The sequence below is a fragment of the Neolamprologus brichardi genome, chromosome 6 (genome assembly GCF_056152115.1).
Source record: "Neolamprologus brichardi isolate AB-2024 chromosome 6, ASM5615211v1, whole genome shotgun sequence".
In the NCBI taxonomy this organism is placed as follows: Eukaryota; Metazoa; Chordata; class Actinopteri; order Cichliformes; family Cichlidae; genus Neolamprologus; species Neolamprologus brichardi.
The window spans coordinates 1,506,910-1,649,770 of NC_142109.1; the positions used below are offsets into that span (position 1 = coordinate 1,506,910).

The 142,861-nt window shown below is 41.1% G+C and overlaps 14 protein-coding genes and 1 pseudogene across 15 annotated transcripts; 6 read left to right on the forward strand and 9 right to left on the reverse strand.

Moving 5' to 3' along the window:
- Positions 1-28,894: 28,894 nt before the first annotated feature.
- On the reverse strand, positions 28,895-38,753 carry zgc:66455 (uncharacterized). Its single transcript, XM_035914836.2, has 10 exons — positions 38,679-38,753; positions 38,570-38,600; positions 37,546-38,117; positions 36,271-36,613; positions 35,227-35,268; positions 31,205-31,305; positions 30,965-31,026; positions 29,722-29,888; positions 29,384-29,539; positions 28,895-29,277 (listed from the first exon to the last, which is right to left on the reverse strand). The coding sequence occupies exons 1-10, from the start codon at positions 38,751-38,753 to the stop codon at positions 28,895-28,897; spliced, it is 1,932 nt and encodes a 643-aa protein (XP_035770729.2).
- Positions 38,754-42,507: 3,754 nt separating this feature from the next.
- LOC102781323 (N-acetyllactosaminide beta-1,3-N-acetylglucosaminyltransferase 2-like) lies at positions 42,508-46,987 on the reverse strand. The gene is made up of 2 exons (XM_035914838.2): positions 46,827-46,987; positions 42,508-43,731 (listed from the first exon to the last, which is right to left on the reverse strand). The coding sequence occupies exon 2, from the start codon at positions 43,729-43,731 to the stop codon at positions 42,508-42,510; it is 1,224 nt and encodes a 407-aa protein (XP_035770731.2). The 5' UTR covers positions 46,827-46,987.
- A 3,019-nt stretch (positions 46,988-50,006) lies between these two features.
- On the reverse strand, positions 50,007-55,803 carry commd1 (copper metabolism (Murr1) domain containing 1). The gene is made up of 3 exons (XM_006806810.3): positions 55,588-55,803; positions 53,123-53,413; positions 50,007-50,510 (listed from the first exon to the last, which is right to left on the reverse strand). Exons 1-3 carry the CDS (start codon positions 55,801-55,803, stop codon positions 50,403-50,405), a joined length of 615 nt encoding a protein of 204 aa, XP_006806873.3. The 3' UTR covers positions 50,007-50,402.
- A 1,567-nt stretch (positions 55,804-57,370) lies between these two features.
- Positions 57,371-61,806, reverse strand: LOC118455540 (uncharacterized). The gene is made up of 4 exons (XM_087842440.1): positions 61,626-61,806; positions 61,250-61,287; positions 60,981-61,096; positions 57,371-58,310 (listed from the first exon to the last, which is right to left on the reverse strand). Exons 3-4 carry the CDS (start codon positions 61,094-61,096, stop codon positions 57,371-57,373), a joined length of 1,056 nt encoding a protein of 351 aa, XP_087698566.1. The 5' UTR covers positions 61,250-61,287; positions 61,626-61,806.
- A 460-nt stretch (positions 61,807-62,266) lies between these two features.
- LOC102782501 (histone H2A) lies at positions 62,267-75,635 on the reverse strand. Of its 2 annotated transcripts, XM_087841427.1 has the most exons (2): positions 75,217-75,635; positions 62,267-62,411 (listed from the first exon to the last, which is right to left on the reverse strand). In XM_087841427.1, the coding sequence occupies exons 1-2, from the start codon at positions 75,597-75,599 to the stop codon at positions 62,312-62,314; spliced, it is 483 nt and encodes a 160-aa protein (XP_087697553.1). In that variant the 5' UTR covers positions 75,600-75,635; the 3' UTR covers positions 62,267-62,311. The 2 variants fall into 2 exon arrangements, with proteins under 2 accessions (XP_087697553.1, XP_006806876.1); XM_006806813.3 differs by lacking the exon at positions 62,267-62,411 and having other exon boundaries at positions 75,190-75,612.
- LOC148102369 (histone H2B 1/2) lies at positions 68,137-68,636 on the forward strand. Its single transcript, XM_087842441.1, has one exon. It carries the CDS (start codon positions 68,143-68,145, stop codon positions 68,515-68,517), a length of 375 nt encoding a protein of 124 aa, XP_087698567.1. The 5' UTR covers positions 68,137-68,142; the 3' UTR covers positions 68,518-68,636.
- LOC148102370 (histone H1 pseudogene) lies at positions 71,376-72,103 on the forward strand (annotated as a pseudogene).
- Positions 75,636-75,923: 288 nt separating the features above from the next.
- LOC148102371 (histone H3) lies at positions 75,924-76,362 on the forward strand. Its single transcript, XM_087841426.1, has one exon. It carries the CDS (start codon positions 75,940-75,942, stop codon positions 76,348-76,350), a length of 411 nt encoding a protein of 136 aa, XP_087697552.1. The 5' UTR covers positions 75,924-75,939; the 3' UTR covers positions 76,351-76,362.
- A 1,367-nt stretch (positions 76,363-77,729) lies between these two features.
- On the forward strand, positions 77,730-78,251 carry LOC102782205 (histone H4). The gene has a single exon (XM_006806812.3). The coding sequence runs from the start codon at positions 77,734-77,736 to the stop codon at positions 78,043-78,045; it is 312 nt and encodes a 103-aa protein (XP_006806875.1). The 5' UTR covers positions 77,730-77,733; the 3' UTR covers positions 78,046-78,251.
- Positions 78,252-89,811: 11,560 nt separating this feature from the next.
- Positions 89,812-90,156, reverse strand: LOC102781913 (histone H4). Its single transcript, XM_006806811.3, has one exon. It carries the CDS (start codon positions 90,149-90,151, stop codon positions 89,840-89,842), a length of 312 nt encoding a protein of 103 aa, XP_006806874.1. The 5' UTR covers positions 90,152-90,156; the 3' UTR covers positions 89,812-89,839.
- A 1,313-nt stretch (positions 90,157-91,469) lies between these two features.
- On the reverse strand, positions 91,470-91,908 carry LOC148102372 (histone H3). The gene has a single exon (XM_087841432.1). The coding sequence runs from the start codon at positions 91,900-91,902 to the stop codon at positions 91,492-91,494; it is 411 nt and encodes a 136-aa protein (XP_087697558.1). The 5' UTR covers positions 91,903-91,908; the 3' UTR covers positions 91,470-91,491.
- Positions 91,909-92,224: 316 nt separating this feature from the next.
- Positions 92,225-92,752, forward strand: LOC148102373 (histone H2A). The gene has a single exon (XM_087841434.1). The coding sequence runs from the start codon at positions 92,244-92,246 to the stop codon at positions 92,628-92,630; it is 387 nt and encodes a 128-aa protein (XP_087697560.1). The 5' UTR covers positions 92,225-92,243; the 3' UTR covers positions 92,631-92,752.
- A 2,753-nt stretch (positions 92,753-95,505) lies between these two features.
- LOC148102374 (histone H1.2-like) lies at positions 95,506-96,269 on the reverse strand. Its single transcript, XM_087841435.1, has one exon. The coding sequence runs from the start codon at positions 96,219-96,221 to the stop codon at positions 95,562-95,564; it is 660 nt and encodes a 219-aa protein (XP_087697561.1). The 5' UTR covers positions 96,222-96,269; the 3' UTR covers positions 95,506-95,561.
- Positions 96,270-99,096: 2,827 nt separating this feature from the next.
- Positions 99,097-99,548, reverse strand: LOC148102375 (histone H2B 1/2). Its single transcript, XM_087842443.1, has one exon. The coding sequence runs from the start codon at positions 99,531-99,533 to the stop codon at positions 99,159-99,161; it is 375 nt and encodes a 124-aa protein (XP_087698569.1). The 5' UTR covers positions 99,534-99,548; the 3' UTR covers positions 99,097-99,158.
- Positions 99,549-134,992: 35,444 nt separating this feature from the next.
- LOC148102376 (cystatin-B-like) lies at positions 134,993-136,137 on the forward strand. Its single transcript, XM_087842444.1, has 3 exons — positions 134,993-135,127; positions 135,207-135,308; positions 135,900-136,137. The coding sequence occupies exons 1-3, from the start codon at positions 134,993-134,995 to the stop codon at positions 136,026-136,028; spliced, it is 366 nt and encodes a 121-aa protein (XP_087698570.1). The 3' UTR covers positions 136,029-136,137.
- The last annotated feature ends 6,724 nt before the right edge of the window (positions 136,138-142,861 follow it).

Genomic DNA, 142,861 nt, shown 5'->3' on the forward strand with positions numbered 1-142,861 from the left:
CTGCAAAAAGTTGCAGCCTTACCCTAATGTCCACCCTACTGTTACTCATTTTATTTAAAAATCTAGTTGGTATTGGTATGGTGAGTAATCTTTAGTAATAGTAATAATTCACACAGCAATATTACATTCATGTAGTTGTAAAAAGCATGATAATATGTTAAGTAATCCAAAGTATTCAGAACACGTTACTCTCATTGAGTAACGTAACGGAATACGTTACAGAATACATTTTGGGGCATGTATTCTGTAATCTGTAGTGGAATACATTTTAAAAGTAACCTTCCCAACACTGACTACAATGCACCAATCCCAGCTGTGTTATGAAGAGATCTTTCACCCTAATAAATAGATTCTATGGTTACAACCACAGGCACATGGGTATTTTTGAAAACGTTGTTTAAGCCTTTTGTTCACACCTAAACAGCGTTTTGGATCACTGAAAACAGAGATGTTTAAGAACTATTGCCAGGGTGAAGATTCTCGAAAACTCAGCTTTTGCGTTTACATGTGAACAAGGAAAGCGGAGATGTAGTCATGCAGCGTCAAAGGTGTGAGCCTTTTTTGACATCACACTGTGCGCCACGTTATTGTTTACATGAGATGAATCTCTACGATGGCAGATATAAAATACTGTCGCTCTTAATCTGCAGTTTTTATATTTTTTACACACTTATGTGTATATGTAAGTGTTTTTGCTGGGGGGTGGGGGTGGGGGGGAGGTTGTGTAGGTCTTTTTTGTTGTTTTTTTTTTTTTGCATTTTTTGTAGTTTTTTGTGTGGATGCGATTTAAAAAAACAATGAAAACAGAAAATCTCAGTTTACAAAAGGGTCAAGGTTACTTTATTTATACACGTAGGTACTTTTGCTTTAAAGAAAAAAAATGATAGCATTATCATATGATTAGTTAAAGTACTAGATAAATCTGATAAAAATATTAATTAGAGGTGTCATCGCCCCCAGTGAAATGGATGAATGACTAACAACAATTGAGCATTTGCTTCTTCACAGAGGGATTAAAAACATCACTAATATTTAAATGTACAGGAGAGCTCGACTGTTTCTTTCAATATTTCATTAAAGTTGTTTTCTTTTATTTTTTCGCAGCCTTCATGCAAGCACATCCCACTCTCAAACCCACACAAAGCGTGGCCTTTAGGCAGGTGAAGAAATCATCACTCAAGCCACGTTCAAAGGAGGATCCTCTGACTTCTCCCTTCGGCCGACATTGCGAAGGTCTCTTCTGCCTTAATCCTCTTTGACTTTATTCAAAGGTCATGTCTGATTTTCCAAATGGGGGAGGCAATAGTTGTGGAAGGCCTCATGGTGTCTGAAAAACTGTGTTGTTTTGTATATATTAGAGTCTGTTATAGAATTAGTACTAATGGTTAAAGCACATTTAAACTGATGTGGCCACCAAAATGACTGCATCCTCCTGGAAAGTCTCCTCCCTCACATTATATTTTCCTAACTGATGCAAGTTTTCTACCAGTCTATTACAAATCCAGTCCCTATATTATACACAAAAAATTGTTCAGCTCATAGTGTCCCTTTGAAACTGTTTTTTTCCTTGTTTTCACTTGCAACTGACCTCTGACCATGTTTATATTTTCAATTTGTCTATATTTATATTAGTCAAACAGCTAACAGTTTTGGTTAAGGGGTAAATTTTTACATAACCCGGGGGCATTAATTTATGCATCGTTGGTAGGCTAATTGCACACACATGTCCTTCTTTGCTATATCCATGAATCTTCTATGTGATCTTCCTCATTTCCTCCTGGTTGGAGGCTCCAGCTTTGATATCCAATATCCACTGCCCCTCTTCTGCATATATCCAAACCATCTCAACCTTTTCTGTCTTATTTTGTCTTTAAAGTGCTCACTTTGCGCTATTCATCTGATGTAGCCACTCCTAAGCATGGCATTTAATGTCAGTAAATTCAAGCACCTTGCTGACCTAGCTACCTATTCAGTATAGCGGTTAGCTGAATAACAGAGCAAAACTTTATACTTTTACAAACACTAACAACAACACTAAAACAAAAATGGATCAAAAATACTCAAATTCTAATGGGCCCAATACATCAATAACCCAAGACATGAATTTGACCACATTAGGTTTTACAGTTTTATGAAGAAAGCAATGCACTAGCAGCCATGGAAAACAGAGGAAACACACAGCTAAGAAGCAGGAGTCAATTTAACCAAAGTGCATAAGAGAAAAGGTCATTTCAAAGCAGAGACCAAGCACTAATTAAGAGGAGCCAGTTCACTGCTTCTACACAGAGGTGGTTAAAAAGTCTGTCATAAAAGCTTCAGTGTCGGAACATCAGAGAGCCACTGAACTGGAACAACACAAAAACCAGAGAGCTGCACCTCTGGAGGGACAGACAAAGTACAAGACAGACAGCACTTACAAAAGAAGTGCAGTCAAATTTATTCATAAGCTACACATTCAGATAAACTGTTCTCGGCATTGCTACAGAGTGGCCTTTAGCGTCATTAGCTCATTTTAAGCTAATGAACTGAGCTAATTGGTTCAGATTCTTCCAAAATTATCATTCTGAAAATACAGAACTTCAGCCAATTACATATTTTTATTTCAGAAGTCTTTTAAAACCTAACCTGTTTTGTCTTTATAATTGATGTTTGTTTTTTTTATAGCACTTTCAGAATCTCGGTACTTCACATAGTCATAGCCCTAGCATAGTCATTTTTCTCTGCTTTGGCCTCTTCGAACATGTCTTTGCAGAGTTTTTAGAGAATTCTTTAACCCTTAGTTAAAGTTACATTGTATTGACATTTAGTTCTATTGACTTACTCTTCCCTAATAATATGCATAATCCTAGCTACACTGGCCATCTGTTACATTCCCAAGCAAGGGCATGATCAGAGGTCATTAACCTATATGAAGGACAACAAGCAATGCAAATCAGCCACACGGCGAAATGTAAGGAGCTCTCTAATTGGTTGGACAGACATGGCCTGGCTGCCTAGATTTTTCTAACCTGCTGTTTGTGCTCGTAGCTTTGCAGTGCTGAGAAGCGTGTGTGCCTCTGGATTTACACCCTGCCCAACAGGGATATGTGAAGAATTAACGGACTCCACAGTGAAATGGAGAGCTGTGTCTGTTCGACCAATCAGAGAGCTTCTTACATCGTGCCACGTGGCTAATTTGCATTGCTTTGGAATTTCAGAAATGAGATAGCTAATCCAACAGCTAAATGTAACCCTAATAATACATTAACTATATGTATTAATTTATCTACTCCCAATTAGATCTCTCATCTTCTGTTTGTCACCAACATCATAGAGTCACTTAAAACAAACAACAAAACAAACAAACAAACAATAAAAATAACAAACAAACAAAATACCTGTAAAATGATTTCTCATGAGCATGTTATGTTCAAACCTGGAGTATTTTAGCTGTCAGACCTTAACATAATATATTTTTTTAAAAAACCCATCATAGACAATAATCTGGTTTAAATAAAATCATTAAATATCAATATGGTGTTAAATATTTAGCTAAAGAACAAACAAACCTGTTGAAATAAGTGATTATGCTACGCTGTGATGAATTTCATGACATGATGATGAATAACTCACAAGATAATACTGTCAGATGCTTCAGTTTTGACATTTTTTTCCTTTGAAGGCATTTTTGCATTTTCTGCATTTTCAGCTACACAGAACCCAGTTGGAGACATTATCTATAACTACTTGTGAGCTAATTATGATTCATTTAAAACTAAAATGCAGGAAAACCTAATCAAAGGTCACAGAAGCAAACCTACAGAAAAATCATTTTTATATTTTATATTCATCCGATTTAGAGTTGGCAGGGCCTTCACACCATTTTCTTTGATGTGAGGATCTAATTTTGTCAGAGGTTATAGCAACACTAAGGCATTCACTGATCCTATTGTGGATAACATGCAGTAATATTTATGGTGTCATTTAGTGTGAAAAACAGTTCAATTTTCCAACAAAACTCTTCTGATCTCTTGGATGCCAGGCATCCAGAACTGGCAGTGTGATATGGACTCACCACGGTCTGTCCACAAACACATAGCGCTCCTTGTTTGCCTGTTTTATTTGATCGTATTATTGTGTGTGTCTTTATCTATTTTTTTCTCCTGTTCTTGTCCTTCTCATCTCCACCGTTTGATTGTTTTGCTGTTTAATCACTGCTTATTCCTGAGCCTTGTTTCTTTCCACATGTTTTCATTTCATCCCCCTCCTTCTCGTCTCTGAGGGCTTGTTTTCTCTTCGTGCCATGGCTCTTTTCATGTGTCCCTTGCCAGCAAAAATTGATGCTTAAATACACAGGAGGAAAAAACAAAACAAACAGACAAACAGCAGCCAGAGAACAGATGCAGACCAACTGCAAATTCTCTTACTGTATGACATTGGACAGAACAGGGATGACAAGTGATGGTGCAACACAGTGAAACATCATTCACAACAAAGCAGATTTTGAAAGGCAAGCCAAGACTGCATATGCATTGTACATGAGCTGTACATGGGAAACAGATAAAACCTTACTTTGTATCATAAAGGTTTCTCACAGCTTTGTTTTTGAAATTTATTTCTACAATTTCTTACTTTTACAATTAAATGTAATAGGTCAAGGTTGAAGCAAGAAATGATTAAGTAAACTGTTAAATGCTTTGTTTGTCTTTAATTCTGAGTGATTAGGAAAACTTTCTCTCGAATTGCTTCTTCACGTAATCAAAATGAGGAGAGAAAGTTGCAAATTGACAGCAGTATTCTTACGAAAGAAAAAAAAAACACACTACTGGTCAAAGGTTTTAGAAAACCCCAATTTTTCAGTTTTTTATTGAATATTATGCAGATTAATGTCTCATTGCACTCTGAAATGAAAGCATAGAAGCACAGAGCAAAAACTGGCAGGAATACCAGAGGAGAGAAACACCAGCTCCTGATAGACAGATGAGTATCTCAAGACTGCAAGAACAGACCAACCTGTGCACTGTCTGGATTGACTACAAGAAGGCCTATGACTTGACCCACACGTAGATCCTGGAATGCCTGGATTGTAAAAGATCAACAGGACCCTAAGAGCCTTCATCACCAACTCAGTGGGGATGTGGTGAACAACACTAGAGACCAACATAAAGCCAATAGAAAAAGTCACCGTCAAGTGTGGAGAAACCCAAGAAGGAAGAGGAGCAAGAGGAGGAACCATCGTAGAAGGACAGGCACCTGCACGGTATGTACCACCAGCATATAGAGGAAGTGGCTGACATCCACAAATCATACCAGTGGCTGGACAAAGCTGTACTGAAAGACAGCACAGAGGCACTAATCATTGCAGCACAGGAACAAGGCTGGGGTCTACCACTCCAGGCAAGACCCCAGGTGCAGGCTGCGTAAAGATGCCCCTGAGACAATTCAGCACATAAGGGTGCAAGATAATAGAAGGCAAGGCATACATGGGACACCATAACCAAGTGGCTTGAACAAAAACATCTGTGCCAAGTATGGTTTGGAAGTCCCGAGGTTAGATACCCCCTAGAGTTTTCGAGAATGACCGTGGTAAGATCCTACCGCGAAGATGGACTCCTAAATCATGTCCAAAACATGAAAATGGAAAGATCGCGTTAAGTTACAAAGAGCAGAAGGTGGGAACACACACCACTGCTGTGTCATAAAAAAATCAAATGATCAACATTTGAAGAGTGTAGATCGTTGTTTACATCACTCAACACAAGCAGAACTGCATTACAAAATGAGAAGACACATAGTCCACATTCAGAAGCACATCTCTGTATAGTGACAGTTCTTATGATTTAAACAGGCAAATGTTCAGCATTCAAACTACACGTGAACAATAGTCAAATGTTTCCACCGTTATGTCGATATCAGCTAGTCAAGTACACACCTACACAGCATGTCAACAAACCGTGAAAAAAAAGCCAGAAAAAAAATTGAATCATTGCTGGTAAGGGTTTCTATATACTAGTATTTACGGCTTACCTTACAAATTACAGTGGTCCCTCGCTATAACGAGTTCACCTTCCGCGTAGTGCAATTTTGCATGCTTTTTTTTTCTAGCGCATTGTGTTCTGCGGACCATTGTCGATCTCCTCCGTGCCGTCTCTTCTTTACAGTACAGAATCACTACATCGATCGCTAGCAGTGTGACTCTGAAGAAGATAACCATCGCACAAAAAGCTGGACTTGATTGATTCATTGATTCATTAATGATTAATTTTCTCTCACAGCTGCCCTATTCCCATGTTTTAGACCTGAAAACAGGGTTTGATCTTTGGTTTTATTCTATAATACTGGACCTATTTTTCTACACAGGTTTGAACTTTGGGAGTGTTTAAACAAAAAAGAAAAGTCTGAAAATGTTTATGCCTGTCTGAGAAAGGTGTATTAAGTGTGTAGTGAGGGGCTTTACAGCCTTAAAACATCTAAAATAATTGTGAAAAATAATGCTGGCTACTTACCGGATTTCAACTATCGCTGGTTATTTTTTAGAACATAACACCCGCGATACACGAGGGACCGCTGTATATAAATACAGTGCAGCATTCGTTACTGTTGACCATAATATCCTATTAGAGCAATTAGAACATGCTGTAGGTATTACAGGTACTGTGCTGCAGTGGTTTGTATCATATCTATCTAATAGACTCCAATTTGTGCATGTAAATGGAGAGTCCTCTTCACACACTGAGGTTAATTATGGAGTTCCACAGGGTTCAGTGCTAGGACCAATTCTGTTTACATTATACATGCTTCCCCTAGGCAGCATCATTAGAAGACATAGCATACATTTTCACTGCTATGCAGATGACACCCAGCTCTATCTGTCCATGAAGCCAGATAACACACACCAATTAGTTAAACTGCAGGAATGTCTTAAAGACAAAGACCTGGATGGTCGCTAACTTTCTGCTTCTTAATTCAGATAAAACTGAGGTTATTTTACTCGGCCCTGAAAATCTTAGAAATATGATATCTAACCAGATTCTTACTCTGGATGGCATTACCTTGGCCTCCAGTAACACTGTGAGGAACCTTGGAGTCATTTTTGACCAGGATATGTCCTTCAACGCACATTTTAAACAAATATGTAAGACTGCGTTCTTCCATTTGCGCAGCATCTCTAAAATTAGAAATATCCTGTTTCAGAGTGACGCTGAAAAACTAGTTCATGCATTTATTACTTCCAGGCTGGACTACTGTAATTCATTATTATCAGGATGTCCAAAAAACTCACTGAAAAGCCTTCAGCTAATCCAAAATGCTGCAGCAAGAGTCCTGACAGGGACTAGAAAGAGAGAGCATATTTCTCCTGTTTTGGCTTCCCTTCATTGGCTTCCTGTTAAATCCAGAATTGAATTCAAAATCCTACTCCTCACATACGAGGTCTTAAATAATCGGGCCCCATCTTATCTTAATGACCTTGTAGTACCATATCACCCTATTAGAGCACTTCGCTCTCACTCTGCAGGCCTACTTGTTGTTCCTAGAGTATTTAAAAGTAGAATGGGAGGCAGAGCCTTCAGTTTTCAGGCCCCTCTTCTGTGGAACCAGCTTCCAGTTTGGATTCGGGAGACAGACACTATCTCTACTTTCAAGATTAGGCGTCAAACTTTTCTTTTTGCTAAAGCATATAGTTAGGGCTGGACCAGGTGACCCTGAATCCTCCCTTAGTTATGCTGCAATAGATGTAGGCTGCTGGGGGATTCCCATGATGCATTGAGTTTTTCCTTTCCAGTCACCTTTCTCACTCACTATGTGTTAACAGACCTCTCTGCATTGAATCATACTTGTTATTAACCTCTGTCTCTCTTCCACAGCATGTCTTTTATCCTGTCTTCCTTCTCTCACCCCAACCGGTCGCAGCAGATGGCCGCCCCTCCCTGAGCCTGGTTCTGCCGGAGGTTTCTTCCTGTTAAAAGGGAGTTTTTCCTTCCCACTGTCGCCAAAGTGCTTGCTCATAGGGGGTCATATGATTGTTGGGCTTTTCTCTGTATCTATGAAGCGCCTTGAGGCAACTTATGTTGTGATTTGGCGCTATATAAATAAAATTGAATTGAATTGAATTGAAAATACTGAGAAATATAGAATTTAAATCCTTTCTTGCTTTTGCTCTGAAGCACGGGGTAAAAAATATTCAGTCGATGAACATCATCTACAGATATATTCGGTAAATGCCCAAGACATCTTGAGAATTGTAAATCGTCGCTTGATTCATCCATTTGGTTGACTTGTTTTGGAAAACCCGACTGTAAATAAGGAGTGAATATCACACCGGAAACGAAGCACTATGCAGGAGTTTCCCCACTGGAAGTAGCATATGCTAAGGTGCACAGAGTCTATGTTACATTTACAAGAGTCTAACATGTAATTTAAACATAATTATTTTAGGTTTCTATGGTGAACTTAATTAAATCATTTATGATCTGTGTGAAATTCAACAAATTAAAACTTGCTAAATATATTCTTGTTGAAATGTCCTGATGCAAGAGAGGCTAGTTGCCTGGACTCGCTTTATCCAAGATCACACGAGATTTCAAACCACAGGAAAATCACTGGAGTAATAAGAGGCAGAAAAGCATACACACACCACATATATGCTATTGGTATTTATCAGTGGTGCTGTGTTTGTGTACATGCGATGTGTTCATGCAGTTTGGTTAGGTTAATGGTTCTGAATTGTCTATAGGTGTGAATATGAGTGTGTTTGTCTCCCTGTGATAAATAGGTAATCTAAGGATGAGCAGAAAAGGATGTAGTGACAGCTATGTCCGAAATCCATTAAAATGGAACAAAAAACATGTACAAGGGGACAAGTTTTATGTTAACCAAAACTCTTGGCTTTGTTGAAAACTCCAAAAAATAACTCTTTAAATGAAAAACTGCAAAATAATCCATAATTTTTTTTAATGTTCATTCAAATAATTATTTTTTTAAGTGAAAATATCAGTGTTAGTCTTCAATTCTATGTTGTTCTATCCAGATATGCTTTCCTTGCATTGGCAGTGTGTTTAGAATCATTGTCACACAAATGAAGCTGCTACCAATCAGATGCTTTCCAGGTGGTAATGCATGGCAGATTGAAATCTGACCGCACCATTTTTCGAATCTGTTGACCTTGCTCTATGATTTTATGTGGCCTCCCACTTTGTGGTTCAGTTGCTGTCATTGCCCGTCATTTCCACTTTGTTATAACAGCATTAATAGTTGACGGTGGAATATTTAATAGTGATGAAATTTCATGACTGGACTTGCACATGTAGCAATGCATGCTAATGCCTTCTAGTAATAATGTCTAAGGGAAGCATGTTTAATGTAAATAGAAGTGGTCCTGGTAGAGAACCCTGTGGAACTTTGTAATTAACATCAATTAAAGAAGTGTTAATGAAAATAAAGCATAATGTAATTTATTGAAATTAAATGTACACAGAACAGTTAGTACACTGTTATGTGTACTAACTGTTCTGTGTACTAACTTTATGTTAGCACTGTTGCTGCACAGCAAGAAGGTCCTTCCAACATCAGGCCGGGGTCTTTCTGTGTGGAGTTTGCATGTTCTCCCCGTGTTTGTGTGGGTTCCCTCCGGGTACTCCGGCTTCCTCCCACCGTCCAAAGACATGCAGCTTGTGGGGATAGGTTAATTGGAAAATCCAAATTGCCATTAGGTGTGAATGTGCGAGTGAATGTGAGCGCAAATGGTTGTCTGTCCCTGTGTGTTGGCCCTGCGACAGACTGGCGACATGTCCAGGGTGCACCCCGCCTCTCGCCCTATGACGGCTGGGATAGGCTCCAGCGCCCCCCGCGACCCTGAAAAGGAGAAGCGGAAGCGAATGGATGGATGGATGGATGGATGGTGTGCAGAAGACTCCTCATTCACGTGGCCAAATGGCATCTATCAGACATATATTAAACAGTGGTTTGGTGAGGTACATTTACAACCTATTGCACTTTTTCTTTCTTGTGATAAATTTTATGTGTGACTGAAACTCAAATAATGAATTCCTCTGCAGGTGATCAGCTGTTTTACAACTACTCTTTCAAGACGTATTTAGGCAAAAGAAAGCTTGGAAATATACCTATAATTAGCTAACACATATTTTTAAATAATAGTTTAATTATTTTCACCTCACCTGTGGTACATAACCTATTCATAAAGACAGACTGACCATACATTGCTAAAAGTCTCAGAGTGATGGTGAAAAGCTTCTTCATGCATTCTAATTCTAGGCTGTACTATTGTAATTCAGAGATGGATGAGATGACCTCGAGCCATTCCTTCGTTTTGTTGCAATCGACTTTGGCTGCTGATGTGCTTCCCATGATGCACTGAGCATTTCTTCTTCACGCTTCTCTTTTCACTATCTGTATGTCTATACACCACTGCGCTATTCAGTCATTAGCAGTCATTAAACTCCAGCTCTCTCGTCCATAGTTTGCCCTTTGTCTCTTTCTGTCTCTGTTCCCCTCTACACAACTGGTCATAACAGATGTTTGAACCACCTTGAGCCTGGTTCTGTCCAAAACTTAATTCTTTTAAAAACGAGATTTTCTTTCCCACTGTCACCAAATGCTTGCTCAGAGGGGGTTGTGTAATTGCTGGGGTGTTGTTCTAATATTGTAGGGTCTTTACTTAAAACATCTTGAGGTGACTGAATTAATTGAATGAATTATATAAATAAAATGGAATTGAACTGAGTTTTCCATCATGAATTTGCATCTAGTTTATTGATATGATTGAAGAAGTTGCATGACATTGATAGATACATAGTTGATCTAAACAGTTGGTATTAGCATTGATTGATATTTTGCCAGATATTTCAACCTTGGACATTTAAAGATGAACACTAATGTCAATGGCTTGTAAGCTAATAAAGCAGCTCATGGATATTATATATTTCTGGTAGCTAAAGTTTTCCCTTTAGCAATACACTTTCACTCTGGAGGTCTCCATCTGCCATCTTGACTGAACAATCTTATCAGAGCTTTTGCAGAAGGGACTCCAGAGAAGCAGCAGAGAAAAGGCCTGCAGACAATGTGAATGTGTGAAGCACACTGTGACCAACGCCACAGACAGATAACAAACAGTTTATCAGTGAGCCAGAGAAACTCTGTTGGAAGAAGGAAAGCCATCCTGCAATAATCAGTGGAGGATGGGAACAAGTAGGAGTGGTGAAGGAAAAAAGAAACAGAAAAAGACTAAAATGCAGCAAGAAAAATAAAATAAAAGAGGCCAAGGGAATCTTTATTAAAGCAGCAGACCATTCATATTGCAACTGTCTGAGCCGAGCTGTGCCTTTCAATAGGGCGATAAATTTGAGGAATCAGATGGGTGATGAAATTGATAAAAAAAGGCATTCTGGTATCCCATCACTGCAGAGGCACTTGACATTTGTGATGACATTTGAGCTTGTTTGAATCTGCTTGAAATTGAGCATTTCATCCCAATGTAAGGCTACACTTTAGAAAAACCCTTCTTATCTGCAAGATTACGCAGCTATATTATATGAAGGTATTATGCAGTGCTAATAGAGCATGTAGATACTTCACAAATGATACCAAAAATGCCTCGCACCACACATAAGGAGGATTTGGCCCTTGAATAAAAGAATACTTCCGAGTATGCAAATGCCCACAAAAGAATTAAGGCTTAACAGATTTGACTCACTCAAACAATGGCATGCAGCTCTTTTCCCAAGATGCAACTGTGTTAGTTTGCAGGATTAAGGCTCTGGATTGTGACAATGTGTTGAATGAAAAAGGACAAAGCGACACCTCCTTTATTACAGGGGTATAACTATAAGTGCTTCTCTTGTTATGCCTCAGGAATGATTAAAACCAGGAGGCAGAGAGGCAGAGGCTATACACTGCCACCTGCAGGAAAATTGTGCTCACAGTATTTTTTTATTTTTTGGCTTTTTCCCTGAATGGTAGTGCTGCTCCCGGTGACATGGTTTATGTGAAGAATTGTTATACAATTGAGTGTAATTGCTGTTATGAATGGGTTTACTGTTTCCTGTATTGTGGCTGAGTTTTAATACAGTGTGTTTTTCTCCTTCCTTAAACAACATTATTTTAAAATATAGTTTATGTCACGGTCTGTGTGGCAGACCGTGGGGGTGTAGGGAAGGAGGACCCAGACGCGGTGCTCTATGTACAAGCAGTGCGTTTATTTACAGTGATGGACAGACATGACAATAAATCCCGTGCTCTCCCGACTCCCGTGACGTGTCCTCTTCCCAGTGCTAGTGGTCCTGTCTCCGATTCTCCGTGATGAGCACCCCTGTGCTCGCTGTCCTCTCGTCTCCCCGTAACTCCTGGGGACATAAGAGAGAGGAAGCCGTCAGGCACACAATAATGCAGCAGACACAAACTAGGAACTGGTTGAGAGACTGACGTGAAGCCACGCAATGATCCAGCGTCGGAGAGAGCTCCACCACACTCTCATGTAGCTCCTCCGACAGGCCTGATGAACTGCAGGTGTGTCAAGGTCTTCAGGTGTGGCCAATCACCTGCCAGGGCCACACCCACATGCACATATGTCTACAAGCAGGGAGAACGAGGGACAGCAATACAAAATACATACATTATAATATTAGTCCATAACTGCTCAGGGTCCCTGGGTCGCTCAGACCCAGGGACCCTGAGCAGTTTAAGAACAGATGTTTAAGAAAACAACAACAACATACAAACACACAAAAACTATATTGTAGTGGTGTTAGTGGCTGTAGCACAGGAGATAGAGCAAGGCATTAACTTAGATTGGTAGCTCAATCCTTGCTTGTTGTGTTTTTTATTTATTTAATTTATTTTTGTTGTTTTTGTTGTATAGAGCAATTTGCATGCTCAGGTAGAGTAGAAAAGCGCTATGTAATAATCAGTCCATTTGCCCTCCTCTTGCCCTCTGCCAGCTGGGGTTGGCTCCATAAATTGGATAAACAGAAGAAAAGAGATGGAGGACATTCATTATTTAAATTAAAGTGATTGTTTTTCCATGTTTTGTTACTGAATTACATGAAGAATTTTTTTATTGAAAGACACAACTTCATGATTCAGGAATTCAGGACTTTTTACATTTCAATGACAATTAATACAGCTAAACTTCAGCTGCAAGTAGAACTACATGGCAATCCACTGAAATCTTGAAGGTACAGTTAGTTATTTTTTGAGTTTATCTAATAAATTAATAGTTGTTACATCTTCTATCAAATTGATTCATTCTCATATACTCGGATTAAATTAAAATACATAGAGTGAGCACCAGTTTGTGGTAGCAGACATATTGCCCCATTCTGCCCAATCACGTGATATGTATATGACTGTAGACCCGCCACATATGTATTATACCAAAGGTGGAGGAGAAGAGACCTTGTAGGTGTTTGCATGCAATGGAGGAAATTTTAATTGATGTCTGCACCTTCAAGCTCAAGATATGATGGATTACATATAATTTTAACATTGAGAAGAGGTCCCCTTTATGAAAAAGTGAAATGCAAAGGAAAGAGACAACTGACATCTGAATAAAATATCCATCCTCTTTCTCCTCAGTTCAGTTCAGTTCAGTTTTATTTATCTAGCCACAATCACAGCAACAGTTGCCTCAAACTGATTTATATTGTAAAATAAAGCACCTACAATAATACAGAGAAAACCTCAAGCTTCTCTCCTGAACTGAAGTCTGGGCTCTAATAGATGAAAACAGGCATAAACATTCTTATTTATTCCCAGTACTGTCACAGTTACTTACTGTCAGTGTTAGCCAGCAACTCCTCGTCCCCAGACAGCAGTACAATGAACTGGTAAGTGTAAGTGGCTATAAGCTAACATTACGCCAGTTAATGTAAATGTTTCCTAAAAGTCACACTTTCCCTCTAATAATATATTGATTATATTCTCAAATTGTATGAGAATTTTCACTAATGAAAAGAAATTTTCACTAATGATGTATCCTCCAGCATCCTCCAGAGTAAACAGACATGGACAAATTACACAATGAGCTTTAGTCAGTGTATAAAATGTTTAATAATTACTGTAACAAAGTGTCAGTGTTTCTGTCTGACTGATGCCGATGAACTCATGTCATGGTGGTGCCCACCAGAGAAAGCACCACCATATACATAAAACACAAATATATGTTTTATGTATATTCTAAAGAACAAATATACACATTATTTATACTATATTGTCAATTTAGTTTATGTTGTATTTAGATTGCACTTGTTTCCTCATTCAACGTTATAGTTTCTAAATAAATTTGGGACCATGTCTTAAATGTCATGTTTGGTTTCAGCAGAGGTGCAGTTATTGTGGGTTGAAGGATTAAAAATACTCAGATGATAACCAACAAAAAATAAGTGTCCACATTTTTCTTACATTTTTTAGGGTTAAGCCCTAAAGAAAAATGATATAAAATAATATAAAATGATATAAAATAAAGACTGTTGTAGACTGTTGCGTGTCTTTCTCATAATGGGGGTTGACATTGCGTTTCACGTTTGCATGGTGTTCAATCTTCTGCCTTGTATCTTCATCCAATACGAGCAGAAAGTCAGTGTGCTGAGCTGGATCTCTTATCAGCTCAAGCAGTACATTCACCAACCTACCGCTCACCACCCAATCATACTTCACATAGCTTGGGTAATAGAAAAATAAATTGCAGCAGAGGAGGTTCCAAAACTGTGTGGAATTAGAAGAATCTAGAGCCTGATTCCTCTAATATAATGGAGCTTAGGTTATCAAACACAGATAGGATTACTTGTTAGCTCATCCTGATTCCACATTCAGTGTCAGCATTCCTCAGCTATTCTGACCGAAAGTAGATACACACACACACACACACAGTAGTTTGTAAGTATGCATGTGTAGTGACACATTATGTTCTCAATAAAAAATAACTAGAAGCAGCCCAAAGACTCGGGTTTCTGTGAACAACACCAAACATGACTTAGTAGGGTTTCCATACCTTTAAAACACTGGGGCAATTGTGATTCTCTGTTAAACTGTACATCACGTGTACATCACCCGGCTCGTGATATATAAATATATATATATATATATATATATATATATATATATATATATATATATATATATATATATATATACAGTGTTGGGAAGGTTACTTTTAAAATGTATTCCATTACAGAATACATGCTCCAAAATGTATTCTGTAACGTTACTCAGTGACAGTAACGTATTGTGAATAGTTTGGATTACTTAATATATTATCATGCTGTTTACAACTACATGAATGTACTATTGCTGTGATTTATTACTGTTACTGAAGGTCCGCGGCTCCGAACCGTAGTAAAGGGACCTCTGGCTAATACGGCGGGGTCCGTGTCGGCTCCTAGCCGAAAAATAGCTTTACTTTGTTGTCTGGGTCAACTTTGCTAGCAGAGACAGTGTCAGGGTTCCTGGGTCGGTGACCCAGTGCTTTCCGTTTTGTTCACGTTCAGTTTATTTCGTCACTTCCTGTTTGTTCCTGTCACCTCGTCTCGTGCCATTAGCCAGATTATGTTCAGCTGTGTACTCACCGGTCTCTCATTATCATCCTCATCAGTCTGTGTATTTAGGTCTTCTGTTTCCATTCGTTCTTTGTCGTGTCATTGATGATGTTCGTGTGATGTTGTCCTCCCCGTGTTCTCTCAGTCAGTCAGCCATTCAGTGTTCCAGCCAGTCAGTGTCCGTTCACCCTCTGTTCCTCCACTCCTTATAATAAACATCCACCAGTCTTCACCTACCTGTGAGTCCTGCGTTTGGGTTCCTTCTTCCTCGCCTCCACACAACGCCTGACAGACAGAGAGAGGCGTTGAAAGGCTGCTCCAACAGAACTTATTGTTTCAGAGGAAAACACGAACACAGCATACAGTCGAGTCTTAATAGCTTACTTACAACTGGGCTCGTCAGACACTCTTCTTGTCTGCAGTGGTTATTATTATATTTACATGCTTCCAGCTCCCGTTTTTGCTCGATGACAGCTGTACTTTTCCTTTTTCTCCCTCCTCTTGCTCACACATAACACATAACGTGTATGGCAGTCCATTCTCCCTGCAACACGGACTACACTGCCCATAATGCTACATTCTTTAGAGCTATGCTTGTAGCATTCTGCCTATTAGTTTAGCACAACAACAACAACAACAAAAAGGCCTCTCTCACCCAGGAAACACACAGTCGCAGAGAGAGAGAGAGAGCGTCGCCCTGTAACCATGGCAACCGTAACGCTGCCGCCTAGAACAACAGAACGTAGCTGTCAAACAAAACCCAAACAGTCCTGACCCGCCACAATATGAAACAGGGAAGTACCGCCGTGTAATCCATTTATTTCAACAAAGTAACTGTATTCTAAATACCACCTTTTTAAACGGTAACTGTAACGGAATACAGTTACTCATATTTTGTATTTTAAATACGTAACGGCGGTACATGTATTCCGTTACTCCCCAACACTGTATATATATATATATATATACACATATATACATATTTCCTCAAGCATTCAGCAGCCATGTGAGTCTTTTGATAAATTTTTGACAGACCTGAAGCTCAAAGCTCAAACGTGCTACACTACCTCACTCCATGATTGTCTTTGGCAATGTGAACGAAAAGTCAGAGAACCACTTCAGAGGGAGGCTGAACTGACACTGTAAGGAGCTATAAAGATTTGTCAAGCATGTGAGTTGTCACAACAGCATGTTAACCGCATGCTAATACAGTCAGTTGCAGTGCTACTGTGAGCAGTTTCCAATCAGAGAGGGAAACACATACAGCCACAGTCTGAGAACAGGATGTTTGACCGCATATGCTGTGGCTTAAAGCACATGACTAAACAGTGGTAAGTGGCCCATGGTAAGACATGCTCCATCTGCCATGGGAAGAACCATTTTGCCATTTTGCAATGCTTCTCGTAAAGAGGAAATGAAAAGATGATTAGTAAACTTGGTTGACAATACTGATTTAAGTGAGACATTTTTGTTAGTTTGAGCAACTTTTAAAATGAGCCAGACACAGAAATAAATGCCATGGTAAAAGACAAACGGACAGTACCACTGGTAACTGGGACACTTGTCACACCGAAACTAGACACTGGTGTGTGAAAGCAAATCTGATCAGCTTATCTGACATCAAAGGAATGAAAGAAAGGCCCAAAATATAAACAACATAATCTACCCTGAAAGACTACAACGGACAAAATATTAAAAACGTTGGCACATGTAGATTAAAGTAATAGTGAAAAAAAAAGTACAGTAGTCATTGAAGAACACGAATCACTGCTTGTGAAAAAGCCTGTAAAGATATTGGACTTGTGAGACGAGTGTACTATATCAGTGCAGATGTACAATCACCAAATAACGCTCTTGATGACCTAGTTCACATTTTTGCAGATGTATTTAAAAGACCATTCACATATAAAATTGTGCTAAAGAATGACGCAAAGCATGCACCAGTTGTGCATGCTGCAAGAAGAGTCCCTGTACTACTAAAGTTTGACACTTCACAAGGTTTCTGGCTATTTAAGCTGAATGAAAGCAGCACCACATACTTCATCTTCAATACACCGTTTGGCAGATACTGTTTCCTAAGACTACCTTTTGGAATAATCTCAGAGATATTTCACAGGGCAATGGGGCATGGATCATGGAACAGAAGGACTGGAAGATGTCCACATTTATGTGGATGAGATAATTATCTGGGGCTCTATAATGCAAGAACACACGGAGAGACGGCGCAGGGTGCCTGAGCGAGTACACAAATATAGACTCGGCAAGAGTAAGTGCCAGTTTGATGTGCAAGAAATTGTATTTTTTGGAGACAAGCTCACTGCACAAGGTGTTCAGCCTGACCAAGAAAAAGTCAAAGCAGCACTGGACATCCCAAAACCCACAGAAGAGATAGGAGTGATTAGTGAGTGAGCAATGACTGAACGATGAGTCAGCATGAAGAGGGGAGGTGCAACAGCTAACGGACTGGTGAGAGTCAACAACCTGTCTCTGAATGTGAACAAAACAAAAGAGTTGATGGATTGATGACTGTCCACTTAACATCGATCCTCTGTGGAGGTTGTAAAGAGCATCAAATTCCTTGGTGTTCACCTGGCAGACGTTCCTCAACACCAGCTCCATAACTAAGAAGGCCCACAGCATCTCAACTTCCTGCGGAAGCTGAGAAATGCCCACCACCCATTCTCACCACCTTCTGCTGAGGGACTATCAAGAGACACTATCTTGTGTCTGAATTGCTCTGTTCTGTCTGGTGTTGCAATGTCTTTGTTTTGGGGTTTTTGCAATTTTTGCACACTCAAACTTTATGTGGTCCTGTGTTCATTGTCTGCTATATGTACATGGTCTTGGAGGAAAGTTGTCTTGCTTCACTGTGTACTGTACCACTGCTGGTTGAAATGACAATACAGTGGTCCCTCGCTATATCGTGGTTCACTTTTCACGGCCTCACTGTTTCGCAGATTTTTTTTTTTGGTGCCATTTTGTTTTGTTTTGTTTTTTTGTTTTTTGTTTTTTTTTACAACACATTGTGTTTGTTCTGCGTCCTGATCAGCTGTAGACCATTTTCAATTAATCTAATGCCGTGTCTCCTGTACAGTACAGAAAGTGTTCCGCTTGTCAAATTAACATAAATCTTCACTAGCAGAAGACAACAAACACAGCAGTGTCGACGTCAAAGGATTATAAGCTGCATTAAGCGAAACAAAATAGTTAGATAAGTCAAACTTTACTCAAGTCATTCTTTTTGCTTCCTCTATATCCGTACCATTGATTCATTAATGTTTTTGTTTTTTTTGCCTGTCCCATTTGGTTCTTTAGCCGTCAGAATTGTTGTCTGAAGGTCAACAAGGATACCCAATGGATTTACTTTACCAAGTGGATCATCACGGTCTTGCCGTATTGGTCCATTTGATCGACCTTTATTGTTATTATTTATTTTATTTTATTTTCAGTTGTTGTAGACGGGACAGACATGACTAGGGGATAGGAAAGGGAGAAAGAAAGATATGGGAAAATAAAAACAGAGGGAAAGAGGGACTTGAAAATGGGCACTTAAAATGAGGAAGAGAGAGAAAAAAACAAACAAAAACTCCAGGATCACCTGTTGAGAGAAAAAGAAGAAAAAACAAGCAAAAAAAGAGAGCAACATAATAAACACAACACCATTGCATTAATCTAGCTAAGTTTGGAGACTTTGGAGGGCCTGGGAGTTCCCAGAGAGGTGGAGTCGATGACCTGACCTGACATATAGACACAGACAAACAGGCACACACAGACACAAACATGCATTCCCACCCTCATGCACACATATACAAATACTCAGCACTCACCCAACGTAAAGATAGACACAAATGGACATTGTACACACAATCACACTCCCCAAACATACTCTATACCCCGGGTCCAGGTACCCTTGCCCCCAGAGGGGGAAACGGCACCTAGACCCATGAGATGTTACCCTTTCCCCCGGGGTGAAGGCAAGCAGACCGCCCCGGCTCCGCAGCAGCAGGGAGGCCCCGCATCCCAGATCCCAATCGGACGGCCAACACCTCGTCCCAGCCCCCCCGCCCCGATGGCCAGCAGAGAACGGGGTGTGTGAAGACCCCATACCTCCCTCCTCCCGCTCATGTGTAGTGTTGCTGCGTGTTGTTCTAAAGTGCATTTAAAACACGGGAGGGCATGGTGCTGCTGCCACAGAACAGCATTCATTAATGTTGAATTCTCTCACAGTTGCTTTATTCCCGTGTTCTGGACCTGAAAACAGGGTTTGATCTTTGGTTTCATTCTGTAATACTGGACTTATTTTTCTACGAAGGTTTGAACTTCCAGAGTGTTTAAACAAGAGAGAAATGTGTGAAAATGCCGATGCCTGTCTGAGAAAAGTGTATGAAGTGTGTAAAACAAGATAAGATAAGATAAGATAAGATAACCTTTATTAGTCCCACACGTGGGAAATTTGTTTTGTTACAGCAGAAAGTAAAGTTACATAGAAAATTAGGAAAAAACACTGAAATAAGATAAGAATAAGATACTGTACACAACAGAATAGAATAAAATAGAATAAAATAGAATGCAAATGCTATATACAATTGAGTATGCCAGAAAAGAGTATTGCATTTAGTGTTATTGCTATTGCACATGTGTGTGTTTGATCAGTTGAAGTCTTTGTTGTGGAGTCTGACAGCAGTGGGAAGGAAAGACCTGCAAAATCTCTCCATCCCACATCGTGAGACGTGGGGACTCCCACGTCTTCATTGTGTTAAAAGTGATTTGAGTGTTTAAAAAGCACATAAATGTGCTACATAGGAATCAGTCTTTTTACCATTAACTTGGTCTCAGTGTTGCTTTTTTTAACATGACATGACAGCTGCACAGTAAAGCTCTGAAACATAACATTTTATACATTTAATTAGTGTTCAGTGCAGTCAAGTTCTTGCTTTGTGCACAGTCATGTTTGAACAGGAAAAGACTTTCCCCAAAACTGTTCTCACAAAGATGAGAGCAGTAAATCGTCGCAAATGTTTTGGTATGCTGGAGCATTAAGAGTTCCTTTCACTGGAACTAAGGGGCCAAGCCCAACTCATGAATAAACAACTAAATTACATAACACCCCCTCCACCAACAATGCACAATGCAGATAAGTACAGTTGTCTTGGCAACCGCCAAGCCCAGACTCATCCATCGGACTGCCAGATGGAGAAGTGTGATTCTTGAAACCAGAGAACATGTCTCCATTGATCTAGAGTCCAGTGGTGGTGTACCTTACCTTAAGTATCTGTTGCTTTGCTTTGTGTTTGGTTATGTAAGATGCAGCTGCAGAAACCCATTCCATGAAGCTCTCTATGGACTGTTCTTGAGCCAATCTTAAGCTCAAGTTTGGAGGTTTGTAGTGAATGGAAAATATTTAGTAGCAAGGAAATTTCATGACTGGACTTGTTGCACAGGTGGCATCTTATCACAGGAATTTACTGAGCTTCTGAGAGTGACCCATTCTTCACAAATGTTAGATAGGGAACGCAGTGCACTGCTCGTGCTTCTGATTGAAGCAATAGTCAGCTTAGTTAACAGTCAAGCTTAGTGTATTTGTGGGTAGAATCATTAAAAATAATTCTTCCTGATGATGATTCAGTAAGAAATGTAGTTATGTTTGTGGTGTGATGCACATGCACCTGTTATGTTGTGCATGTCTCTTGGGAAAAGAGACTTAATTTTTTACTGCACACAGTGTATTGTAGAGAAGTTTTGGAAGTTGACTGTTACCCTGATACTAACAGACACAAGACTAAGGCCCCACACAGGAAGTTGGCCTTGGTCATAAATATGCTGTTATATGGTAAATGGACTATTTCTTATATAGCGCTTTTCTACTCTCCTGGAGTACTCAAAGCGCTCTATACAACATGCCTCATTCACCCATTCACACCCACTCGTACAAGCACTTCTATACACAGGTGCAAACTAACCTGCATTCACACGCTTTCACATGCCGATGAACGCATCGGAGGGCTATTTGGGGTTAGTATCTTGCCCAAGGATACTTGACATGCAGACTGGGGAAGCCAAGGATCGAACCACCGACCTTCCGATCAGTAGCTGATCTGCTCTGAGCCCCAGCCACCCCATAGTATGCACTATACCCCCTTCTTAACCCTACACTGGGGGACAAGAGAGGGTTGCAATGGTAACGGAAGCGTTGCCAGCAGATGGGTCATCTCCAAATAAGAAGTGGCCAGAAAGCTGCAGAAGAAGAAACCTGAGTCGACATCAGACCCAAGACCACTCTAAACTGTTTTGACCAATCACCTTGGTGGCCTGTTTATCACACATAATATCACACATAATAAAAAGCATTTACTTTCTGGGTGTGGGGCTTTTTGTTTATTTGGCTCTCCTGAGGAAGCAAAGAGAGATGACAGCCATTTTTTAACTTGAACCTTTGATTGCTCGAATAAAGAAAACATAAAGTCGGAATTTGAGTCATCAAATTTCAGGCATCATTGCTTTTTGTATTTAATTAATGGAAATATGGCTTTTGAGTATCAGTAGTGTTCCCTCAGGATAAGCAAGGAAGTAGTGCTTGCCTTGACACATTTAAAAATAGACATAAAATGTACCAAAGTAAAGATCTTTCTCCTTTAAGACACTACTGACATGAAGCTTCTTGCCTGTCAATTAATATGTCCATCCAGCCTTTACATTTGTGCCATCTTGTGGCTGCAGTTGACTATTGTCGCTGAAAGCTGCAATTATTTTGACCTCATTGAAAACTGTCGCTCTCTCTGTGACACAGGCGGTCCATCCACACTTCATATGGAAACACATTAGCAAGTAAATGAGCTCCAATGATTTAGCATCTAACAGACAAGTTTCTTCTTGCTAACCACCTTGGTCAATGTATGTGATATAGAGAAGATGGAGCTTGAAAAGGTTGTTAACAATTCCTTGAGCACATTAGCAGGGAAAGCTAATGTATTCAAGGACATTGTCAGAGCTGCTGTCCCCTGTCCATCAGGCAGGGGACAGCAGCTCTGACAATGTCCTTAACCTCCTGACTACCAGGAAAAAAATGTTATCCAATCAAATTTTTTTAAATCCCCCAATGTTTGTAAGGTAATCAGAAGACTGAAATATTTTTTTGGGGAAAAAAAGTTTTTATTTTTCAGATATCACGTGTCCACCGCAGAGGACATAGGAAGGCCAAGCATGTAAAACTGAACTTTTATGGCAAACATTTACTTCAACTCTTCACCAAGGAGCAGTTTGAAGTCAGGGAACTTTAGTGGTATCTTCCCCCAAAACTGCAAGTCACTGCTATACTGAAGCCATGCGTTGTTGATTGCCAGATCAGAAAAGTAGAGAACTGCACGTACTGTCCATTTCCGAGTGCGAGAGACCATCCTGTAGAAACTCAATAGGTCCACGCCACCTATGTTGGTATTGTACTCAGCAATTGCCAGTGGCATTGGCACATGGACAAACCTTTTGTTTTTCTTGGACCATCTTGTGCGTCTGTCCTGAGGTTGATTGCCATAGGCAGAGGATGCCATGACAACTGGCTTTTGTCCAACCACTTAATGACAGCAAGTTCAGGAGGACTTTGTCTGAGTACCATCTCTGATGCTACTTTCTTTCTATTTGAAGGGCTTATTCCCTATGACCGTCTTCATCAGACAACTCAAGATCTGACTTTCCCTCAACAAACTGCACTACATTTCTTTCTGCTTCTAAAAAGGACTCCTTTTCTGGTCATTTGAAAAAACAGAACAAAATGGAGGAAATAACTACAAATGTCCACTACGGAGGACATTTTTTAAAAACTTCAATGCTATACTAAAATAAGCATAGTATTAAGCATACTATGTTTTAATGTGTTATTAAGAGACTTATCTAAAATATGTTAACAACATTTATAGCCAAAAATTACTCAATAAACAGTTTTATGCACTTTTGTTCTTTCTATAAAATGTGCTTGCAGCAATGGCCGCCATATTCCTTGATGAAAACACTAAAGTCCCTAGAGCCCCACCCCTTCATATTTGGTATCATTGGAAAGCCCTAAATGTCCCCTGTAGATACCAAAAGGAGGTAATTCTGTAGTATGCAGTGGATGGGAGATATTCAGGTTTAGAAAGGTCCTCTACAGAGGACAAACAGGCAAGTTGAGTTCAGCAGCACTTTTAGATTAGCATCTATGAGAATGTCTAGGAATATACTTAACTAGCTTTTAATCCCCCGTAGATATTGACAGTTAACCATGTCGCTCACTGCTCACCTTTTAATTCAGCAGCTTTTGGGTTTTTTTGTTATCAACATATTTTAGTATCTTTGTTTTCTCTAATTAGATATGTGTTCCTCCCAGGACAGACACTATAAACTTTATAAAAGACTATAAACTTTATAAAAGATGCTGGAAATGAAACACAATATCAAGTACTTCAAATGAGAAATATTAATTACTTTGACACTGATTTTTCCATTTATATATATATATATATATATATATATATATATATATATATATATATATATATATATTTCAAATTGAAATATTGTAGGCCGTGAATACAGGAATATCACTTTATGAATATAGCCATTACTATGAAAATATTTCCTATGAATTTGACATGTTCGCTTGAGAGCATTCAAGTGCTGGAGGTGTTAAAACATCTGAGAACATAAATATGGTTAGTGAACAATATAAATAAATAATATAGACAAATCAAATTAATACAATTACGAGTTTTAATTCCTTTCAAGATGATAAAGAAAAAAATATGTATTACAGTAATCCTTCATTATTCTTCTATTAAGATGAATGTCAGAAATGTAATTAGAAACATTTTAAATTTCTAACGCCTTAATACCTTAATACCTTCTTTATCACTTTGTCAACTAGTAACATAAGGATTCCAGTCTTCACTTCCCACAAGAAAATTAACTAATGCTTTAGTCATCTGAAATGTTTTCAGTGACATAGCTTTCTCAGAATCAAAGACGAGACAAAGAAAAACAAGATACACATTGAAAATAAACTACAATAAAACGACATAAATGCAATACAGGAAGGTAATGGAATCAGAGACGCTTTTTTACTGTAGGACTTTATTATTGTTTTAGGGCAGTGAAAAACAGTTGGGATTCTGTGCATGTGTGGGAGGGTTGCACAGGATTAAGGTTGGAGGATGCTGCCTGGAAGGTCATGCTCAGCATGCCTCTCTGGTTGGAGAGCGATAGAGGAGGAGTGACCTCAGGTTTCCAAGTGAGGAAGATAGCTGAGCGTAGAGGGTGGATCTACTATTACCACCACCAACAACCACTCCTCCTTACCTTACAGACAGCAACCAAGTGATGCTGTCCTTGGAGAATCTACCTGATAGATTCAGTCAAAGGACAAAGAAGGAGTTTCTTTTAACAGGAGGCAGGGATCTGAGTAAATGGTGGAAAAAAATCTAGAAAAAATCTTAATACCATCAATGAAGTAAAAAGGAAGCTGACTTAATTAATTGTGGACTGCATTAGATGACAAATGCATTGCAGATTTTCCTGAAAACTAGCTTTCCAATGCAGTCAAAGCCTGTAAGTTAAAGTTGATTATCAGTCAACAATTACCCCCCCCCCCTCCCCCCCCCATTAACAGAAAGATTTTCTTTTTTAAAAAGCTGATAGTTTTAACGTGTTAGAGCAAAAATGAGATCAACTTAGACGTCATTGTCATCATTCAAATGGAATAATTTTTTTATGCAAACCTGATGAAAATCGTTCCAATATTTCCCCCTGAATGAAGATGTAGAGAAACTGTAGCTTATTTCCTGTTTTGAGCAGTGAAGGACTGAGGGAACAAGTACCCTGTAATAAAGCAGAGTAAGGTCAGCAGACTCCCAATGTGTCAGCACACTGTGCTGGATTAGCTGCTGTAAGGTGGGCCAGCACAGACTACACTTCACTCTTTACATGCAATGATGCAGGCTGGCTAGCTTGAAGCTGCGACCACAGTACGGCATGTATCCTGTAGGAGTGTCCTTGACCAGCACGGTATTGGTAGACGCATCCCCACAGTCCTATCAATGTTCTTTTACTGGGATGCAGAGAGCTCAGTTGGATAAGCTGCAGGACCAGGCTGACACCAGAACAAGTGCTGGAGAGGCTGGTCGGGCTGACTCTCCCACTGCACGGCATGCCAGGCTACCTGGCTACCTGTGCCGTTGGAAAGAGAGGCGCGGCTGTCAGGTCATGCTGACGGCCACGCAGCCAGAGGAGGCGGAGGGTTGCAGCCGGCAGCTAGTGGGACGAGGCTATTTCCAGGTCCCCATGGCCCTGCCCTGGCTACGGGACACTAACCCCTTTCTCCCAGATCTGACTCACCAGGTCCTGCCAGCGCTGACCCACGGAGGGCCACACCAATGCTAAGGCAGAAGTGTTAGAGATGCTGGTGACAGAACATCTGCGGCGGGAGTGTCCATTGATGGAGGTTGGTCAGGTGTTCCATGTCATTGGGGTCCCAAGAGGGACATACAGTGTTCGGGTAAGCTGCCAGGCTTTGGTGGACTCAGGCTGCATGCAGACATTCATTTTATCTCAACAATTCTAAAAAAGGCTAGTTACAAAACAGCTAAGTGATCATCTGCAGAGGAATGTTTATTTAACCCTTTAAGACCTACCATAGAACCAAGTCCGCCAGAGCTTATATCATATTTTTACATGCTGTGGAGCCATTTTTGGGAGCATTTCAAGTTGCTATAAATCAATACAACCATTATAGCCCAGACTCTAATAATATGTATGCATTAAGTGCATAGTAATTACATAAATTGCAAAAAAAAAATTGCAATAAACTACAAAAAAATTGAAAATCGTTTTTGGTTTTTTAACATATATTTCTAGCTAGAGAAATTTAAGAGGCTTATCCCTCAAAACTGTAAATACAAAAAAGTTGCACAAAATAGTTTCCCACCACAAAATAAATATTATAATGCAAATTTGCAAAAAAGCAGCATATGCATCAAAATAAACTATTTCCAGCAGTGCAATATGAGTCCTAAGCATCCCAGAAACGACACAGAAAGTCATAAAGTCAAACATAACTTTTAAAAACACCAGTATAGGCTCATTGAGGCCCTGGTGGTAAAAAACTACATTTCCACGAAAATGATGTCACTTCCGGTTTTGGGCAGGTCATGGCGGACATGCGAAAGTTTGCGCTGATGGACGTAGGAAGTGTTACAAACAGCTGATCGGATCGGCAAAGCGTGTTTCTGGAATATTATGTTTGTGTTGTTGCAAGCGCTTTTTATGCAGTTTTTGCAAAGCTATATGTGGAAGGAAACTGTGACTTAGGACAAGCTGATGGCATAAGATGTAAGTGCAACTCCTCCGGTTTCATATGCAAAAAAAATTTTTGCGCTAGCTCATGTGGTTGCAGTGCTACCGGGATTTAAAAATAGTTATGCAAAACAGAGCGTGCCCACTCCGATCGGTTTTAAAGGGTTAAAGAATTTTACTCAAGATTCAGATTTCATCACAGTACAAAAACAGCATTGGTAACAGTTACAAAGAATCTTATGGCTTTTGACAGCGATTAGAGCTTTCAAAAGGCATTAAAGGTACTGCTGCAATAGTTTGAATCTTATTTAATAGACCCCAATTTGTTGATGTAAATGGAGAGCCCTCTTCACACACTTAATGATGGACTTCTACTGGATCTAAAAGACACATACACTATACATTTATACATGTGTAGACATGTGTTATATTACTGCTCCCCTATGAGCTGTCCCAGGTAGGCATCTTCTGCCTGACACAAGACTATAAAAGTCAGCTCAAATATCTTATGTATCAAAGTTGTATTGGCGATTTGTTTTGATCTATAGTTTTAGTATCGTAAATGTTGTGTTTTATAGGTTTTTCCATGTAAATCCCACATTCACTCAAGCCGGTGAATACTTCTGGCTTGAGTGAATGCTGGTGCGTCTGGCTGCCGCTACTGACCGGTACATTTTTTGACTTGGATTTATAGTTTTATTTTGTGCTTCTGTTTTCTTATTTTTCCTTTGTCGTCATTGTTATATTATGTGTTTTATTCTTTTTTTTTTATTCCCGCTTGGTTCTTTTGCCATCAGAATTATTGTCTAAAGGCAAAGAAAGATGCCCAACAGATTTACTTTACCAAATGGACTATCCCGGCCTTGCTGTATTGGTCTATTTGATTCACCTTTGCTTTTATTGTTTATTTTATTTTCACTTGCTACACACGGGACAGACATGACTGGGGAAAAGAAAAGGGAGAATGAAAGAGAGGGAGGGAAAGAAAAACATCGGGGAAGAGGGACGGTGATAAAGGGCAAAAACCAAAAACCAAAACAATCAGACAAAAAATGCATATATCAATCACCTGGATCAGCTGTTGAGAAAGAAAAAAAGAGAAAACAAGCAAAAAAAAAAGAGAGAAAAAGAGAGCAATATAATAAAGAACATCATCACGATATCTATGTGAATATAACAGTAAATACTAAATATTGAATATTATTGTGCAGCACGTAGGATCAACAACGCACAGTGTGCTTTGAGGTAGGAGCCAAAAAGGGTGTCGTTTGTGTGTGTGAGGACCCGTGTGTACACCTGTGAGCATGAACGCGCTTGTTTTTAAAAGGTTCCTTCATGTAATGATCTGCTAGAGGGTGTGGGGGGGCCACAGCCCCGTCCTCCAGGGCATGAAGCAGGTATGGAGGAGATCCAGGCTCCAGAGGCCCTCAGAGCACAAGAGACCAACAGAGGGGCAGCCACACTGTCCCAGAAAGAGCTGAGGAGAGTCCCAGATGAGGGGTCACTCAGCAGCCGCGGAGCAGAAGCCGGGGGGGTTGCAGTGACGTGCTCGTGAGCTCCGCCGGCAGCCAGCTGTGCCAGAGTGACCGAGCCCCAGCCCGACCGAGCCCCAGCCCGAGGGCAACCGACCCCCTTTGGGGGTGGGGGCTAGAGTTTTATTCTATTGTTAAGTGTCCTCTGGTGTCTTGAAAGGCACTTTCAAATAAGATTTATTATTATTATTATTACTACAACAGTCTTCTCTCAAGACATGTTTTGCACTTCATTGTTTACCAGACTTGGTGACAAATATGCTCATTTGATACTAGTATCAGGTATCAGCTCAACTAAAACTAGATGTGGAACATTTTGTCACTCACTGCAAATAATTTGCGACAACTTAGTAAATATGTCCCCTAGGCCTTTCAAGACCCCATGGAAATTTCAAAACAAGGAATAAAAATGCTTTTCATTGTGACTTTAATTGTGCCATTTACAAATAGTGCAAAATGCAGACAAAAAAAGAGAAAGTAAATTTAAAGAAGACATTTTACTGAATATAATTAAGATTATCATTGACTGTTCACACCCTCCCGCTGATCCATGTAGCTGTCTGGAGGGTGCAGCAGATTGAAGCGCAGCAGCTGCAGATCCACAACTTGCCGTTGCTCCTTTACATGGCCCCAGCACTCTCTGGGACCCCAGGCAGGTGGAGATGGGGGAGGCGGGTCAGAGTCAGCAGGATTGGAGTAGTTTTCCTCAGGATGCTGGTGGTTGTTGTTGGGGTCAGAAGGGGATAAGCTGCTGTTGCTGTGGCAGCGAACTAGGAATTTTCCCCGGTGGTGACGATGGTAGAACATGCCGGCAACCACCAGCAGCGCAAGAATTAGTGAGCTGAGCAGGAAGAAAAGGACGTATACACCTTTAGCTTCAGTGGACAGGCGTGAGCTGCAACCTGAAGGGAAAACGAAACCCCCCCAAACAAAACAGGAGATCAGCAGCTGAATTAAAGCAGAATATCTGCAAGTCTAACTAAGATTTCTGATATGGGTCAAGCATACCTGCAGCCTTCATGTCCACACAGATGGTTCCTCCTGATCCCAGGCGGGAGTTATCCTGAAAGCCTGCCCGGCAATGGCATGAGTAGGAGCCAAACTGGTTCACACAGTCTGCATTGATGTCACATTGAACAAGCTGGGTCCCACACTCATTAACATCTGAAACAGACATGCACAGAACTTTTAGCTGATAATGTGTTTAGTATTATATGCATTTAAAAAAAACTATGTAAAAACAATGTAGTGTAATCAAATATATATTTATCAGTAATCACTGTTTTTGACTCCTTCCTATTTACAGATTTGTCAACATTACCAAGCAATTTTGGACACTTCCATACCTGCAGTCGACACAGACATGATGATTGCCTTTCTCAGATTCCCTTGGAAGTTGATACCAGTGGCAATGAGCCCCTGGAGAGCAGAGTGGATGCCCCTGTGGACATGCATGCCTCTAGGTCCCTGTCTAACTTGCAGCCAGAGGATGTACAGCACGCCTGCATGCAACCTGTGCACAAAACCTGTAATTATGTACCGTAACATATACCTTAACAGTAAAGCAGCTTTATGGTCCATAGATCCCGCTTCATTGTGTAGTCTAAAACAGTCAGACTACACAATGACATAAGTTCAGGCGCTGCAGAGTGAGGTTTAATGTAATAAATACACCAGTCCACAGTTCTCAAGTGGAGTTTCCAGGATTTGTTTTTAGTATCGTAGCAAAAGAGGAAAAAGAATGAGAGAGGTGGGGAAAAGGTCTTGTCCTATATGCTGGATACAAAGTAAAAGGCACCCTTTCCCCCCCCAAGTTGGACATGGAGTCCCAGAGTGACAGTCAAAATGTCCAAAATGTGAAGCAAATGAAAATGGGTATCAGACAATGAAACAGCGATAGCAGACACTGAGCATAATTAACACAGATAAGAACAATCATGGGAAGACTTGACAGGAACTAAAACTTACACAGAGCACTAAAGAAAACAGAATCAAAAACTAGGGGACAAAAGCATAAACAGAAAGACCAGACAGAGGAGGACCAAAAATAAGGAAACTGATCAAGTTAAACACATAAGAAATAAGAATATCAAAATTGGAGCCAAGGTTTAATACAAACCAGAATTTCTAAACTAACACTAGAACAATGAGGCAATCTAAACAGGTACCCTCCAAAGAAACTAAACAGGGACTTAAATAATACAATTTAAAACTTCAAACACTACAATAAAAGTAAAACCCTAAACAGAAACCCAAATTCAGCAACTTCAAAATCAACACAACACTGCACAAAAGCATAAAAATTGTAAAACAATTGACACAAAACAAAAGTGGCAAAACTGTAGTGAAGTAGAAGAAATATCTCAAGTGTTCAAATTACTTTTTACATCTGATCCCATCTAAACTTTCATCCAGTCGTGGTCGGTTTTGCAAGATTAGACCAACGCTATTTACGTGTGGAGCTGCAGTTTTTTTCTGCATAGGTTCACTCAGAAAAGACACTCTCATTCAAATGTTTTTAAATGTATTCAAAGACAAACTTATACTTCAGCATTAATGGAAAGACTTGTGAGGATGTTTTCTACAAACCTTTTTATTCTTTTGGAAGACACTGACAGTTGTGCATGCAGAGCCTCCAGCTGTTTGCTGATCTACAGAAACAAAAGCCATGTAGAAAGTTTAGTCTGGGCCGTCACCATTTCTTAATGTGTCAGTGAAACTTTGTTTTTAATATTTATTACAAATATATATATATATATATATATATATATATATATATATATATATATACACGTGCTACATATGACACGCACGAACACACACACGCACCAAAGCTTTTACTGAAAGCAGCAGTGATCTGGCCAGGTTGTCCCAAGACTTCAGCAAATCCTGACTGAAGTTGATCTCTATAGCCACTTCAAACAGGTGATCTGTCAGAGAGGTTTCAGAAGACCAAAACAAAGTCATTATAATAACAGTTTCACTGGTAGCTCAGATAAAATAAATTAAAGTTGATCTCCAGATTAGACATACAGGCATACACAAAGTTTGTACACACCTTCTCATTAAATGTTTTTTTTCTTTAATTTTACTACTTTCTACACTGTAGACATCAAATATATGAAGCAAGATGTAGCAAAGAAAAAAACCCTCTAAATATACTTTATATTTTAGATTCCTGAAAGTAGCCACCCTTTGCTTTCTTGACAGCACTGCAATCCCTTGGCCTTCTCTCAATGACCTTCAGGATGTAGTCACCTGTCAGGGTTCATTTGTGGAATTTCATACCTTCTTAATGGAGTTGGGATGATCAGTTGCGTTCTGCAGAAGTCAGGTTGGTACAAAGCTGACAGCCATATTTGACAACTATTAGAAATTATATCATGCCAAGAACCAATCAGCTAAATAAAGAGAAATGACAGTCCAACATGACTTTAAGAACTGAAGCTCAGTCAGTCTGGAAAATTGCTAAAACTTTGACTGTGTTGCCAAGTGCAGTCTCAAAAACCATCAAGCACTATGATGAAACTGGATGAGGATGCCCGAGGAAAGAAAGACCAAGAGTCAACTCTGCTGCTGAGGATATATTCATCCGAGTCACCAACCTCAGAAATCTGAAGTTAACAGCGACTCAGATTAAGCCCAAATAAATGCCACACAGAGTTCCGGTAGCAGACACATCTCTACATCAACTGTTCAGAGGAGACTGCGTGAATCAGGCCTTTATGGTAAAATAGCTGCTAAGAAACAACAACTAAGGAAAACCAACAAGCAGAAGAGATTTGTTTGTGCCAACAAACACAAGTAGTGGACATTGTTGGGCATTTATTCAAAATTAAAAAGGCACACAGAACCAGCATGGTTACCACAGCATCCTGCCATCTCATCTGGTTTGCATTTAGTTGGACCACCATGTTTTTTTCAACAGGACAATGACCCCAAACACACCTCCAGGATGTGTAAGGGCTATTTGACCAAGAAGGACAGTGATGGAGTGCTGCGCCACTGTCACCTGACCTAAAACCCAGTCAAGATGGTTTGGGATGAGATTGAGCGCAGAGTGAAGGCAAAAGGGCCAACAAGTGTTCACCATCTCTGGGAACTCCTTCAAGACTGTTGGAAAACCAGCTCAGGTGACAACCTCATGAAGCTCATCGAGAGAAAGCCAAGAGTGTGCAAAGCAGTAATCAAAGCAAAGGTTGGCTATTTTGAAGACTCTAAAGTATAAAGCATGTTATGAGTCATTTCATACTTTTATCTACTACAAAATTACATGTGTGTTCATTCATAATTTCGATGCCTTCAGTGAGAATGTACAATGTAAATAGTCATGAAAATAAAGAAAAAACATTAAATGAGAAGGTGTGTCCAAACTTTGGAGTGGTAGTTTATATATGTATGTGGACACACAGAGACTGTACAACAAGTCAAAGTAAGGAGGCTAAGGACTGGTGAATTCCAGAACCATTATCCAAGCTGAGACAAACATCCATGAGTACAACCAATGGCCACAACCAATTGTGTACTTAGTGAATACCTCAGGCAGCAGAAAGAAAGAAGAGGAGCAAGGAGAAGAAGCATCATGGAAGGATGGGCCCCTGTATGGTATAGATCAGGGGTCGGCAACCTGCGGCTCTTTTGTCCTTATACTGCGGCTCCGGGTGGTTTGGGAAAATAAATTAGAAGTATTTAGCTGAAGTGTATTTTATTTGTGTTTAGTTCTTTTTTTAACTTGTAGTTCTAAATTGGAAGATTGTGATATTGAAATATAAAAATAAAATTATATCTTATTATTTTTTCATCACTCAAAATAAGCGTCACACTCGCAGAAGCCGGTGTACCCGCCGAAGCGCTGTGCATTTATCGAGACTTTCAACCCCAGGTAGGCCAATTATGGATCTTCGGATCCACATTAAGTCAGCAGCTGTTCTCCACCGTGAACTATGTTAAAACAAACAGCGCTCACGCCTCACAGGTGACAGCTTACAGTCCTGCGTAAAGATGAAAGCCCCGATTTGCAGACGCTGTGCGCAGAGGTTCAGGACCATAAGTCTTATTGTAAACATATCACGGCAGACCGACGATGTTTGCATGAACACGCTTTTCAGAATCTCTTTATTGACAACTTTTCACACACGGTTGCTGTACGCACACAGCCGGCTGTAGCTTTTCAGCTCACAGCCCGACACTCACCAACACAACACCATAGACAGCGCAGACATAAAGGTGGCGAGGCGTGATTGCGGGTGCCGCTCAGGTTCGTCCGCCTCCCCTGCAGTGGCACTGCAGACCACGCCCCGCCACACACATTAACCAGGTAAAATACATATTTAGGCAGAATTTTGAAAATATCTTTTTGGGTTTTTTTTTTTAGCAGCATAGCGCTTTTTTCCAATTACTTTTTAAAAGTCAGGTCAAGGCTCCAAAAGCCCAAAGGAGATATAAGGGTGCCGGCTCACAACAGTTTTTGTTTGCTGGATCATTTTAGTTCAGCTGGGTGTCTTTCCTTTTGTTATATTTCTTTAAGAGTTCAAAATGTGTTAATTACATAAATAAAATGTAATTTTCTCTGTAGCACTTCATGGATTTCATGAGCAACACAGTTGCTCTGTGGATTCGTTTAAAAAGCAGTTAAAAACTTTTCTGTTCAAACAAGCCTTTTGTTGAGCTACATATTTTATATTCTTTACATTATTTACATTTGATCTTTTACATTGTGTATAAGGTCTATTGATTGTATTGTTTATTTTAATATTTGTGTACAGCGCTTTGTGACAGCCTGTCTGTGAAAAGCGCTTAATAAATAAACTTTACTTAAGTTGTTCACACAAAGCATAAAGGTAAAAAAAAAAAAACCAATATATACAGTGTTATCTTCATTTTAGATTTCAAAAAGTATTTGCGGCTCCCAGTGTTTTCTTTTGCGTGGAAACCGGGTCCAAGTGGCTCTTTGGGTGTAAAAGGTTGCTGACCCCTGGTATAGATAGAGGAAGTGGCTGATATCCAGAAATCCTACCAGAAGCTGGACAAAGCTGGAGTGAAAGACAGCACACAGGCTCTAATCAGGGCAGCACAGGAACAAGCCCTAAGTACAAGAGAGGTGGGGGTCTACCACACAGGGCAAGATCCCAGATGCAGCCAAAGCAAAGATGCCCCAACACATAACAGCAGGGTGCGCCACAACCGAGTGGGCAGCATAGTATACAGGAACATCTGTGCCAGCCTGAAAGTCCCAAGGTCAAAATAGGAGAAGCCCCTAGGGTGGTCAACAATGAGTGAGCCAAGATCCTGTGGGACTTATATAAAAAAAGCTGGTGATGGCTGATGAACTGGGCATAGTAGTGGTGGACAAGCAGAGGAAGATGACCGTAGTTATAGATGTAGCGATACCAAATGACAGCAACATCAGGAAGAAGGAACATGAAAGGTACCAAGGGCTCAATGAAGAGCTCGAGAAGATCTGGAGGATGAAGGTAACAGTGGTCCCAGTGGTAATCGGTGCACTTGGTGCAGTGACTCCCAAGCTAAGTGATTCGCTCCAGCAGATCCGAGGAATAACATCTGAGAACTATTTTCAGAACAGCGCAGTCATATAAATAGCAAAGATACTGCACAGGACCCTCAAGCTCGCAGGCCTCTGGTAGAGGACCCTAGCTTAAAGGATAGACCACCTGCGGGTGCATTTTACTCATTTTTTTTTAACGAGTAAATCTATCTATAAGACATTTTTAAAATCCTGCTCATGACCAGACTGTGTGTTCAGCATAAGGTACAATGGCAATTTAGCCAGATAAAAAGAGAACCCACACTTCAGAAAATAAATAAATAAGACATTCTTGTTCAATACTCACCACCAGGAAAATGTTGAATTTCTGAGTCATTTTTCATGTTTGCTATGAGGGACAAAAAACAAAACAAAAACCAGACAATAAAAACACAAAACCAAACCCCTCTCCGACTTCCCACGAATGAACCAGTTGTGTAATCCAGTGTTTATCTACACTTAATCTATTTGGTCGAGTGGTGTTGAATTATGTTATCTGTGTGCTTTTGTTTGGCAAAAAAACCCATTTCTTTATAGTACATCTAAAAGTATCTAGAGTGCATCACTTATTCCACATTTTGACATATTCTTTCGCATGCACTGTAATAATAATAATAATTATAATAAATTTTATTTATAGGCGCCTTTAAGACCCTCAAGGTCACCTTACAATAGCACAAACAATAACAGCAATACAATATAATAAAACATGGCAAAATAAAATTTAGAAATAAGAGGGAAAAATCATGAAAGTATAAAATCAACTATATAGTTTCTTTTCAGATCAAGTACAATCAACTAAATTTACCACAGGTAACTGAGCTCACCTATGAGTGTCATTACAAAGGCTATAAATATTTATCTACATGTTCTATTTTTGTTTTTCATTTTTTTTATTAAAGTGTAAGAATTTCAAGTTTTTCACTTTGTCATTGTCTTGTTTTGTGGTGTGTGTAGAACTTTGAGGTGAAAATGAATCAATCCCATTTTGGCTATAACACACAAAATGTTGAACAAGTGAAGCACTGGCAATACTTTCTGGATACAGTGTATTCTTGTGTTTGGGTTAAAGGGGCCTTAATTACAAGGTTATAACAGAAAAACATTTAACATGTGGAACTTATTTTTACTCATGTATGTATCATGTATAGCTCTTTTAGAAAATCAAAGAGCAAGTTCAAATTTTAATAGCTGTTTAACCTGAAGATGTTCACTGAGAATTTGGTTGATCATGATCTCATTTCAAAGAACTAAACATATCTATATCAAGCGATATAATTACAGTTAATCAATCCAAAAAAGACGAGTACCTGAAAGATCCAGGAGAGTGTCTGTGTTCAAATGTACTCACAGTTCCCTCTGTGGTCCGACAGCGGCTCCACCACGTTAGGCTGAGGATGAGTCTGATCAGTGTGCTGTATTTCTTGTCTGTCAGAGGACGGGGAAAGCTGGACTGAGGTCTGACTGACCTCTGTTATGTTCTCCTTCACTGTCCAGCTCAGAGTTGTGGTCTCATCCTCTGCAACAGTAGATTCCTCCTCATTCATTTGTTTTGCTGTTGTAGTGTCAGTGGTGACTTCCAGTTGGGTGCGAGTGATACCTCTCCCTGATCTGAAGGTCCTTTGGGTGGACACTGATGCAGTTGGCATGGTCGTGTAGTTCCCAGCCAAGGACAGAGGGTTGTTTTTATCCACCTGAAGAAGGACAGACGACGAAGAGTTTTACAATGTTTTCTGGAATTTACAAGCAAAATAAAAAACAAGTACTGCAGATTTTTGCAAGATTACTTGGTCTTTATCATGTTTATACTTCTCTGGGTTTCCTTTTGACATATAGGGTCATTACCATTAATGTTTTAAGTTCCTGAGCGGTATCCAGTATGACAATTTGGTGATTAAGTAATGTATGTTGGATCTTATTGTAATCATATTACATTTATGCGTAATTCAGTATTGTATTAAATTCAGTTGTCACATTACAATTAACCAAACAGCTATGTCACTGTTACTTGAGCTACATAGATTATATGAATGATGGGAAAATAAAAGAAAACTATGTAGCCTTGATTTTTTTTAATGCTAACTCACACAGTAATCACGCGACCTCACTTAATGTATGAAATATGACATAAAATGTGACATTTAAAAGAAAAATATTTTAGAAAGTTAATTTATTAAAGAGAAAATCAAAACAAAGTGCAGAAAAAAGCCTAAATGATTTACACTGCAGAGGAACTGAAAGAAGTTGCTAAACTTTTTTCTACATGTTTTTAATCAGTGAGTGAAATCTTTAACATTAAACAGTAATTTTACTAGGGCTGTCAACATTGACGCCAATTAATCCATCATCACAATTTACAAGATTACAATTTTTAAGGCAATTAACCCATCTGGAGATCAGAATGACTCAAAATTCCTGAAATGTCTCTGTCAACGCATTTCGGGCAGTTTGTCCAGTGTGTGCTCCCTATGGGTTAAAACTTTTAATTGCGTTAATCGTGATGATGCGTTAACATTGACACTTTTTACCCATTCTTAAATTTAATAGTGAATATGCAGCTTTTGCCAGTGTTAGAAATATTGCCAGGCAGTGTAAGGCGTCTAAGACTAACACTGTGTCCACTCACCCAAGTGTTTGTGTCTGCAGGCATCTTGGGCTCCATGGGTAGCTCAGTCATCCTTGCTAATTTTTCCTCATCATAACCATCCCTCTTTGTACCTGGTCCAGATTCACTGAAGTCCATCAGCCCAGGAGATGTCTCTGACTCATTGCTTGTCTCTGTTAAGCCTTCCCCTGGGTTATAAATGACTGGCGATCCAAATGCCTGGTAGCGACCATAAAAGCCCCTGTACAGGGGGTTGGGCCAGCCACTAATCAGCAGCACTACATACAGAATATTGGAGGAGGAGGTGTATTTGGCCTCTTGCCAGCACTTCTGTAAGACTTTGTGTCCCGCTAAATCTCCCACTGGCTCGTCAATGTGGATTTGGTCCTGTTTGAGGTTACAGATGTCATCAGGGGTCAAATCCTCCAGGTAGAGATGAATCCTTTTACTCGGATCCACCTGGATTGTCCAGTTGCACCACAGGGGAGGATTGGAGCATAGGTAGTCCGGCGAGAAAAACTCACCACTGTCACTGTACAGCAACCGGTGACAACTCCGCAAGGCAAAGAAAGTGTTTTCAGCCCCAGAGTCTTCTGTGAATGGAACAGACAGACATGTCATTAAATGAACCGAAAGGGTTTTATATATTATTACTAATGCAATTCACTTTTCAACCTAGTTGGCAGGTGCTGATTTCAGTACTGTATATAATCAACATATAGTTATGCATATTTTAAAATCAGGAAAATATACTAACATCATTCACTTTCACACTGAATAAAAACAATCAAATATTAACCTGTATAAGGAAAGGCTCTCCCATAAATCCATATGGGCGATGTCAAACTACCAAAATGAGGTACAGTTTATTTAGAATCCAATTAGCTCAAATATAATGGTCAGATTTCATAAGAAAGTTTGCATGTGTGTTGGTGATCAGGTTTTATGAAACTAAAATCAGTTTGTTAGCACAGGCTGAAACGTTTAGACTTACAAAATAACATATAAACATATAAAATCCCAAGTTAAACATTTGCAGACTCACCTGGAGGCTGCTCAGTGTCTTCTTCATTCACCTAAAGACAGAAAGAAATACACAATTAAACTGTTAACACAAATCCGAAAGAGGTTATCAGTGAGGCACAATAACTCACCTGTGCATTACAGTCAAATGTCAACAAAAAAATGAGCAGCACACACTTGATGTTTATGACGGCTGTTTGTTTCATTTTCGTATGCAGTTAAATTACTGAAATTTGGGAAGCAACAAAGTCAATCTGATCCTCTCAGATTCAGTTCAACGGCTATTTCCTTTCCTGTCTCTGCAGGTGAATTGCATCAGTTAGTTGATTAAGTTTCCTTTTACTGGCTAGTAATATCCATTTTATCCAGCAGAGGGCACTGTAATATTTATTATTGGGCTGGTGCTTTCTGCTTCAAAGACAAAGCTGAAGACACTGCACCTATTTTATTTAGGGGTTTAGGTTTTATCTGCTACAGATGTTTGCTGTGTTTGAGTTTCATAAACTATTTATTTTAATTTTTTCCAGGCAAAAAAATAATACCAAAAATCACATGTTATAATTTATGAGATTAGAACACTTTATTGTCGGACATTCAAATACAGATTAGTTTAAAATTTACCACAACAACACACAATAACAAGAGACAGTTTTCATTTATTGAGAGTGAGGAGCAGATGGGTGGGGGTAATGGCTAAAACAATGTCAACAAAACTTAATCCTTATTCAGTCAACCATGGAAAATTGTTACATATGAGCCAAACTCACTTTACTGCTTATTCAAATACACACAGACAAATAAGCAAGAAAAACAGTTAAAATAGAATTTCATAAATTGAATTATGGAAGTCTGTGAAAATATGTGTCATGTTTCTGTCAGATAAACCCGAATTCACAGCAAAACCCAGTGTCGGATCACTTTAACTTTTATTTCATTTCTTTAACTTAGTCACGTCAGTTAAGGCTGAGGAGCAATGCATTTAAAATGCAGTGATATTAAAAATAAGACTCCTGCTTATATTTTTCCTGGTGTTTCTATCCATGTTTTTATGATGCTTTGAATTATAAGAGCCTTCAGATGTGTGAAAAGTGAAAATGCGTATTAAGAAGAAAATGTAAAAGCAAACATGCGCCTGATAATCATCTTTTTTGTTTCTTTTTTGTGGCACGGCTGTTATATTGGAGTAATAGCAGTGATATTCAGACATTGTCTGATCTATTATTTCATCTACTAAATGTAGCGCCATCTGCAAATCTAATAATGTAGCTCTAAATTTTATATACATTGTGCAAACGTTCAGCCACAGTTTGATGCTCAAGCTCTATTAGCTTATTGAGTTACCTGCTTTTGTTCATTTTATTTGCAAGTGGTGAAGATTTGGATTTGACCAAATAAAAGTGGGATAAAAACAGAAATAACAGCTGGACTGTTTACCAGCAAACACATCCATTAAACAACAAATACTAACAAAGTAGTGAGCTATGTTGAGCTTATAGTAAGAGTGTTCTTTGTTATGAAGGTGGCTTTCTTTTTGCCTGCATAAATCACCATGGTAACATATACTTACCACATAACTAACACCAGGTTCCAGGTTAAGTTCTGAATTTCAGTTTAAATTTGGCGGGAAGCATCACATGATCAATAATACTTTTATTTAAAGAATGTTTTTTGTCTTTTATAGATTCTCTGCTGAAGGTATCTGTATATGCAAACTGTTTAACCTCACTTTACTCACATCACTAAATGAAGCCCAGTTGTGAAATTACAGCAGTGCAAACGGTGTGTCATGTGTAATGCATGTATTCAATTGCCAAGTTTGCCTGTTTGCCTAGTCTCTTTAACATTGTTTTAATGCAGCTAATAAAACATAGATTAGAAAATTGAATTGTTGCATTTGTAGATGATTTATGGTCAATAATGTCCAATCAATAACATTTATTTCACTTTCATCTGACTACAAACTAAATGTCTTCTTTATTAGGCTACAGAAGAGTATCAGACCTGAACACACTGAGTAACATTTACTGATTAAATGTATCAAAGTTTCAGAGTTCAAATACAAAGCTGTTAGAAGTTGTGTTAGAAATAAAGAGCAACACCAAGAGCACACAGAGCGGTAAAATAAATATAACTCAAGCTAAAACAAGTCACCTGGATCAGCGACAAAACAGCACATTACTCTTGTATTTTATTTACAGCATATGTGTTGCATTTTACTGTTTATATTATACGCAGCATTTTTTTCTGAATCTTTAGTGTTCTCTGTCACTCATGTTGAAAGGCTGTAGAGGCGGTAGAGCAGGTCATCCATGATCGGAAGGTTGGTGGTTCGATTCCTGGCTTCCCCTAGTCTACATGCCAAATATCCTTGGGCAAGATGCTCTCCGATGCATCCATCGGAGTATGGATGTGTGAATGTTAGCTATGAAGCACTTAGTAAGATATGGGTGAATGCACAAGTTGTGTAAAGCGCTTTGAGTGCTCAGATGAGTAGAAAAGCGCTATATAAGAACCACTCCATTTACCATTCTCATCTGATACATTTTTTGTGGAAGAAGAGTCAAATGACACATCAAATGGCTCCTTTCATGTATGTGCCCAGAGCCTGAAGCAGAAAGCCTGAGCTACCAAAGAAATCTGATACTTTTCAGGATCTGTCAAGACAGCTAATGCAAAGAAAGCCTCACTATGTTGAACTTGCTTGTGAAGCTAATTTAATATCTTTAATATCTTTGGACTTTTTTTAGATTACATCTGTTTTAACTTTAGTCGAGTGAGGTTAATGTATGCCCTTTATACTGTTGACATAAAATACGTTATTTTGTATAAATTTGCTGCATCTTGAGGAAGCATACAAAATTCAGAGACACTGTAATTTTTTAATGATTAAAACAATGTTGGGGGCAAAGCTTCACAAAGAGTCATCTGTGAATGGAACAGACATACATGTCATTAAATGAACAGAAATGATTTTATATATTATTACTAATGCAATCAGGAAAATGTACTAACATCATTCAAAATCATTCATTTTCAGGATGCTCATTTTTACTTCATGTTAGTTCTCAAAGCCTTTATTGTGTTTTTAAACATACTGAATGCCTCAAATTTTAAAAATGCATCAGATGAGAATCAAATGTCTCTTTCAACAGAACACTAAAGATTCAGAAAAAAAATGCTCCATATAAAAATAAACAGTAAAAGGCAACACATATCCTGTAAATAAAAAGTAGCAACCCTGTTGAACTTTGATTTGAAAAATATAGAATGGAAGTGTTAAGAGATATATCCTAAAACACTTCTTCAGCAGAGAATCAGAGAGGAGAAACACACAGATTTTCTTGCTAGCAAGGGCAGCCTCGGAGCTCACACACACAGAGTGAGGCTCCAAGATTCGCACTGAGGACTGCCCTGGTCTTTATTTATATACTTCATTGGGCGTTGTTCCATACATTGGAATGTGGAGGTGTATAAGTATGTGTGTGTGTGTGTGTGTGTGTGTGTGTGTGTGTGTGTGTGTGTGTGTGTGTGTGTGTGTGTGTGTGTGTGTGTGTGTGTGTCCCCATAAACAACTTCCCTTAACCTGCTGGTCTGGAAAATCCAACAGTTCATCTATATGTAAAAAAGGCACTTAGACTAAAACTGACATAGCTACGTTTATCCTACCGTAAAACAATAAGACAAGGTACGACCTTTCCCATGCTCCTAGGATGTGGGGGTGAATGCCAGAACACCCTGGAAAGTACACACTGTTGTTACAGACTTCCTAGGATGAGACATTCTTTCAATATGCCACCAACTATATACTTCTAAACACAAATGATTACATGCAGTATTCTACCATATGCAAACTTATATAATTAAAAGACTATACTGACTACTAAGTACAATTTTCCATTGACAGGAAGGATTGAAAATGACTGACGAACTCAGTATTGCAAACAGCCATTAATAAAGCTTTCACTGGCAGTCCAGCTCAGGTTGGACAATGAAGGGCCAAATCGTTAACATCTCCTGTGGAGTTCGGCTGTGAACCAGCATCAAGTTCCTGTGGATACAAGGATTGTCTTTATACTTCTTTTCAATGTCAAATGTCTTGAAGCCATTGTGGTTCTCAGGAACAAGACCCAGCTTCTTGAGACACATCCCAGTATATACATCATCAATGGGAAACAGCACTACTTGCTGAGATACATTGTGTAGGCGTATCGCCAACTCCCCAGAGTACAGATATCCTCCCCCGCCAGCATAGGGAGGATAGTTACCCACAAACACACTCTCTGGGATAAAGTATTTAAGTTTCTTGTCTCTGTGTGGCCCAGCATTTATTATAACATCGCCTATGAACAAATCCTTGGACTCACCCTCTGGCAGGCCTTCCAGATAGTTAACAATTCTTAAGGTGTTCACAAAGACGTCGTCGTCGCCCTTAAGAACAAACCGAGCTTGAGGACAGTGTTTGGTAAACCACTCCAGAAAGAGGACCTCTTTCAGAGTTAGGTTTAAGAAGCTGTCTCTGTAGTCCCATTGAAGTATGTCTTTGTGAAGCTTTGCCTCATGACTCAGTAACTCCTGCAAGTCTGGGAAGTGGTCTGACGACAAGACGTTGCCTAGCAGGAACACTGTTACCACAGTCTGGTTGGCTAAGACTCCTGCTTGTCCCCAAGTTTCACGAATGGTCTGCCGCCTTTCAAAATGAGAGATCAAGGACTTGACAACCAGCAGTAGGAAAGGTTTTTCACTACAAACATGGGGCTGATTTATTAACATAGGGTATGTCCTACAACGCATGTACAAAAGAAAGTCCTGGAATTGCTTTGGTAGGGAGTTGTAGTCAAAGATACGCCTGGGCACTCTGTAGTCCGGTTCACACGGGTCCAGAGGTCCAGTGTCATTGAGCCAATCTGGCAGTGTGTTGCGTGACGTGCTGGAGAATACAGAGTTAAAGTTGGGGTTGTAAATGAAGTCCAAGCGTTGCTGCTCCTTGTTCCAGAAGGTTTCATTCAGTATGTGTTTACTCCAAAACCTCTTGGATGGGATGTGAACTTTGTGATGGCCACTTCTCTTGTGTCCAAGGTTCCATGACACGCTTATCACGACACAGATGAAGACGTTAAGCATCATCATGTAGCAGAAAGCCTTTATTTTATGGCGACATAGAGCCACGCTGCCTCCCCTCTGCATCTAGACATGAGAAAAGATATTCTGTTTTCAAAAAGATAGAGGAAAAAAAACATCTGCAGTGTCATTGCATTACAGGCAAACTTACAACAAAGCCAGGATACAAAGGAGCACTTGGAAACATGGAGACTATTAAGTTGAGCCTGAAGGCGCTAACAGGAGTAAAACTGAACAAATCTGTGACAGCAGGCCAGTGGCGAGCTTAATTTCCCCTGGTTTTGTTTTAGAGCTGTGACTGGCTGCACACAAAGCTCCATTTTCATTCCTAATCCTCGAGGAATGGCCTGCGAACATTTTTCCGCTCATCTTGACAGACAGGAGTCACACATTTTCAATTCAGCAGTGCACATGACACCAATCTGTGTACTGCCTGCTCATAAATAAAATTTACATACGTACCACTTGATGTCACTGTTTCTCTGGTAGTAGTACGCCTACAGTATATATTTGGTAGGTTGTGTTTTTCAACTTTTACAAAGCTTATATATGGATAAACATGCATTACTCAGATAACTGATCTAACAGTCAATGTTTATGGTTATCTCAGTGCTGGAGTTTTTAATAAGAGACTCAAGTAGTAAATAAACCTGCATGCATCTGTGTACGCTCATCACACTGGGAAAACAAACAAACAAAAACAAAACAGCTAACGCACAGTCTGTTAAAGTTCATTTGAAGTCAAACCTGATTTACAGCTTACAGCTGATAATGAGGGTGCAACCTGTCGGGTATGTTCATGTGGGAGCTTAATTATTCACAAAATCCTTCAAGTAAGATAAACTTATTTGATGAATATGGTGAAAATCCAGATCGATCTTACTAATTTGACTGATAATGATGTTATTACTTTAATACTGGTAAAATAAATAAATAAATTGCAAGCTATTGGAACAATTTGAAAATAGTCCCTATCCTTTTTCCTGGTGTTTAGGATTAAAATGCTGTTTTGTAGCTGGTCCGGTCTATAAAGATGCGAAAACTCATTATTCTTTCCTGATCATTCCTCCTCACTAATCTCTTGTAGAGGTGTGGAGCATTGGGCCCCTTCTAACCTTTTTGCTCTTCCCACTTTCATTGTGCAATGTTTAGTGCTGCAACAGCACCTATTTTATTTATGTATTATTTAAATACAAGCTTCTCAACCAATAGGCGAAGAGCAAAATGAAAGCATTCCTCATTTCACTAATTATAGGCTGCAATCAATATGCTCCTATCTTCAGATCATTTTAATAAAATATATAAAAGGCTTTTATTTGAAAATAAACAAGATAAGAGACTCTTTAAAAATTCGAATCATTCATCTTACTGTAATGCAGTTTATTTTGCTAAAATTTTACTTTTAAAAGTAAAAGTGACACATCGGTGCTATTTTTAACAAAGCTTGTGGAAATATTTAATTCGGCTCCCTTTACTGGAACATCTGCCTCCATTTCACCCTATTCATAGCATCCTGCTCTGCCGCACCAGTCCTCTGTATGTCCTCTTTCAGTACATCCATGAATGCTCTCTGTGGTCTCTCTCCTCTTCTCCTGCCTTGCAGCTCCATATTTAACGTCCCTGATTCAATATATCCACTGTCACGCCACTGTACGTGTCAAACTTGCCTCTCTAACTTTGTCTCAAATGCCTGGCCTGAGCTGTCCCTCTGATATATTCATTTCTAATATTGATCTTTGGATCAATATTAGAAATCTTCTCATCAATCTTCACTTGCTCTACTCCTTACAACTTCCTTGTCAGACCTGTTTCCATCTCATTCAGGTACTTGTTGTCTGTCTTGCTTCTAGTGGCTTCATTTTTCCAGCTCAACCTCTCCAACCTAACCTCTGACAGCTCTCTACTCTCACTACAGATCGCAGTGTAAACATCACAGTCTACGGAGTCTACGGTGTCTGACCTCATCTGCTGCAAAAATTGTAGCTTGGCAGCATCAGACGGTAGTCTGTAGATGGCTTTAGGACGTCTAGTCTGTCCATCACCATAGCAAACAAAAGGGGAAACCATACGGCTGCTCGCTGATCATCAACTCTCTCCTTAACAACCCCTTCCTTTAGTTTCATGGTTTGGCTCTGAAGTTGCTACAGCTCTGCACATCACCCTTTCTAATTTTCTTTATTCAGGAAGTCTTCAAATTACTCCTTCCATCTTCTCAGTACACTTGCTTTACTTGTTAGCACATTTCCATTCCTGTCCTTAATCACTTTAACCTGTCTTGGTACATTCTCATTCATACAGGCGAGGAAATCCATCATCATGAAATGAGTGATGAAACACTTCTCCCACTGAAAACGCTACGTCCAGATGAACAGAATCAACTTTTTGGAACACCCCAACCTGTTGCACATCCGTCCCAGCCCAACCTCGCTGTCTAAAAAAATCAATAAGTCCTTTTCTTCTTCATTAGTGTTCAGTCTCACACCGAACTCAGTATGAGCCTTCTCCTTTGCCACCTCTCCCTTTGCTGTGTGCCTAGCGTCCCAATAACCTTTCCACTTACATAGTTTTCCCACTTTTTTGTTGCTAAACTCTTCCTTTAAATACTTCCCTGTACTTCATTCCGCCACTAAGTCTGTTTGTGCTCTTTCCTCTGTCCAAAGGATAAATACCTTCTTAGCTGCTAATTCAGCTGTACTTTCCCAGTCATCAGGTAACTTTTCCCTAACAGAGCCTGTTTCAAGTCTTCCCTGAACTCTGCGCAATATTCTTCTTTCTTCAACTTAATCCTTATATCTGCCTTCATTTCAGACTACCATCTGACCCTGCCAAGCTAAATTTTTCCCTGACACCACCATGCCGTCTCCTGGTTTTGTGTTAAAAACAATTAAATGCAATTATCTTAATTAGAACTTATGATGTGTTGAGAATGACCATAATGTGCAATTTTTTAAACACATCTGTCCACCTAAGGTTTATAGGATTACTGCTCGAAAAACAAAAATGCAAAAACCAAAAGAAAACAAAAAGAAAAGTTCACGACACTTTTATTTTAATTCCTACTTTTAGACCGCAGATATTATCTTGAAGAGCGCACAACTGTCCTCTCATGCCGCATAAGACTGGAAATTTCTGGCAGCTATTTAAATTAGTAACACACATACCTTTCAGATTCGCTCTATCATCAGGCTACTGCTTCGGCACCTGCACCGTCCTCATCCCGCAGAGGGAACGCGTTTTACACATCTCGGCGTTTCAGAATCTCCTTTAAAATCTGCGAATCGGGCGCTTCGTAAATTATCAGAGATGATCAAACCTCGCAAATATCTCCTTTGTACCATCCTCAACAAGGCTAATACTAGAAGCGTCCGTCCTTCCTGTGTGTTGCCGGTAGTGACTCCTCCCTAATTTCAAGAGCGTGCTCAAGAGGCTGGATATGAGGCTTCGGGTCCCCAGGCTCAACAGACTATCCGGCAGTTCAGTTAGTACTTAAAATGTTTCAGTGCCGGGAATATGAGGGAAATTCATATTCCCGGCAATTGCATTTGGGAAATATTGATGGAAACAAAAGTATATGCAAATCAAAAATCATACAAGTTTAGGCCGTGCTTACCCTCGACAAAAGATTTGATTCACCACTGGTTGTTGGTTGCTGTTCTGAGGCCAAGTCTGGCAAAACAGACCTAAATTAAAAAAATATATATACATACATATATACATACATATATACATATATATATATATATATATATATATATATATATATATATATATATATATATATACATATATATAAAGCATAAAAATCCTCCAGATTCTGATTTATAGATGAAATGCTTCCTGTGTCGCTCAGATTTAACATCAGCATAGTTCACCTTTTCCTCTGTCACCTTGATCCCAAAAAAGACACACCAAAGAAAATAAAATTAACAATTTCCTAATAAAGGAGCAGATTTCTTGCACTCGAACCACTTGAATGGTTTCCCCTGATCAACAGCTGACTGTTCAAACAACACACGTTCTTTATGGAATCTAGAATACAACAACTGTTTCAAACAGCATCTTTTTTCATATTCACGCCACGGTATTCGAGTTTCATTGTTACAGCTTTTTTTTGTTTGTTTTCTTTAAACGTTACACATGTATATATATATATATATATATATATATATATATATATATATATATATATATGTATATATATATATATATGTATATATATATATATATATATATGAACCAACTTGCAAGATCAACGTGAAAGTTTTTAATAAGTGATTTTTTTCATTTGTTTTGGTCCAAATCTTTGCTTTGGCCATCTCTATCTTTGGTTCAGGGATCCTCGAGACATTTTAGAAAGAATCTTCCAAAATACTATATACAGTATGGATTGCTTTAAAGCTACTTTATACTGTTATAATGTCATGTCAGTCAAAAAACCAGACTATTTCACCAGTTCACATTTATTATGAGGATAATAACCACTTGGTAAAAATCATTGTCCAGGCCAGGCCATACTAAGTTGGACTTTTAGTAGTCTTACTAGCCTTTCTCTAAACTATGGATTGTCTAGAGGTGGTTGCTGTGAAAATGTGAATGCTAGCTTTTTGGTGTTACTGCAGTTAAAAACACAATAATTACATCTGAATAGTTAGGACTGATGCAAGATGGAGAATCAAGTTAAGACTTCTTTTATGCTGTCTCAGATCCATCCTACAGAACTACATGTGGTGCAGCAGCAACAGTAGTATAATGTCAAGAACACTGTTTAGGACTAAATGAAAGGTCAAAAGACGTCAGAAAAGTATAATGATTTAATGTTACATGTCTTTAAAGATGTAAGGTCTCCAGGTTTACATTTAAATATGTATAAAACTATATTAAGTACTGTACCAAAGGTTGAATTGCAGCATGACGTTGTTATTTTAAACACACCAAATGAAACGAACAGTCTTTTCTCCTTATCCCTGCATTAAGATTTGAATTTTTGTATTACAGTTTTGATGTGCCACTGGAAATCAAGCACTAATAATAATAATAATAATAATAATGGATTGGATTTATATAGCGCTTTACAATGCCACTATTCATTCACTCTCGCATTCACACACTGGTGGAGGCAGCTACAGTTGTAGCCACAGCTGCCCTGCACTGACATTCTGAAGGTTTTTTTTCCTCTTGAGAGTTAATGAAACACCAAGAATGTACGGGGCTGAAGTTTATTACCACTGCCTTAAAGTAACCTAAACTTCTTTTATATGCTTGAGGAAAAACAATTGTGCAGTGCTTATCTGTGTAACATAGACTTCCTCCTTTTACCTTTGGACTGTTCTGTGCTTACTGTGCTTACCTAACATCATATGATAAGAGCCTGATTACTATCCATATTTGTGTGTTTGTGTGTGTGTGTATATATATATTAGTCTTTGTTCTTCAAGCTTGGGTCCTCTACCAGAGGCCTGGGAGCTCGGGGGTCACTGCACCTAGTGCTCCGATTACCACTGGGACCACTGTTATCTTCACCTTCCATATCTTCTCTGAGACCCTGGTACTTCTCCAGCTTCTCATGTTCCTTCTTCCTGATGTTGCTGTCGTTCGGTATCGCTACATCCATCACTACAGCCGTCTTCCTTTGCTTGTCTACCACTACTATGTCCAGTTGGTTAGCCACCACCATTTATGTCCGTCTGTACCTGGATGTCCCACAGATGTTCCTGTACACTATGCCGCCCACTAGATTATGGCGTTCCATGTATGCCCTGCCTGCTAGCATCTTACCCCCTGCTGTTATGTGCTGGATTGTCTCAGGGGCATCTTTACACAGCCTGCACCTGGGGTCTTGCCTGGTGTGATGGACCCCAGCCTCTATGGATCTTGTGCTCAGAGCTTGTTCTTGTGCTGCCATGATCAGTGCCTCTGTGCTATCTTTCAGTCCAGCTTTGTCCAGTCACTGGTAGGATACACCCCATGTAATTTATTTTACATCAATTAAAAATCTACTTTAGTCATTTTAACTGAAGATGTCACGATTAGCATTAGTTATAATTTTTTTTTAGCTAATTACTGTTTGGGAAATACGCTCCTTGCTACCAGATACAGTTAGCATGTTCATACAAACAACTGAATGTAATAATATCCTTATTTGACAACTGAATCTGTCTAATGAAATTTGCACATTTCTGATTTCGTTTTGTCAGGCTGTAGACAGTTGAAAGAGTTTCCAATTATTACTTCACATGTAGTTTAAACACAGTTTTATCCAACACCATGGCCATGAAGGTGATGCTGAAGGAGATAGAGATAAAAAAATATATATAAATAGTAAAAACAAACAAAAAAACAACTTAATCTTTCTGTGCTTTTTAATAATAATAAAAAAACAATTACACGTGGGATACTTCTTATTTAGTTTTACAATATCTACAATTATATTGTAATACATTGCTTTTGTTCACTTTAGTTTCATCGCATTTCTTATTTCTCATAATCCCAGAATCCCAAAGCTTTGCAAACTATATTGCAAAAAGAGGAATAGTTCTTCTTTAATGACCACTTATTCTCAGAGGACGACCACAAGTATTATCTACTAGAATTGATAGTGGTGTGTATATCTGTACACGTACACGCCACTTTCATTTCTGATAAATCTGTGAGTGGAAAAACTATGCCTCAACATTGCGCTCTTAGTCACAGTTATCTTTCTGTCTCTGCTGTTTGAGATAAACTTTCAGGAAGTGCTTTCAGGTACTGTGAACAATTCTGTCGATGCTCTCCTGGATGTCAGCCATCTTCTTCAACACTTGATTGACTTTGGTTTCATCAAACTCCAGACACACAAACTCTGAGTCCTGAGAAAGACAAAAGAACGGAGGTGTTAGAGGCCGGTGAACGGGTTGAACATAATGGGTCAGCAACTAATGATATTTCCAAAAAGAATTTAAATATTATTTTCCAAAACAACGATTCAGTCTACTTCTTAATCAATAAATAATTATTGAAGGAAGCAATATAATATTCCCTGCACATCATTCAGTGATTGCAGCTAAAAATGGAAAAACTTCCTAGTGTGAAGCTGAAGAAAAACAGGGGATTCTGCAGTGATGATGGGCATCATTAGGCCTTTTCTGGGATTCAAGACTTGAAAGACACCTTAGCAATTCATTTCACCAGTTACCAGTCTCCTCCACCTTCTTCCTCAGCCTTTGAGCTTTTATTAGCTACATTTAAATTGACTTGAATGGGGCAATAACACTGCTGAACAGTAGTTCAGTGGCATTGTGCACATTGAGAGTGTGTGCTGCTCTGGTCTGCCGATCTACTTTCTCTGAGCTTAGGAACCTGCAGAAAAAAATACACCAAATTGAATAGACTCCTCAGTGCCAGCAGCTGCTCAGCGGTATAGCACATTAAGCCATCTTAAACTAGGTTTCATTCTGTATCCAAAATACATGAAAAACAGTCATGCAGGCTTTGGCATTTACACCATGGTTGACTGATCCACTTCCTGTCAGGTCATTATGCATTCTAAATCAGACAGCAAGTCATAGGAAATGACACCAGCATCAACTCTACACATTAATATCAGCTTTCTATGGTGCTAAAGCAATGAGGACATATATCATACCTAGTTTGGTTCCAAATGTGACAAGAACTAGAACTACAAGGGTACTTCATGATAAAACAGGAATAGTTCTTGCAGGTAGAAGAATCATAGCTGCACGTAAAAATGCAGCTGCATGTATATACATGCAGTATATAATGTATATGTTGCAGAAACTCAGAGGACCAGAAATCCTGGTAGTCTGGACATTGCTGATTACACACATACACACACACGTTGCTATGGTCATGTGGGCTCATAGCAACGTAAATGTGATTTCCTATGACTTTTACTGACAAATGGATTTCTTCACAAAGCAACAACAGCTTAAATCAATCATAGGCAAAAAATCAAAGCCATAGACATGATCCAAATTCTTTACAGTCTCTTTGTGTAGTGGTAGAAGTGCCTGTGGCAGTATAGATTTGGGATTTTTTTCTATTATTACAATATTGAATTGTTTAAAAAGCAAATATCCAACAGTGATCCAATATTTAAAGGAGAAGGCAATGCTCCTTTTCCTAAATCTGAATATACATTTGAATACACTACAAAAGTAAGCTAATATTACCAATTTTACAGAACTTTTTTTCAGCTCTAAAACTGTTCAGGGCACAGAGTAAATTTAAACCTCTCATGGGACTGAGGCTCACTAAAGCGATCCAGCACGGCCACACTGAAACCTGCTCTTTCAGCAGTAGTTAATTAGACAGGATGACACCACCGTGTGGTTAGTTCCATAATGGCCTCTCCGTTTCACCCCAAAGGTTACAGAACCAGTTATGGAATGGATATCAGTCAGATCATAAATGGGTACTTAGAGTTGATGTTGCATAACAGTAAATGACAAACTCTACTGGACAGAGTATAGTCACGTCCCACCCATATCGAAAGGGCAAAACAATTCATGACTCTCCTCTGGCTTTATGTTGTGTAAATGCGCTTACACGTCCATTTGAACTGCTAGCAATAAACTCATAAATGTGTGGAGTGCTGCAGTAAAGAAGCAGTGCGGTGGTTAGTACCATACCCCACAACAAGAAGTTCCTGGGTTTGAATCCAGTCTAGAGTCTTTCTGTGTGGCGTCTGAGACTCAGTATGCCTATATTTATATCTCTAATGATTTCAGGCTACTAAAGGCATCTTAATAGTGTTTCAGTCCTTTGTAACATATTATAGCCCTCACTGTTTTCCCCTTGAGCTAATGTCCTTTTCAAAACATGATCATTTGTGCTCCAGCTCTGCTTTGAGAAAATACTGTTAAACATCCACAAACTCAAATCCTGAAGCATAATTAATTGGCATATATAAAAGTTTTGGTTTTTCTAATGTGAATGTATGTCTTGATGCATGAAACCAGCCCACTAGGGATACATCTTTCACCATCTTACAATGCTGTGATTGCAGCCATTCTCCAACTCTCTGTGAATGGTACTCATGGCCATTGATCAGTGGGCTTTGATCAGTGGTCATGAGAATTTGCACAATTACGAGGAAGGAACTGACCTCACAGCCCATTGTTCCTTCAGTGAGCTGGTTTCAGTCATTATGCAAATGTACTGTTTATAAGATTGGGGAAACCTGCAGTCAGCTGAGACTGAAGAAGTCACTTGGATGAGTGACAAATGTTTCTCCCACTGAAAACGCTACGTCCAGATGAACAGAATCAACTTTTGGAGATAATGGGATTGTACTATTAGAAAAGTCATTTAGGATACTTTATAGTTTTAATTATGGTGGCACATTTATTTTTAATAAAAATGAAAACAGGTGAACGTAAATTAGCACCTCACTACATCCTTGGAAGCTAAGAATGATAGTTTGTGTCAAAGAAAAAAAGAAACTGGAACAATAGCTTACTTGTCCTGTTCTGCCGAGCTCGAGCTCCACCAGGGCGACTGGGCCGCTGTGAGCTGTTCCCCGTCTGCTGGCTGCAGCCTGGAGATCCACTCTCCAGGAAAGGCCCCTGAGGCTGGGCTCCCAGCGGCTATGAGCCACCAAACTTTCCTTAACTCGAACTCGTTGGCTCTTCCAGAAACGAGAGAGTGCAGCGGCCTGTTCAGCGCTCAAGCCACCACCACCTTGTTTCTTGGTCTTAGCTGTGAGGAAGGCCTCCAGCTGGGCATGGTCCATGTCTGCTGTGGCGATGGACTGAGAGATGCAGAAAAGAGGACGATGAAATTCAACACAAACCTGGAGCTCTAAAGTCTGTAGTACAGCAGTGTCGTGTGGTGGCTTTTATGAAAAGGCAAGCAGTTTACTTTAATACTTATATAATACTACTAATATTAATAAATACTTTGCTTCATTTTAAGACTTTTTAAGGACCAGTTTATTTTTATTATGACTTGATATAAAATTAGAACTTAAAGAGTGTTTACTTTCTTTTTACCTTTACTGTTTCCAAAACAAGAAGTATTTTCCCCATGACATTTAGTTGGAAGCCCCATGTAACCAAAGTAAGAATAAAGTAAGTTTGGGTGCATTTTAACTGGACAGTGTATTCGGTCTTTCTATACATTTAGACAGTCTGTACTTTTGACATTTGTATTTTCCCTGTTTGGCCAAATCTGCCCCGAAAAATACATTTCACAGGCACTTTATTTGTTTCCAAAAAAAAAAAAAAAACAACAAAAAAACCCCCAACTCCTCCACAACAAAAAAAAAAATATTTTGGGCATTGTAGGTACTGAGTAGGATATTCATGTTAGTGCTGCCCCCTATTGACAAAAGAGAAGAACCAGTGGAAAAATTACAAACCAGTAAATGGTTTGTCACCCTTACCTTAAACATTGCAAAAATAATAATACATTTTAAATGTTTTAAATTCTTTTAAATTTAAGACAGTCCAGTCAGGATTTAGCTATTTTATCTGAAAACAACGTGTTAAGCTGTTATTTAATGGAATATTTCTGCCTAGCATGGAGTAAAAACATTAAATGTATTTAAAGACACTAGTCAAACAAAAATCCGTTGATAAAAACATAGAAGGAAAAGAAAAAAGAAAGAGTGACATAATAACATTTAAAGTTATAAGTAATAAGTCTGTTTAAACAGCATTTTTATGAGATTTTTTGAGATATTTTATCACGGCTGTTACAGTGGCTTGCAAAAGTATTCGGCCCCCTTGAACTTTCCCACATTTTGTCACATTACAGCCACAAACATGAATCAATTTTATTGGAATTCCACGTGAAAGACCAACACAAAGTGGTGTACACGTGAGAAGTGGAACGAAAATCAAACATGATTCCAAACATTTTTTACAAATAAATAACTGAAAAGTGGGGTGTGCGTAATTATTCAGCCCCCTGAGTCGATACTTTGTAGAACCACCTTTTGCTGCAATTACAGCTGCCAGTCTTTCAGGGTATGTACCAGCTTTGCACATCTAGAGACTGAAATTCTTGCACATTCTTCTTTTTGAAAATTTTGAAAATTACCATGACCGTGATGAGAGTATGTGAAATTTTGACCACAACTGTATCAAATGTTATGTTTTTTAAAGTTGCAAGAGTCTGCATCAGGGCATCAAGAGATCGACTAAATTTGTTTTAGAAACATACCTACTATGTGTCAGCCTCTTGCCTGATTGTTGACACCAGAATTTCCTACAAAGATGAGTTGTGTAGCTTTATATGCACCAGGGCTGCTGTCTTTGGCATCATGTAGTTATGAAAGTGATGGGCTGATAGTTGTGTGGCTTTTCCTCACCAAGTGAAAATATCAACCCTGACCATTAATTGCATCATTCACAACATAGCACTTGTGGTCCAAGATGCTGTCAGATGTTAAGGAGCTGACATCCCCTACCCCCAACATAGGTTAGCCTTATGTTGCCTTGTACATAAAATAATAATTTCCAATTTCTTCCTGGCAATGAGTCCAGTAACCCATTTGACTCAATCATTGCTTCACCTGTACTGGAAGCAACCCAAGGCCAAAGTACTGAAATAGCATCGAAACTACAAAAAGCGGGATCAGCAGGTCCTGACTTTAAATGCTGGGAGTCCAAACATGGTGACACTCGTCCATAAAGAGAAAGACAGTTCATTTGACAGACGTGTTCATGAAGACTTCTTCGTTCGGCCGAGAGAAACATTCGGACAATGTTCAAGTTGCGTTTTAACAGATATTCTCACGTTAATGTGCGTTTGTTTGCGTGTTGTGCATTTCTGGATGGGCACAAGCATGCACTATCACGCAGACACAACCCTAAACTGAAGTGAATATTAGTGAAATCAAAGCTAGAGCAGAATTGCTTGGTCTCGACTGCCACTTCAGCATCAGGATCATCAGTAGCGCAGGGTGCCGTGTTGCGTTACCTTTAAAAGGCCTTTCATCTTGTCGTGCAAAGCTGTGAACTCGTCTGGCGACATCTCGGGGTAGAGCTCGCTTTTCAGCAGCTCCTCTGTGATCTCGCTGTTGTTGTAATATACTTTCTGTGCGATTCCATTTAACAAGCTGCTCAGAGACTTCGTCGCGTCTACTTCCGCCATGTTTGCTCTCGTGGTCACATGAATTGCAGTACAACACGGCATTGTGGGACTTGTAGTTGCAGATTCCGACGGCAGCGCTCGACATGTATCGTTTCATCCAAGCCTCCTAAAGGGAACATCAGAAGCTTTGCTAGACAAATTATGAAAAATCATTTTCAGTTACAAGGCCGATTTACCAGATAAAATGTTAAAACGGGCAACATGCTGAGTTTTATCAGATGTTTTGACAGTGCGCATTAGTGTGGATTTGAAAAGATTTCTACATTTGTGTGTGCATAAGCATAAATAGGAGTATTATGCACATATGAGCCCGTGTTCACTGAGAAGGGAAAAAGGTGAAACAGGCATGCTTATGTAATATATACCGAACTAAAGTTAAATAGTAACTACAGACAATGTGTCTAAAAGAAAGGAACAAAGATGGGAGAAGAATTTCAGAAAGCAACAAGGAGCTAGAAAGGGTGTCAGCAAAAGAAGGGACAAATCTACAGTTAGAAAAGAAGATAAGAGCTCTTTACAGATAGACTGTCAAGAGAGGCCAAAAAAGAAGAAAAAAAAGAGAAAATATAGACATTTTTTAAATGGCCTGAAATATCCCATGTTTTTTAAAATGTGTTATTTATTTAAATCTTTAATGCATTTTAAAAGCAATGCTGCATAATTATTAAATCAAGAGCATTTAGACATTGATTCAATTCATTTGAATCACATTGCAGTCTGACTATCCATTTTTACTGATTAGCTGGCCTATTTCACCTGAACAATGTCCATCTAAAAAAAGAAATAAAAAGTGAAACAGTAATGTCAGTACAAACTGTAGTGACTGAGGAGTAATATTTTGATAAACTAGCTTTAACAGAAAACATGTATAAAATGGTTAAATGTTATATGCAATGCACTATTCTGTTCATTAAACACATAACTTTAAATGTCATGAGCAATAGTTCAGGGAATTTGGTTTCAGGATGTACAGAAAGTTCTAGTTTGTGCAGTCCTTTATTTATCAAAGCAAGTCTAATAGTACCATAACACAGGAGTTTCCAAATAATTGACACAGAGACCAGAATGCATGCCAAGCCAAGCTTTAATCAGGAAGAGCAGAACATTAAAGTTTTGATAATGTTTAATCTTTGACTAAATGAAATAGTAGTCAAATGTCTTCAAAGTCCCTGTTTTGTGACTCCAATTCATGATTCAAGACAAACGTTTCAAGTCGATTGCTCCTACCACAGATCTGTAAGAATGTTTCACAAAAGCTCATTAAATCAGTAAAAGGTTGTAAAATTCTTAAAGTGGATATATTCTTTTAATTTCTAGTGTCCTGTTTCTTTTTATTATTTTCAAATGTATTTTACTCTTTTTTTAAACCAACATTTTCTGGCAGCTCCTTGAAGGTTTAAACAGCAGGTGACGTGGGACATGATCATATTAACTCACTGACAAGTTCGAAAGCAAGTTATTTTGTTTATAAAGGCCAAAAAATAAGAGTTATGCTAGCATAAAAAACAACAACTAAATCTACGAAAAGGAAAAATAATGCAGTTTCTCAGAGGATCTTCCCAGCTTCACTGGGTTGCTTGTCAGAGTTTAAGGCTTTGACAGACCTGTTTTACCTTAACCATGCCACCCCCCATTTCCCTCTACGTCTACCTCCTCGTCTAAGCTTGCTTCCTTTTCTACGTCTACCTCCTCCTCTAAGCTTGCTTCCTTTTCTACGTCTACCTCCTCCTCTAAGCTTGCTTCCTTTTCTACGTCTACCTCCTCCTCTAAGCTTGCTTCCTTTTTTACGTCTACCTCCTCGTCTAAGCTTGCTTCCTTTTTTACGTCGGCCTCCTCCTCTAAGCTTGCTTATTTGACCCTCTTTTCCCCTACCTGAGCCTGGAGGTATCCCACTGCCTATGTCAGAGCCTATGTCAGTGCCTATGTCAGTCCCTATACCAGTGCCTATGTCATTGCCTATGTCATTGAATAGACCAGTGTCAAGGCCTGGTTTAGGTGTTTCTACATCTGTACCTTGTTCTTGACTTGACAGGGCTGTGTTTGCAACACATGTGGGTGTAACATCTCCCCCCGAGGAGCATCTTGTGCACTGAAAAGCATCATCTGGAGGTGCATAACAACGATATATGTTGTTAAGCCCAAGTTTGGTAATCTCAAGATGCTTAAATGATTGAGTCAGCTGAGATGTGTCTGAAGCAGGAACATCAGCTACATTAGAAAAAACAAACGCATAACCGCTCCAGTTATGAGTGATATCACTAATGCTCAAAGTGATACCTTTGTCATTTGAAATTGGAGAGTTTTCAGAGTAGATGACGAGAACGTTACCCTCACTACTTTTTATGAATGGTTGTATGTTATGAAGAACATGTGATAGTGCCTGTGACTGTGTTGCTGCCACCACCCTGGTGCCTTTGTACACTTGGTCCTGTGAAATGGCTCCTCTCACTCTGTCTGCTGGGTCATTTTGAAGGACTTCTTGGAGACTGCTTGGATCTTGATTCTGTGGGATGTTCAAAGCCACGCTGAAGGAATCACCTAGTTCATACCTGCCAAAAATATAATATAATAAGTATAAACTGCACACTAAATTCGGACTACCAGTGATGATCTGGGCTTTGTCAGTGAGTTGTAAAAGTATATTTTGCATTGAGTGTCTTGAGGGTACCAGGGAAAAAGAAAAAAAAGAGCCATAAATGCCTCACACAGATGATTAAAATGTATTTTATGGGACACTAATGGGACACTAGACATAACAAGCAATCCTCTGCATCAAATTATTTTATTTCTCTTTTTTTAAAAAGTTCCATATTAAAAAACAAGTTTATTTTATGGTACATTTTATTCTAATGAATAACAAAAGACCCTGAGCAACCTCGGAGTCCAATTATTGATCTACTATATATAACTTGAGGCATAGCTGGACTGATTTTTAGTTTTCTTTACGCTGTCAGCTGCCTCTTCTTCTCTCATTCTCCCCCCCTCCCTCTCCTGTTGCTACTTCAATCATGAAACTGATCAATGATCAGCTGATCGGCTTTTCTCTCTTGTTTGTTTATCGCCCACTTTGCACCAGAAAGAGGAAACCAGCGGATGTCGTGCTAAACAACAGCAGCACGTTTAAGCTTGATCAGCTGTTGTTAGAATTTATTTAATATTAATTTCTAGTATCAGCTGATGTTTGCTGGAGCCACAGCTGTAAAGTTGCTGGTCATGATGTCAGTTTGGATATGTGGTGAGAGGGAAACATGAAAATGAAACCAGGAGACGTCCTTACTGAATCATCAGAGCTGAACAGGTGATGGAGAAACAGGTTTACCTTTTAGGTCACATGAATGAGTTGAAGTTATGAACTGTTTCTGAGAGACAAATACCACCAGGATCCTTTTCTAAGTAGCTGACAGCTGGTAACTGTGCAGGGGCAGGTCTAGCAAAGTTTTGCCAGGGGGCCAGGAAGGGCATTAACAGGGAGAGGGGGGCACAAAGAAATACTTTTCTTTCTTATTCTCATTTAAAATGTCTCGCTTTTAATAAATAATTGTCTGAATCTTAAAACCAAAGTTTTTATCTGATATAAAATGTATAGAAATCATACATATACCAACGAGACAGCGTACTTCACTGTTACAACGGCGTTTGTTTTCATTCAAAGGCTTCATGGCTTTTCCTATAATACCTGGTGGGCCGGTCTCTAGTCAAAATGCCCGGGACGATTTTTTTGTCTCAGTCCAGCCCTGGCCTCAGGTCAATCAGGTCTCACACTCACAATCCGAGACTCATAAACAGCTTCTTCCAAAGGATAGTTCGTACTGTTAACAATCCACCCAGCTCACCAGTCTGAGTAACCCTCATCACTCAGGCCACTCACACGGACTTTATTCAGACCAAATCTTACTTTGCACTACTTACAAGCACTTTGCAATTATTTTATTCTCCAAAGTTATTTTTGTTTATATGTCTCTTATTTGCTATTTATTCCTGCTGTCTAATAATTAGATGTTATTCCTGCACACTTGACATGGAGCACCCATAATTTTGTTGTACGTGTACATTGTATTCTATATATACACTATTTCTATAGATTTTCATTAATAATTACTTACTACTATTACTATTAATAATAATAATAGTGATATCATTATTAACCTAAAACATACTATTGCAAATTAAATAATAATAATAATAATAATTATTAGGATTTAAAGCTCATTATAATCACTTTATACCAGCGGTCTCCAACCTTTTTTGCGCCATTGACCGGTTTATGCCCGACAATATTTTCACGGACCGGCCTTTAAGGTGTCGCAGTACGGAGGCCCGCAGGGGACATGGGAGAAAAAAAAATTAAGACGGACTTTTGCGAGATCTCGCAAAACAAACTTGGGATCTCGCAAAACTTTTGCGAGATCTCGCAAAAAAAACTCGGGATCTCGCAAAAGTTTGCGAGATCTCGCAAAACAAACTCGGGATCTCGCAAAACTTTTGCGAGATCTCGCAAAACAAACTCGGGATCTCGCAAAACTTTTGCGAGATCTTGCAAAAATTTTAGCCGCATTCTTAGCTCGAAGCTAACGGGAGGTCGAGACCTACTACAGCCGGGAGGAACACCGCTTTCCCGGCACATCGTGCCTCGACCGCCCGGTCGGCTTCGAGCCAGCGTCCGAAGAATGCGGCTAAAACGTTTGCGAGATCTCGCAAAAGTTTTGCGAGATCCCGAGTTAGTTTTGCGAGATCTCGCAAAAGTCCGTCTTAATTTTTTTTTCTCCCATGTCCCCTGCGGGGCTCCGTAGTCGCAGAAATATACAACAAAATAAATCTAGTACCGCTACTGAAAAATAGAAGAGTTATTCATAACACGCGTGAAAAGATTCAGGAAAACCGAGTTAATGATAACAAAATAACGCTGAAAACCGATAAAACCCCTGAAAACTATACATTTCACACCTGAGCCTCAACTCTCGCGGCCCGGTACCAAATGACTCACGAACCGGTACCGGTCTGAGGCCCGGGGGTTGGGGACCGCTGCTTTAAACAACAGAAAAACCGCACTGTAAAATAAAGTCACATACTTTGAATTACAAGTATACATGAAATAAAAGCTGAAGTCATAGAGAGATGTCTTGCCTTCAGGTGACTCAACAGATCGATAATAGCACTAGCAGATTAGAAGAGCAGTGATTAGACATAATATCACACATAAAAACCTTTTGTCAACTCACTTGTTCTTGACGGCTGCTACAATGTCCGTGAGCCAGTCCTGGTTTACAGCGGCCAAAATGTTTGGGGGAGACAGGAAGAAGGCTGGCACCATCACCAGCCAGCACAGGCCAGCCATCTAATCAGATCAGATTTAACAACACAGTGGTTTTCACAAACAAAACTGTTGTGTCTTAACCAATAAACTATGACGATCATAACAATTAAACCAAGTGAATGTTTTAAGGAAACAACAAAAACATTTAACATGATATCGAGATGCCTCACTTACCTTCACATGTGTTGCCAGCTACTTCTGGTTATAACCCCCTGTTAAAATAACACAAATAGACCTTTTTATGTAGATCAATAGTTAGTTTATAAATTAATTCATCAGTTTAGAGAACAATCAGTTTGCAGTACTTGACAAACAGGTTTTTTTTATGCAGAAATGCAAAGCATACAAGCTTTCAGCTTTTCATTGATGGTGTTTATCACATTTTTATTCCGGTTTTGCACTTTCTTTGAAATTTTGTTTCATAAAAATATTAATCAAGGAAATTACCAACAGGTGACAAAAATAGACAATGACAAAAAGCAGTTGAACAGCTTGATTTTAACCAGCAAAAATTTTAAAAATCTAAAAGCAAAAAACTTTATTGCTTTACCTTTTTTGGAAAAAGAGACGATGCCCACACCTCCTGGTTAATTTCAAGTGTGTAAAAGGGAGATGCTAAAAATGTAGACACAGTACCGGGGAAGTTTTGGTTTTTTATAGAGAACAAAGTGACCACCCATTGGTAGGCACACCATAACCATATTTGAACATGTCTGTAGAAAACTATGAAATCAGTATGTGATAATAGAAAAAAACTGCTTTTTTATTTGTCATCTTCATTTTGGAGGAGAAAAAAATAACAGAAAGAGAGAAATTCAACTAAAGAGGAAGAAAACATTTAGGTTTTTGACCACATCATGACTAAGATGTTTTTGCAGAGATGCAGAGAACAATGCACAGAAAACAGAGATAAAGATAATAGCTAAACTAAAAGCTGGAAAAGAAGCTATGGACATGCGAGGTGTTATTGCAGTTACAGTGCATAATTTTTTGAAGAAATGTTAATTTTATTTTCTCTGTTTGCTGCTGGAATCATGTTTATATATTTTCACTGTAAGGACTCATCACTAGGATGAGTGATGAATTCAATTCAATTCAATTCAATTTTATTTATATAGCGCCAAATCACAACAAAAGTCGCCTCAAGGCGCTTCATAGATACAGAGAAAAACCCAACAATCATATGACCCCCTATGAGCAAGTACTTTGGCGACAGTGGGAAGGAAAAACTCCCTTTTAACAGGAAGAAACCTCCGGCAGAACCAGGCTCAGGGAGGGGCGGGGCCATCTGCTGCGACCGGTTGGGGTGAGAGAAGGAAGACAGGATAAAGACATGCTGTGGAAGAGAGACAGAGATTAATAACAGATATGATTCAATGCAGAGAGGTCTGTTAACACATAGTGAGTGAGAAAGGTGACTGGAAAGGAAAAACTCAATGCATCATGGGAATCCCCCGGCAGCCTACGTCTATTGCAGCATAACTAAGGGAGGATTCAGGGTCACCTGGTCCAGCCCTAACTATATGCTTTAGCAAAAAGGAAAGTTTTAAGCCTAATCTTAAAAGTAGAGATAGTGTCTGTCTCCCGAATCCAAACTGGAAGCTGGTTCCACAGAAGAGGGGCCTGAAAACTGAAGGCTCTGCCTCCCATTCTACTTTTAAATACTCTAGGAACAACAAGTAGGCCTGCAGAGCGGGAGCGAAGTGCTCTAATAGGGTGATATGGTACTACAAGGTCATTAAGATAAGATGGGGCCTGATTATTTAAGACCTTGTATGTGAGGAGCAGGATTTTGAATTCAATTCTGGATTTAACAGGAAATGTTTCTCCCACTAAAAACGTTTTGTCCACATGAACAGAATCAGCTTTTTAGGATTTCACAGATTACTTTAAATTTCTAAAGTAATTTGCAGACATTTTTAAACAATTTAAGTTTAGGAAGAGAAAATGTTTTGCTCTGGGAGTTCAAACAGAAAACAATTGAACAGAAATGATGACAGCATAAAAGATATAAATTAAGAAATCCTTCTCTATCTCTTGTGCATACTACAAAATTGCAACCTGTTTGCATCATTGCTCTCAAAACACTTATTAGACTTCTTGGTCATAATATGCCATAAAAGCAGAATATACTGATTAACACAAGGATAAGACCTACAATAAACAACATGCAATAACCCACAGTGACTCATTTTCATAACTCTGACAGTCTGTGCATTGCGTCAGTTGTTTCTGAAACCTTGTGTCTCCTCTGTTTTAGTAAAAGCAGCTATTGTTCATGTTTTTTTCTGTCAAGTTTTGCTCATGATGGGAGCAACAAAAAGAATTCAGTGCAGGATTATAAGTGAGTCTTATCAAACAGCATGTTTCTGCTTTTCATTACGTGAGAGGAAACAAAATAAATATAGGCTTATGGTGTTGATGCTGAGCTGTAGCACACGAAGAGCATCCTCACTTCTCCAGATGGCTCAGCCTCAGTGTGGGGTGATGGTGATGGTGTCCTAGGTTGACCTATTTGCTCTGTAAGCAAACTGGTAGGGGTCGAGGGAGGGGGATGGACAGTTTCTGGTGTGCTGCGACACTTTCCGCTCAAAACACTTCATGACTTCAGACGTGAGGGCTATAGTTCTGTAGATTACTGAAAAGACATGAACAGGAAACAGATGGATGAAGAAATTAGACAAAACTTAAGTAGATATGGAAAACATTCGCAGTGTTTTACATGTGTATGTGTTGTGTTTGCCTACTGGTGGTGGTCAGAGGGCCTGGTGGCGCCAGTGTCCGGCAGCCTCGCCTCTGTCAGTGTGCCCCAGGGCAGCTGTGGCTACAATGTAGCTGCCATTGCCAGTGTGTGAATGTGTGTGTGTGAATGGGTGAATGACTGAATGTAGTGTAAAGCGCTTTGGGGTCCTTAGGGACTGATTAAAGCGCTATACAAATGCAGGCCATTTACCATTTATGGGGAAATAAACTATTGCTGCATGACCCAGCATGAGCTGGGTGAGCTGTGGCTTGGTGTCATTTGGAGATGAAGATAAGATAAAGACTTCTGCTTGATGGGTGACTAGTTCCTCTTTTAATTTTGCCTCTTCATGGCTTCATGAGAAAAAGACAAACAAAGATGTAGTCTGGGGCACAGGTTATATGCACATGGTTTATGGTACTGAATCTTTTCAAAGCATCTAGACCAAACTTCACTCCTTACCTCAACATTTTCTGGTGATAAACTTGATGTTGTGAACTGATGTGCTCTGTGAATGAAAAGAAAACTCATGAAGAACAAAGCATTTGTTCTTCATGAGTCATTCAAAGGGTCATTCAGATTAATTCAAAGAGGAATTAATGTTAGCCAGAATGACGAGACTTTGATCAGGGCCTCTGATCTGCCACTTTTACCTTTGGTGCCCAATGTTGCAAAGTTAGAGAGTCACACTGTTAAATTTTCCCAAATGTTTTTTTTCCAACCACCATTTGGCAGACAGTAATGCAGAACACTCACATGAAGACTGAGTCTGGGGGGGGGGGGGGGGGGGGGGGGTATTTACTAATGACAGGATCCAGAATTGTAGATGGCAAATTGCTGGCTGTCACATTTCAAAGGGCTAGGTCACGTGTAGTACTCCAGGGAGTGTGCTCAGCATGAACAACCACTATAAATACTTTCTGCAGTCTGGCAGAGAATGGATGAATGAGCTGCGTAATAAAGATATGTTGATGAAACATTTCTACCAGTGAGATATTGAGCTGTAACTGTTTGGAAGGATTTCAGAAGCCATTGCATTCTTATACCAGCACATAGTATAATGGTGTTTTTTTCATATTGTTCTGGCTATGATCCTATCCGGTTGTTAAGCAATGACGTGACAAATCCTAGTCTGCGTTTAATATGGCTTTTGTGTTGTTAACATGTTTAATGTTTTGTATTTTCTTCTATTTAATCTCAAAAAGCTCCTAAAACAGTCAGTGATCACTGTTGACCTCCCTCGGCTTTTATTACCGCTAATCATTTATTTAAGCTCAGTTTTTAAAACCACAGGATGTAGCTACAGCCCAGCCCATGCAGCAGTATATGAATGACTAACCTCGTATTGTGGATGGATTATCTCAGTTGTTCTCCTGGCTGAAGTTTGGTCCTTTTACAGCATCCTGCCATGCGATTACATTTGTTCCTGACCACCGAGAACACTCACGTTAACTTTTATCGAGTGGAAAAACAGTTAGCTTGTTTATATTATGCTAACATAGCTGTTTGCTAGCGGTCACGTAGCACATCATTATATACCAGCTAGCCAAACTTCAGTAACCCTACAAACGTCACTGCTGTTTAGTTTCTGTCTTCATTTATGTTGGAAGTGATAACAGAGCTGTACGTTTTAATTTGTTTCCAAAACCCCGCAGTCAGGACATGCTATATTGTATTTAGATAGAAGCTAGCGAGCTAACTTCCTGCTAACTTCTAACTCCGTTAAATGTCATAAATTCCGTTTTCATGGATGCCTGGATGTTAAACTCAATTGTTACACCTGGTAGAGCAGAAAGCTGGTCATTTTATTAAAGATGAAAGACTTTAGACAGTTTTTCAACTCTCAGTAATGCCATAGTGATCATTTGATATATGGACCTGCAGCGGAGTTTAGGCCCAGACACGGCTAGTGACGTCAGACTTAACGACCGCATTAGGCACAATTTATCTTTAGTGTCAGTGTGCTGATGTACCAGCCATGGCAATATGTGGGCGTTTCCCCCCATGAGGGACAATGGACCACCTAATGATCCTCTACCTAATCACATGAGCCAAGGTGTGAAAACGGGTGTAGGTCTCAATCAGCCAAGGTTTCAGGTGAGCTCATTGTGAAACCTGGCCCCATCCTATCATGTGATTCCCTGAGGTCAGATGGCCCAGGATGTGAGTGGGCATTAAGGCATCTGGGAAGGGATCTCAAAAATGGATTTATTTCATTTGTCACTCAAATCAAACAATATCTTCCATGTAAATGGGGCACACCATCAATTTAGGAGACACTGCACAAAGTGAAGCCCCTAGCCAACATGACCAACATGGATACTCAAATAGACAGGAAATTAAGGCCTACAGTGAAGATCTTGGAGTGATTGTAAATTGGTTGGAAGGATTTTGCATGACATAATTATATATTTTCCACTTCTCATGTGTTTTTTTGGAATACTAATAGATGCACAAGATGGGATGATGTTTGGCATGAAATGGCAATTGAATTGGACTGCAAAAATAAGTCAAGCCAACATGGCTTATAGATGTCAAGCAAACACGCTTGTCCTGATCCCAATCCTGTCAGAGTCTCCTGCATGAGGTGGGAGATGTTGTCCAACAGGGATGAGAGCTTAGTCACCATTCTCCTGTCGCTCACCACCTTCAGTGGGCCCAGAGGGCATCCTAGAACAGAGCTTGCCCTCCAGATCAGTCTGTTCAGTCTCTTTCTGTCCCCAGCAGAAATGCTGCTGCCCCAGCAAACCACACCGTAACGGTTTTGCTGACAGCTGACGTGTGACCTGACAAAGAATAAACTCTGTATACTAACAGATTATTGAGCACAAAAGTTTACCTTCGAATTGTTGATGCTTTTTAAATAGACATCTGCAATAGTTTCCAGTCATGGTTCAGTCTGAATCGTGGTCAGCTGCAGGAAACTAAACAAGCATGTTGAGCTATTATCACGAGTCTTTAAGCTGCTGCCTTAGCATATAAGCAACATATCTTGATGCTTTGTGATATTATTTTCAAAATATGGAAGCTGTACAGAGTAATACACCTGTAAATTTGTGAATACCTCATTAAGAATAATTCAGACTGCTTTTTAACCTATAATATAAACAGAAATATATTTGTTGGTGCTGAAAATTCATTAGTGGAAAAACTAACATTTCAGCTTAATTTGATTTGTATTTAGACTCTTTTTATCCAATTGGTCTTTTGAGTTAGCTTTGGTGATTACTTCCTCCAAACCATCAACATGTCATTTAGACCTACAGGACTGTTCAAGCCTTCAAGCTGGCAGTAATCAACCACTTTCTCAAAAATTCCTGAAAGAGTAGTTGTAAAACGGTTAACTCATCATCTACAGAAGAATGGCTGATTTGAAGACTTTCAGTAAGGCTTCAGAACTCATCAGAGTAAAGAAATGGTGTCAGCGAAGGTCACAAATGATCTTTTTTTAGATCTTCTTACCCACCTTGGATATAATATATAATATAATTTGGAAAATTAACATGAATTCTTTGACTTGAGTATCATTATCATAGCCACACTTTACTGTGTTGTCACAGCATAACTATGCCCATAACTAGGCTGACTAATGATGTTAAGAGTGCTAAATCTGAGTAGCTGTTAGTGAGATGCACATTGATTTCTTGTAAGGAAATACATCATCAAGATTCTTGTAGAGTTGAACTGATACATACTGATAGTAATATATAAATAAATGAAAGCGCTTCATTTATTTGAAGCGCTTTCACTGCAGCTGTTGAAACTGCAGTGAAACACATCAACATGTTGGTTACACGTGACATGAGCCATTTCAAGCACGCTTCAGAGCAGCGTTTCAAAACTACTGCGCTTCGTAAGCTCGTCAGCATCGAGTGTTCTACAGTTCTTAAATGTCATCATCACTCTGAAAACGCCAGCATGGTGTGAAGATAACAAAGCTCACTGCTCCAAAGAAACACTGCTGCTGCTGAGGCCCAATTCACTACTGTAGACTGTAATCACATCTTAAGCATATTCTTGCTTCCAGTCTGTGTCTCCCTAACTCCTCCATATTTGCCACACAGAGCACTACATTTACTGCTCATTTAATACAAGTGACCGTTCCAGCAAATGAGGAAACGATCACACAGACCACTTCTTTGTTAGACGCGCGCCTGTTGTAGCACAATTCATAGATTTCCTCCAACACAATGTCCGGCCCACTGTGCAGCTCAGCCAATGAGAGCCGAGGGCCTGCGCAGTGATATTAGCATACAGCCTGTATAAAGCGAGCTGCTCTCTGTCACACAGCTCATTCGTTGCTGCAGAGTATCGAAGAAACAAAATGCCTGAACCCGCAAAGTCCGCGCCCAAGAAGGGCTCTAAGAAAGCCGTGACCAAGACCGCCGGCAAGGGCGGCAAGAAGAAGAGAAAGACCAGGAAGGAGAGCTACGCCATCTACGTGTACAAGGTGCTGAAGCAGGTCCACCCCGACACCGGGATCTCGTCCAAGGCCATGAGCATCATGAACTCATTTGTCAACGACATCTTCGAGCGCATCGCTGCCGAGGCCTCTCGCCTGGCCCACTACAACAAACGCTCCACCATCACGTCCAGGGAGATCCAGACCGCAGTGCGCCTGCTGCTCCCCGGTGAGTTGGCCAAGCACGCCGTGTCTGAGGGCACCAAGGCCGTCACCAAGTACACCAGCTCCAAGTAAACTGATCCTGCTGTCAGTCAACCCAACGGCTCTTTTCAGAGCCACACACTTTGTCCTGAAGAGCATACGATCTCCCTTCAAACGTGCAGTTACAATGTTGCCAACTACTGCAATCGCGGAAATGCTGCTTTGTCACTAAGTGCTACATTGACTCCGACTCAGGAAATGTCGTCTCCTGTGTGTTTTGTGGAACGATGACAAAGTAACTACAAATACAACATTAATGCCACTTTACATTTGACAGTCTTTACGTGCATTTCAATGGCTCCCCTGCGGGCGACGCCTCCGCTGCGTTTCCTGCAGGACAGAGGAGGAGAGCCACCTCTGTCCCAAAGCCACTCTGCTTTTTAACTCAAACCCTTAACACCATTTCCCACACCGGTAAACATAAACTACTCTAAACTCTTTTTTTTTTTTTTTTTTTTTGTACTGCCCATTCACTTTTAGTCACGGAGTTATTTATTCACCTATTCAGTCGCTTTCATTTTAAAACTATATATGCTGTGTATTTATCTCATTCTTTATTGCCTGTTTATGCCCTGTCCTTGTCGTCAACATCATGCTGCTCCATTGTATCTTCATTGCCCCTTGGGGTAAGGGGTTGTTGTTATTGTTATTATTATTATTATTATTATTATTATATTTTTTTTTTTTTTTTTTTTTTAATATATATATTCTGATTTCCAAATGTATTCAACACAAAGCAAATTCAAAAACACAAACTAATTGAAAACAGTACTTTTTCCATAAAGTACCTGAACACAAATGTTGCTCTGGCCAGTTAACTCATTTTAGTGTGTGTGTGTTTTTTGTTTTGTTTTTTTTTTTTTTCCTGATATCCAAAGTTAAGTTTGTCATTTCACAAAAATTTTGCATAGCAGAATCCAAAGAAGCAGTAAACTTAAACTTTAGTATCAATTTGTCTGTATTGTTCTGATCTGGGGTTGCAGTTTTTCTTATGTTGTACATTTGCACTTTATGTGGTCCTGTGTCGATTGTCCTATGTAGCACCATAGTGGTCTTGGAAGAACACTATACTGTACCACTGCACATGGTTGAAATGACAATAAAGCCACTTGACTTGATGATGTGCACGTTAACACTATAATCACACAACTAGACTAACAACTATGATAAAGGTGTGGTTTGTTTGGACTATTAGAGGGCAAACATTAGATGCCCAAATGGATACTAGGAAAGGTATGAATTACTACCATTAATATCATTTTTTATATTAAGTTATTAATTTTTCTTATTTATTATTATAAGAAAAGGAGTCCAATGTGTTCTCTCTTCCCCCACTTGTGGTACCCCTGGATGGAAGGCATCTTTACCATTTTCCTATACTGCCTATCCCACAGGCAGGCTCTGCTGTGTCCTACGCATCCAGCTTTCCAAGCGATGCTTAAAGAGGAATTTCCATCAAAGCTATCTTCAATCTAATTCATCATTTGTTGGCTCCGTAGCCACCTTTCTATATGCCTTTAGATAGTACAACTATTGTAGCAAGTGCTGTGAATAAGATGGAGGAGTTGTACAGGAGGAATGATTTCCTGTGGTGTTTAAAGGGTATAAAAGTGTATATATCTATCTGCTCGGTAACTGTAGCTGGAAGGAAACAGACTGATGCAGACTAAGAGATCAGGGCCAAAGTGTGGAAGCGAGCTGCCGTAAGGTGACTAACTAATGGTGATTTCTGATATACAACAACGTGAGTGAAACTCGAGGCCGCTGTGCTTTGGTTAGAAGTGAGCAGCTCTCACACAAGTCTCGCTGCTCCGTGGGCCTCCAGCTGCATCGGTGTGTTTGCTGGGAGTTCGCGGCGTCACTTTGTCCCACAGCTGCGCTCACCAGATGCCGCTTTTAACTCGGAGTGCGCGAACGAACATGTGTCTGAGCTGGAAAAGGGCTTTTCACGGAGCTCTGCTGCGGCTCCTTTGTTTTAGGAAAGAAAAGAGCGCAAAAAGCCGCCGAGCAGCGCTGAGCTCCGCACTGAGTCGCTGAGCTTTGGAGGCTCCACAAAGCAAGAGCAGAGAGCACCAGAGCCCGACACGAGGCCTGCCCGAGGAGACACGAGTCCGCTGCAGTGTTGCCAACTCCTCAGTAAGGAAAATCGCTATTGGTTGTCCTAAAAGTCGCTAGAAGTCGCTAAATGACGTCATCACATAATTTGCATAATTGGTCATGCTAATGTAATTGTAACCTATGCTGCTGGAGAGAGAAATAACATCGTGGACGAGACATAAAGTGAGCAAAAAACGTCCTAAATGCATTTAGAGTTTATTTAGAACTACAAATTAAATTTCTTTTAGCAATTATTGTTTTTTGTAATGTCACAATTCCAACCCTGCTCCTTTACCCGGGCTTGGACCGGCAAAAGTGACCCGAAATAGGCACTCTGGTGGAGTTACTTTGTGTGTGTGTGTTTATAAGTAGTTTTAAACCTGATCCACAAAACAGCATAAGAGTAAAAGAAGAACTGACTGCGTTACAGCACCCGCTGCTTGTTGAGAGTAAAAGCGATATGCGCTTTCACGTCTTTTTTTAGAGACTTTTCTTGGGAAAAAAGTCGCTAGGGGGTCTGAAAACTCGCTAAATATAGCGACAAAGTCGCTAAGTTGGCAACACTGGTCCGCTGTGGACTGCTCCACTGTCGGCCTGCAGTGCTGCTCACACACTCACTTTGAGCTCTTTGATCCCGAGACACGAAACACAAACTGAAGCATTGCGTGGCGCACGCGAGAGCGGCGCGCGCTACATTCACTCTCCACGGTTCTCATGGTGCGTTTAAGTGCAGCTTGACGCTTCCGAGTTGCCATCACTGCACCGTGACTCTCGATCACAAGCGAAAGGGAAAAATGTCAGAGGAAGCACCCGCACCTGCTGCTGCCGCCGCCCCGGCCAAGGCGACCAAGAAGAAGACGGCGGCTTCCAAGCCGAAGAAGGTGGGCCCCAGCGTGGGCGAGTTGATCGTGAAAGCCGTGGCCGCTTCCAAGGAGCGCAGCGGCGTGTCCACAGCCGCTCTCAAGAAAGCTCTGACTGCCGGAGGCTACGATGTGGACAAGAACAAGGCCCGCGTCAAGACCGCCATCAAGAGCCTGGTGGCCAAGGGCACTCTGGTGCAGACCAAGGGCACCGGGGCCTCCGGATCCTTCAAGATGAACAAGAAGCCTACCGACAGCAAAGCCAAGAAGCCCGCAAAGAAAGCCGCTCCCAAAGCCAAGAAGCCCGCCGCTGCCAAAGCCAAGAAGCCGGCAGCAGCCGCTAAAAAGTCCCCCAAGAAGGCAGCAAAGAAGCCCGCAGCTGCTAAGAAGTCCCCCAAGAAGGCCAAGAAGCCCGCTGCGGCGGCCAAGAAGCCCACCAAGAGCCCCAAGAAGGCGCCGGCCAAGAGCCCCAAGAAGGTCACCAAGAAGCCCGCCGCAGCTAAGAAAGCCCCCGCCAAGAAGCCCGCCAAGCCCAAAGTCAAGAAGGCGGCCACAGCAGCCAAGAAGAAGTGAGCTGGCTGCCAACACTCTCTCCTCGCACTCAACAACGGCTCTTCTCAGAGCCACCACAGCAACACGCCAGAGCTCCTTCCTCACAATCACGCAACACTCATTATTATTATTATTATTATTATTATTATTCACAATAATAACATTATTGTTGAAGCAACATAAGATACTTTTTGGGTTTTTTTTTCTCATAACACTTGCAGCTTGTATTACTATCATGGCTCACATTTCACGATCACAAAGAGTTTTATTGCCAAACGGGGGGTTATGACATTAGGAAATTGCTGCGATACTTGGTGCAAAACATACTGTAAGACAACCCTTAAAAATTGAAAGTGCTCAGGAGGGGTGTGTGTGTGTGTACGTGTGCGCAGGTGATGATCAGCACAACAATGCATCGGATGCAGAGAACACAGTATAGGGTCACGTGTTTGTGGTGGCAACAGTCACATGTACACGAGTGCTGTGTCTTCACAAATCTACAACTATGTTTACAGTCATACCTTCATAGTCAATACATCACATCACTTCTTATCTCTTACTATGAAGCATTATAATACAAGAAACCTTTAAAACTCATCACCTACACTTTTTTTAGTAAACAACAAATATGACTGGAAATAAATTAATAGATGCATGTTATTATCTACGTATGGAATATTTTTCTCTTCTATTTTTATTTCTAATCGGCTGTTTTAGTGGAAACACACTGTATATTTTAAGAATACCGAGACAATATCATCAAATTAAATGCTCCACTCTACAACCCGACCGGACTAAATCTAGGCCAGTTGAACGGATATTAGGTGATTTCAAGCACACACTTTACTCCAAGCTGAACCCATGCAGCTATTTATTGTCGCATGTATTTATTTCATGACTAATGTCATGACCATTTTGATTACTGTACATTTCAACAAATGGGCTTCCTTGGCGTTAAGGATGCGGGGGAATTCCCATTATTTCAAAATATAGACACAAAAACCTAAGCCTAGACGGAAGTGACTTTCCAAAATTTCCCAAATTCAGCAGCAGCGCTGAACACGTCGCAAACGGCTCCACATTTTCCTCCCTCTGCACCTGGAAAGTTCCTGCAGCACCAGAGTACGTCCACCACACGTCCCCCTCCACCTCCTCTGTGTTATGGCTTTTGCGTTTGACAAAGTTTGTGGTCTTGCCTCATGTGTCATGAACAATGTTCCCTCTAAGCTGCGCGCGTGCGTAATTGCGCATTGCTGGCACAGTCTCTGCGCACAGAAAATCTGCGTTGCGCACAAAAAAAAAAATCTAACCTGAATTGAAATTAAAATTAAAACTTTAACAATTCTGTTTTGCAGTGTTAGTCAGTAAGTGACTGGCTGCTCCTGTATGGGATTAGAACGATGCCACCTTATCCCATAGTCCAGCCAATAATGTGATTCACATTCGTATATACGCAGCTAATCAACGTCGATGACAGGCTATGACAGCGTCCTTATGTGCTGACACCGGTGTTTTAGCGAGCAAAGCGGCGTGGCTGACGTTAATGACAACGTGTACAAGCATTGGAGATGTGAGCAGGACAGACAGAAAAAGTGTGGACTTTATTCCAGTTTTCATTCACGTAAAACCAGAGTTATGATAAAAAAAATATCTGCAATGTTTGGTTTTCTTCCTGAATACTATCGTTGTTTATTTACTGTGGGAAGAAACGGCAAAAACGACATTTTATAAGGAAAACACTCTCCACCTGTGAGCAAAAACAAAACCAAAAAACTCCACCCTTTCCTATTGGTCGAAAAATGTACCATGTCAACCAATTAAAAAATGATATGGCAACAGTTGTTTAGGAAGGGGAAAAGTTTTAGGAATGTTTTGGGATGTGAGAGATTTGCGACGTTTAGCGCAAATCTTGTGTAGTTAGTGTGTAGTTAGTGTGTAGTGTAGTCAATAGTTATGTTGTGTGTGTCAGAACAATGAGGCGACTGCTGAATGTTACAGGTGTTACAGCAGTGATACATCTGCTGCTGTCAGGCCTGCAGGGATCAGGCTGTTGTTCTCCTTTATCTCACAGTGGACAGAAATTACTTTTTGGAGTGAAACAAATAATTTGTGTGGCATCAGATTTGATGCAGAACAGCTGATTGTTCTGTAAATAGTTTGAAATGTTTATTTAAAAAACGCTTTGACTGCATTTTTAGATAAACAGCTGCAACAAACTTTGTTTGCATAACTCAGTTACTTTTTTGAAGAAGTAACTATATAATTAATTGCCCAACATTGGTCATTATATGCTGTATTTTGGAGACAGAGTTACAGACTCTCTCCCAGACCACAGACTCATCATACAAGTCAGAGCTTTATATTTAAAAAAAAAATTGTCTTTTCAAAGTTGGAGTTCAAGTTATTTTTACTTCCAATAGTGTTAACATACTACACAGGTCATGAACAAGATTTTTTTTATTTTCATTGTAAGTGGGGCTAAAGCACTTAATTAAAAGTAGTCTAACAAATGCTGTAATTTGATTATTTTAATAAACATGTAACTTGGATGGATTCGATGTCTGCGTGACCACAGTGCACACGTCAGCTGTTGCTCACAGTGGTCCAAGTGTCCACTCAGGGAGTTTGTGTGTTCGCTCAGACACATGAAAAATTAGAGGGAACATGTGTCATGAACCACGTCGTGTCTGTTTCCACGAGCTTAGGATCTGCTTTTAATGTCAACCATGATGCATTTCTACGGCCGTAGTTAGCATATGAGTAATGAGTAGCTCCGATTTGTTAAGAGCGTAAAAAGGTGATGTAGTCAGTTGTGTTGAAGGTGATGTTTTGACTTGAGCAAGTTTGTTAGAATAAAGTGACAGATTTGTGAAAGATGCAAGCTAACGGAGGTGAAAAAGGCACGGGCATCGATCACGCTGCGAGAGAGACTGCAAGTGGTTTTGATCCAAGAAAAAGTGTTGCTGAAAAGAAATATTTTCTGGAATAATTTTGTAAGACTAATATGTAGTAAGTAACTAAAAGGTGATGAACACACACACACACACACACACACACACACACACACACACACACACACACACACACACACACACACACACACACACACTTCCATATAGCAGATAAAGAGCCACGAGGATATTTGCTCAGAAAGAAGTGTGTGGCTCTGATAAGAGCCTTTGTTGATTTGTTTGGAGCGTGAAGCAGAGGCTTTGGCATTTACTTGGCCTTGGCAGGCTTCTCGGTCTTCTTGGGCAGCAGCACGGCCTGGATGTTGGGCAGCACACCTCCCTGGGCGATGGTAACTCCGCCAAGGAGCTTGTTGAGCTCCTCGTCGTTGCGCACAGCCAGCTGCAGGTGACGTGGGATGATACGAGTCTTCTTGTTGTCGCGGGCTGCGTTGCCAGCCAGCTCGAGGATCTCAGCGGTCAAGTACTCGAGCACAGCTGCCAGGTAGACAGGGGCGCCGGCACCCACGCGCTCCGCATAGTTGCCTTTGCGCAGCAGCCTGTGGACACGACCGACGGGGAACTGCAGCCCGGCACGGGATGAGCGGGTCTTAGCCTTCGCTCTGGCTTTGCCTCCGGTTTTGCCACGACCACTCATCTTGTAACTTCTCTTCGCAGTGTTAACACTCAAAGGAAATGTGGCCCGATCGGCGCCGAGCCTGGCTTATATTTCCGCAGAGCGCGGGCAGCTTCGTCACACACCAATCGCAGACAGGCTCGCGGCAGCGCGCGTTTCAAAGCACCTTCCTCCAATGAGCAGCACACACTCAGGCGGGGCGGTGCTCCTCTGAGCGGGGCTGAGCACCACGTGAAGCCCCTCACCAATCACGAGCCGAAGCGGCACCGCGTCACAGCCAGTCACACACTTTAAGAGCGGCGAGTCTCCTCCGCTTGTTACATTTTCTGTTCTGAACACAGGAAAAGTAAAGAGAGAAAGAATGGCAAGAACCAAGCAGACCGCTCGCAAATCCACTGGCGGCAAAGCCCCCAGGAAGCAGCTGGCCACCAAGGCCGCTCGTAAGAGCGCCCCGGCCACCGGAGGCGTCAAGAAGCCTCACCGTTACAGGCCCGGCACCGTGGCTCTGCGCGAGATCCGCCGTTACCAGAAGTCCACCGAGCTGCTCATTCGCAAGCTGCCCTTCCAGCGCCTGGTCCGCGAGATCGCTCAGGATTTCAAGACCGACTTGCGCTTCCAGAGCTCCGCTGTCATGGCTCTGCAGGAGGCCAGCGAGGCTTACCTGGTCGGACTCTTCGAGGACACCAACCTGTGCGCCATTCACGCCAAGAGGGTCACCATCATGCCCAAAGACATTCAGCTGGCTCGCCGCATCCGCGGAGAGAGGGCTTAAGCTGTCTGCACGCACTCCTTCAAACAACGGCTCTTTTCAGAGCCAACACACTCACACTGAGAGCGCGCTCCTTTCTTACAATAACATTCATCTTATACAAGACAGCACAATGTTCTTGATTTGTTTTTTTTAATATAATAGAAGCCATATTCTTGGCATGAAGGTGCCATCCAGTAACGTAATCTAAGCACCACTACTTACAATTCTTTCCTGCTACACACAACTTTACATTACTTACAGTACAACTACTACTTCTATAGTAAATGACAATCATTCTTAATTCCTGTGTACCAGGTATTATGGGGCTTCATCAGCACCAAAACTACACATACAGTTACAATTAGAAAATGTCTCCCTCTTTTACTTAGTATTTCCCAACGCTGGTCACATTGGAGTGCTTTACACTATGCCATATCATTGACACCCCTGCTCTAAAGTATCTTTGGTAACCTGTTGTGTAAATTGGCTATAAACTATGAATGTACATAACAATAAGCCTAACATGGATCAGATATTTTTCACAGTTCATGTTCAGTTCAAAGGTGCGTTTTTTTTTTTTGTTTTTTTTTCACTCCCCAAAGATATATAAAAAAAATAATCATTTAAAATAATTCTTTGAAGTAACTTTGAGCATGGAAACACAACATCGTCATGTTCCGCTGCCGTTGATACAATACCTAGGCCACATCGCTGATGTTGCATTGATCCCACCTCCAACACCAACAGCTGACTTTTGGCAACTCTGTTCAACTAATCTCACTGCACAAACTCTCTTCACACTTTCACATTGATAACATACACAAAAATTATACTGTGAAGCTGTCCACAACAGTCCAGTCAAGTAGACATCATAGATATAGTGCTCCCACAGTATGACTCGCCGCCACTTTCAAGTCAGAAAATATACTGTTGACATTCTGAATAATCTGTTGCCATCATCTGTCAATGCTATTGCATGTAGCAAAGCCAATATAAACACACTTCTAAAAATACATTGATTATGGAAGTTCTGGAATTCAGAGTTTCAAGGTAAAACCGCATTAACAACCTAGTTGATCTGGGGACAACTAATAATATTTCATGGCATGACCTTTCCCCCCTTTTCTGGCTCCGTTGGAGGCACCACTGCTTATTGGCCTTTAATAAACATATTAACTGGAAAACTGTTGGATTGTCTCTGTGACACATGTAGTACTCAATCTCATATCGTGTACAGTACACAGCTACTGCACCCCAGGCACAGTCATGCTGTTCCTCATTTCCGACAAAGGCCAGTAGATGGCCGTAGTTTCAAGCACTCCTGTTTTCTTTTACGTCCTCAAATCACATGTAAATTCAGGAGTCCGCCAAGCAACCCTTCACATTCGTTTCTGAACAACCAAAATGAGTGGTCGCGGGAAGGGAGGTAAAGGACTCGGCAAAGGAGGCGCAAAGCGTCACCGTAAGGTGCTGCGTGATAACATCCAGGGCATCACTAAGCCAGCTATCCGCCGCCTGGCTCGCCGTGGTGGTGTCAAGCGTATTTCTGGTCTCATCTACGAGGAGACCCGTGGCGTCTTGAAGGTCTTTCTGGAGAACGTCATCCGTGACGCCGTCACCTACACAGAGCACGCCAAGAGAAAGACCGTCACCGCCATGGATGTGGTGTACGCTCTCAAGAGACAGGGCCGCACTCTGTACGGCTTTGGTGGTTAAGCTCACAGCACTCATCAACAAAAACGACAACAAAGGTCCTTTTCAGGGCCACCCATCTCTTCCGTAGAGCTCATCCTATCTCTTTTATCTGTGTCTTGTCAAGCTCTATCAAACAGATTTTCATAGAAATGGACAATCTCACTTGGTACCTGTATTGCAAAAGCTTTTCATGTGTGATACAGCTCTACAGTAGTTGCTGTGTGGTTGTTGTTTGTGGGGTGGTGTTTTTTTTTTTTTTTTTTTTTTTTGGGAGTGTTCAGGCAGAAATGACAATATTCTCAGCTTACTGCCACACCTTTATTCTCTGCATAACACCTCCCTCGTCACCTGCTTCCAAATAAACAACTATTCGTGTAGCACACTCAAATTCTGAATGTGTTTGCAACTTATTTTTGTCCAGAACTTCACTGCACAAAGCTCAATGTACCACGTGGCTAACAAATATTTTGTATTAAAGGAAGGAGGTAGTAAGTGTAATTATATACAGGCTGCTTCAAAGGATTACTGCCATAAACATGACTGCTGCCTGAGGCTCCACTGACTCAATCAGCAGTGAGAGAGCAGCCGCTCTGTCTTTTACTTTTTCTACTTTCAGCTCACAATAAGCCTGCGCTAAATTAATGAATTCCTACCTTTTCAGACATTTAGTCTCTCATTTAAATATTTACGTTTGAACTTACTCAAAACTGTCTCTAGCCTTGACTGTGTACAACAATTCTGATGACACAAACTCCGAGAAAGATTAAAAACCGGTGCAAAACAGATGGGAACCTTTGATTATCAACATTAAAAACACTTTTTTTCATTTTGTTGTACATTGCACTGAATTAAGCCCGTCAAGCAGCTGAAACAGTTCTAGGGAATGTGCTAATTATCCAAACCTCTTTGTGATTCAACAGTTTTTATTCATTATCAGCACAAAGTGAAAGCAAAACAAAAAACAGAATCCCATACATTTACAAATCATTACATACATTTACAAATACATCAGCAGCTGTTGCTGTAAATTAACGTAGTTTCATGCCATACCACAAGGCGGCCATATCTGTTAACATGGGCATGCGAGCTAAGAAGCGGTGAGATACTCGTTCTTCCGGCTGGCTAAGATTGAATAATAAAAGTAAGTTGTAGATCATAAAAGGACTCTTTCTTCATAAATAAGGAGACAAACAAAACACATATATGGGAAAAGGAGGAGAGAAAGACCCCCCCACCACCAGAAGGAAAACCCCTCAAGTATTTACAATCTTTTCACCCACAGATTTCTAAAGATAAGAGACAAATGTGAACTCCCATCCTTTGTGCTGACTTCCAATTTACCTGGAGGCACACTAAAGACAACTGGTCCCTCTCAACAATTGGGACCATTCGTCTGGCAAATAAAAAAGCAAGGGAGACCAAACTTTGAAGAACAAATCGTACGGTTCGCTTAGTGAGACATCCACATCTTCCTGCTGTGATGAACGCCTGTCCCATGGACGATGACTTTGAGGTTGCAAACCCTGAAGAGGACATCGACACAAGAGTTGAGGAGATGACAGTTCTGAATGAAACGGTCTGTACATTTGAAGGGGGCTGGCTGACAGGGAAAGGAGATTTGTTTAGGAAAAAAGGGAAAATATGGTTGATACAATTCTCATTTTTATTGTGTATTCAACACTTTTTCTGCTGTAGTAGATAGCTTTTCTCTGTTTACAGATTGAGCATTTCCACGGCAACTTGGTGAATAATAAATATTTTTATTTCTCACTCTGATTTTTGTGTAATTTTTTTTAGGTTCTTCGCAACATTGAGAGGGCACAGGACACCCAGAAGAAGACCTTTGGAACACGGAAAAGGAAGCAGGTAAGACAGTGTGTTGTTCAAGCAGGTGATGATGTTCTTTTGTCAGGTGATCCAAAGAGACGACGCACTGGAGATGCATTATTGAGCCAACACCTTTATGGCCAGCATCACGCCAAAGGGGGTGGCCACTATTGTGAAGGGAGTAACTTGCCAGAAGGTAAACGTGTCCAGGCTGAAGAACTACCACAGATCAAAAAGTAAGAGTATGACATGCAATAAGTAGTTGCAATTACATTTTGATTTAATGTTAAAAATGGATTAAAGTTTGTATGTCATGCCACATATTTGCATATTATCAGATCCACCAACTGAGAGGAAGTTTCTCCTGGACCACTCGTATGGGACTCCGGAATGGCAGATTGATCATCAGTATGCCAGTCCAGGAGCAAAGTGGCAGAAAGACTTGGAACCTCTTCAGTCCAGTCTGGTAAGGCGCATTTCTGTGCAGTCATGTTAAATCTTTATAAGTCAAAGTCGTTGATGCTTTTAGAATTGCTGAAGCATGAGAGTAATTCCAGCCTTATTTAGTATTTTCCCTTTCATTCTTTTTCTTTATTATTTTCTATAATATTTTGAAGCAAATTCAAATGATGTGCTCTTTAGCTCAAATATGTTTTGGACCAAAGGAGATCTCCTAGTGAAGGAAAACAATATCTGCCTGACTCGGGAAGACTTTTGGAGCCTGGGTTTGGAACGATCCATGGAATCTACTGTAAGTATATCCTGTTACTTTAGCTAATGTACAGCAAAGAAAATATCATGTAATGCAAGATTTAAAGAATAGTAACTGAAACCGTATTCTGTTGCTTTTTGCTGTTTCTTGATTGGGAATGCTTGCCTGAAGATTGTGGGGGAAACTGCACAAAGACATGTAACAAAGTATCTGTTGTACTGGTACATTTTTTCTTTGGTTAAAGCCATGAATGGTTGTTGTTTATTGATTTTGGGTTTTTGTGTATGTGTGTTTCCTTTAGGGAAAAGATGTTCACATTGCTGACCTCTACGTCGTGGCCACCTGGAAGGATCCACAAGTCAACCTGCTTCGTTGCTTGCCAGTACGTTTTTTGTTGATTTTTCTCCTGTGTGTGCATTTTTACTCATTTGTACCAATACCTGTAGGAAAACTTTAGGTCCAAGGACATCCTGCTTTTTCCAGCTTGGAGCAGGCATGCAGGTGAAGCTGACCATTATCTGCTCTGTGTCAGTGCCCTTGGTCTTTCTCGCGCTGTGTTCTTTCATCTGATAGAAAATAATGGAGGTTGACATGTCATGTTTTCATGGATGATGCTAACATGTCCATTTCAGGCTATATTGGTAGCTGAGAGACAGATACTCTTTCTGGACTCACTTCGCCCTGATGGTTTTGGAGATTATCTCTACCGAGCCATATTTAGGTTGACACTAAAGAAATGACAAGTTTTTCTGGCCTTGTTTAATGGCCAAGTGTGTTCTTTGGCTAGATCATCTAAAAGCAGCCTCATTCTCAGGCTTAAAAGTTCAGGAGGGAGCCTCGTTCTTAGGCTACTTCATGATAGGGATGCACCGATACTGGTATCCGGTCCCATGCGGTTCAAATGAAATCGTATCCATATTTTTTGTTAACCAATACCATGAACAGATACTTGAAATGTGGAAAATCTGTAAATGTTTCACAGAAAATGTTTATTTTTCACTGTAACTTTGTTCGTTCAAAGAAGAAACCTTAACAATGAGTTGAAGAGGCAAGGGTGGAGTTTACTGACCGTTATTAGTAGTTATGTAATTATGCCCCCGTATGCCCCATTATCGTTTGCTTCTAACTTCAGCAATTTATGGGTGAGACTTAAGTACATCGGAAACGGGGATCCCCCGACCCGTGATTATGTTGCTGCATAACTGCTATTACAAACATCATGGGTGAATGTGCAAGATATATACTCTTTCATCGCTCTTCCCAGTAAACGGGATTTTGAGCTGTGTTTCACCCAAGAGGCGCCTTTACGTTGCTTCTTAGAGATTTCCTTTTCCAACGCATCGCACCCGAAATGGAAAGACTGGCAAGTGGAGTCTTCTGTCCAGATAGAGGTAGTGACTCTTGTTGTTAAATTCTGGACTTAAAAGTCCAGAAAAAAAATATCTTAAAAGGTATTGCGAGATTCTTCAACCTCCCATCAAGCCTGTGGATAAATTCCGATTCTTGTATGGAGTCCGAAAATACAAAGTTCGGATGCGTAGAGATGAAGCTGGACATATTGTTATGGCCCTGTCCATAATCTGTTTTGGTGGCTGTTTTTGTCTGTGTCTTTAAGTCTTTGCAAGCCCCGGATTGGATGAGCTGACGGCTGCCGATTGGTCCGCTGATCATGTGGTCGCATTCAAAATCCCTCACCAGCAGTTGTCCCGGGGCAGCCACTGACAGCAGCAGCAGACCTGACCCTGGCCTCCAAAACCTGTGACTTTCTCAGTTCTGTATATAGTGTGTACATTAGTTTTCATTGTAAATAGCACTGGAACAGAAGGGGTGAGCTGCCTTATTGTTTTCCCTTGCACTGTTTTCTCCTGTTTATTTCAGTTAGGGAGTTAGGTGTAGCGCTTTTCTTTTGTTTGAGGTTTGATTTCACATAGGGTTTTAGATAGCAGCACCTCCTGACTTAGCTTGTTTTGTTTGTTATTTTGGCCTTTGTTCACCCCGGAGCTTCATTTTGCAGTGTAGAGTAATAAACCACCGTTCACTAAGAAATTGTTTTTCCCTCTGTGTATGGTAAAGGGCAATCTTTTCAAACTTATGTTGCGTTCCTGTACCCATAGACTGGGGCGTAACACATAATCTCCATTCCTAATTCCAACTCGTTGGGCCCCTATAATGGCAGGATTATTTATCCAGGACAAACAGTGAGGTGTTTTATCTGCCAAGATTTAGACCACCAGGCGAGAGAATGCCCCACAATTAAATGTTGGAAGTGCGGTGAGTTGGGCCACAAGGCTAAAAGTTGTCATAATGAAAGTGAATGCTCCCTTTGTGGTCTGAAAGGGCACACTTTCTTTAAATGCCCCAAGTCTTTTGTGAACATACTTAAGTTTTCCCGACAACCTCGACCTTCAGACACTTTGGATTTCCCGTCTTTGGAGGATCCTTTTCAAGCAATGGATGCCCCCGTGAATGCCCAGGAGAGAGAGGCTCCCCCCTCTCCTCCTCTTCCTCCTCCCCCGACGTCAGTCTCACTGTCACTCCCGGTTTCGCTTGGATTAGATAATCCACAAGTGGATGATCAGGATAACCAACCTAGCCCTATCCAAGATGAGTTACCATCTCCACTGTCTCAGTCAAGTGAAAAAAGTAACGAGAGTAATGAAGAGCTGGGTGGTAACCTGGTCATAGAGACATCTGATGGCGAGAACAAGAGCGATAGTGATGACGAGGAAATCGACAGTGAGAAGACATCTGATGACAACGGCGAGGGCCTTGGATCCTCCCCTCTTACAGAGGCGGCGTCTCTGGCTTTTGCTGCTCTGCCTGACGAAACGAAAGAGAAAAGGAAGACCTCCTTCAGTGGAAGTCACCCGGCCCTTGATGAGCTTGTCAACGAGGACATGAGAGGAGGCAGAAAAAGGAGTGTTTCTGCCTCTAGCTGTGGAAAAGATAAGCGGAAGGATAATATGCCAAGTCCTCCGTGAGGTAATAATTTTGAAATGGACTTTCCTTTAGTGAAATGTTTTAATGTTACTCTATGAGTAACATTAAAATAATAACATTTAATGTTAGAGGTCTTCAATCAGAAAAGAGCAGGAAAAGGAAGGTTGATTTCTTTATAAAGGCTTGATTATGATATTTTGTGCCTTCAAGAGATGAGATTAAAAACACACGCAGATATAGATGAATTAAATAAAATGTGGAATACTGGTCATTCAATAATATCGATAGGGGGAGACAGCTCTGACGGAGTGGGCTTTTTCTTCAAAAACACTCATGTGAATATCATAAAGAAAAGATATAATACCAGGACGGCTTTTACTTGTGGATTGCCATTATGGTGGTCAAAAGTTCCAGTTAATTAATGTGTATATCGCACCCGAAAGAACAAGGAAAATGCAATTGCTAAAGAAAATGAGACATTTGTTGGAATGTGGATTTAATACTGTTTTATGTGGGGATTTTAATATGGTTACGGAAGAGAATGATAGGATTGCTAATACGACATTCAAAGAGTCCAGGGAAGGCAAACTACTTACAAAAATATGTAATGACGCATCTCTTAGGGATTTATATAGGATCTTAAATCCTCAGACAACTCATTTTACAAGGTTTGACTCATCCTCTAAAACTAGAATAGATAGGATTTATATATCTTCCGAGATTTTAGCTTTAAGATATAATGATTTTGTAACTGAGTTCTCTGATCATAAGGTAGTCAAAGCTACGATTTTGTGTGGCACTGACCCCCCTTCCACTTATTGGAAATTAAATACGAGCTGTCTAAGTGACGGGGCACTAGTTTTGGAATTAAAGGCAGAAATTGAGAAAGTTTTGCAACTTAAAAAACTCACAACATCTGATATACAATTGTGGGAGATACTGAAAGAACGTATGCGAAACTTTTTCAAATTTAAATGTAGAGAAATAAATTATGCAAAAAATATAAAGTATAACGAACAAGTAAATCAATATATTTTGTTGAAGAATAAAAAATTTAGAAAAGAGGATGAAGAGAACCAGATTGAAGAACTTAAAGTTAGTATTGAAAAAGTAAATAGTGAAATATTATTTGACATGCAAAAATCTATGGGAGGTGATATAAATGGTAATAAAGATTATATGATTGGTGTTAACCAAAAAGAAACGTAATAATGATTTTATTTCTTCTATAAGAGATGAGGGAGGAAACTCCTTTGTAAACGAAGTAGATAAAAGGTGAGTTATCAGAAGGCTATGTGCCCATATGTTCTCTCCGTTATCTACAAAAACAGATAAGTGAGCCATATACTGACCGTAGTGTCTTTCTGCATAAATAAGCGTCTGTAGGTGTCAGCAGTGATCTCATATTTTGCCAGAATTGCCTCTTTCACTTTATCATAATTCTCAGTCTGTTAAATCCATAAGAATGTAGGCTGTGCGGGCTTTACCTGTCAACAGGGGATCCAAACGAATAGCCCACTCATCTCTGGACCATCGACACACGTTTGCCATTCTTTCGAACGTAGTCAGAAAACGTTCAATGTCATCTTCTGTTGACAGAGGAAAAAGTTTTGGTTCAATTAAAGACCTGGACCCACTGGCCACTGGAATGTCTTCACCATTGAATCCGTGTTCTTGTTCTTCAGATGTTGTAGGTGGCGCTGGTGCCTCTGGTGGATCAGGCTTATCAATTACACCGTTAACTTGTAACTGGATTTGCTGAAATTGATGCTGCATGCCTTTCTACCTTTGCTCCTGACGTGACAAATCCTTCTCCCACTTTTGGTCTCTGGCTGCTTGAGACCGCATAAGAGATTTCACCAACCCTGTCAACTCCTCCAATTTGTCCTCAGGGCTTGTTGCTGCCATGGCCTCTAGCTCAGATGAAGCTCCAACTCCTTCATCAGGCTGCTCCTCTTGGCCTGCCTTTCTTCCACCTCTTGTCATCATTTTCTCACTATGGCATGAGTGACACACTTCTGATACCACTTGTAACAAGGCGGCCCTTAGCGGCTGGAAACACAGTGAGATGGACCAAGACAAGTGTAGTGGAACAAAAAGTATTTATTTGCTATACAGCTCACATTACAACAATTAACTCATCGAGCTTCTTCACAGCACAAATCCACCTCTAATGACAACCGGCAGCCTTAAATATGTTCAGCTGTCACAGACTAAACCATTATTCCACTCTCAGGTAAGTTATTAAATCCCAACCTTCCACCACAGTATACAATATATCAATTAGAATAAATAAATACATAAATACATTTCACATTTTCATATTAATAAATAGTTCACAATTTCATGTTACACCAAACCCAATATTATAAAAACCCAGAAACCCAAGCACAAAAAGATTCACCACACTCTTTACCAATGGTCTCTCCCGGAACATTTAAATGGTGTCTGGACCCCTGGAGAAACATTTGCCCAAACACCTTGACGTGGACACAAGCAAGAAAGGTGAGTAATCATTATCTTACAAACACTTATTTGCACCACGTTTATTCCTAGATTTCACACACACACTTGCATTAGTTTTCCTTACTGGTAAACCTTAATCACAATCTCAATCACCCTTCTTCTCTTCTGATAGACAACCACCACATTCCTTGATGAGGAGCAGCTGTGCAGGATCTGAAATAAGGCTACCAACTGATTTTAAAATTCCCAATAAATCGTCAATAAATATTTAAACTTCTTGTGTGCAAATCCATGGTTAAAGTGCAATGCTAAATAAAGTGCTTGATAAAGTGCTTTTAATAAAGTGAAAGGTGTGCTCTAAAGTGCTACACAGATAATATAATATAAATAAATGTAGTAAGGGAGTCCTCTTCCTTACAGTGAAAAATAAACATTTTCTGTGAAACTTTTACTGATTTTCCACATTTCAAGTATCTGTTCATGGTATTGGTTAACAAAAGATATGGATACAATTTCATTTGAACCGTATGGGACCGGATACCAGTATCGGTGCATCCCTATCATGAAGTAGCCTAAGAACGAGGCTCCCTCCTGAACTTTTAAGCCTGAGAGTGAGGCTGCTTTTAGATGATCTAGCCAAAGAACACACTTGGCCATTGAACAAGGCCAGAAAAACTTGTCATTTCTTTAGTGTCAACCTAAATATGGCTCGGTAGAGATAATCTCCAAAACCATCAGGGCAAAGTGAGTCCAGAAAGAGTATCTGTCTCTCAGCTACCAATATAGCCTGAAATGGACATGTTAGCATCATCCATGAAAACATGACATGTCAACCTCCATTATTTTCTATCAGATGAAAGAACACAGCGCGAGAAAGACCAAGGGCACTGACACAGAGCAGATAATGGTCAGCTTCACCTGCATGCCTGCTCCAAGCTGGAAAAAGCAGGATGTTCTTGGACCTAAAGTTTTCCTACAGGTATTGGTACAAATTAGTAAAAATGCACACGCAGGAGAAAAATCAACAAAAAACGTACTGACAAGCAACGAAGCAGGTTGACTTGTGGATCCTTCCAGGTGGCCACGACGTAGAGGTCAGCTATGTGAACATCATATCCCTAAAGGAAACACACATACACAAAAACCCAAAATCAATAAACAACAACCATTCATGGCTCTAACCAAAGAAAAAATGTACCAGTACAACAGATACTTTGTGGGGGAAACTGCACAAAGACATGTAACAATCTTCAGACAAGCATTCCCAATCTGAAAGAAACAGCAAAAAGCAACAGAATACGGTTTCAGTTACTATTCTTTAAATCTTGCATTACATGATATTTTCTTTGCTGTACATTAGCTAAAGTAACAGGATATACTTACAGTAGATTCCATGGATCGTTCCAAACCCAGGCTCCAAAAGTCTTCCCGAGTCAGGCAGATATTGTCTTCCTTCACCAGGAGATCTCCTGGAGGTCGGTTTTGGTCCAAAACATATTCGAGTTAAAGAGCACATCATTTGAATTTGCTTCAAAATATTATAGAAAATAATAAAGAAAAAGAATGAAAGGGAAAATACTAAATAAGGCTGGAATTACTCTCATGCTTCAGCAATTCTAAAAGCATCAACGACTTTGACTTATAAAGATTTAACGTGACTGCACAGAAATGTGCCTTACCAGACTGGACTGAAGAGGTTCCAAGTCTTTCTGCCACTTTGCTCCTGGACTGGCATACTGATGATCAATCTGCCATTCCGGAGTCCCATACGAGTGGTCCAGGAGAAACTTCCTCTCAGTTGGTGGATCTGATAATATGCAAATATGTGGCATGACATACAAACTTTAATCCATTTTTAACATTGAATCAAAATGTAATTGCGACTACTTATTGCATGTCATACTCTTACTTTTTGATCTGTGGTAGTTCCTCAGCCTGGACACGTTTACCTTCTGGCAAGTTGCTCCCTTCACAATAGTGGCCACCCCCTTTGGCGTGATGCTGGCCACAGTGTACGGTCCTTGGTGTTGGCTCAATAATGCATCTCCAGTGCGTCGTCTCTTTGGATCACCTGACAAAAGAACATCATCACCTGCTTGAACAACACACTGTCTTACCTGCTTCCTTTTCCGTGTTCCAAAGGTCTTCTTCTGGGTGTCCTGTGCCCTCTCAATGTTGCGAAGAACCTAAAAAAAATTACACAAAAATCAGAGTGAGAAATAAAAATATTTATTATTCACCAAGTTGCCGTGGAAATGCTCAATCTGTAAATAGAGAAAAGCTATCTACTACAGCAGAAAAAGTGTTGAATACACAATAAAAATGAGAATTGTATCAACCATATTTTCCCTTTTTTCCTAAACAAATCTCCTTTCCCTGTCAGCCAGCCCCCTTCAAATGTACAGACAGTTTCATTCAGAACTGTCATCTCCTCAACTCTTGTGTCGATGTCCTCTTCAGGGTTTGCAACCTCAAAGTCATCGTCCATGGGACAGGCGTTCATCACAGCAGGAAGATGTGGATGTCTCACTAAGAGAACCGTACGATTTGTTCTTCAAAGTTTGGTCTCCCTTGCTTTTTTATTTGCCAGATGAATGGTCCTAATTGTTGAGAGGGGCCAGTTGTCTTTAGTGTGCCTCCAGGTAAATTGGAAGTCAGCACAAAGGATGGGAGTTCACTTTTGTCTCTTATTTTTAGAAATCTGTGGGTGAAAAGATTGTAAATACTTGAGGGGTTTTCCTTCTGGTGGGGGGTTCTTTCTCTCCTCCTTTTCCCATATATGTGTTTTGTTTGTCTCCTTATTTATGAAGAAAGCGTCCTTTTATGATCTACAACTTACTTTTATTATTCAATCTTAGCCAGCCGGAAGAAGAAGAGTATCTCACCGCTTCTTAGCTCGCATGCCCATGTTAACAGATATGGCCACCTTGTGGTATGGCATGAAACGACATTAATTTACAGCAACAGCTGCTGATGTATTTGTAAATGTATGTAATGATTTGTAAATGTATGGGATTGTTTGTTTTTTGTTTTGTTTTCACTTTGTGCTGATAATGAATAAAAACTGTTGAATCACAAAGAGGTTTGGATAATTAGCACATTCCCTAGAACTGTTTCAGCTGCTTGACAGGCAGTGCAATGTACAACAAAATGTAAAAAAGTGTTTTTAATGTTGATAATCACAGGTTCCCATCTGTTTTGCACCGGTTTTTAATCTTTCTCGGAGTTTGTGTCATCAGAATTGTTGTACACAGTCAAGGCTAGAGACAGTTTTAAGTTAAAACGTAAATATTTAAATAACAGACTAAATGTCTGAAAAGGTAGGAATTCATTAAATTAGCGCAGGCTTATTGTGAGCTGAAAGTAGAAAAAGTAAAAGACAGAGCGGCTGCTCTCTCACTGCTGATTGAGTCAGTGGAGCCTCAGGCAGCAGTCATGTTTATGGCAGTAATCTTTTGAAGAAGCCTGTATATAATTACACTTACCATCTTCTTCCTTTAACACTAAATATTTGTTCGCCACGTGGTACATTGAGCTTTGTGCAGTGAAGTTCTGGACAAAAATAAGTTGGAAACACATTCAGAATTTGAGTGTGCTACATGTCATATATGCATGAATGAATAGTTATTGATTTGGATGCAGGTGACGTGGAAGACAGACAAGGGAGGTGTTATGCAGAGAATAAAGCTGCGGCAGTAAGCAAACCCAAAACCCACACACATCAGATTGACTATTTATATGAAAATAAATGAAGTTTGATAGAACTTGACTAGACACAAACAAAAGCGATAGGATGAGCTCTACAGAAGAGATGGGTGGCCCTGAAAAGGACCTTTGTTGTCGTTGTTGTTATTGATGAGTTCTGTGAGTTTAACCACCAAAGCCGTACAGAGTGCGGCCCTGTCTCTTGAGAGCGTACACCACATCCATGGCGGTGACGGTCTTTCTCTTGGCGTGCTCGGTGTAGGTGACGGCGTCGCGGATGACGTTCTCCAGAAAGACCTTCAAGACGCCACGGGTCTCCTCGTAGATGAGACCAGAAATACGCTTGACTCCACCACGGCGAGCCAGGCGGCGGATAGCTGGCTTAGTGATGCCCTGGATGTTATCACGCAGCACCTTACGGTGACGCTTTGCGCCTCCTTTGCCGAGTCCTTTACCTCCCTTCCCGCGACCACTCATTTTGGCTGTTCAGAAACGAATGTGAAGGGTTGCTTGGCGGACTCCTGAATTTACATGTGATTTGAGGACGTAAAAGAAAACAGGAGTGCTTGAAACTACGGCCATCTACTGGCCTTTGTCGGAAATGAGGAACAGCATGACTGTGCCTGGGGTGCAGTAGCTGTGTACTGTACACGATATGAGATTGAGTACTACATGTGTCACAGAGACAATCCAACAGTTTTCCAGTTAATATGTTTATTAAAGGCCAATAAGCAGTGGTGCCTCCAACGGAGCCAGAAAAGGGGGGAAAGGTCATGCCATGAAATATTATTAGTTGTCCCCAGATCAACTAGGTTGTTAATGCGGTTTTACCTTGAAACTCTGAATTCCAGAACTTCCATAATCAATGTATTTTTAGAAGTGTGTTTATATTGGCTTTGCTACATGCAATAGCATTGACAGATGATGGCAACAGATTATTCAGAATGTCAACAGTATATTTTCTGACTTGAAAGTGGCGGCGAGTCATACTGTGGGAGCACTATATCTATGATGTCTACTTGACTGGACTGTTGTGGACAGCTTCACAGTATAATTTTTGTGTATGTTATCAATGTGAAAGTGTGAAGAGAGTTTGTGCAGTGAGATTAGTTGAACAGAGTTGCCAAAAGTCGTTCGTGTGGGAAGATCAATGCAACATCAGCGATGTGGCCTAGGTATTGTATCAACGGCAGCGGAACATGACGATGTTGTGTTTCCATGCTCAAAGTTACTTCAAAGAATTATTTTAAATGATTATTTTTTTTATATATCTTTGGGGAGTGAAAAAATAAAAATAAAAAAAAAATGCACCTTTGAACTGAACATGAACTGTGAAAAATATCTGATCCATGTTAGGCTTATTGTTATGTACATTCATAATTTATAGCCAATTTAAACAACAGGAGTTTCCCCAAAGATACTTTAGAGCAGGGGTGTCAATGATATGGCATAGCGCAAAGCCCTCCAATGTGACCAGCATTGAGAAATAAAGGAGGGACACATTTTATAATTGTAACTATGTGTAGTTTTCCTGCTGATGAAGCCCCATAATACCTGGTACACAGGAATTAAGAATGAGTGTCACTTATTATAGAAGCAGTAGTTGTACTGTAAGTAATGTAAAGTTGTGTGTAGCAGGAAAGAATTGTAAGTACTGGTGCTTACCAACAATATGATTTCTATTATATTAAAAACAAATCAAGCACATTGTACTGTGTTGTATAAGATGAATGTTCTTGTAAGAAAGGAGCGCGCTCTCGGTGTGAGTGTGTTGGCTCTGAAAAGAGCCGTTGTTTGAAGGAGTGCGTGCAGACAGCTTAAGCCCTCTCTCCGCGGATGCGGCGAGCCAGCTGAATGTCTTTGGGCATGATGGTGACCCTCTTGGCGTGGATGGCGCACAGGTTGGTGTCCTCGAAGAGTCCGACCAGGTAAGCCTCGCTGGCCTCCTGCAGAGCCATGACAGCGGAGCTCTGGAAGCGCAAGTCGGTCTTGAAATCCTGAGCGATCTCGCGGACCAGGCGCTGGAAGGGCAGCTTGCGAATGAGCAGCTCGGTGGACTTCTGGTAACGGCGGATCTCGCGCAGAGCCACGGTGCCGGGCCTGTAACGGTGAGGCTTCTTGACGCCTCCGGTGGCCGGGGCGCTCTTACGAGCGGCCTTGGTGGCCAGCTGCTTCCTGGGGGCTTTGCCGCCAGTGGATTTGCGAGCGGTCTGCTTGGTTCTTGCCATTCTTTCTCTCTTTACCTTTCCTGTGTTCAGAACAGAAAATGTAACAAGCGGAGGAGACTCGCCGCTCTTAAAGTGTGTGACTGGCTGTGACGCGGTGCCGCTGCGGCTCGTGATTGGTGAGGGGCTTCACGTGGTGCTCAGCGCCGCTCAGAGGAGCACCGCCCCGCCTGAGTGTGTGCTGCTCATTGGAGGAAGGTGCTTTGAAAACGCGCGCTGCCGCGAGCCTGTCTGCGATTGGTGTGTGACGAAGCTGCCCGCGCTCTGCGGAAATATAAGCCAGGCTCGGCGCCGATCGGGCCACATTTCCTTTGAGTGTTAACACTGTGAGGAGAAGTTTCAAGATGAGTGGACGTGGCAAAACCGGAGGCAAAGCCAGAGCGAAGGCTAAGACCCGCTCATCCCGTGCCGGACTCCAGTTCCCCGTGGGTCGTGTCCACAGACTGCTGCGCAAAGGCAACTATGCGGAGCGCGTGGGTGCCGGCGCCCCCGTCTACCTGGCAGCTGTGCTCGAGTACCTGACCGCTGAGATCCTCGAGCTGGCTGGCAACGCAGCCCGCGACAACAAGAAGACTCGTATCATCCCACGTCACCTGCAGCTGGCTGTGCGCAACGACGAGGAGCTCAACAAGCTCCTTGGCGGAGTCACCATCGCCCAGGGTGGTGTGCTGCCCAACATCCAGGCCGTGCTGCTGCCCAAGAAGACCGAGAAGCCTGCCAAGGCCAAGTAAATGCCAAAGCCTCTGCTTCACGCTCCAAACTAATCAACAAAGGCTCTTTTCAGAGCCACACACTTCTTTCTGAGCAAAAATCCTCGTGGCTCTTCATCTGCTATATGGAAATGTAATATTACCTTATTCTCGCCTGTGTGTGATCATCACCTTTTAGTTACTTACTACGTATTAGTCTTACAAAATTTTTCCAGAAGGTATATTTCTTTTCATAAACTCATGTATTTGTTTTAAATGTTATGACTTTTGTTTCCATGCTGCCAGGTCTCTTTCTTGAAAATGAGATTTTAATCTCAATGAGTTTTTTTTTTTTTTTTTTTTTTTTTTTTTTTTTTTAACTGCACACTTTTTTTTTTTCTTGGATCAAAACCACTTGCAGTCTCTCTCGCAGCGTGATCGATGCTTGTGCCCTTTTCACCTCCGTTAGCTTGCATCTTTCACAAATCTCACTTTATTCTAACAAACTTGCTCAAGTCAAAAGATCACCTTCAACACAACTGACTACATCACGTTTTACACTCTTAACAATTCGGAGCTACTCATTACTCATATGCTAACTACGGCCGTAGAAATACATCATGGTTGACATTAAAAGCAGATCCTAAGCTCATGGAAACAGACATGATGTGGTTCATGACACATGTTCCCTCTAATTTTTCATGTGTCTGAGCAGACACTTGGACCACTGTGAGCAACAGCAGACGTGTGCACTGTGGTCACGCAGGCATCAAATCCATCCAAGTTACATGTTTATTAAAATAATCAAATTACAGCATATATTAGACTACTTTTAATTAACTGCTTTAGCCCGCTTACAATGAAAACTTAAAATCTTGTTCATGACCTGTGTAGTATGTTAACACTATTGGAAGGAAAAATAACTTGAACTCCAATTTTGAAAACACAACTTTCTTTCTTTTTTATAAAGCTCTGACTTGTATGATGAGTCTGTGGTCTGGGAGAGAGTCTGTAACTCTGTCTGCAAAATATAGTATATAATGACCAATGTTGGGCAATTAATTATATAGTTACTTCTTCAAAAAAGTAACTGAGTTTTACAAACAAAGTTTTTTGCAGCTGTTTATCTAAAAATGCTGCCAAGGTGTTTTTTAAATAAACATTTCAAACTATTTACAAAACAATCAGCTGTTCTGCATCAAATCTGATGTCACACAAATTATTTGTTCAACTCCAAAAAATAAAATAAAACTATGAGATAAAGGAGAACAACAGCCTGATCCCTGCAGGCCTGACAACAGCAGATGTATCACTGCTGTAACACCTGTAACATTCAGCAGTCGCCTCATTGTTCTGACACACACAACAAAACTATTGAATACACTACACACTAACTACACACTAACTACACAAGATTTGCGCTAAATGTCGCAAATCTCTCACATCTCAAAACATTCCTAAAACTTTTCCCCTCCCTAAACAACTGTTGCCATATCATTTTTTGATTGGTTGACATGGTACATTTTTCGACCAATAGGAAAGGGTGGGTTTTTTTTGTTTTTGTTCTCAGGCTTTCGAGCGCTTTCCTTATAAGACGCCGTTTTTACTGTTTCTTCCCGCAGTAAATATAAACAACGATAGTATTCAGGAAGAAAACCAAACATTGCAGATATTTTTATCATAACTCTGGTTTTACGTGGCCGATCAACACAATTTAAAAACTGGTATAAAGTCCACACTTTTTCTGTCTGTCCTCCTCACATCTTCAGTGGTTGTACACGTTGTCATTAACGTGGCTTCACTCCACATCAACCACGCCGCTTTGCTAGCTAAAACACCGGCGTCGGCACATAAGGACGCTGTCATAGCCTGTCATCGAGGTTGATTAAGCTGCGTATATACGAATGTGAATCGCATCATTGGCTGGACTATGGGATAAGGTGGCATCGTTCTAATCCCATACGGGAGCAGCCGGTCACTGACTAACACTGCAAAACAGAATTGTTAAAGTTTTAATTTTAATTTCAATTCAGGTTAGATTTTTTTTTTTGTGCACAACGCAGATTTTCTGTGCGCAGAGACTGTGCCAGCAATGCGCAATTACGCACGCGCGCAGCTTAGAGGGAACATTGTTCATGACACATGAGACAAGACCACAAACTTTGTCAAATGCAAAAGCCATAACACAGAGGAGGGGGAGGGGGACGTGTGGTGGACGTACTCTGGTGCTGCAGGAACTATCCAGGTGCAGAGGGAGGAAAATGTGGAGCCTTTTGCGACGTGTTCAGCGCTGCTGCTGAATTTGGGAAATTTTGGAAAGTCACTTCCGTCTAGGCTTAGGTTTTTGTGTCTATATTTTTGAAATAATGGGAATTCCCCCGCATCCTTAACGCCAAGGAAGCCCATTTGTTGAAATGTACAGTAATCAAAATGGTCATGACATTAGTCATGAAATAAATACATGCGACAATAAATAGCTGCATGGGTTCAGCTTGGAGTGAAGTGTGTGCTTGAAATCACCTAATATCAGTTCAACTGGCCTAGATTTAGTCCGGTCGGGTTGTAGAGTGGAGCATTTAATTTGATGATATTGTCTCGGTATTCTTAAAATATACAGTGTGTTTCCACTAAAACAGCCGTTTAGAAATAAAAATAGAAGAGAAAAATATTCCATACGTAGATAATAACATGCATCTATTAATTTATTTCCAGTCATATTTGTTATTTACTAAAAAAAAAAGTGTAGGTGATGAGTTTTAAAGGTTTCTTGTATTATAATGCTTCATAGTAAGAGATAAAAAGTGATGTGATGTATTGACTAGTATTATTGTGAATAATAATAATAATAATAATAATAATAATAATAATAATAATGAGTGTTGCGTGATTGTGAGGAAGGAGCTCTGGCGTGTTGCTGTGGTGGCTCTGAGAAGAGCCGTTGTTGAGTGCGAGGAGAGAGTGTTGTCAGCCAGCTCACTTCTTCTTTGCTGCTGTGGCCGCCTTCTTGACTTTGGGCTTGGCGACCTTCTTGGCGGGGGCTTTCTTGGCTGCGGCGGGCTTCTTGGTGACCTTCTTGGGGCTCTTGGCCGCCGCCTTCTTGGGGCTCTTAGTGGGCTTCTTGGGGCTCTTGGTGGGCTTCTTGACGGCCGCAGCGGGCTTCTTGGCCTTCTTGGGGGACTTCTTAGCAGCTGCGGGCTTCTTTGCTGCCTTCTTGGGGGACTTCTTAGCGGCTGCTGCCGGCTTCTTGGCTTTGGCAGCGGTGGGCTTCTTGGCTTTGGCAGCGGCTTTCTTTGCGGGCTTCTTGGCTTTGCTGTCGGTAGGCTTCTTGTTCATCTTGAAGGATCCGGAGGCCCCGGTGCCCTTGGTCTGCACCAGAGTGCCCTTGGCCACCAGGCTCTTGATGGCGGTCTTGACGCGGGCCTTGTTCTTGTCCACATCGTAGCCTCCGGCAGCCAGAGCCTTCTTGAGAGCGGCTGTGGACACGCCGCTGCGCTCCTTGGAAGCGGCCACGGCTTTCACGATCAACTCGCCCACGCTGGGGCCCACCTTCTTCGGCTTGGAAGCCGCCGTCTTCTTCTTGGCCGCCTTGGCCGGGGCGGCGGCAGCAGCAGGTGCGGGTGCTTCCTCTGACATTTTTCCCTTTCGCTTGTGATCGAGAGTCACGGTGCAGTGATGGCAACTCGGAAGCGTCACGCTGCACTTAAACGCACCATGAGAACCGTGGAGAGTGAATGTAGCGCGCGCCGCTCTCGCGTGCGCCACGCAATGCTTCAGTTTGTGTTTCGTGTCTCGGGATCAAAGAGCTCAAAGTGAGTGTGTGAGCAGCACTGCAGGCCGACAGTGGAGCAGTCCACAGCGGACTCGTGTCTCCTCGGGCAGGCCTCGTGTCGGGCTCTGGTGCTCTCTGCTCTTGCTTTGTGGAGCCTCCAAAGCTCAGCGACTCAGTGCGGAGCTCAGCGCTGCTCGGCGGCTTTTTGCGCTCTTTTCTTTCCTAAAACGAAGGAGCCGCAGCAGAGCTCCGTGAAAAGCCCTTTTCCAGCTCAGACACATGTTCGTTCGCGCACTCTGAGTTAAAAGCAGCATCTGGTGAGCGCAGCTGTGGGACAAAGTGACGCCGCGAACTCCCAGCAAACACACCGATGCAGCTGGAGGCCCACGGAGCAGCGAGACTTGTGTGAGAGCTGCTCACTTCTAAGCAAAGCACAGCGGCCTCGAGTTTCACTCACGTTGTTGTATATCAGAAATCACCATTAGTTAGTCACCTTACGGCAGCTCGCTTCCACACTTTGGCCCTGATCTCTTAGTCTGCATCAGTCTGTTTCCTTCCAGCTACAGTTACCGACTCTACTATAAACAACAACAGCGAATGAACACGTGAATACACACATCCACCAACTGATCACTAAGTATCTCAATGTGCAATACTCAATACCTGCTAGAAAACATCCAACCATCTCACTATTAAACATTCTCTTTTTTTCGCTACTAGTCAAATGTATTTTTATATCTATTTCATTTATTTAATCAGAGTAATATTGCTGTTATTTTTTGGCATTTATTTAATCCTGCTCTTTCCACGTTGCTGCTGTAACAAGGTGAATTTCCCAGCTGTGGGACTAATAAAGCTCATCTTATGTCCTGGATAGCGACCTCAGTCTAATCTAGTACAGTGCATTTAATTATGCCCAGTATATCTGTGCTCCTTTTTCTGGAGGATTCTATTATTCTTCCACCCACTAAAAATGTGTAACCACAGATTGTTGTCCAAGATAAGTAAAATGCTGCACAATACCTCCCACCCTCCCATCATGTGCTTGACCAGTCACAGAAGAGCGTTTAGTGAGAGACTGAGATGACCAAAAATCACCTCTGAATCAGAATCAGAATGGGTTTTATTTCCTAATGTTGAGCAGGTTTACAACATTAGGAAACTGCTTCGGTACCTATTGCAAAACATACTGTAAGACAACACTTAACTAAACATAAAAATTAAAAGTGATTAACTTAAAAGATAGATATATACACCTCTATATATACCCTTTAAACACCAAAAGAAATCATTCCTCCTGTACAACTCCTCCATCTTATTCACAGCACTTGCTACAATAGTTGTACTATCTAAAGGCATGTAGAAAGGTGGATACGGAGCCAACAAATGATGAATTAGATTGAAGATAGCTTTGACGGAAATTCCTCTTTGAGCATCGCTAGGAAAGCTGGATGGTAGGACACAGCAGAGCCTGCCTGTGGGATAGGCAGTATAGGCAAATGGTAAAGATGCCTTCCATCCAGGGGTACCACAAGTGGGGGAAGAGAGAACACATTGGACTCATTTTCTTATAATAATAAATACAAAAAAATATTAATAATAACTTAATATAAAAATTATAATAATGGTAGTAATTCATACCTTTCCTAGTATCCATTTGGGCATCTAGGGTAGCTAATGTTTGCCCTCTAATAGTCCAAACAAACCACGCCTTTATCATAGTTGTTAGTCTAGTTGTGTGATTATAGTGTTAACGTGCACATCATCAAGTTAAGTAGCTTTGTCATTTCAACCATGTGCAGTGGTACAGTACAGTGTTCTTCCAAGACCACCTATGGTGCTACATAGGACAATCAACACAAGACCACATAAAGTGCAAATGTACAACATAAGAAAAACGGTGCAACCCCAGATCAGAACAATACAGACAAATTGATACTAAAGTTTAAGTTTACTGCTTCTTTGGATTCTGCTATGCAAAATTTTTGTGGAATGACAAACTTAACTTTGGATATCAGGAAGAAAAAAAAAAAAAAAAAAAAAAAAACCACACACTCAGTAAAGAAACTGTCAAAATGAATTAACTGAATTAACTGGCCAGAGCAACATTTGTGTTCAGGTATTTTGTGGAAAAAGTGCTGTTTTCAATTTGCTTTGTATTGAATGTATTTGGAAATGAGAATATATACACAAAAAATAATAACCCCTTACCCCCAAGGGGCAATGAAGATACAATGGAGCAGCATGACGTTGAAGACAAGGACAGGGCATAAACAGGCAATAAGAATGAGATAATAAATACACAGCATATACAGTTTTAAAATGAAAGTGACTGAATAGGTGAATAAATAAGTCAGTGACTAAAAGTGAATAAAGTGTGGGCAGTACAAAAAGAGCGTAGAGTAGTTTATGTTTACGGTGTGGGAAATGGTGTTAAGGGCTGGAGTTAAAAGCAGAGCAGCTTTGGGACAGAGGTGGCTCTCCTCCTCTCAGTCCTGCAGGAAACGCAGCGGAGGCGCCGCCCACAGGGGAGCCATTGAAATGCACTGAAAGACTGTCAAATGTAAAGTGGCATTAATGTTGTATTTGTAGTTACTTTGTCATCGTTCCACAAAACACACACGACGACATTTCCTGAGTCAATGTGGCGGATCAGTAGCACCTTGTGACAAAGCAGCATTTCCGGGATTGCAGTAGTTGGCAACATAGTAAGTGCACGTTTGAAGGTAGATCGTATGCTCTTCAGGACAAAGTGTGTGGCTCTGAAAAGAGCCGTTGGGTTGACTGACAGCAGGATCAGTTTACTTGGAGCTGGTGTACTTGGTGACGGCCTTGGTGCCCTCAGACACGGCGTGCTTGGCCAACTCACCGGGGAGCAGCAGGCGCACTGCGGTCTGGATCTCCCTGGACGTGATGGTGGAACGTTTGTTGTAGTGGGCCAGGCGAGAGGCCTCGGCAGCGATGCGCTCGAAGATGTCGTTGACAAACGAGTTCATGATGCTCATGGCCTTGGACGAGATGCCGGTGTCGGGGTGGACCTGCTTCAGCACCTTGTACACGTAGATGGCGTAGCTCTCCTTCCTGGTCTTTCTCTTCTTCTTGCCGCCCTTGCCGGCGGTCTTGGTCACGGCTTTCTTAGAGCCCTTCTTGGGCGCGGACTTTGCGGGTTCAGGCATTTTGTTCCTTCGGTACTCTGCAGCAACGAACGAGCTGTGTGACAGAGAGCAGCTCTCTTTATACAGGCTGTATGCTAATATCACTGCGCAGGCCCTCGGCTCTCATTGGCTGAGCTGCACAGTGGGCCGGACATTGCGTTGGAGGAAATCTATGAATTGTGTTACAACAGGCGCGCATCTAACAAAGAAGTCATTTGTATTAAATGAGCAGTAAATGTAGTGCTCTGTGTGGCAAATGTGGAGGAGTTAGGGAGACACAGACTGGAAGCAAGAATATGCTTAAGATGTGACTACAGTCTACAGTAGTGAATTGGGCCTCAGCAGCAGCAGTGTTTCTTTGGAGCAGTGAGCTTTGTTATTTTCACACCATGCTGGCGTTTTCAGAGTGATGATGACATTTAAGAACTGTAGAACACTCGATGCTGACGAGCTTACGAAGCGCAGTAGTTTTGAAACGCTGCTCTGAAGCGTGCTTGAAACGGCTCATGTCACGTGTAACCAACATGTTGATGTGTTTCACTGCAGTTTCAACAGCTGCAATGAAAGCGCTTCAAATAAATGAAGTGCTTTCATTTATTTATATATTAGTATCAGTATGTATCAGTTCAACTCTACAAGAATTTTGATGATGTATTTCCTTACAAGAAAATGAATGTGCATCTCACTAACAGCTACTCAGATTTAGCACTCTTAACATCATTAGTCAGCCTACAATAGTTATGCTGTGACAACACAGTAAAGTGTGGCTATGATAATGATACTCAAGTCAAAGAATTCATGTTCATTTTCCAAATTATATTAGATATTATATCCAAGGTGGGTAAGCAGATCTAAAAAAAGATCATTTGTGACCTTCGCTGACACCATTTCTTTACTCTGATGAGTTCTGAAGCCTTACTGAAAGTCTTCAAATCAACCATTCTTCTGTAGATGATGAGTTAACTGTTTTACAACTACTCTTTCAGGAATTTTTGAGAAAGTGGTTGATTACTGCCAGCTTGAAGGCTTGAACAGTCCTGTAGGTCTAAATGACATGTTGATGGTTTGGAGGAAGTAATCACCAAAGCTAACTCAAAAGACCAATTGGATAAAAAGAGTCTAAATACAAATCAAATTAAGCTGAAATGTTAGTTTTTCCACTAATGAATTTTCAGCACCAACAAATATATTTCTGTTTATATTATAGGTTAAAAAGCAGTCTGAATTATTCTTAATGAGGTATTCACAAATTTACAGGTGTATTACTCTGTACAGCTTCCATATTTTGAAAATAATATCACAAAGCATCAAGATATGTTGCTTATATGCTAAGGCAGCAGCTTAAAGACTCGTGATAATAGCTCAACATGCTTGTTTAGTTTCCTGCAGCTGACCACGATTCAGACTGAACCATGACTGGAAACCATTGCAGATGTCTATTTAAAAAGCATCAACAACTCGAAGGTAAACTTTTGTGCTCAATAATCTGTTAGTATACAGAGTTTATTCTTTGTCAGGTCACATGTCAGCTGTCAGCAAAACGTTTACGGTGTGGTTTGCTGGGGCAGCAGCATTTCTGCTGGGGACAGAAAGAGACCGAACAGACTTATCTGGAGGGCAAGCTCTGTTCTAGGATGCCCTCTGGACCCACTGGAGGTGGTGAGTGACAGGAGAATGGTGACTAAGCTCTCATCCCTGTTGGACAACATCTCCGACCTCATGCAGGAGACTCTGACAGCACTGAGCAGCTCCTTCAGTGGCTGCGGCACCCATGATGTGAGACGAAGAAATTCTGCATGTCTTTCCTTCCAACTGCTGTCAGACTCGACAACAAAGACTGCAGATGACCAAACGCACACACACACACACACACACACACACACACACACACACACACACACACACACACACACTATGGTAGCCTTCACTTAGTCTTAGTTAACTTGGTCTCTCTTATGTGCAATATTACTGAGTGTAATTTTTCTGCTGCATTTTGAGATATTGTTTTCTTCTATTAACATATTATTTTATTTTATTCAATTTTATTGTTTTTTCTTAATTTTTGCTGCTCTTAACTTTGTACTGTCCACTTTATGCCGTGACCAAGCACATTTCTCACTTGTGGGATTAATAAAGGCTCATCTCGTCTCATCTCAGTAGATTTAAAAAAATGATGATTCATTTGTCTTTGCAATGACAGGAGCTGCCCTCAGATTCAGAGCTCTACCTAAACATAATATACGATATTCTGACTGTGTGATTTCTGAAAAAAAATTAAAACCTTCAGCTCTGCTATCTCTTCTGACATTTTTTTTTTGTTTTAGAAAATGTAATTTATTACAATCACAGTGCATTCACCCCCTTTCCTCTGAACCCCACCGCTGAGATGTACAAAACTCTGAACTGCCACTATTACCCTTTCACTGACTGTCCCAATACACATACAAACTCTTGCCCACAAGCACTCTGATTAATTATTCCTAAGTATTTAACTTCATTTTTAACTTGTATATTACAAACAGATGTACTGGAACATTCCTTAATAGCTATAAGTTCACACTTGTTAATATTTAGATCTAGGCCAGAACCTCTAAAGAACACTTTTACTGATTCCAGAGCTGCAGAATTTTTTTTTTCTTCCATTCTTCAGAAAAAGAGGAGTATCATCAGCCAGTTGAGTGATGATCAGATTTCTGTCCAGCACAGAAATACCTTGAAAACTGCATCTAATATGGTCTGTTAAGAGTTGGGCAACTAGTAAAAAGAGGTACGCAGAGGCAGAGCATCCTTGTCTAATGCATCTTGACAGATCAAATCTAGGACAAGTTCCAGCAATTAGTTTCACGGAGCCATTACCATTTCTGTAAAGAGTCTCTATGGATGAACAAAAGTAACTTCCAAAGCCAAATTTATGTAAGCATTGTAAAATGAACTGGTGTTCTGCATTGTCAAAGACTTTTTAAAAGTCTAAAAATAACATGAATCCATTCTCATCAAAAAGTTCAGAGTAATCTAGAAATTCTAGCATAGTCTTATATTGTTGGTTTATGTCGATAAGCCATAAAACCTGACTGTTTTAGCTGTGATGGAATTTAGGACCATTTTGAGTGTTTTTGCTAGATTTGGAATCATTATTGAGCAGACCAATATGGTGCCAGTTATCTATAAGTAAACACTCTTTATTGGGTTTGGGAGTCAATGTGGTAGGTCCCTGGGTCATAGTGGGTGGAAGACTTCCCTCATTAAGACTTCCCACAAAAACTTCATGCAAAAACGGGGCCAGTAGCAAAAACCTTATAAAATTCTGCAGTTAGACCGTCCATTCCTGGTGATTTGTTATTTTTGAGAAGATTAATGATGCTCAGCACCTCTTGCTGTGAGATAGGTCGATCACATAACTCCATAACATTTTGACTTAAGGTCTAAATAGAAATGGAGCTCAGGAAAGAGTCTGAGGCCTGTGAGAAATTGGATCGGTAAAGATATTTATAGAAATTGCAACAAAATTAACAGAAGCATTTGGTATCATCTTCAGTAATAACCAGTGTTGGGACTAACGCGTTATTAAGTAACGCGTTACAGTAACTACGTTATTATTGTGGTAACGAGCACGGTAACTAGTTATTATGCCAAAATCAGGAACGAGTTAGTCGTTACTGGGATTTAGATAGGGTCGTTACTCGTTACTTCGTGTGGTGGCTATCGCGGAGCTTCCACAGATTCAGTAACATTAGCAAGTGGTGGAGGCCAGCAGGTGGATGAGGGAAAGGGGACACAGAAGGAAAAGAGACCCGAGGCGGCCGCCGGTCCAAGTGTGAACTGAACTTCAGGTAAGAAGTTATGACCTGCAGGCTATCTGGGTTAGATATAAACCAAGTTTAGGTGGAGTTTTCGTTATTCTGACTTTTTCCGTACTGCGTACTAGCTAGCATGACGGAGTTTCTATACAGCTGGGTGGGTGCTATGATGTTAAAGATGTTGAACTTTATTTTGTTCATAAGTTATTAGAGTTCCCAACCGTCCCGTCTGGTATTCAGAGAAAATATTTAAAAATATCGTGCTAAACAACAGCAGCACGTTTAAGCTTGATCAGCTGTTGTTAGAATTTATTTAATATTAATTTCTACTATCAGCTGATGTTTGCTGGAGCCACAGCTGTAAAGCTGCTGGTCATGATATCGGTTTGGTTATCTGGTGAGAGGGAAACATGAAGATGAAACCAGGAGACGTCCTTACTGAATCATCAGAGCTGAACAGGTGATGGAGAAACAGGTTTATCTTTTTAGGTGACATGAATGAGTTGAAGGGAAGTTATGAACTGTTTCTGAGAGACAAATAACACCAGGATCCTTTTTTACGTAGCTGACAGCTGGTAACTGTGCAGGGGCGGGTCTAGCAAAGTTTTGCCAGGGGGGCCAGGTAGGGCATTAACAGGGAAAGGGGGGGCACAAAGAAATACTTTTCTTTCTTATTCTTATTTAAAATGTCTAGCTTTTAAAAAATAATTATCTGAATCTTACAACAAACGATTGATAGATTGATGCATATATACCATCAAAACAGTGTACATCACTGTCACAACAGCGTTTGTTTTCATTCAAAGGCTTTATGATTTTTCCTATAATGGCGGGCCGGTCTCTAGTCAAAATGCCCGGGCCAATTTTTTGTCCCAGTCCGGCCCTGTATGCAGCTCATCTGCAGTCTGGAGTTACTTACATCTTGCTATTCAGAAGGAAGCATTTCCGAGTTCTGAGTACAATCAAAGCACCACAACTGCAGTTTTTGTGTTGGATGTAAAAGGCGCACATGACGCTGTGACGTAGGCTAGAATCATGGCAGCAGTCAATGACGGTCCAGGCGTGGGATTTCTCTCGTGGAAATATGCACATTATCTTTTCCTTTCTATTGGTAGGTGGCACAGTGCACTTGTGGCAAGTAAGCAAGCTAGAAGACTGGCAAAGTTATGGAAGCAACACATTAACAAGAGAATTCTGAGTAAAACCAAAGTTACTTTCCCTAGTAACTAGTTACTTTGAAAGTAACGAGTAACTTGAAGTAACTGAGTTACTTTTGATAGAAATAACTAGTAATGTAACTAAGTTACTAATTTAAAGTAACTTACCCAACACTGGTAATAACCCCACTGATGTTTAGCTTAACAATAGCATTAATGGTGGAGTGATGTTGTCCTAGGTTGAAGAAATAACTGGAGTTTTGTTCACCTTCTTCCAGCCATTTGGATCTTAAGTTAACTCTGCTTTTTTCCCCAAATATACGGTTTGTCCACTTGCAGGCCAAAGTGGCATGTTTGTTATATTTTGTTTATATGGTAATGTGTTTTAATTGTGAAATATAATTTTATTGTACATTTGTATTCACCAGTTCTACGGTGTACCCGTGTACTTAAGAGGAGCACATCAGTAAACATTCGTTTCTGAACAGCCAAAATGAGTGGAAGGGGGTAAGGGTGGCAACTCTTAGTTTATCCTTGCCCACCTGCTCTTTTTGTGCCCAGTGTTAGAATCTATCATGCCACCATATACACCTGCACCCTATGCCTCCAAGTTTGGCAATCTATGGGTCAGATTGAAATATGTTGGGGAAGGAGAACCTCCCACTAGAGATTATGTTGCGGAGGAATTGCTTTTTCAGTCCTCTTTGGTGAATCCTCGGGACATTTACTCTTTCATCTCCCTCCCAAACAGAAGGGACTTTGAACTGTGTTTTTTCCAGGAAGCTCCTCTACGACGCTTCATGGAGATTGTTGCTTCAAACTCTGGCCAACCAAAATGGAAAGAGTGGACGGTAGAATCATCTCTTCAAATTGAAATAACCACCCTTGTGGTCAAATTCTGGACAGGAAGAATCCCTGATCATGACATCGAATTATATTTGAAAAGATATTGTGAGGTGTTACATCCACCTATTAAGCCGGTGGACAAATTTGGCCTGTGGTATGGGGTTCGGAAGTTTAAAGTTTGTCTTCGGAGGGATAAAGATGGACATTTCATCCATATCCCCAATTCCATCTCTCTGGGTCCGTACAATGGTCGAGTTATCTATCCCGGTCAAACGGCTAGATGCTTTATTTGCCAGGCTTCTGATCATCAAGTAAAAGAATGTCCCACGATCAAGTGCTGGAAATGTGGAAATCTGGGACATAAAGCTAAAACATGTCAAAATGAAAGTGAATGCTCTCTTTGTTGTCAAATAGGACATACTTTTTTCAAATGTCCGAGATCATATGCAAACATGGCTAAGAATCAACATCAATCCCTTTCTGCTTTTGAGACATCTGATCTACAGCAAACAGCAGGAACTCTAGAACGCTCTGAGGTCCATTTGATTGTGTCTCAAGCTCCAGCAGGAGAACAAACGCTTCCAGAACAGTCAGGAAACCTCCCAGAACCTGGGTCTCAAGTGCCTCCTCCGATTGAACAAAATACAACCATCACAACAGAAGGACCTACTGAACCAGCTGTACCGGAGGAGGAGGAGCATCTGGATCTACATTTAGAACAGCAGGAAAGCGAGGAAGGTTGTGAAGAGGAGCAAGTAGACACACAAGATACAGATGGATCCAACTTAATATCATCAGAGAGTATCAGTGAGAATGGTACCAACAAGGAAGAGAAGGATGATGAAAGCGATGAGGACATCACATCTGAGAGCTATGAAAGCGCGAGTGAGAGTGAAGGATCTCCTGGGGAAATACCAACGAGAAATATTACAGTAAGCAATGATGATGATCAGATGGAAGCAGAGCTACAGTGGGCAGTTTTTTCCAATAAGGATCACCCTGCAATGGGTGAGCTGATTAATGATTCCCCTAGTGTATGCAGAAAGAGAAGTGTCTTTGTAGTCTCCTATAGTAGGGAGAAACGGAAAGACGTCAGACCCAGCCCTTCGTAAGTAACCTGCTTTATACTAATCTCGAATATAAGTCTCCTCAGAGTACTGACCTGGAATATCAGAGGTTTACAGTCAGAAAGATACAGAAAAAGGAAAGCTGATTATTTATTAAAGCTAAATTATGATATTCTCTGTCTACAAGAGATGAGACTGAAAAGTGATAATGATATATCTGCCCTAACTCAAATGTGGTGTCCGGGGCACTCAATAATTTCAATTGGTGTCATGGTCCTGGGTCGGTGACCCAGCACTTTAAGTTTATTATTATCATTTTCTAGTTTATTATTATGATGATTATTATTGTTTGAGTTCTCTTCGGTCTGCCCTTGAGTCTGCGTCTGTATCTCTGTCTGTCTATGGTGTCACCCCGTCTGTTTGTGAATCTGTCTGTTCAGTTCAGCGTCTTGTCTGGTTCCCTGTGTCTGAGTTTCCTGTTTTATTGTGAAGGTCTGTGTCTTATGTGAGTGTGCTCAGTTTATGTTTCCCCTGTCTCGTCAGCTGTGATTTCTCCCAGGTGTGTTCCCCTCCTGTCTCTCATCCCTTGATTACTGCCGTCTGTGTATTTAAGCCCTGTGTTTCTCGGTGTCAGTGTTGCGTCGTACCCTCAACTAGCTGTGTGTTCTGCTTCCATGTTTCTAGTGTGTAGTCTTCTGCTCCAGTTTAGTGTTTCTTTTCTAGTGTTTCAGTTCCTCTGTTACGACCTTTGTTTGTCTTTTGGTGAGTTTATTTAGTACGAGGTTTCTCCCAGCAATAAAGCTGCGCTTTAAGTCTCACTTCCGTGTCTCAGTTCTGCATTTTGGGTCCACCACTCCTGCTTGCCTGCCTGCCACACAGCCAACCATGACAATCGGGGAGGATAGTGCAGATGGAGTTGGTATCTTTTTTAATGACTCAAATATGAATATAATCAAACGAAGAGACATTATTCCTGGAAGACTTTTTTTAGTTGACTGTTTTTATCTTGGACAGAAGATGCGGATCATCAATGTTTATACTGCACCTGAAAGGACAAAGAAAATGAGGCTGTTAAAAAAAAAATGAAGCAGCTCTTGGAAGTGGGTTTTAATTTAATAATATGTGGCGATTTTAATATTGTAACGGAAGAAAGTGAGAGAGTTGCTACAACGCCTTTTAAGATCAATCGTGAAGGTAAATTTTTAGCGCAGGTTTGCGCAGATGCTTCCCTTAGAGATCTCTATAGAGTATTACATCCCACAAAGATTCGTTTTACTAGATTTGACACAAATGTCAAAACTAGAATAGATAGGATCTATATTTCTTCTTCAATACGCGCCCTTAATTATGACACCTTTATGACTGATCTATCTGATCATATGATTGTTAAAGCTACAATGCAGTGTGGTCTTGACTATCATAAAAGCTATTGGAAATTAAATACGGCATGTTTGAGGAATCTCGCGCTAACGCAAGAACTAAAATGTGAAATTTAAAAAAATATTGCAATTAAGACTTCTGGTTAAGTTCTGAGATAGAACTGTGGGATTTGCTTAAAAGCCGGTTAAAAGATTTTTTCAAATTCAAATGTCTGGAGTTAAATCATGCTAAGAATATGAAATATAATGAAGATGTAAAAACATATATAAGTCTAAAATATAAAAAAAAGAAACGAAGAAGAGGAACATCAGATGGATGAGTTGAAAAAAGAAATAGAATTGATGAATAATGAATTATTATTTAATATGCAGATAACAGCAGGGTGTGATGGAAATGGAAACACTGACTTTGCGATTGTCTCTGGTCAGAGGAGACGTGGTAGCAACTTTATCCCCTCTATTAGGGATGGAAGCGGAAAATTAACCGTCAATGAGAGCGAGAAAAGACATGCTGTCAGAGAACAATGCTCATCCATGTTTTCTGCATTACCTTCAGACAGTAATGCTTTACGATCATTGTTAAATGTTATTGAACCTCTTGAACTTTCTGTTTTTGATCCACTTCTTGGGGTGATAAGAAAAGAAGAGGTTGCAGCTGCTATAGAGCAACTGAATAACAATAAAACTCCAGGGCTAGATGGTCTCCCAGCTGAGTTTTACAAGTTGGGTATAGAGGAAGTAAATGAACTTTTAACCTCAGCTTTGAATTCAGGGCTTGAAAAAGGAGTATTATGTGACTCTTTCTATTTTGGTCTGATGTGTTTATTATATAAAAAAAGGAGATAAAAGTGATATAAATAATTATAAATAATTAACAATAATGAACGTTGATTACAAAATATTAGCTAAAATAATAATGAACAGATTAGAAGATATATTAGACAAAATTATTGTGAAGGAACAGATGTGCCATAAAGGGTCGCCAGATGTGGGATAATCTGTGCACCCTGAGAGAGGTAATATACTCCAGAAGAGACTCTGACCTTTTTATTCTTGGCTTAGATCAAAAGAAGGCATTTGATTATCTCTCCCATTCGTATATATGGGCAGTTATGAAAGCCTACGGGATGCCGGACAGTTTCATCGCAATGGTAAAATTGTTATATAAGAAATTCATCATACTGTTAGGATGCCTGGGTTGTTGACACAGGGTTTTGAGTTTATATATTATTTATCATTTCTATTCTTTGGTTTATTTGTTAGAGTTATGTCTTATGGTTTGTCTCTGTGTAATCCTTAGTTGCTATATCCCCGTGTCCAGTCAGTGTCTGTGTCTGCCCTGGTCCTACGTCTCTGTTCCCTCTGTTGCAGTGCGTGTGAGTCTGTGTCTTTAGTTCAGTCTGTGTCATGTTTCCTGTTTTATTTTGAAGGTCCTTGTCTGATGTTAATGTATCTGGTTTTGCTTCCCCTTGTCTCGTTAGGCCTGATTTGCCCCAGCTGTGTTTCCCTCCTGTTACCCATTCCCTGATTGCTCCCTCTGTGTATTTAAGCCCTGTGTTTCTCTGTGTCTGTGTCACGATCTATGGTCATCTTGCTGTGTGTTCTGTCTGTCCGTGTAAGTTTATTTTGGATTCTCAGTTTTGTTACTTTTTGAGTTTAGCATTAAAAGCTGTTTTGAAGTACACTCTTGCCTCCGAGCGTCTGCACTTTGGGTCCTCCTTACCACCACTCCTGCCTGCACACAGCCCTAACCTGACAGAAGATCGCGACCAGAACATGGACCCCGCAGACTCTTTTTTTTTTCCTCGGAGTTCAACGGCGAGATGATGCGGATGGTGAGTCTGCTCGACCGCATTGCCCAGTCACAGGATTTACGGACTATGGCAGTCGGGCTAAGTGCAGTAGATGCCATCATTCGTCATAACCCTCAGCTTTCTCAGTTTGCAAAGGACACTAAGTTGGATGGCACCATTACTGCCTGGAGAGCAAGTCAAGGCTGGTGAGCTTGCTCTCTAACTCACTACATCTTCCCCACCGCTGCCCCAGGGCAACACACACTCTCCACCTGTGTCAACACTGCCGCAGACTTCCTCTCCCTCCCCACACCAGCCGGGTCCTCGTTCGCCTGCCTTTTTCCTGGCGGCTATGTGGTCGAAGGATGAGGTCTCCTTTTCTCCACCGGTTCCTGTTTCCTCATCCCAAAAGAAACGGCATTCAGGCCGCCGCCACTCCAGAACTGTTGAGCAAACTCCTCTCGGGGGAGATGGTGACTGTTTATTGCATGCTCCATTTGAGCATTCTGACTCTGGACGTTCTGACATCACACCCACTGTGAGAAACATTGTGTTTCACTCTGAGGATTCTGTTTCGCCTGAGCGAGCTAATACAGACTGTTAGCCAAGTTGCTTTGCATTGTTTAGTTTTCCAGTCATCGGTTCTGCAACCTGGTCCTGCTGGAGGGTCCGAGGGGCCCGTCCGGCCTTCATCTGTTGGTCCCGCTGGGGGTTCTGGAGAACCGCTCCAGCCGTCTTCAGTCTCCGCTGGAGGGTCCGAGGGACGGCTTCAGCTGCCTGTTCCCGCTGGAGGGTCCGAGGGGCCTGTGTCTTGCCACATCGACACAGGCCGATGACTGGACGTCATTGCCATCATGGACGGCCCCCTGAACTACGTCGCCGCCGGTGCCTCCCGCCTGCCCGGCCCCCTGAACAGTTTTCTTGGCTCTTGGGCCGCCAGCCTCCGGGCCGGCCCCCTGAACTTTGTGTGAACTGTTTTTCCTGGCCGCCTGCGCCTGTCGTGAGCCTGTTTTTGTTCTGTTGCTTTCCGGGCTCCAGTGTTTACACCTTTTTTTTGTTTCTGGCTTCTTGTGTTTGGTTTGTTTCTGACACATACAAGTCAAGGTAAATGGAAGTTTGACCGAACAATTCCATGCTTCGTGTGGAGTGAAACAGGGATGTCCGCTAAATGCTGCTTTGTATGTTTTAGCCATCAATCCTTTATTGAAACTAATCAATAATGACCCTAATATTAAAGGATACTGTTTTAATGACGGCTATAGAGTGACAGCCATGGCTTATGCCGATGATGTTACAGTTATCATTAGGAACCAGGACGAGTTACACAGGTTACTTTTCCACCTCAAACAATATGAATTGGCATCAGCTGCAAAATTAAACCCAGAAAAAACAGAAGGCGTGTGGTTTGGTTCCTCATTACAAAAGCTGAAAATAAACATACAAGTTAATGACGAAATGAAAGTCTTGGGAATTTGGATCAACAAAGTTTGCTTTGACCAGTTTGTTAAACTGGTCTAAAAAGGAATGTGAAATTAAAGAAGTAGCCAAATGGGAAAATAAAAATACTAACTATAAAGCGCGAGTTAATATAGTTAAAACCCATATAGTATCCAAACTTTTCCTTGCCACGGTTTTTCCTCCTCCTCATAAAACTAAACTTTTAAACAAATTGTGTGTTAAATTAATATGGGGAACAAACCGAGAGGTAACGAAACGAGCCTCAATATACAAAGGCAAAGAGTGTGGTGGATTGGGTGCGCCAGATCTCCGCATCACTTTGAGAATTCCGTTTATTAAAAATGTTTTTAGCGCTCTTAATAGGGGAACTCCGTGGATTAGAGGGAATGTAGCACAACGGAAAAAAATTAAAAGGTAGGGCTAGATCAAATATACCTTATTATAAGCTTGTTTTTGGTGACACTACAGAACAGTGGAAAGACTTTAACATTAACTGGACACAAGTATGCACTAAACAAGTATATAATATAATTAATAGAAAAAATAATGAATGACAGATAAAATATAAGGGTGTGGGCGTAGAAGAATACCTGTTAATAGTTAAAAATATCTATGACAAATTCATCTCTGAAAATATGAGAGATACAGTGTGGTTGATCTCGGTTGGACGTCTCCCTGTTAGAGCGGTGGTTCAGTGGAGCTGTTATGTTACCACCAGAGAATGTCCTATGTCACGATGTGCCGAAGATGAAACCCTTGAACATTTACTGTTATCCTGTTACAGAACAGTAGAAATCAGACAGCAAATGACTAAAGTGGGGTTTGAAATTGAAAACAACATACAAGCTATAAAATATGGTCTGTTTAAGGAAAAAAGAAAAAAAATTAAAATGTTTGAGTACCTTTTTTTTGGGGGGGGGGGGTAATTTAAATTTTATATTTATTTATCTATTGTAAACTATTATGTGTATTGCCATATATTTTGATGCAAAGTTTTTATGTGTGTTGTTTGTTTGTGAATTTGCCATGAATTTTGAAAATAAAGGCTTTTTTAAAAAAAAAAAAAAAAGAAAGGGAGGTAAAGGACTCGGCAAAGGAGGCGCAAAGCGTCACCGTAAGGTGCTTCGTGATAACATTTAAAAAAAAAAAAAAGGAGGAGGAAAAGTCCCTTAGTATTTGCTTTCCCTACACTCTGGAGCGCGGCTTAGCCAGTTATCTCCTTGCTTGCTCTGTGTTTCAGATGTAAGTATGCCCCCCTAAATGTCTAAACCCTATGCTGCAAATTTCAGCAATTTATGAGTGGGATTGAAATATGTGATCCACCTACACGGGATTACGTGGCTGACGAACTTCTTTTAGTCATCATGGGTCAATCCACAAGACATCTTCTCATTTTGCTACCTAATAGAAGAGACTTTGAACTGTGTTTCCTCCAAGAGGCACCCTTGAGACGATTTCTGGAAATCAGCCATTTCAAAACATCATAAATGAAAAGACTGGACAATAAAATCTCCAATTCAGCTAGAAGTTACAACAATTGTGGTGAAATTTTGGACAGGAAGAGTTCCAGACCAGGATATTGAACTCTCATCAGTTAACCCTGATGGGCCTAGGGTTGCCGACCCCTGGTCTATAGCAACAAATAAATTGAAATAAATGAGCGTGCTGTTTGTGCAACAGCGCGACAAACATTGTAGTGGTGGTCATTAACTGCTAGCTAACTGGTTAAGGGTGTTACAAGGGGGGTCTGTAGCTCTGTCCACAGTTTTAGGGAACATGTTTTGTTTTAAAGTAAGTTACTTAAGTAAGTTAATTAAAACAGTTGCAATGTTTTGGTTCTATAACATTTTCTATCATTACTTTATCATGAATTAGGTGCAAAAGTTGTTAAGTGTAGATAATTAAATAATAGATTAATGAGATATTAAATTGTGCGTTGTTCTCAGATAAACAGCAAGTGGAGGGTGATAGTTCAGATGAGGAGATGGAAGGAGGAAGCGAGGCAAAGACTGAGTTACAGGCAGAACCTAGAGAGAATGTAGAGGAAAGGGCAAGCCAGGAGAAAGAGACTGGAGTGAGAAAGGCAGAGAGTGAGTCAGAGCCCAGAGAGGAGGAGAGTGAAGCTAGTGAAGCCATAGAGAGGACATTCTCAAACCTACTTGGACTTGCACACCCAACTGATTCTGCCCATGTCATGCAATTCCACATACAGTATGATGAGGCCTTTATTCAAATGTGTGATAATATTGGACCCTGCCAACCAGTACTGTCATCATATCCAAAGAATGATGAGGGACAATCGTTTCAAAAGAAGTGGTATGAGAAAAATCCATGGCTAGAGCATTCTCCAACTGCTGATGCCATGTTTTGTTTCAGCTGCCGTCTTTTCTTAAATGATGAAAACTACACAAGTCACAAAACCTGGAAAACGGAAGGGTTCAGTCGGTGGAGAAGGGATTTAGAAAGGATTAAAGAGCACAGTGCATCAGAGTCTCACATGTGTGGTATGGTGAGGTGGAACTCATTTAACAAAAACAACCTTGGAGGCAGCTTTTGAAGTAGCTGACCAAGTGTCACAAGCTGCAAAAGACAAAGAAACAGAGAGAAACAGAGAAATTTTGTCTCATTTGATAGACATCACTGGCAAGACAGAGTATGTCTTTCAGGGTCGATGATGAGACCTTGCCAAGCCAAAATCGAGGAAATTTCTTAGAGTTAGTTGAGATGTTCAGCAAGTTTGACAGTGTAATTAAATTACATCTTGATGCCATAAAAGAGTGACAGGGACCTGGAAAAAGACTTCTCGTCTCGCTCCTCTCAACCAGAAGTCAGAACGACATAATGAAAGCTTTGGCCACATCAGTAAGACATGTCATCCAAGCAGAAATTCAAGAGTGTGAAACCTTTTCTATCATGATGGATGAAACCACAGATGTGTCGCACACAGAGCAGGTTTCCTTTGTTGTCAGATATGTGCACAACATGGAAATCAAGGAGTGCTTCCTTCAGGTGTGTAATGTGGAGTCAACAACTGGAGATGCTCTTGAAAAGCTAGTAATAGCTCTACTGAAAGAAAATAATCTGAAGATTGACAACATCCGGGGTCAAGGTTATGATGGGGCTGCAAACATGAGCGGGCGCTTTAAGGGACTTCAGTCAAGAATACAAAATAAATCCAAAGGCCTTATATGTCCACTGTCAGGCACATTGCCTTAATCTGGTTTTAGTAGAGAGCGCAAAGTCAAACATGTGTTTTGTCAGCTTTTTCAACCTAATCGAAAAGCTTTACACTTTTGTGCTCAATTCATCGACACTCTGCATTTATTAAGATGCAAGAGAAGTTGTACCCCGAGCAGCGCCCACTGGAGCTGCAGAAGCTGTCAGACACTAGGTGGGCCTGCAGAGAAGCTGCCCTCAAGACAATGAGGAAGATCCTCCCAGCTGTCATGCAGTTTCTGGAGGAAATACTACAGCAAGATCCTCCAGACTCTTCAGCAGATGATGCTCACCAGATTCTTACTCTGGATGGCATTACCTTGGCCTCCAGTAACGCTGTGAGGAACCTTGGAGTCATTTTTGACCAGGATATGTCCTTCAACGCACATTTTAAACAAATATGTAAGACTGCGTTCTTCCATTTGCGCAACATCTCTAAAGTTAGAAATATCCTGTCTCAGAGTCACGCTGAAAAACTAGTTCATGCATTTATTACTTCCAGGCTGGACTACTGCAATTCATTATTATCAGGATGTCCAAAAAACTCACTGAAAAGCCTTCAGCTAATCCAAAAATGCTGCAGCAAGAGTCCTGACAGGGACTAGAAAGAGAGAGCATATTTCTCCTGTTTTGGCTTTCTGTTAAATCCAGAATTGAATTCAAAATCCTGCTCCTCACATACAAGGTCTTAAATAATCAGGCCCCATCTTATCTTAATGACCTTGTAGTGCCATATCACCCTATTAGAGCACTTCGCTCTCGCTCTGCAGGCCTACTTGTTGTTCCTAGAGTATTTAAAAGTAGAATGGGAGGGAGAGCCTTCAGTTTTCAGGCCCCTCTTCTGTGGAACCAGCTTCCAGTTTGGATTCGGGAGACAGACACTATCTCTACGTTTAAGATTAGGCTTAAAACTTTCCTTTTTGCTAAAGCATATAGTTAGGGCTGGACCAGGTGACCCTGAATCCTCCCTTAGTTATCCTGCAATAGACGTAGGCTGCCGGGGATTCCCATGATGCACTGAGTTTTTCCTTTCCAGTCACCTTTCTGGAAAGGACCTCTCTGCATTGAATCATATCTGTTATTAATCTCTGTCTCTCTTCCACAGCATGTCTTTTATCCTGTCTTCCTTCTCTCACCCCAACCGGTCGCAGCAGATGGCCGCCCCTCCCTGAGCCTGGTTCTGCCGGAGGTTTCTTCCTGTTAAAAGGGAGTTTTTCCTTCCCACTGTCGCCAAAGTGCTTGCTCATAGGGGGTCATATGATTGTTGGGTTTTTCTCTGTATCTATGAAGCACCTTGAGGCGACTTTTGTTGTGATTTGGCGCTATATAAATAAAATTGAATTGAATTGAATTTGTTTCTCCCTGCTGTAGGATGCGGTGGAAATGCACTTCTTTCTGCTCCCGTTGGGAGGATCATCAACAAGCTCCTCCATAGCAGGATGATTCTTGGCAATAAAAACTGTGCTCTGAGAATCTGCGTTGGCTGATCTAGCAGCGGGTTGTAGATTTTCCCAAAAGGGACGACAGTAGACAGTGGACTCTTCACCATCACTGGTGCTTTCATAGCATTCGGACGTGGCGTCATCATCGCTTCCATTTTCCTCCCAGTCACTATCATTCTCACTGTCTTTCTCAGACATCATCAGTGCTGGATCCTGTACATGATTGTCTCCTTGTTCTTCCCCAGGCTCATTTGGTTGCAATTGTATGACATGATACTCTTCTTCTGGGGTGTTACTATCGGCAGAAAACTCAGCTAGACCTGGGGTACTTTGTATCATTGGATTAAGTGAAGCTTGCGATTCAAGCACTACCAAGTTTACCGGTTGGGCTGAAATCTGTTGATCTTCTGCTGGGTCGGGATCAAACGGACCCTATCCAGGTCTTCTAGTGGAGCAGTTGTTTGTTGTGGATCAGACGTCACAGGGGCAGAGGAGAGCTGCTGAGAATTCTTGGTTATGTTGGAGTCATGTCCTAAATTTCCACACTTTCAACACTTAATTGTTGGACACTCCTTCACTTGATGGTCCAAAGCCTGACAGATGAAACATCTGGTCACTTGTCTGGGTTAAATAAAACACCCATTGTACAGGCCCAAGGAGATAGAGTTTGGAATTTGGATGAGAAGTCATCTCTCCACAAACTGACTTGAAATTTCCATACTCCCTACCAGAGGCCGAATTTATCAACTGGTTTGACAGGTGGTTGTAACACATCACAATATCATTTAAGATATAATTCAGTTTCTTGGTCAGGCATTCTTCCAGTCCAAAACTTGACCACGAGTGTTGTCACTTCTATTTGAAAAGATGATTCTATAGACCACTCTTTCTATTCAGGATGGCCACAATAAGCAGGAGAGATCTCTAAAAAAAACGGCTGTAGTGGTTGCAAGGTAATGTGAAGGGAACCAGATGGGAAAAAAACAACCACACGAGCCTTCAGTCATTTTTCAGAGCTCTGAATATATTATTTTTTCCATGTACAGAGGTTTAACATGCTCACTGGCGACACATCTAAAAATCAACCCCACAGCCTCTCGAAAACCCCCTCCTTAAATAGATGGTCCTTAAATAGATAGTCATACCACCACCAATAAAATTTAAAAGACTTCCCCCTCAACACAGTTCAGCTACAAAAAACCTATAGAGTGAAATACTGCAGTTATTCTAACACACCTCACATATATCTGATTACAAACACACCCCGGTTTTAGACAGGCCTACATGAGGGGGGAGACAGAAATGTAAAGGGGGCAAATGGTGGCAATGGAAGCGGGAAAGGGGTGGATAACTGCTTTTGTCATGTAATTGGATTGCACTTTGTCAGGCCTCTACCCTAAGACTTGACCAACTTGGGTGTCCCACCTGAACGCTAAGCTTCTGCTGATCTAGCTTTTAGGGTCACTGAGGCACACAAACCCCCTGAACACATTAAGGTGGCAATCAATCAGGGGGAAAACTAAAATTTCGTTTTTCCCCTGAAACTATCTTAATTGGGTAGCCTATTTCTTAAATAAATGAAGTAGAAATAAAATAGGATTTCTCAATATAGACAATATTTACAAAACTAAAGAAAAAAGGGTTGGCATAGTAATTTTAAAAAAAACTAACAAAAAACAATTCACCATATCTTTTCCTACAATTCTCAAACTACACTGCTCAAAAAAATAAAAGGAACACTTAAACAACATAGTGTAACTTCAAGTCAATCACACTTCTGTGAAATCAAACTGTCCACTTAGGAAGCAACGCTGATTGACAATCAGTTTCACATGCTGTTGTACAAATGGAATAGACAACAGATGGAAACTATAGGCAATTAGCAAGACATCCCCAATATAGGAGTAGTTCTGCAGGTGGTGACCACATACCACTTCTCAGTACCTATGCTTTCTCGCTGATGTTTTGGTCACTTTTGAATGCTGGCAGTGATTTCACTCTAGCGGGAGCATGAGACAAAGTCTACACACAAGTGGCTTAGGTAGTGCAGCTCATCCAGAATGGCACATCAATGCAAACTGTGGCAAAAAGGTTGCTGTGTCTGTTAGCGTAGTGTGCAGAGCATGGAGGTGCTAACAGGAGACAGGCCAGTACATCAGGAAACGTGGAGGAGGCCGTAGGAGGGCAACAACCCAGCTGCAGCACCGCTACCTCCACTTTTGTGCAAGGTAGAACAGGAGGAGCACTGCCAGAGCCCTGCAAAATGACCTCCAGCAGGCCACAAATGTGCATGTGTCTGCTCAAACGGTCAGAAACAGACTGCATGAGGGCCCTATGTCCACAGGTGGAGGTTGTGCTTACATCGTGCAGGACGTTTAGCATTTGCCAGAGAACACAAAGATTGGCAACTTTGCCACTGGCGCCCTGTGCTCTTCACAGATGAATGAAGGTTCACACTGAGCACATGTGGCAGAGTCTGGAGACGCCGTGGAGAACATTCTGCTGCCTGCAACAGCCTCCAGCATGAACAGTTTGGCAGTGGGTCAGTAATGGTGTGGGGTGGCAATTATTTGGGGGGCCGCACAGCCCTCCATTTGCTCGCCAGAGGTAGCCTGACTGTCATTAGGTACCGAGATGAGATCCTCAGACCCCTTATAAGACGGGTGCGGTTGGCCCTGGGTTCCTCCTAATGCAAGTCAATGCTAGACTTCATGTGGCTAGAGTGTGTCAGCAGTTCCTGTAAGACAAAGGCATTGACGCTATGGACTGGGCCCCCCATTCTCCAGACCTGAATCCAACTGAGCACATCTGGGACATCATGTCTCGCTCCATCCACCAACATCACGTTGCACCACAGACTGTCCAGGAGTTGGTGGATGCTTTAGTCCAGGTCTGGGAGGAGATCCCTCAGACCAGGGGTCTCGAACTCTAAGCCTCGAGGGCTGGTGTTCTGCAGCTTTTAGATGTGTCCTTGATCCAACACAACTAATTTAAATGGCTAAATTACCTCCTCAACATGTCTTGAAGTTCTCCAGAAGCCTGTTAATGAACTAATCCTTTGATTCAGGTCTGTTGACCCAGGGTGATATCTAAAACCTGCAGGACACCGGCCCTCAAGGCCTGTAGTTCGAGACCCGTGCCTCAGACCATCTGCAACCTCATCAAGAGCATGCCCAGGTGTTGTAGGGAGGTCATACAGGCACGTGGAGGCCAAACGCACTACTGAGCCTCATTTTGACCTGTTTAAAAAACATTACATTAAAGTTGGATCAGCCTGTAGTGTGTTTTTTTTCCACTTTACTTTTGAGTGTGACTCCAAATCCAGAACTCCATGGCTTGCTAAATTTGATTTCCATTGATAATTTATGTGTAATTTTTGTTGTCAGCACATTCAAATATCTAAAGATCTTCTTATTAAAATTATTTAATAAAATTAAAATTATTTAATAAGAAAATTTCATTCATTCAGATCTGGGATGTCTTATTTTTGTGAGCAGTGTAATTTGTAGAACACAACAGATTTGGAACCAAACATTAACTTTTTTCTTCTTTTGTCTTGTTTTAAGCTTATTTGTTTTGCAAGTAACTTAACTCTGTTTGCAACTGAACACCTCTCATTTTTCCTCAATCCACTGTATAACATTGTCTCCTGTTTCCCTTTCCAAAAACTCCTACGGATTCATCCATATGCAAGTTATTTGTTATGAGCAAAACAATGTTCTAGTCCCCTATTGACTGTACAAATATAGACCTATTTTTTTTAGTTAATTATCTCAGGAGTCACGTTTACTCACGTCAGCCACCACGTGGACAAGTTCTTTGTTTCAGCCTTTATGGACCTTCATAGAAACTCAAATTAACAGCGACACAATAAACGCAGCTTATTGCCTGCCATAGAGTTTGCCGCAGCTGCACTTCATTTAAAAGGTAGGTTACTAAATTGGATGTCACTTCTACGGAAGAGGATTAGGGCCACTGGAAAAAAAAAAGTGGGCACGTCTTTTTTTTTCTTCTTTTCCTGAATTCTGAGAAAAAATATCAGAATTCTGACTTTTTTTTCTCAGAATTCTGACTTTTTTCACAGAAAGGAAAATTACAAAAATGCTTCTAACAAATACAGTGACTAACATTAAAGTAATTTACTGTCAGTTACAGTCGCTATGATTTTGGCAACAGAGATTATCTGTTAATTTTGCGCTGCACTGCACTGCGATTTTGGACCCATGTTGCAGCTATTAATATTGTCTACTTCCACTCACGAAACACCACGTCCCACTTCTGACACCAAAATGTAAGCGGTCGCAAGGTAATGTGAAGGGGACCACATGGGAAAACATTCTTTTTTCCACGTACAGAAGTTTAACATGCTCACCAGCGACACATCTAAAAATGAACCCCCCAAAATTTAAAAGACTTCCCCTTCGACACAGTCAATTCAATTCACTTCAGTTCAATTCAATTTTATTTATATAGTGCCAAATTACAACAACAGTCACCTCAAAGCGCTTTATATTGTAAGGAAGACCCTACAATAATAAGTCCAGCTACAAAAAACATATACAGTGAAATACTGCAGTTATTCTAACACACCTCACATATATCTGATGACAAACACACCCCAGCTAAATAATATACAAACTAACTAACTTCAGCCCACTCCCACCCTCAGCTCTCATCTGATGGTTTAACCCACTATTGGTGGATAATTGGAGAACTCCTTTCAGGTGAACATCATTAGGCCGTAATCATGTGTGCACACCATGATTTAGGCCTTCAGGAAGTTGACGTCAAAAGAGAGAGAGTGGTGAATGAACTTCAAAACAAAAGCATTACAAAATCAAAACTTCCTGTCAGACATTGTGGGTGCATGTTCCACCTTAGCGAAGTGGAGCTTCCTGACAGAAGCACAATTCAAAATCTCTTCTCTTTGGCCGGGAGATAAAGGAGTAGATATCACGAGGATTGAGCCAGAAAGACTGGATTAACAATTCCTCAGCGACATACTTGCGTGTAGGGGGATCTCTGTCTCCAACATATTTCAATCTTACCCACAAATTACCAAACTTCAAGGCATACGGTGCAGGGGCATGGGGGGCATTATAGGCTCTGTTAGTGGAGCAATACCAGCAGAGGACAAGGATAAACTGGGAGTTGCTTCCCTTGTTTTTTTTTAAAGCCTTAATTTTCAAAACTCATGACAAATCATATCAAAAACAACACAGTACTTTCCATCAAAATACATGCAGACAAACGTGGTAATTTACAACAAAGTACATAGAAGTAAATATCAATTAATAACACCAACTTTTAAAATTAATCATATCTTTCAAAGATCCCAAAGTAAAGGGCTATTATTCTTCTGTTCAAGAGTTTTCCTCCTCCTCAAATCTGCAAGAACCGGTTACAAACCGCCACACAATCGATCGTCTTTTGTTCGATGACCATCTTCGTTCTTGTTTTCCAAATGTGGGTGTTGATAATGCACATGATTAGGCAAAAAAGGCTTCTTTTATTATCATACATTTTTTTCTTAAACAGTCCATATATTATAGCTTTTATATTATTGTCAATATCAAAGCCCACTCTAACCATTTGCTGTTTAATCTCTACCGTTCTATAGCAGGATAACAGGAGGTGTTCCATGGTTTCATCTTCGACACAGTGTGACATTGGGCATTCCTTATTGGTGACATAGCAGCTCCACTGAACTACTGCTCTAACCAAAAGACGCCTGACGGAGAACAACCCAACTGTGTCTCTCATATTTTCTGGTATTAGTTTATCATAGATATTTTCAACTATCATAGGATATTCTTCTATGCTGCATCTTTATATTTTATTTTTTCCTCATTAATTTTTTATTAATTACATTATATACTTGTTTAGTGCATGTTTGTGTCCAGTTAATATTTAGATCATTCCATTACTCAGTAATGACACCAAAAAGAATTTTATAATAGGGTATATTCCATCTAGCCCAACCTTTTAATTTAGCTCATTGTGTTTCATTTCCCTTAATCCAAGGCGTTCCTCTATTAAGGGCACGAAAAACATTTTTAATTAAAGGAATTCGCAAAGTAATCTTAAGGTAAGGTAAGGTAAATCTTAAGGTAAAGTAAGAAAGTAAGAAAAAGCACCATATGGGTTTTGACCAGTGTTTCCTCTAAGCTGCGCGCGTGTGCAATTGCGCACTGCTGGCACGGTCTCTGCGCACAGAAAATCTGCGTTGCGTACAAAAAAAATCTAACCTGAATTGAAAATAAAATTAAAACTTTAACAATTCTGTTTTGCAGTGTTAGTCAGTAAGTGACTGGCTGCTCCCGTATGGGATTAGAACGATGCCACCTTATCCCATAGTCCAGCCAATGATGCGATTCACACTCGTATATATGCAGCTAATCAACGTCGTTGACAGGCTATGACAGCGTCCTTATGTGCCGACACCGGTGTTTTAACGAGCAAAGCGGCGTGGCTGACGTTAATGACAACGTGTACAACCATTGGAGATGTGAGCAGGACAGACGGAACAATTGACAGAAAAAGTGTGGACTTTATACCAGTTTTTAAATTGTGTTGATAGGTCACATCAAACCAGAGTTATGATAAAAATATCTGCAATTTTTGGTTTTCTTCCTGAATTCTATCGTTGTTTATATTTACTGCGGGAAGAAACGGTAAAAACAGCGTCTTATAAGGAAAACTACGGTGGCCCTGAGAGGCCAAACAGACTGCAACTTCAGAAAACACTTGCAAAAAGAAAAACACTTGCAAAAAGAGAAATGCTGCAAAAAGAAAAACACTTGCAAAAAGAAAAATGCTGCAAAAAGAGAAAACACTTGCAAAAAGAAAAATGCTGCAAAAAGAAAAACACTTGCAAAAAGAAAAATGCTGCAAAAAGAAAAACGCTGCAAAAAGAAAAACGCTGCAAAAAGAAAAACACTTGCAAAAAGAAAAATGCTGCAAAAAGAAAAACACTTGCAAAAAGAAAAACGCTGCAAAAGCACACACAACACAACGGAAATAGGAAAAAAGACAACGGAAATGTTTCTGGGGAGACAATAACCGGACGGACCAGTTGCACGAACCAAAACATGCTAACAAGTGCACTGGGACTGGGAGACACTTCAACGAAGTGGAAGCAGAGCGGCCAAAGAGTAAACTTTCAAAAGTAAGTTCTGAATATTATGTCACTTATTTATGTGCAAATGTTTAATAATGAGGAACATTAAAACATTACTGTTGGCCACATGCCGGCAAAGTTATGTGACATTAGCGATGTTTGTACTTTCAGCGTTTACTTTGTTTTAAAGTCTTTACTTTATACGCCGTTCGATAGTCGACCTTAATCTTACAGAGAATGTGATGATTTTATGGATAATTAAAGTCAGTCATATATCCACAAACACAACAGGCTGAAAGTCAGTGATGCTGCTCGGTTTGCAGCAGGGTTTTAATAGTTTTGCAATTTTCATTAGTTTTTATTTTTATTTAGTTTTGACTTCAGATTTTCAATTTTATATCAGTTTAAATTAGTTTTTACCAATTGTTTGCTAGTTTAGTTTAGTTTTTATTTTTTTGAAAATCCTTAGTTTCAGTTTAGTTTTGATTAGTTTCAGTTATAGTTTTAGTTGTTTGCAATAATTAAGTGTAAAAAAATCCCAGTTTCATCATATCAGTCATTCTGCTTATCCTTGGGTATGTTGCTATTCCAGCTACCATACTGCACCCTGGACAGGTCGCCTGTCTGTCGCAGGGCTAACATGCAGAGACAGACAACTCACATTCCCACCTATGGGTTCTTTAAATAAATAAATAAAGGCAGATGAACAACCATTGATACCAGGCAACTATAAAATGTATATCTTGGCCCCAATGAGACTATTAACTCTCGCAGCACCGGGTGTTCGTAATTTTGGTTCAAGTGAATTGATAAACTTTTTGAAGGTAATTGACTCACACAGTTGTGTAGATATCCCCGTCCTGTCGTCTCGGGATGCATCACGCTGCCTTGCCTGGATTTAGCTTCTGTTTTCTGGGGATGAGGGTTGAGTGTGCTCCCTTACCTTCTCAAGGTAAGCTAGGTTAGCCTTCTTGTGTGAGCTTTTCAAGTGCACTTTAAGGTTTGTGGGATTTTTTTCCCTCATAATTTGTCTCTTTCCACTACAAGACGCTTGCTTTATCCAAAACACAGTCATATTCAAAGTAATCCCAAATTGGACTCTGGCTCCCGACTTTTCCTGACATGATTCTGCGCGTGGACGGAGCAGCAACACAGACGACTCGACTAACGTACTGCCACCTGCTGGCATAATGAGACAGCAAGAAAAAAATCTGTAAACTAAACTTCATTTTCACCCTTGACTACTGTATGACACGCACACATCAATTAAAACTAAACACATTTTTGCTATAAATTCAGTTAATTTTAGTTAGTTTTGTGAACACTCATTATAGTTTTAGTTAGTTTTCCTTTTTTTGTTTTTATTTTTATTTCCGTTAACGCAAATATTTTTTTCATTTCTAGTTTTCGTTATTTCGTTAGTTTTCGTTAACGATAATAACCTTGGTTTGCAGTCATGAATATCACACAAGCAGGATTCACTGCACTGTTAATGTTAGCTATGTTATATTGCTGCCTCTGTTCGGTGGTGTTGAGCCAAACGGACTTTAACGTGTGTTTGAACGAGCTGACGGTTCACTCATTGTAGCGACTTCCACAGTCGCTAGAGGCCGGGGATGGAGCCCGCCTATTTGCCTGACGCGCTGTCAACTTTAGCAATAATGCGAGAGGTGGAATTGTTTGCTTGTTTATTAAAGTGTTTACAGAGTAATGTCATCTCGAGATTTGGACTCTTACAACGTCACAGGCTCTAATGTAACAAGACGAAACATGTTGTGCAGCGGTCAACAAAAACTACGGCTACCCAGCCCTCCTCTCTGTCAAAATCAAAACCAGTGAATGACAGACCGACAACGCCCTCTTAATGTCACCGCTAGCACCCACGTGACTCCCATTACACATCACCATAGCAACCAAACAAATGAAAACCCAGTGATCATCAAAAAATTCAATACATTTAATTATGGTTCCTACACTCAATAAGCTGAAAGAAAGATGCTTTTATCACAGCAGTCACACATGTGTCCACTGTACCAGCTGGGAACTCTTCTTGTTTAGCACTCGTAATAACACAAACACTAAATCCTTCTGTTTGTAGCAGTGTATACACCTGAGACTGTCACCTGTGTGTCTGTCCTGCACTCTCTCTCTGTTTCTTTCTCTCTGATTGTGGAATAAAAGTATGAACATGTATTTATAAGTTACACTTGTGTTTGAATCCTGCAGCTTATCACACATTTGATTTCTATGTGTGACGACTGCAAGTGTCCAGAGTGAGGACAGACTGAGGGACCCACTGCTGCACATCATCTGTGAGGCTTTGCACCCCCAATGATCCAGCAGGACAAACTCAGCAGTGTGTGAGGAAGAGGAGGAGGAAGAGCCAGCAGCAGCTGACAGATGAAGAGAATAGACAGACTGTTCCCTGTTTGTGAAGGACTGCTAGAAAAGTTTAAATAACTAATTGTCTGTCCTGAATCAGTCTTATTAGGTAATGTTCAAATAATGTTATCATCCCAGTGTTTTCAGTGTGGGAGAAAGTACTCAGGGCCTTCAAGTTACACACTATGAAAGGCAGCAACAAGTTTAATGTTCAGAAACCTAAAGTATGTATCAGCAGCTGAATGGAGCTAAAAATAAATGTTTGTTTCAGTTCTATGAAGCTTTGAGTATTTTGGATCAGTAGTACTGCTGTGCACGGTGGCACGGTGGTTAGCACTGTTGCCGCACAGCAAGAAGGTCCTGAGTTCAATTCCAACATCAGGCCGGGGTCTGTGTGGAGTTTGCATGTTCTCTCCGTGTTTGCGTGGGTTCCCTCCGGGTACTCCGGCTTCCTCCCACCGTCCAAAGACATGCAGCTTGTGGGGATAGGTTAATTGGATAATCCAAATTGTCAGTAGGTGTGAATGTGCGAATGAATGTGAGTGTGAATGGTTGTCTGTCTCTATGTGTTAGCCCTGCGACAGACTGGCGACCTGTCCAGGGTGTACCCCGCCTCTCGCCCTATGACAGCTGGGATAGGCTCCAGCACCCCCCGCGACCCTGAAAAAGGATAAGCGGAAGCGAATGGATGGATGGATGGATAGTACTGCTGTGTTTGTTGCATCATATTGCTGTAATTGTTTATATGCTTTATATATTCTGAGGTAAGTTGATCTATAGTGTTACATCATATTCTATAAGGATGTTATGTGTTTGTATACTTTCTGCCCAGTTTGACCCATTTAGCAGAAGTCAGACTGTTTAAGGTTCTGATATCTATTCTGTATGACTTAAAGCAGTTATGACATGGTCTGATTTTCTCACCCAATAAAGGAATATTTCATATATCAGTCTACTCTTCATTCTATCAGAAACAGTTATCACAGCTCGTACATTTGCTTTTTACACATATATAAGCATTGAGCCAAATTTAGTAATGCCAACATATTAAAAGAACAATATTTGTCTCTTATATATAATACATCTATAGATACACTGTCACAGATACTTGTCTTTAAGTGAAGATTTAAGGTGATAGGAAATATAAATAAATGCAACTTGAATCTTTACTGAAGCTCAGTGTTTGGCACAGTGTTCTGTCCTTATTGTGCGTCCCTTTGCCCAACTTGACAGACAGCTAACGGTTTCAATGAACATTGGAGGCGGAAGTAAGTTTAAGGCTTTTTACTTCGTCAGTAGTTCAATGAATGACATCCTTTTCTTCCCTTAAAACTAAAAACAAACACAAAGTAAATGTCACAAGATGTCTATACCTTTTTACACACACTTCTAGGATATGAACTATACTGTTATATAGTATGTGTAATCAACAGCGACTCAGTATTGATCACAATACAACTTAGCGAGTTTAGCTTCCTCAAAGATAAACCTGGCAGATGAAATAACTGGTTTCTAAACAAATCTATGTAATAGAAATGCACCAAATAAACTTGTAACATGTTGTACATTAATACTCACAAGCAATAACTCTCCAAGGCAGAAACGTTTTAAAGAGCAACAACATATTCTGCAGGCTAACAAGCGACCAGCTTCCTGTTTCCTCTACTCACGGGAACACAGAAAAACCCCACCAAAATAAAAGCTGGTGATTATTCCCACTATGACCAGCAGAGGGTGCTGAAGAGAAAGAACCTATGCATGTCATAACACTCCCCGTCTGGTATTGTAAAATACCATTATGAACCAACTGAAACATCATAAACTGCAAGATTTTACAGATTATTTCTGAATACAATGTTTACCATCATGACACATATACTTCTCAGTCCTTTGAGGACATCAATAACACTGTCTCTGACACAGGTCTCAGGTAAGTATTAATAGTTCCATTTCTTGAGACCCTCACTTCAATCTTCCTGACCCTGCCATCCTTATCCGGGAAGATCTGGTTGACAAGTCCCATTGGCCATTCATTGCGCCTCACTTGTGCGTCTTTGATGAGCACCAAATCTCCCACCTTGAGGTTTGCATGGTTACGTTGCCACTTGTTCCGGCTTTGCAGTGTCCCTAAGTACTCCCGTCTCCATCTGGTCCAAAATGTGTTTGCAAGGTGTTGAACTTGCCTCCACTGCTGTCGATGGAGATCTTTCTCAATAAAACTTCCCGGAGGGGGGAGAGGAGTGCACACCTTCTGAGTGAGAAGCATGGAAGGCGTCAACAGGAAGGGTGTGTCAGGATCTGTTGTGATAGGAGACAAAGGTCTAGCATTAATGATGGCTGTTACCTCTGCCATTAGAGTGGAAAGCACCTCATGTGTCAAGTGAGAGTGTGTGGTTTGGAGAAGCATTGCATCCAGGATACGTCGGGACAACCCTATCATACGTTCCCAGCTTCCTCCCATATGAGAAGAGTGAGGTGGATTAAAGATCCAGGTGCATCCCTCTTCTCCCAGGTATGTTTTAATGCTTGACACGTCGGGGTCTGTCAGTGTGAAACCTAGCTCCCGGCAAGCACCGACAAAATTAGTCCCACAATCGGATCGAATCTGCTTAACAGGCCCTCTCAAACTGAAGAATCGACGCAGGGAATTGATGAAACTTGATGCGTCCATCGACTCAATCAGTTCAATGTGCACAGCACGTGTGCTAAGACACGTAAAAAGAACAGCCCACCTTCTGCTATTTGCCTGGCCTCCTCTTGTGCGCCTTGTGACCACAGACCAAGGGCCAAATACATCCAAACCCACGAAGGTGAAAGGAGGTTCGGTGCTGACACGATCAGAAGGCAGATCTGCCATTCTTTGCTCAGTTGTTCTCTTCCTAAGTCTGTTGCAGGTGATACAGTTGTGGATAATCTGTTTGATTAGCCTCCTTGCTCCTGTAATCCAATATCCAGCAGTACGGACTGCACCTTCTGTGAACACCCATCCCTGATGCATTACTCGCTGGTGATGGTGTTCTACTATCAACTTGGCAACGTGGCTACCACCTGGAATAATGAGAGGATGTTTCTCCTTGTAGTCGATGTTGGCGTGTTTGAGCCTTCCACCTATCCTCAAGAGTCCTTCATCATCACAGTAGGGACTGAGTTTTTGTAAAGAGCTGTGTTTTGGTATGTCTTTACCATTAGCAATACAGGCAAGTTCCTCCTCAAACATTTCCTTCTGCACACTTTTGATGACAACAATCTCAGCCTTTGTCAGTTCCTCTGCTGTGCGAGACTGTTTGCAATGATGCCATGAACTGCAAGAGGGACCTTCACCTTTGCTCTTGAAGACCTTTGCAATATGAATGAGCAAGCTAAGGGCCTTGAGGAGTTTCTTCAAAGAGGAAAAACGTCTGAACCTTTGCGATCCAAGCAGAGACCCATCAATACTCGTGTGAGTGACAAAGCTACGTATTTCATCATCCAACTCGGGGTCCACAAGGTCATAGGTTTCAGCTTCTCTTGTAACACTAGCTTGTAACAAGAAGGCAGGTCCTTTAAGCCAGGCACTGTCACCAAGCATGGCAGCAGTTACCGAGCGTGTGCCTATGTCAGCAGGGTTAGAGCTCGTAGGGACATAGTGCCATTGTTTTGGTTCTGAAATCCTCCTGATTCGCTGCACCCTGTTGCCAACATATACATAGAACCTCTTCGTCTGGTTGCTTATATAGCCTAAAACCACACGACTGTCTGTGTAGAATTCAACTGCTTCAAGATTTAGGTCCAGTTCACTTGTGATGACTTCGGCAAGCTCTGCAGCTAACACAACAGCTCCCAATTCCAGTCTTGGAATTGTATGAGCAGATTGTGGGGCCAATTTTGCTTTCCCTAGAACGAAGCCCACCTGATGGTTCTGATTTTCGCCAGTGGTCTTTAGGAAAGCAACTGCTGCAATGGCTTTAGTGGAGGCGTCTGAAAAGATGTGTAACTCTTTTCTGATTGCTGTTGACATTGTAGCAGAAGCGTAGGTTCTTGGAATATGTACATTCTTGAGATCGACAAGAGATTCTTTCCATGTATCCCACTCGGCCTCCCTTTCTCTAGGCAGTGGAGTGTCCCAGTCTAGGGCCTCACTTGAAAGTTCTCTCAGCAGCATCTTTCCCTGGATTGTAACCGGTGAAGCAAATCCTAAGGGATCGAAAAGACCATTGATTGTAGCTAAGACGCCTCTCTTTGTAAAGGGCTTCACTGTCTCTGCTACTCGAAAGGTAAAGGCGTCTTTCTTTAGGTCCCATATCAGACCAAGACTTCACTGTGTAGGTGTCACATCAGTCTCCAGATTTAGCTCCTTGAGCCCCTTTGCACGGTCATCTGGAGAAAACGCATCAAGAACCTCAGAGCTGTTTGATGCTATTTTATGCAGGCGAAGGTTAGATGTGGCAAGCATTTCCTGTGCTCTCTTCATTAGATCAATAGCTTCACTGGCTGTGGGCCTTGACATAAGCGCATCATCAACGTAGAACTCCCTCTTAACGAAGCGTCGTGCATCTGATCCAAATTCCTCTTCACCATGAGCTGCTGCACATCGAAGGCCGTATATAGCTACGGATGGTGAGGGACTGTTGCCAAACACGTGAACCTTCATTTGATACTCACAGATGTCATTGGCAGGATTGTTGTCTTCATGCCAGAGGAAGCGCAAATAGTTTCGATGGTCCTCTCTTACAATGAAACTGTGAAACATCTGTTCAATGTCAGCGGTTACTGCAACAGTTTCACGTCTGAACCTCAACAATACTCCCAATAAGCTATTATTGAGGTCAGGTCCAGAGAGGAGAACATCATTGAGAGAGACGCCATGGCACTTTGCACTTGAGTCAAACACAACCCTGATCTGATCCGGCTTCTGAGGATGGTACACCCCAAACGTAGGTAAGTACCAGCACTCCTTGTCCACCTCAAGTGGAGGAGCCAGTTCAGCATGGTCACGATCAAATATGTTCTGCATGAAGGCAAAGAAATGCCTCTTCATTTCAGGCCTTTTTTCTAGGGTGCGCTGAAGAGAGGATAAGCGTTTGACGGCCTGATCGCGATTGTTGGGCAGCCACTGGCGAGGTCCCTTGAATGGAAGTGGCGCCACCCAGCTGTTGCTGTCATCTATGAACATCTCTCTCTTCATGACCTCTAGGAACAGTTTGTCTTCAATAGAAAGGCCGATTTTGTTATCGTCCTCGGATGTATCAAAGATGGTGCTTCCAAGAGTGCATGCCTTAACTCTAGGTGTTTCGGTGGTAGGGAAGGCTTTACGCTCAGACTTGGACCCATAATTCTCTTTGATATGAACCATATTTGGACATGGTCTGAAATAGGATGGGCGATTGTTCTCAAGCACATTAGTGTGATAGGCATCCACAGCTGCAGGCTTGTGAGCATCACCTAAACAGACATCACCAATGATGACCCATCCTAGGTCCAGTTTCTGTGCATATGGGGCATTGTGAGGACCGTTTCTATGCTGCCTCGCTTTGTGGACACTAAGTAGGTCACGTCCAAGTAAAAGGAGGATCTCAGCTTTGTGATCGAGTGGTGGGATGAGATGGGCTATTGGCCTTAGATGAGCATGTTCTGCTGCCACCTCAGGGGTAGGTATCTCAGCTCTGTTACTCGGAATGTTATTACATTCAATTATTGTTGGCAGCGTGACTGATGTGGTTCCATCTAGTGACTCCACTACAAAGCCTGTAGCTCTTCTACCCGTCATTTCTGTTGTTCCCGCACATGTACGAAGTGTGAATGGAGACTCTGACCCCTCTATACCAAAAACATCAAAAAACTCTGACCTGGCAAGTGACCGATTACTCTGATCATCGAGCACGACATAAGCCTTTGTCACTCGCTCTGGCTGCGCTTTTGGGAAAACCTTTACCAAGCAGATCTTAGAACAGGATCTTCCTCTCTGAGCCTCTCCACATACCTCGGTACAAGTCGATGTTATAGCAGGCTGAGTTGTCTCTTCTGTGCCCTCCCCGCCATGACCAAAGAGAGTTGCAGGAGGTGGTCCTGGATGAAGGGCAGAGATATGATTCCTGCTTTCACATTCTGTACACTTGATTGTTGTGTTACAGTTCTTGGCCATGTGACTAGTGGAAGAACAGCATCTAAAACAGATACCATTGTCCTTGAGGAAGGTCTTACGCTCCTCAATGGGTTTATTGCGAAACCCTCTGCAGCGCTTGAGAGGATGTGGCTTTTTATGAATAGGACACTGCCTTTCCACATCACAGGTTTGCTGTCTCCCACTGTCTTGGCCAGCTTTCTCCTGTGATATTTCCGTCTTGTGAGCAGAGACCAAACCCTTATAGGGCTTCCTCACTGTAGCATCTGATCTAAAGTGGTCTGTTGTAGATGCTAAGAGCCTGAAGCCTGGGTCATTGCGGGCTTGTGCCTCTCTGCAGACAAAGTCACAGAGAAAGGAAAATGGCGGAAAAATGACACTATGGTCAACTTTATACTTAAAACCCTGAGAGAGCCACTTTTCCTGGATATTGTGTGGTAACTTGTCCACAATTGGAGCGACACCACGTGCAGTGTCAAGATAGCTTAGCCCTGGGAGATAACCCTCTGATTTTGCTGCCTCAACCTCTTGCAGCAGGTCACTAAGCTCTCGCAGCTTCACAGGATCCTTGCTACTGACCTTTGGGAAGTTTGTAAGCCTGTCGAACAGTGTTTTTTCAATTATCTCTGGAGAGCCAAAACATTCCTCCAAGCGCTCCCAGGCTTTGTCCAGTCCAACTTCAGGACGACAGACATGCACCGTCTTTATTCTTTTCACATGCTGTGCTGAGTCGTGCCCTAGCCACTTAATAAGGAGGTCCAACTCTTCACTGGGGCTGAGTTTTAGTCCACTGATTGCATTCAGAAAGGAGGATTTCCATGCCCAGTAATTTTCAGGACAGTCATCAAACTTTGTGAGACCAGCATTGATAAGATCCCTCCGTGCCAAGTACCTTGCTATATCACCCACCTGAGCACTGCCATCTGGTAGGAGTTGTGGTGTGACTCGATCAGGCGACCTTTCCCTTGTGCTCTCTGGTGGGTGCGGTGTTGAGTGGGGGTAAATACCAGACTTCGGTTCCTGAGATAGCCATGATGTTGGAATGGCTTTTTTTCTCATTTTGAACAAGTGAGATTCAACATATGGAGTACCAAAGCTTTGCCTGGGTGGAATCGTGGGCTTCAGCTCATGAACAGTTGACTCTCTATGCTCTGCCTCTGGTTTAGCGCTCTCGGTTGGCTGTAAATGCTGCTCCACATACTGGCGTGTCCTTTCAGCAGTCTCTTCAAAGGCTGGTTTCCTTTCAGTTTTGACTGACTCCTCTGCTGCAACCTCAAGGATGCTGGCTTCAGCCATAGCTGCTGCTACCTCCTTTTCATACTGTAAAGTGTTCAATTTGGCTTCTATGCGAGCCTTCTCAATCATCATTTCTGACTCTATTTTGGCATAATCGGCTCGTGCGCGAGCTGCCTCCAGTTTAGCACGAGCTGCAGCAGCGGCTCGACTGGCTGATGATCCACTAGATGCTATAGAGGCCACTGACCTGGTCTCTAGAGCCGACAGCTGCGGTATTTCTTTTGTGTCTTGTCCATTGTGGGATGTCCTCCATCCCACAATGCTGCTGTGTGGCGAGAGTAAGCAGTAGTAGAGATGAGACGTGCTGGCAGACGAGGTTGCTGTCTTTGATTATCTCTGCCCGCTGAGAAGCTGCTTTTTTACTGTTCTGTCCTTATTGTGCGTCCCTTTGCCCAACTTGACAGACAGCTAACGGTTTCAATGAACATTGGAGGCGGAAGTAAGTTTAAGGCTTTTTACTTCGTCAGTAGTTCAATGAATGACATCCTTTTCTTCCCTTAAAACTAAAAACAAACACAAAGTAAATGTCACAAGATGTCTATACCTTTTTACACACACTTCTAGGATATGAACTATACTGTTATATAGTATGTGTAATCAACAGCGACTCAGTATTGATCACAATACAACTTAGCGAGTTTAGCTTCCTCAAAGATAAACCTGGCAGATGAAATAACTGGTTTCTAAACAAATCTATGTAATAGAAATGCACCAAATAAACTTGTAACATGTTGTACATTAATACTCACAAGCAATAACTCTCCAAGGCAGAAACGTTTTAAAGAGCAACAACATATTCTGCAGGCTAACAAGCGACCAGCTTCCTGTTTCCTCTACTCACGGGAACACAGAAAAACCCCACCAAAATAAAAGCTGGTGATTATTCCCACTATGACCAGCAGAGGGTGCTGAAGAGAAAGAACCTATGCATGTCATAACACACAGAGTTCATGTTCACTGCTGTAATAACTAATAATGATTAAAATAATATTGGCCATATTATATTTACATTACCAAAGTGAGATGACTTTAGTCTCATGAACAACATTAGCTAATTGTTATTTACTAGCTAATCTTAAATGACTGTTCAGTACAGAAATGAAGCCCAACAATCATGTTTTACAGTCCTGTGGTCTCAGCCTCAGATACTTATCAAATCACACAAAGCTCGTGTAGAAACAAACAAACAAATGAACAAAATATGTTCTCCTTCATTTCTGTCAAACAAAGCTGTATGAAACATTTCCAGCTGTTAGTATCGTGGTTGCTAGGCAACCTGGGCAGCGCGATGGAGGCTAGACCGTCCCATCTCACAAGCCTACAAGCCCCGCACTTCCAGCCGCAGCGATCTTTGAGTACGCGGCCCTTGAGGACCGTTAAGGCTGCGTACTTTAAGGCTGCAGACCCTGAAGTGGGAAACAGTCCCTGAATTGGGATACAGCCATACATACATGTTTTGGTTCGTGCAACTGGTCCGTCCGGTTATTGTCTCCCCAGAAACATTTCCATTGTCTTTTTTCCTATTTCCGTTGTGTTGTGTGTGCTTTTGCAGCATTTTTCTTTTTGCAGCGTTTTTCTTTTTGCAGCATTTTTCTTTTTGCAGCATTTTTCTTTTTGCAAGTGTTTTCTGAAGTTGCAGTCCGTTTGGCCTCTCAGGGCCACCGTACATTGAGATTAAAAATCTCATTTTCAAGAGAGACCTGGTTTACATAGGGGTTATATATAAAATGTAAAAATGGCCTGTTTTTCAGGTATCTGTATAACTCTGTGTTATTGTATTTACATGGTAACCAATCTGGTCCGTATGTGTCCACTTAAACTATGTTTACAGAACTATTGTTATATTTGTTGCAGTTTCTGCTGTCCTCTTGGCCAGATTATTCTTAAAAAAGACAATTTTAATGTCAACGCGAGATTATTTTTAACTGGATAAATAAAGGATACATAAAAGTCAGTGCCAAAAACTGATTGCGGATTCTACCTTGTTACAGAAATGTTGTTTGTGGCTCAAGATGACTTGATATTATTCGTGAGGGCAATGTTCAGCACAAAGTTACACTGATGCGTGAGGGATACATTTGACATATGTTTTGCATAGAGCAACAATTTATAGCAGTACAGTAATCAGTTTCTAGTAAATACAGGAAATCAGTTTTTGGCAGACGATCAATCTTTGGTACAACGCCGGCAGACTCGAGCGTCAGCTCAAACTAACCCACACATGCAGTAAAAAACGGACAAAAAATGGACAAAAGTAATTATTTCCGTATGTAAGTGTGCTTCTCTTTTTTTTCATAATTTTGGCAAATACCGCCCCGCCCACAACCCCCTTCTCCCTAAGATGATGGTACGGTCCAAAATGTGTTTATGTGGGGGGTTTTTTTTAGCCTACAAACAGACGCATCTCTTTCCGTGCGCTGGTCCAAAATGCGGAGTCTTGTGAATTGGCGTGTGTTTATAACCTTTTTGATTGTTTTTTACCAGACGGTCGGAGTAAAAATGATCGGAGGGTTGACCGAGGAGAAGCAGGCTGATGAAGCAGTTCAGAAGATCTGTGATGCAGTGAGTAGAAAAGTGAGATTTGACACTCGCACACACGGGGCCTGTGTTTCATGTTGGTGTTGCTGTTATTGTTCTTCAGATGAAGCCTCTCGCAGAGCAGAAAACCGGGAGAAACTTCGAGGTTTTCACTGCAGAGAGCTACAAAACACAGCTCGTAGCTGGGACCAACTACTTCATTAAGGTAATGTTTGTAATTCAAGCGTTTATGTGGTAATTTATATGGAGGTTCATACAAAACTTAGACTGTTATGGTTAAAACTGTCACAGCCATAACAGAGCTCAAAAAATGTTCTGTTTGTGAACACTAGCCATCATGCACTATGTAGCCAAAGAAGTGGATGCCACTTTTCCACATTGTAAGATGGTTTATTTACTTAACAGCTCTTTAAAACTTCGCAGTAAAATGTTGAGGAAAAGCACCGAGTTTTTTAAATGGACTAACAATGAGGTGGAGTTATTGCTCCGAGTAACACAAAAGTACAAAGTTGCAAAAGCCAGTGAGAATGAAAGAATTTGAAGTAAGCTATCTGGAGCGTGTACAAACTGATATTAATCTTTAATAGGGCTAATGCCCTCCGTCATCTTAGTTTGTGAACACTAGAAACATCGTGCACTCTATATAGATGAAGACGTGGATTCTCCTTTTCACATCTTGACATGTTGTTTGGCCCACAGCTGTGGCTTACTTTACCACAGCTGTGATAAAATGATCAGGATTACTTCTATGTGCACATTAAGCTTCTCCTTTAAGTTTCCTTGTATTTCCTTGCAGGTCCATGTGGGAGGAGGCGAATATGTTCACCTTTGTGTTTACAAGAAACTCCCGGCTTATGGAGGAACGCTCCAGCTGACCAGAGTGCAGCACCCCAAGAGTCAACATGACACTATTGCGTACTTCTAATGGGAGAACGAACCAGCCAAAGCATCAGTGCCCACAGTAGTCTCATTGTAATTCATTAATAACCTGCCTCTTCATGAGGGGAAAGCTTTCCTTGTTTCCATATAATAACATACTGAGGATAATGGAAATAAGACAAACTAGATCAGTTAAATACGAGGTGGGTAAATAAATAAAGCAGAATTTTTTTTTCTGTGTGTGTGTGTGTAATTGTAAGATACATTCTGTGGTCATAGGGGCTATTTTTATATGTGATTGGTTGGGGAATTGAACTGACTCACAATTCACCACTTATGTGACTCACTTCAGAGATGCCATCAGAATAGCAAGGATAACCAGCGCAGTTTCAAAGAAACAAATAAAACATCTACTTTTGTCCATAGTGAAGCAGATAATACGTTTGAAATAAACATTATGCTTTAAAAAGAGCTGTAAAATAGTGAGACTGTCATGGTGAATTGGGTTAAAGGACTCAGGTGCGAGACTTCTTGCAGAGTGACAGTGAATTTATTCACAGTGAAAAAAAATAAGGCAACAGTTCGAGGCTGTAATCCAAAAGGGCAGTGCAGTGATAGGGTGACTTCTCCCCTCGGTGACAGTGCAGTGATTATCCAAAACTACTTCTTGTGCCTGCTCCTCCTCCGATCCCTGGATCCTGGAGGCAGATGAGAAAAACACACGCACGGTAACTTAAACGTTCTCTCTCCTTCACAAACTAGGGATGCTAATCACGACTACGCTACCCGGTTTAGCTCAACGTTCCAGCGTTGGTTGTGACCCGACCGCGCCGTTAAATAGGTCTGCTTCGGATTAGTAGCAGCCGGCGAAGTGATCAAGCACAGGTGTGGCGATTCCAGCTCAGGATACTCCCCCCGGGTCAGCTGCCGTTCCGTGCCACGGCTTCCGGAAGTACGTGTTCCCGCATACAAACACACACGCACAGGATGGAGAGGAGAACACCACAAAGTACACACAAACACAACAAAAATTGGCAAGGCGACCGGTGAGGACCGTCTAGCTGTGACAGAGACATCTATAGTCTGTGCTGTAACCCAGCAGTATTGAGACATCGCTCTGGCAGTGTGTTTGGGATCATCGGCTCAGTGAAAAACAAAGCCATCTGGTTGTTGTAACAGGGTTTTCTCATGACCATGGAAATGATTCTGCGATCATCCACCCCCGTTGTCTTTCTTTGACATTCAGGTCTTTTTTGCATTGCTGAGTTCACCAATCCTTTGTTTCTTTCTCAGGATGTACCAAACTGTACATTTTGCCACTCCTAATATTGTAGCAATTTCTTGGATGGGATTTTCCCATTTTCAGAGCTTGAGGACGGCTTGTTCCACCTACACGGAGAGCTGCTTTGACTGCACGTTGTCTATTTACTAGTGATGTGCGATACTACTGATTTCCTTTCCGATCCAATACTAAGTAAAATTCAGGGTGGCATCCACAATATTGATCCGATACTTTGTACAAAAATGTAATGTTTTATTGTATTTTATATTATAGTTTCATAATGATTACAGGACATCAGACTACTTGTTCTTATTGCTTAATAATGCAGAATTATATAGAAATAAAAAAACAACAACCCTGAAGTTGTGTGCTATTTGAACACTTGCCTTCCTGCAGCTCTAAAGGACTCTTACAAGATGAAGATGTCTGTCTCGCCCTAGCTGCACCTTCCCTGTCCTCTCCTCATCTTCTGTAACTCCGAAATGACAACACAGGCATGGCTTCTTCAAGATGGGCGCTTCGCTGCATTTATTGAACGCCGTGAAAACTACAAACATAAAACACAAAGGCTTTAAGCGCTTCAGTCTATCAAAAGTAACACTCGTGCTTTAACAACAAAAAATTACCTCGTGGCCGCCTGCCACTTTGGAGGTCCTAGAAGAATACCTTTACAGTCTTGTTCATTCTAAATTAAAACATAAAATAATTAGAACACCATACATTACAAATTTTCACAATATTACAATACAGTTATGGCAAATAGCAAATACCTTATACAGCTGGTAGACTAACCAGGCCTTTGCAGATAGCTCGCTGAACTCCTTAGCGTGATTATTAAACGTGGGCTCACAGCCTATACTATCACGCCCAAACCTCGCGATAATAGCGGTGTAACAAAACTTGTTCTTTGTGACAAGATAAACACACCTTTACAATATTGACCACAGAAATGTACAAGCAAGAACATTTTAACTGCTGGAACCATCTATTAAACTTCTTTATACATAAGCCATTTCTGTGACACTTACATCTTCAGTTCCCCTCAACATAAGCTCGTCATAGTCTGTGATATGATTTACTCTGAGGTGTTTGATGAGGTTAGTGGTGTTGCCACAACACCTCACTGTCTTGCCACATGTATCGCAAACCATGTCTTGGCTGTTTGTGGAGGTAAAATACATCCACACATGACTCCATTTACGCTTGGCCATTGTTGAGTGTGCACGCCGAAGGGCTGCGACACATTTATACAGCCGTATTTTGCATATGACTATTGTGAGTGCAAGAAAACAATTATTAGAATACCTCCATATAATCATCTTCCAAGTTAGATGATCCAAATAATATAGTTTCTTTCCACCATGTTCCTGTTAGTGATAAACTACAAATTTACTCTAAAAAATTGATATTTTAATATGAGAATTGATTCTAGCACATTAATACCTGTTACTGGAGGAATCGATATTTGAACCAAAAACTTCAATATTGATCTGCACAACACTACTGTTCACAGCAAAATATTCCAAATGCAAGCACCACACCTCAAATCAGCTCCAGGCCATTTATCTGCTTGATTGATAATGACATAATGAAGGAATTGCCCACATCTGCATAGCACATAGCGTTTGAGTCAATTGTCCAATTACTTGTAGTTCTTTTAAAAAGAGGGTGGCATATGTTAAGTAGCTGAAACTCCTAAAGCCTTCATCCAATTTGAATGTGGATCCCCTCAAATGAAAGATGAGAGTCTACACATTGTTTCTATAAAATAACTATAATATTGTTCAGTAAGAAGTTGAGAATTGTTTGAACCAAAAACTTCAAATTTGGATTCATCTCTCCATAAGACCTGTGGCCACTGATATTCAGTGCAGTTCTTGTGTAACTTTACATATTTCAGCTTTCCTTGAAAATGGTAAACGGTAGATGGACCGGCTGTGTCAGGGTTTTTTCTGGATATTTTTTCTCATTTCTGAAGGGCAATGCTTTCAGATACAGTTAATCTGTTGTAGGTTGTTTTTTGTTTTGTTGTTGTTGTTGTTTTTTCTTTAGGTCTGCCAATCACTTGTTGTTCAGTTTCTTCATTTTTTTAAGAACTGTAGATTATACTAAGTTATACCAGCTTTTTGACTAACAGCTCATTGGAAATCACCTTCTGGTGCAAAAATATTGATTTATGTATGTCAAACAGTGCTTTTTTGTCATTTTTCATAGATTTAACAAAATAAATGGGAACAAATTATTTATTTCTGGAACAAGCTGCAAATAACAAAGTGCCTAAAGATAAGTTAACTGGTTCCTCTCTTGAGTTATGTCAATATAAAATTGTACTTAGTAGTCAGTATAATCTTTTTGTGATATATAAGTTTGCATATTATAGAATACTGCATGATGACCCTTTTATTACTGTTGTTGGAATCAAGACTTGCTTTATAAATTCTTTCTCACAGTGATAATAGCTGAGCAAGCTGTTATCATTTCACTCCTGCCAGGAAGAGGGGAGCTGGAAGCTCTTATCTTCAAGAAGAGGGTCACGTCCTTCAGAATAACACACACACACACACACATACACCTGAACCACTTTTATCTTCACTCCCTACATACTAACATTCCTCTGGTAATGAATAGACGTATTCACTGTTGTATTACTTTTGTATATAAATAAAGGCAAGTGCAGGAACAAAGCGCACATCACAGGGCCCCCACTCTGGTGTGAGCGTTCTGTGATCGCCCTTGCAAGTAAAAACTGCAGCGTCCAGTAGCGGTTTTAGATACGGGCGACACGGGCGGTTGCCCCGGGCGGCATCGTGGTGGGGGGCGGCATCACGGGCAGAAAAAAAAAGAAAAAAAAATGCTCGTACTCATGCTGCCCCAAAGTCAGCCATGGAGTTATTGCTCCAAGTCTTAATCCACAGAGTTTGGGCTTGTATACTGCATTTGGGTTTTTTTTCCCCCCTTCTTTATCTTTTTCCCTTCTTTAGCGCATATTGGGAATGGCATAGGCACCAATCGGTTTTCTATCGCCCATTTGCTGGGAGTAAGGGCACCCTCCGTTTGCGAGGTGCGCCTGCTGCTTGCGGCGCAGGGAGGAGAGGGCGGGGCGGCGGGGGATTCTCTGGCTGGCTGGAGCAGCGTCTAATAACCAACTCGCAAAATAAAACAAAATAAAAACAAAACAACAAACACGAAAACACCAGACATTATGATACAGACTTATAATTTGCACCGATGTTTTTTCGAAATTCTATACACGAAAAGTGAGCGAGAGAGCCCTCGGTGCGCCTGCTCGCTGATGAAGTCAAAGTAAACTTTTGACTTTATTGTCATCTCCGCTACATACAGTACAGTATATAGAGAGACGAGAAGACGAAGCTTCAGTTACAGCAGTGGAAGTAAACAAACAATATATATAAGAAGAGTAAGAAAATAAATATACACTTTAGGACTCGGTTTAAAGGGATCAATAACAATTGAAAATGTATAATTTACAGTTTGATGATTTAAAGTCTCACACACAAGCCGTCAAAAGGGGAGGGGGGCCTGCTGCTTCCAAATTGAGCACATTTCATTTATAATGTTGTAAATCCAAGCCCATCATGTATTGATGATTTGAATCCTGGGTTGTGTGAAATCTCAGAAATGCACCCTAGACAAAGTGAATCTGTGAACTAAGGTGTAGGTGTGTTAGATCATGTTGTGGTGATCCTCGGGTTGAGGGATGGGCGTTGGGTGGGATGATGTCACGAACGGCGAGGAAGTAACGCGCCGCTTAAGCTGCGAGACGTGGAACACCGGATGGACCTTCATGGCGGGCGGAAGCCGGAGACGGTAAGTCACGGGGTTGAGCCGGGCAGAGATCTCGTATGGACCAACGAACCTGGGAGTGAGCTTCTTGGACTCGGTGTGGAGCCTCAGGTGCCTCGTGGAGAGCCAGACGCGATCCCCAGGCTGAAAAGGATGACCCGGGCGATGGCGGCGACGATGCTGCCTGGCGTACAGAGCGTTGGCTCGGGTAATGGCCGCCCGCGCCTTGATCCAGGCCTGACGACAGCGGCGGACCATCTGTTCAGCAGCAGGAACGTCGACCTCCACCTCCTGATGGCCGAAGATAGGAGGATGGAAACCATAACAGGTTTCAAAGGGCGAGAGACCGGTGGCAGAAGAGACGTGGAGGTTATGTGACAGCTCAGCCCACAGCAGGTAACGAGGCCAAAGCGACGGTTGGGCAGAGACGAAGCACCTCAAGAAGCGCCCCAGCTGTTGGTTGGTCCGTTCAACCTGCCCATTGGTCTGCGGGTGATAGCTGGACGAGAGGCTGGGAGAGGCTCCAATCAGGCGGCAAAAGGCTTTCCAGAACCTGGCGGTGAACTGGGGCCCCCGGTCGGAGACGATGTCCTTGGGGAACCCGTGAAGCCGGACGACATGGTCCAAGAAGAGCTCGGCCGTCCGTTTGGCAGAAGGGAGACCAGCCAGGGCGACCAGGTGCACTGCCTTCGAAAACCGGTCTACAAAGGTGAGGATGGTGTCAAGACCGCCCACGGATGGGAGGCCGGTGACAAAGTCAAGGCCGACATGGGACCAGGGACGTCTCGGCACAGGGAGAGGGTGAAGGTCGCCAGTGGGAGGCTGAGTGGAGGACTTGGCCCGAGCACAGGTGTCACAGGCGGAAACGAATTCACGGACGTCCCGGGCCATGGAGGACCACCAGAAGGCACGACGGAGGAGTTGCAGGGTCCTGTCCGGCCCCGGGTGGCCAGAGAGCGGGGAGGAGTGAGCCCAGAGCAAGGCCTCCTGACGGCACCGGGAAGGTACGTAGAGCCTCCCAGCAGGGGTGTCAGGCGGAGGCGGTTCGGCGGTCAGGGCATCCCGGATGGAGTCCTCCAGGGGCCACCGAAGGGGGGCAGCGAAGCACTGAGAAGGTAGGATAGGTCCAGGGTCTGACGTGAGGCCGTCCTGGGCGAACTGTCTGGAGAGAGCGTCTGCCTTAGCGTTCTTGGAACCAGGGCGGTAGGCGAGGTGGAAATTGTAAGGCTCAAAGAACAGGGCCCAACGGGCCTGCCTTGGGTTGAGCTGCTTGGCAGACCGAATATGGATTAGGTTCTGGTGATCAGTCCAGATCAGAAACGGGTCTTTCGTTCCCAGGAGCCAATGCCGCCACTCTTCTAAGGCCCACTTGATGGCCAGGAGTTCTCGGTCCCCGACTCCGTACCGTTGCTGCGTGGGCGAGAACTTCCTCGAGAAATAGCAGCATGGGTGAAGTTTTCCATCCGGACCATGTTGAGAGAGGACGGCGCCAGCGCCGACATCGGAGGCGTCCACCTCCACCACAAAGTCTCTGGCAGGATCAGGGTGGAGCAGGACGGGGGCCGTGGTGAACCGGTGGATGAGGTCGCGGAATGCCCGTTCTGCGCCTGGGGGGAGGCAGAAGGGCTTAGGCAGGTTAGCTGGTTTGGTGAGGGATGTCAGTGGGGCGACAACGGTGCTGAAATTCCGTATAAAACGCCGATAGAAATTGGCAAAGCCCAGGAAGCTCTGTAGCTGCTTAAGGCTGGAGGGCTGAGGCCACTGGGTCACAGCTTGGAGTTTTTGCGGGTCCA

Coding starts and splice junctions, on each gene's coding strand:
- LOC148102375 (XM_087842443.1), bottom strand. CDS start 99,533: ATGCCTGAACCCGCAAAGTCCGCGCCCAAGAAGGGCTCTAAGAAAGCC.
- commd1 (XM_006806810.3), bottom strand. CDS start 55,803: ATGCCGTGTTGTACTGCAATTCATGTGACCACGAGAGCAAACATGGCG. Junction 53,414..55,587: donor AGATGAAAGGCCTTTTAAAG/GTAACGCAACAC, acceptor TGCATCTCTCAG/TCCATCGCCACAGCAGACAT. Junction 50,511..53,122: donor AGCTCGGCAGAACAGGACAA/GTAAGCTATTGT, acceptor TGTCTTTCTCAG/GACTCAGAGTTTGTGTGTCT.
- LOC102781913 (XM_006806811.3), bottom strand. CDS start 90,151: ATGAGTGGTCGCGGGAAGGGAGGTAAAGGACTCGGCAAAGGAGGCGCA.
- LOC102782205 (XM_006806812.3), top strand. CDS start 77,734: ATGAGTGGTCGCGGGAAGGGAGGTAAAGGACTCGGCAAAGGAGGCGCA.
- zgc:66455 (XM_035914836.2), bottom strand. CDS start 38,753: ATGAAACAAACAGCCGTCATAAACATCAAGTGTGTGCTGCTCATTTTT. Junction 38,118..38,569: donor AGACACTGAGCAGCCTCCAG/GTGAGTCTGCAA, acceptor TTCCATTCACAG/AAGACTCTGGGGCTGAAAAC. Junction 31,306..35,226: donor AATTCAACATTTTCCTGGTG/GTGAGTATTGAA, acceptor CCTCTCTGACAG/ATCACCTGTTTGAAGTGGCT.
- LOC148102374 (XM_087841435.1), bottom strand. CDS start 96,221: ATGTCAGAGGAAGCACCCGCACCTGCTGCTGCCGCCGCCCCGGCCAAG.
- LOC102782501 (XM_087841427.1), bottom strand. CDS start 75,599: ATGAGTGGTCGTGGCAAAACCGGAGGCAAAGCCAGAGCGAAGGCTAAG. Junction 62,412..75,216: donor GAGAAGCCTGCCAAGGCCAA/GTAAATGCCAAA, acceptor TCTCTTCCACAG/CATGTCTTTATCCTGTCTTC.
- LOC148102371 (XM_087841426.1), top strand. CDS start 75,940: ATGGCAAGAACCAAGCAGACCGCTCGCAAATCCACTGGCGGCAAAGCC.
- LOC118455540 (XM_087842440.1), bottom strand. CDS start 61,096: ATGGCTGGCCTGTGCTGGCTGGTGATGGTGCCAGCCTTCTTCCTGTCT. Junction 58,311..60,980: donor GTAGCAGCCGTCAAGAACAA/GTGAGTTGACAA, acceptor TATTTTTGGCAG/GTATGAACTAGGTGATTCCT.
- LOC148102373 (XM_087841434.1), top strand. CDS start 92,244: ATGAGTGGACGTGGCAAAACCGGAGGCAAAGCCAGAGCGAAGGCTAAG.
- LOC102781323 (XM_035914838.2), bottom strand. CDS start 43,731: ATGCAGAGGGGAGGCAGCGTGGCTCTATGTCGCCATAAAATAAAGGCT.
- LOC148102369 (XM_087842441.1), top strand. CDS start 68,143: ATGCCTGAACCCGCAAAGTCCGCGCCCAAGAAGGGCTCTAAGAAAGCC.
- LOC148102376 (XM_087842444.1), top strand. CDS start 134,993: ATGCGGAGTCTTGTGAATTGGCGTGTGTTTATAACCTTTTTGATTGTT. Junction 135,128..135,206: donor TTCAGAAGATCTGTGATGCA/GTGAGTAGAAAA, acceptor ATTGTTCTTCAG/ATGAAGCCTCTCGCAGAGCA. Junction 135,309..135,899: donor GGACCAACTACTTCATTAAG/GTAATGTTTGTA, acceptor ATTTCCTTGCAG/GTCCATGTGGGAGGAGGCGA.
- LOC148102372 (XM_087841432.1), bottom strand. CDS start 91,902: ATGGCAAGAACCAAGCAGACCGCTCGCAAATCCACTGGCGGCAAAGCC.